Raw genomic sequence first — 144,179 nt, 5'->3', positions numbered from 1 at the left:
AGCTTTGTCCCAGAACTGAAACAAACTGTATCTGTGTAGATTTGTTATACAAATCATTACTTAATGCATGTGATGCAGGAGGCACAACATGACATTCACAAAACAAATGTTTCACATACAGGATATTGCAAAATGACATTATGTTTCTTTCTTCAGTTTACATCTTGAGAGTAATAACTTCATGCAGTGTTATTTGTGTAATGTCAGTACTTTCATAGAATGTTGCCCTTTGCTAGAATTAAACAACAAGTTATGTAATTCCAGAAACTAACAACATATGTATGAATCAAATGCACAAAGTGAAAGTCCTAATAAAGTTGTGACACACTACATATGATTGTGCTGCAACTTGCATGAGATAAAAGGGCTGGAGGAGGTTTCTTCCTCTGTACTTGTACACATTATAACACTTGTGCATGTCATACATGCATACCAGCATTAGGACACATGGTGCTTACTGTCAGTCAATGGAGGTTTTGAAAACCTGACTATGTCACGAGACAAGCTAAATAGTATTATGAAGAATGAACACACTCATGCCACAGTTGTGAGATAGTTGGGTGTTTGAAGCTGTGACATCATGTTGTTGCTGCAAGGGATATGTGTGCTTGTAATTTCTTTAAAAGACTGTTACTATATGGGTCTTTCTCACACAGCATTACATGTTGATAGTTTTACCCAAACACACGTAATGCCTAATGCAGTCATTGCTTCTTCTGGCTTTTTCCTGGTTAGGGGTCGCCACAGTGTCTCACCTGTCTGCTCATGACTGACAGTGGAGTTTTACGGTGTTAAATTGCCAGCCCGGCACCCAACCTTCCACAGAAGGCACACACTCACACCTAGGGCCAATTTAGAGTGTCCAGTCCACCTATAGCATGCCTTTGGGATGTGGGAGGAAACCGGAGCACCTGGAGGAAACCCACATGACCACAGGGAGGACATGCAGACTCTGCACAGAAGGCACCCCAGCCGAGGATTGAACTGGAGAACTCTTGCTGTGAGGTGGCAATGCTAACCGCTGCACCACCATGGCCACCCCTAATGCAGTCATTGCTGTGAAGTGATAATGAAAGCCAATCAGGCACAATGTGTATAATCACAGAATCAAGCACATGCCTTAATAAGGTAACAGCTTACAGAACATTACCTCATGTCTGTCCTCACACCAGACAAAAAGCCTTAGTATTTCCCATGGAAAAGCTAAATGTCATCCCATAACATCATCATTACCCAATAAAGCATTTCTGTGTGAAAAATGACCAGAAATCATTGTAATAGAAATTCCCAGCCATACATGTAGACAGCAGATAGCTGGCTGACAACATTGTGATCTACCTGCACATTCACAGACATAATGACACAAGTGAGTTTAAGGAGTAATGGCTGGATTTGAGCAGACTACCTAAGATAACATTGTACAGAACACTGCCTGAATTGCATGTATCACATGAGATCCTTTGCAATTCAACATAAAATACAAACTGCAACACATTCAAGTCTTTAGCTTATTCAAACAGAAGAATAGCCTGACTATACATAGAAGTGAGGATTATCTCATTGTATCACAGAGGTATCTACTTCACATACTATAAATCACGCAGGTGAAGGACAGTGGCAACTTACTGAAGCCTAAGGTGTGAATAGACAGGGATGGAGAGAGAAAAAGAGAGAGACAGAGAGAGAGAGAGAGAGAGAGAGAGAGATGCAGAGAGGAATAGCAGCAGTATTTTTTCTGCGACATGTAGGACTATCTGTAGAGTACATTACTCTTACTTAATTCCTCATTATAAATCTCTCATGCTCTATACAGTAAAGTGCTTGCTGTAGTGAGCAAGAAGTTGCAGAGGAATACATTCAACTTTAAATCATAAGCAGGATTAGGGGGTCTTACTAAGTTTCTCTATTTGGGGATGGAATGTTTTTGCAAAGGCTTTCTTGCTTTATGATTCAAATGGTATATTAATGAAATGTTGTAAATGGAGTGAAATACAGATGTTTACATTTAAGCATATGATAGTAATATAAAATGCCATGAAATAATAATTTGATCTACAGCTGCAATGGGATCCATAACAATATACGAAAACATTAGTCTACAGACTGGAGAATTATATCAGTATACCACATAGGAGCTTCTAGTTTATTGCATCCAGCATCCTAAGAACTGCTACAGTAACTGTTTCACAGTACTGCTTGTAGTCTGCATTTATTCTGTATTCTCATAGACCACTGGATTTAAGAACGTTTGTATGAAAGCAACAGGACTATTGCAGTTGAAATTAAAATCTTCAGATTTTGGCATAGAAAGTGAAATAGCATTCACCATCAATCTGCAGTGGGGTGCAATGCCAACCTCTTTGCAAATTCTGAGCCACAAGTGTCGTATGTGATTTTGGTTTTGACCAGATTAAATACTGAGAGGACATTGGTGAAAATGGGCATCTATATCACATTATCATAATCTTACTACATCGAATCACTAAAGGTCAACCTCTAATGATCGATGTAGTAAAACATTGAATAACATTTAAAAAAAGAAAACAAACAAAAATATAAACTAACTAGTGTAGGCAGGGGGGCAAGCCTCCCTGCATCCCCCACACCCCCTTACTTAAATATTCCAACTCCGAGTCTGCACTACATTGAGGTAAACGGAAATCTCCCCCTATGGAGATTTCCATTTACCTGTACGATGTTCTGCGCTTTTGATGTTGTGGTGCCGACAATATCAGCTTCAATATTGTCGGCTTTCAACATCGTGAAGTAGACCTGAAAATGGCAACCAGAGAGTAGAACAAAGGGAAAGAATACAGGAATTAACAGATATGCTATCTTTTGTGTTGTAGCCTTGCATTTAGAAACCGGTGTAACATTCTGGAAGCTGACGTCTGTGATATATATCCCCTGTAGAACTCTAGAAAGTACCTCTAGCTAGTATACATAATGCTACACATACCTTTGTTTCTACTGGGATGGTTCCACCCATGATTTCTCTGGGGTCTCATTTGAGGGCAGCAGAGGTTGCATTTTTCCTGTAGTGTTTCCCTGTCCATGGGGTATTTCTGTGTCATGCAGTCCATGATAAGCCAAATGGGGTCTAAATACCCTTCTTCTTGTTCTTGGCCAGAGTCTGGCAGCAGCAGCAGCTTGAATTAAAACCTGTTGCACACTGGTTTATAATGGAAGCATCAACTGTTAACAGATTTTTTTTTTCTAAGTGTAACCATAGCTGTAATCCAAAAAAATGTTGGATTTAAGGGGAAATGGCTACAATGAGTACACATGGTTGCTTTGTAGCTTCTTGAATAGCTTCACCATGAAGCATATTCTGAGGTTGCACCTCTATACTAAGTGTAGAGCTGTTTAATGAATGCAAAACAGCTCTACACGTAGTGTAGCCATTCATGAATCTGGACCATTGTTTTTGCATATATTACCTTTGCAATGAAATCAACATATATGATTGATAGGAAAAAATTATTTGAATCCATATATAACTACTAACATCTGTCACTTGTATTCTCTATCACTAAGAGATAGTCACTTTAATTTTATTGATCTGAGAACTCCCCTCTAAAATAGACTTTGAGCATTTCACTCAGAAAATATGATTATCTCTATACTAAAATGCTCTTTCTTTTTTTCCATTACTATATTTTATCTCCCGTGATTGCGACTATATCACACTTAAAGCTATAATTTACAGTTTGCTAGTACATGGACAGCCAAGATTCAGCTCCAATAAATATGAAAAAGATAAACTTATCAACAATTTCCATAGCATGAAAGCCAATCATAACAGCACTCAGGTGAGTGTATAACATTTGTTAAACACCTTACCAAGTGCTGTTATGATCAGGTCTCATGCTGCAGCCAAACTGTGAACACTGCTGGTCAGCAAAGAACTGTGGCATTTCTGTCTGCTTCTCAACTTTCCCTGAGTTTGTCTCATAATTTTGCACTGTTTTAAATAAGTTTTAAATTTTCTGGGAACTCACTGAGTGTTACATTCAGTCAATTTTGCCAACCATTCGGGTTTCATACTTCTTATTGTTCAGTAGATGAATAATGATATCAATATCTTACTACATCGAATCACTAAAGGTCGACCTCTAGTGATCGATGTAGTAAAACATCGAATAACATTTTAAAAAAAAACAAACAAAAAAAATAAAAGCTAACTAGTGTAGGCAGGGGGGCAAGCCCCCCTGCACCCCCTTACTTAAATATTCCAACTCCGAGTCCGCACTAAATTGAGGTAAACGGAAATCTCCACCTACGGAGATTTCTGTTTACCTGCACAATGTTCTGCACTTTTGATGTTGTGATGCCGACAATATCAGCTTCGATATTGTCGGCTTTCAGCATCGTGAAGTAGACCCTAAAATGGCAACCAGAGAGTAGAAGAAAGGGAAAGAATACAGGAATTAACAGATATGCTATCTTTTGCATTGTAGCCTTGCATTTAGAAACCGGTGTAACATTCTGGAAGCTGACGTCTGTGATATATGTCCCCTGTAGAACTCTAGAAAGTACCTCTAGCTAGTATACATAATGTTACACATACCTTTGTTTTTACTGGGATGGTTCCACCCATGATTTCTCTGGGGTCTCATTTGAGGGCAGCAGAGGTTGCATTTTTCATGTAGTGTTTCCCTGTCCATGGGGTATTTCTGTGTCATGCAGTCCATGATAAGCCAAATGGGGTCTAAATACCCTTCTTCTTGTTCTTGGCCAGAGTCTGGCAGCAGCAGCAGCTTGAATTAAAACCTGTTGCACACTGGTTTATAATGGAAGCATCAACTGTTAACAGATTTTTTTTTCTAAGTGTAACCATAGCTGTAATCCAAAAAAATGTTGGATTTAAGGGAAAATGGCTACAATGAGTATACACGGCTGCTTTGTAGCTTCTTGAATAGCTTCACCATGAAGTATTGGATAATTAGTATGTAGGTTGGCTGCTTATGCTGTCATTAGCATATTCTGAAATTGCACCTCTATACTAAGTGTAGAGCTGTTTAATGAATGCAAAATAGCTCTGCACATAGTGTAGCCATTCATGAATCTGGACCATTGTTTTTGCATGTATTATCTTTGCAATGAAATCAACATATATGATTGATAGGAAAAAATGATTTGAATCCATGTATAACTACTAACATCTGTCACTTGTATTCTCTATCATTAAGAGATAGTCACTTTAATTTTATTGATCTGAGAACTCCCCTGTAAAATAGACTTTGAGCATTTCACTCAGAAAATATGATTATCTCTATACTAAAATGCTCTTTCCTTCTTTCCATTACTTTATTTTATCTCCCGTGATTGTGACTATATCACACTTAAACCTATAATTTACAGTTTGCTAGTACATGGACAGCCAAAATTCAGCTCCAATAAATATGAAAATATAAACTTATCAACAATTTCCATAGCATGAAAGCCAATCATAACAGCACTAAGGTGAGTGTATAACATTTGTTAAACACCTCACCAAGTGCTGTTATGATCAGGTCTCATGCTACAGCCAAACAGTGGACACTGCTGGTCAGCAAAGAACTGTGGCATTTCTGTCTGCTTCTCAAGTTTCCCTGAGTTTGTCTCATAATTTTGCACTGTTCCAAATAAGTTTTAGATTTTCTGGAAACTCACTGAGTGTTACATTCAGTCAATTATGCCAATCATTCGGGTTTCATACCTCTTATTCTTCAGCAGACGAATAATGATATAAAGCCTTTTTAAAAACTGACCCTAATTTTGATCCTTTGACCCATGTTATCTTTGGGTTTATCCAGAATTATTAAGCAATGAAGCTGACAGGAGTGCTGCTGTCTGTTTGAGAATGCAAAGTGCTTTACTGTTTTTTAAAGCCAGTAGCACACTTTAGGGGAAATACAATAAAGCCTACATGGACTAATTTTCCATGTTGTCATCGTGGCACAAAGCTAACATGAAAGTAAGCAGCAGTGCGATCCAGTAAATGGAGTTGAGGGGCGTGCATGAGTGTGCAAACACGGAAGTGTCTATGGCATGCAAATCACATCATAAGCAGTTGAATTACATGCAAATGAGGGTGCTGGAGTGATCAAGCAAACAGGTAGATAGTCCTGCAGACCCTGTGTTGCTGTCCAAAGTGTACAAGGAACATTTCTGTATGCATGAAATTAAATAGTAAACAGGGGCTGTAAAAGACAGTTTAGAATGGCAGAAATAGCATAGCAGACACAGATATGTGCAAAACTATGCCCTGTGTGTCCAAAATGTAATGGAAAATAATTTAAAATAATTATTTTTTTAAAGCCCATATTATGTTTGCATGGCACACAGCAGTGTGCAAATATGACATTATGCAAAATAATATATATTTAAAAGTGTATAACTGAGAATAATACATTATAGGGCCTTGCATGGAGTATGTACAATGGTAGATGTCTGTGGTTGCTCAGGAGGCAGGTTCTGGAATAGTGTAGTTTCCAGTTTGTGTGCATGGATCTGTATGCGAATGAGCTGGGGTTACTGAATAGCAAAAATGGGTATCCGTGCCTGCAGATTCTGGAATAGTGTAGTTTCCAGGTTGTGTGCATGGATCTGTATACAAATGAGCTGGGGTTACTGAATAGCGAAAATGGGTATCCGTGCCTGCAGATCGCATCCCAAAACCCCAGAACCATGTTGGTGTCTACAGAAGAGGTACCTGACATCAAAAGGGGGTGTGTTTCTATTTCTTTAAGCACATTGGAGCACAGTGACGCTTGTTTGTGTGCCATGTCACTGAGCTGAGCAGGAGGGGTGTGTCCAGTGCTGCTAAGCTTTGTTTAGCTTCGGGGCACGTGTTTAAGCTGGTTTGAGTATGTTTGCATGACGAGCTGCTGTGCTGAGATGCCTCTTCATAGAGTTGTGTCGATCGACTGCTGAGCATTGTTTATACCTGCAGCATGGGTTTGTACGACGTGCCGCAGTGCTTAGCAAGAAAGGCTGTCAAACAAAGGAAAAAAAAAATTGGCAGAGAAAGCCAATCATATATAAATTACCGATGACCTCTGTTCCACCTAAACTGGGCCATTCCAACCCCTCAGTGATGTACTTTGCAGGTTGAATGCATCATAGTTAGCCAATCACACAGGCTGGATCTACAGCAGAGCCCTATAAAGTATGCACACACCATACAATCTGATTTTCTCCTATACTCTGCACTATTGGAGTACAGACTTGTAAATTTTAAGTGAGAGAATGCTGAGGGCTGCTGCAGCTCTGCTACATCTGTATGTGCTAGATGCTGAGGTCAGTGCTGCTGCTGCTCCTGACAATAGGCCTAGACTGAGAAGGAGAAGAGTGTTCAGGCACAGGGTAACCTTACAGGAGCTACATGAGCTGGAGATTGTGGAGGACTACAGGGTGAACAGGGACATACTAAAAGAACTCACTGAGCTCTGCCACCCTCAACTCAGACCTAGAGCAAACAGAGGGGAAACCATCCCAGTGGAAACAAAGGTATCTGTAGTCCTTAGTATAATAGCTACAGGTACTTTTCAAAGACCAAATAGGGACATGATGGGGGTCTCACAGACATTAGCATCTAGGGTACTCCACCAGTTTCTGGATGCCATGCAAACACATGCCAGTGTGCAAATTTATTTACACCGCACCCCTGAGGAGGGGGCCAGCAGTATGCATCTCTTCTACCATATAGCACACTATCCTGAGGTACTGGGTGCCATAGACTGCACTCATGTCAACATCAAAGCACTGCACAGTGAAGAGAATAAGTCTACGCCAACAGCAAGGGATATCACTCCATCAACTGCCAGGTTGTGTGTAATGTCCAGGGCATTATCATGAATGTGTGTGCTGACAGCCCTGGTGGTTATCACAACTCCCATATCTGGCACATATCACCGCTGTACCAGATGTTTGCCAGGGTGGCATCCCATATGGACATCTACTAGGGGATGCTGGCTATGCACTGGAACTGTGGATGATGACACCCATCATAAATGCACACACCTACAGACGAATGCCATAATGAGACACACACACAAACTAGGAACATCATAGAGTATGTGTTTGGACTGCTCAAGTCAAGATTCTGGTGCCTCGATATATCTGGTGGAGCACTTCAGTACTCTCCATCCACATGTGCATAGCTATTCACAGTATATGCCATGCTACACAATATGATCCTGTGGAAACAGCTCCAGCAGGATCATCACAGGGAAGGGACACACAGAACCCACCAGTGCCTAGGTCCCCACAGCTGCACCCACAGGGGGATTCAGAAAAGGAACCCCCTAAGGCTGTCCCTGTAGGCAGATGTAGGTGTATCCAGTATGCCTGCCCTTGGCCCACAGTCAATGCATAGCACATGCACTGACAACCTAGGGTCCTAGGGACTGACACCTTACTCTGACTCGAATACATAGTAAAAAATATGCCAGCCAGATCACACAACCTGTATCTCATCATGTATTGACTGTGTACTGTATGCATCATGCAGAGTCAGCCCTGAAACACAGATCTCTCAACTGCTGTGTTCACAAGGTAAGTAACTTTCTTATACAACAAATGTATGGGGTAGTAGACTATGGTAGCATATGTGTGGACCTGCTGCATGTATTCAAGGGAATAGAGTGGGCTATTGGTTTTATTGCAGAGAACTAACTGCTTATTGGGACAACAGGTATTCTGTCCAATAATGAGTGCCTCATAGTATGCATTACACCACATGGCTAGAAACCCCATTGCATGATGCAAGGGAAATGCCAAACAGTGGGGTCATAGGACAGATGCACAACTGTCAGTGCCAGAGTCCCCTACCACCAACACATCAATGTTCACATACATCTGCAGTAACAGTATGTTTTCAAGGATATAGCTGCAGACCACACAATTCCAGGGCTGTCACAAAGAACCTGGCCACATGTTCTATTTTCCTCAAAATGCAGGGGTCACAGCAGCAGTCACAGTGTATTTCTGTATGTTGTTGATAGTGTGAGGAATTAATCCTTGCTTTCTGAAAGCTGGTGTGGCTCACTGGGCTAAGGACATTAGCATGGTTCATGGTGGTGATGGTTTGAAAGTGGCTGCATCTACAACTTTTGCATGTGAGTTGCTTTTATGGTAAGAGTCCCACAGACAGTTAAAACACTGCAATTTGGACAAAGCCAGAGAAAATGGGGGAATAAAGGGCGAAACCTCCAAACATTATACATGCTCTGAGTAACCTAGAAAGTGGCTAGTATAACAGCAGGTTTCAACATGTCAGATCAGCAGCAGGATGTAAAGGCCATCACTTAACTATCTCAGTACTTACAATAATTCAATGGACTGCATCTAGTGATACATTACTAGATTAACATAACTGTGTGAGGAGCAGAGCAGACATATGGGGTGGAATGCTGGACATTCTGAAAAAAATGTACAGTGAGAGGTGTGAAGACTGTCACCCTGTGTGTGGTGTTACATCAAGTACCCCAGTTACATCATACCTCTCAACTACGTAGAGCAGGAAATCTGGATAAAGCCATGAACAATAATGGGACAAAGGCCCAAATATAAGGAGAAGGATTAACTATTGGCCAGAGAAATGTGGAAAATTCAGAAAATAACAGGTTGTGCATTAGCATGATATGTCTGGAGTCAGTAACTCAAATGTCTGACATCATTTGCTAATGTTTAATATATAATGATGTGCCTCTAATGTACATGAAAATCACAATGCTATGTAAAACGTACAAAAATATGACACAAAACTCTGTACATTCTATTACAATCTGTACAGTTGATAGGTATGTGTCATATATTACGGTCAGCAAATAGCCACGGAATGTCTTGGATAAAATATCAGGGATGTGCTGGATTGTTGAATCAGGTACAGCAGCCAATTGGCTGCAGCACACAAAATCTCAGACTGGAGTACAGGTAGGTCTAGCAAGACGTTACCTTCTAAGCACTGACAGTCACACTGGGCATGCTCCTACACTTAGCTGACATTAGCCTGTGTCTAATGCCTCATCTGCCCAAAGAATTGCTATTAGGAAATATGTCTGTGCATACAGACAGCTATGTATACGTATCTGTCTTTCCGTATCCCCCTCACATATGATTACCCTATCAGTATGTGTTTTATATATATATATATATATATATATATATATATATATATATATATATATATATGGAATAGATTGCCCATACATGTCAAGCAGAGTGCCTCTTTGGACCTCTTCAAGAGGAACCTTGAAGATTGGATGGGAGAAAGGAAATTCACCCCAGGGATCACGTCAGTCACCCTGCTAGACAGGGGTCCAGGAAAGTAAATAATGTGGGAAGAAATAGCCAGGGAATTGTTATGGCTAGGCTGTATAGGCCCTAGGGCTGATAGCCTAGTACCAACCTATGAACCTATGAACCTATGAAGTGTGTGTGTGTGTGTGTGTATTATATATATAATATATATAGCTAAATAAATGTGTAGACTGATTTAGACTCTTCACATATATCTGCCTAACACAGTTACATAATGCACACACACAGCTACAGTTAGGTTGACATCCATGTTTTATACATATATATATATATATATATATATATATATATATATATATATATATATATATATATATATATATATATATATATGTGTGTGTGCGTGTGTGCGTGTGTGTGTGTGTGTGTGTGTGTGTGTGTGTGTGTGTGTGTGTGTGTGTGTGTGTGTGTGTGTGTGTGGATAAGGATGTACAAATGTCCCCACTTACACACAGAATGCTGGAGTTATCTGCACCTACACACTCAACAGTTGTCTGATGGTAACAGACCAAGGCCTCATAATGACAGAATACACTCACCCACAGAGCCCTGTGCCTGTGAAATGTCACCCTGTAGACAGATAACAGTGAGCAGGTGGTGTATTGTGCAATGTTTGCAATGAAAGACTTAAACACTTCATATTGTCACTGGCCAATTTTCCACCTACCAGACTGCAACCTGCCAGACATGGTAATACTGGTAACTGTACACACATAGAAGGGGTATTAACAGTACCCTAGATACAATAATGGCATCAAGCACGATCACTCAGCAGGCCATACATGCTGAGTACTACAAGGCCAGTTTCAGTAGTCCACATGTACTGTGACTGCATCCACATGTACAATAGATCTAATCTGTGGAGCATGCACTAAATACTGTGAGCTATTGTGTGTAATAGTAGGTAGCGGTTCTAATCTCACATCAGCCACCTTGTGTATGTGTTTATGTGTACATATATCCCCTACAGCAGTACAAACATACTCATTTGGCTTATGCCTGTGTGATGGTTATTCATTTTATGACCCTGTGCCTCCCTACCAGCCTCTACATTGTCCTCCTTTACAAGGCCTACTGATGTCATCCACCTTAACAGCACTGGCTAACAGTTTAATAGTAGATAAGCTCTGTAGCACATGCAATAGGTACATTGTGCTGTAGTATGTGCTACTAGATAGGTAGGGGTTCTAATCTCACATACGCCAAGTGCATGTGTGTGCGCGTGTGTGTATATTTGTGTGTGTGTGTGTGTGTGTGTGTGTGTGTGTGTGTGTGTGTGTGTGTGTGTGTGTGTGTGTGTGCAGTGGTACACATAGAACCATATGGGCTATTTATGTGCAATGGTCATGCATTTTACTGCCCAATGACTAGCTGCTGGCCCTACGTAGCCCCCATCTACCTAGGCATAAATACTATTCTACACCACCTACATTTGCATGTATGGAACACTGAGGTAACACATATCAAGGGTAGCAGATCTTGTCTTATGGTATGCATGCACGATTATGCTGACTGCCCCCATTGTTCCTGACACACTGCTCGACATACATGCAGCTAGGTAACCATGCATGTATACAGTGATTCCTTGCCAATGTCATATTTCTGATGTGCTGCCATGCCATCCTGTGAAACTGTATTGACATCAAGTCTCCATAGGTTAGCCACTCAGACCCCTGGAACAGAAAAATACACAGGTCTGTGAGACACCTGTCATTCTGTAACACTACCACCAGTCTAACATCATGCAACAAGGATACACACAGTTTGATATGTAGTAATGACACATGGCAGCATACAGTACCTGGCATGGCCCAAAACACCTGCCATGGTGTAAAAATACTGCAATACACAATTACAAGTAAAGTAATATAGTCACCCTGTGCATCAGACACATATTTGCATGTCCCTTCATTGATGGCATGAATGGCAAGGATGTGGCACATGTATCTTCACATGCACATGGTGTGGTGTGGGGGTGCCAGAGGCCTAGCCTGTGCCAAACAGTTGACAGCATGTGTATGAGTTAGGAAGGGGTGCTGGTTATATGGGCTATGCAGAGATGGCATGTGTGTCTGTTGGTGACCTGCATGTGACAGTGATGTTTGAGAGTGTCCTTGTACACAGTCAAGCCCAGTGTTAGCCCTACATGTGTGTATGTTGGACAGCTGTGGACTATACATGGCAGAGTTGACAGTTCACCGTTTCTGGCCATGAACATGGGAACTGGCTCTGCCAGGAGTGGCACTGCCATCACCACCATGCCCAGGGTCAGATGTAGTGCTAGTAGCTAATGATGACTGCTGTCTATTGAGTCCCGGTACCCCATGGGCCCACCCAGGATGACATTCCCATGGCCTGTAATATCATGGACTAGACAGCACACTTCCTTTTGTAGTGCTGGAAGTACTGCCACTACAGGAGCGTGAGTGTGCATGGCCATGTGGAGTCTCAGCAGATGTTGTTGCTGGCCTACATTCATGTGTCCGATGCCCTACTCCAACCAGATATTCCAGCACAGACAATGTCTGGTGAAAGACTGACATTGTCTCAACCCACAGTATGTCTACTACATCAGTGAAATGATCCATGGCATCACCAATGCAGTGGAGGCAGTCATGGAAGTCAGACTGCACTGCATCCATAATCCTGAGCATCTGTCTGGTGTTGCATATGGAACATGCCTGTGCCTCCATGAAGGACCAAAACATGTGGAGAGTGACCCATGATGTGACACCTGTGAAAGGTGGTGGATGGGCAGCAGTCCTTCTTCGAGCACCCCTGTCAATCTGCCTGTGCGGGACCTCACCAGATCTCTGGCTATGGTCAGTATCTATACTCACTGATGCCATAGTTGACACACTGTCCTGTTCAATGTTTCCACCATCTGATTGTCTGATATCTGTGGCCACAGGGGACTGGGTATGTACGGGCATACCAACTGTGTGTGAAGACAATGGGGGAGGAAGTGGGATGTCAAGCCGTGTGACAGATTCAGCCCCCAACAACCCCACCTGTGCCTCACTATGGCCACCATCATCATCAGAGTCTGATGGGACACTGACATCAAGTTGTGAGGGAGACAGATGCCAACCCCCACATTCACCTGTCAAGAGGAAGACAAAATCAGTGCATTACTATCTGCAATATTATGTATGGTAATCCACACAGACACATACAGTTGAGGAGTCACAGCTGCATTACACCTCCCACATCTTATTTCTGATCCCATGCACAGCACACAAATACACAACAACATACACAGACAAGACAGGCCCTTTATAACATGCACTGCAACTACACCCGGTTAATGTTCCCAGTACAATGCACCTGTGAAGTAAGCAATATGACAAGCTCCTCGTGGGTCTGCAGAGTGGTCCTAGCAGCAGGAAACTCAGAAAAGTGACTACTTTTTGGATTTAAGTATCTTTGCTTTTTTTCACTTGGAATAGCTTCTGTAGCTTACCCTGAACTAGCTTGAACTGTTTTTTAACTGTTTGCTGCATTATTTTCAAATTTGCACTTAAAGTTACATTTTAGTCGAATTTGATTGAAAGTTTGTTGTTTGTTCATTTAATTTAACTGTGGAGGCTGCCCACTAGAGTGTGCTAGCCTGTGTAACTAAGTTATCACTGTTTCTGCATTTTCTGTGTGTTTCTACCAAAAAAACAAAAAAACAAAAAAATAATCCTTATTTTCCCACCTTCCTCGACTAGTTTAGACCAGTTTACAAGCATTGCTCTATTCTGGGCTGTGGTGTAGTTCCTGTGTTGTCCATTACCTTACTTGGATAGAGGGAAGTTTCTTTGCTCACCAGTGGGAGTGGGGAGCCTTGAGCAGCCTACCTGTCCCTGTAGGAAGTGACCTCAGCACAAGAAGCTGTAGTAATTGATTGTTTTGGAACATTTCTAGCTCTTTGTAGTTCACTGTTTAAAATCCGCCTCTGGGAATTTTTATCTGGCTATACTACTCAGACAAGCTCCTCGTGGGTCTGCAGAGTTGTCCTAGCAGCAGGGAACTCAGAAAAGAGACTACTTTCTGGATTTAAGTATCTTTGCTTTTTTTCACTTGGAATAGCTTCTGTAGCTTACCCTGAACTAGCTTGAATTGTTTTTTAACTGTTTGCTGCATTATTTTAAAATCTGCACTTAAAGTTACATTTTAGTTGAATTTGATCGAAAGTTTGTTTGTTCGTTTAATTTAACTGTGGAGGCTGCCCACTAAAGTGTGCTAGCCTGTGTTACTAATTTATCACTGTTTCTGCATTTTCTGTGTGTTTCTACCAAAAAAACAAAAAAAACAAAAAAATAATCCATGTTTTCCCGCCTTCCTCGACTAGTTTAGACCAGTTTACAGGCATTGCTGTATTCTGGGCTGTGGTGCAGTTCCTGTGTTGTCCATTACCTTACTTGGATAGAGGGAAGTTTCTTTGCTCACCAGTAGGAGTGGGGAGCCTTGAGCAGCCTACCTGTCCCTGTAGGAAGTGACCTCAGCACAAGAAGCTGTAGTAATTGGTTGTTTTGGACCATTTCTAGCTCTTTTGTAGTTCACTGTTTAAAGTCCGCCTCTGGGCGTTTTTTTTTCTGGCTATTCTACTCAGACAAGCTCCTCGTGGGTCTGCAGAGTTGTCCTAGCAGCAGGGAACTCAGAAAAGCAACTACTTTCTGGATTTAAGTATCTTTGCTTTTTTTTTCACTTGGAGTAGCTTCTGTAGCTTACCCTGAACTAGCTTGAACTGTTTTCTAACTGTTTGCTGCATTATTTTAAATTCTGCACTTAAAGTTACATTTTAGTCGAATTTGATCGAAAGTTTGTTGTTTGTTCGTTTAATTTAACTGTGGAGGCTGCCCACTAAAGTGTGCTAGCCTGTGTAACTAATTTATCACTGTTTCTGCATTTTCTGTGTGTTTCTACCAAAAAAACAAAAAAAAAAACAAAAAAATCCTTGTTTTCCTGCCTTCCTCGACTAGTTTAGACCAGTTTACAGGCATTGCTGTATTCTGGGCTGTGGTGTAGTTCCTGTGTTGTCCATTACCTTACTTGGATAGAGGAAAGTTTCTTTGCTCACCAGTAGGAGTGGGGAGCCTTGAGCAGCCTACCTGTCCCTGTAGGAAGTGACCTCAGCACAAGAAGCTGTAGTAATTGGTTGTTTTGGACCATTTCTAGCTCTTTTGTAGTTCACTGTTTAAAGTCCGCCTCTGGGTGTTTTTTTTCTAGCTATACTACTCAGACAAGCTCCTTGTGGGTCTGCAGAGTTGTCCTAGCAGCAGGGAACTCAGAAAAGCAACTACTTTCTGGATTTAAGTATCTTTGCTTTTTTTCACTTGGAATAGCTTCTGTAGCTTACCCTGAACTAGCTTGAACTGTTTTTTAATGGTTTGCTGCATTATTTTAAAATCTGCACTTAAAGTTACATTTTAGTCAAATTTGATCGAAAGTTTGTTGTTTGTTCGTTTAATTTAACTTTGGAGGCTGCCCACTAAAGTGTCCTAGCCTGTGTAACTAATTTATCACTGTTTCTGCATTTTCTGTGTGTTTCTACCAAAAAAGCAAAAAAACAAAAAAAATCCTTGTTTTCCTGCCTTCCTCGACTAGTTTAGACCAGTTTACAGGCATTGCTGTATTCTGGGCTGTGGTGTAGTTCCTGTGTTGTCCATTACCTTACTTGGATAGAGGGAAGTTTCTTTGCTCACCAGTAGGAGTGGGGAGCCTTGAGCAGCCTACCTGTCCCTGTAGGAAGTGACCTCAGCACAAGAAGCTGTAGTAATTGGTTGGTTTGGACCATTTCTAGCTCTTTTGTAGTTCACTGTTTAAAGTCCGCCTCTGGGCATTTTTTTTCTGGCTATACTACTCAGACAAGTTCCTCGTGGGTCTGCAGAGTTGTCCTAGCAGCAGGGAACTCAGAAAAGCAACTACTTTCTGGATTTAAGTATCTTTGCTTTTTTTCACCTGCAATAGCTTCTGTAGCTTACCCTGAGCTAGCTTGAACTGTTTTTTAACTTTTTGCTCCATTATTTTAAAATCTGCACTTAAAGTTACATTTTAGTCGAATTTGATCGAAAGTTTGTTGTTTGTTCATCTAATTTAACTGTGGAGGCTGCCCACTAAAGTGTGCTAGCCTGTGTTACTAATTTATCACTGTTCCTGCATTTTTTATGTGTTTCTACCAAAAATCAAAAAAATAATCCATGTTTTCCTGCCTTCCTCGACTAGGTTAGACCAGTTTACAGGCATTGCTGTATTCTGGGCTGTGGTGTAGTTCCTGTGTTGTCCATTACCTTACTTGGATAGAGGGAAGTTTCTTTGCTCTCCAGTGGGAGTGGGAGCCTTGAGCAGCCTACCTGTCCCTGTAGGAAGTGACCTCAGCACAAGAAGCTGTAGTAATTGGTTGTTTTGGACCATTTCTAGCTCTTTTGTAGTTCACTGTCTAAAGTCCGCCTCTGGGTGTTTTTTTCTAGCTATACTACTCAGACAAGCTCCTTGTGGGTCTGCAGAGTGGTCCTAGCAGCAGGGAACTCAGAAAAGCAACTACTTTCTGGATTTAAGTATCTTTGCTTTTTTTTCACTTGGAATAGCTTCTGTAGCTTACCCTGAACTAGCTTGAACTGTTTTTTAACTGTTTGCTGCATTATTTTAAAATCTGCACTTAAAGTTACATTTTAGTCGAATTTGATCGAAAGTTTGTTGTTTGTTCGTTTAATTTATCTGTGGAGGCTGCCTACTAAAGTGTGCTAGCCTGTGTAACTAATTTATCACTGTAGCTACACTTTCTGTGTGTTTCTACCAAAAAAACAAAAAAAAAAATCCTTGTTTTCCTGCCTTCCTCGACTAGTTTAGACCAGTTTACAGGCATTGCTGTATTCTGGGCTGTGGTGTAGTTCCTGTGTTGTCCATTACCTTACTTGGATAGAGGGAAGTTTCTTTGCTCACCAGTAGGAGTGGGGAGCCTTGAGCAGCCTACCTGTCCCTGTAGGAAGTGACCTCAGCACAAGAAGCTGTAGTAATTGGTTGGTTTGGACCATTTCTAGCTCTTTTGTAGTTCACTGTTTAAAGTCCGCCTCTGGGCGTTTTTTTTCTGGCTATACTACTCAGACAAGTTCCTCGTGGGTCTGCAGAGTTGTCCTAGTAGCAGGGAACTCAGAAAAGCAACTACTTTCTGGATTTAAGTATCTTTGCTTTTTTTCACCTGCAATAGCTTCTGTAGCTTACCCTGAACTAGCTTGAACTGTTTTTTAACTGTTTGCTGCATTATTTTAAAATCTGCACTTAAAGTTACATTTTAGTCGAATTTGATCGAAAGTTTGTTGTTTGTTCATCTAATTTAACTGTGGAGGCTGCCCACTAAAGTGTGCTAGCCTGTGTAACTAATTTATCACTGTTTCTGCATTTCCTGTGTGTTTCTACCAAAAAAAACAAAAAAACAAAAAAAAATCCTTGTTTTCCTGCCTTCCTTGACTAGTTTAGAACAGTTTACAGGCATTGCTGTATTCTGGGCTGTGGTGTAGTTCCTGTGTTGTCCATTACCTTACTTGGATAGAGGGAAGTTTCTTTGCTCACCAGTGGGAGTGGGGAGCCTTGAGCAGCCTACCTGTCCCTGTAGGAAGTGACCTCAGCACAAGAAGCTGTAGTAATTGGTTGTTTTGGACCATTTCTAGCTCTTTTGTAGTTCACTGTTTAAAATCCACATTTGCAGCACGGCTTTGTGCAGTTGTGCGCATAGCGTAGCGCCGGTTAAACAAGGTTAAACTTTTTCTGGCTCCGCCAAGTCTGCTCTTCAAATTTTCCCTTAAGGAAGCTCTACTCTTAGTATAACCAGACTACTTGCTATATTATAAGCCTAGCACTTGTTCTCAATACTTCTCTACTAAGTAAGCACTCTCGTACTAAGTAAAGCACTACATCTACTTACCACCCCTGTGAATATCCGCTTCCCTTAAAGGTACAGCACTCCCTTATACAGTTCTAGCATGTCGAGTGGTAGATTACTGGCGTTGTCTCCAGTTCAGCTGGTCAATCTGGATATCTTGAGACAATGCTACAATTGTCTCATGTACACAGACAACCCTCTCCTCTTCCCAACAAACACAAATACATGTGAGAGATGCAACTATATAGCCAAACTGGAGGCTGAACTCTCTCAACATAGGGCTGGCATGACCAGACAGGAGGAGATGGCAACCACACACACAACAATCCCAGTCCCACATAGACCTACCACAACTGCAAACCAAACACATAAAAACACAAAGACATACACGGAGGCTCTAACTAAAAACTTACCAAAACAACAGAGGCTCCCAAAGCAGACACCCAAAAATCCACCACCTCAAAACAAAACACATGCAACACATACTTCAATAAATCAGTGTGTCAACCAATCACAGCCCTTAAGGCCAAACACCTTGCCTGATACACTAGTAATAGGTGACTCTATAGTCAGACACACTGATGTCCTGCTGACCAGGCTGAACAAGGAGAAGGTGACTGTGAGCTGTCTATCAGGAGCTAGGATCCGCCACATAACACACGCACTCAAGTCACTCCAAAGCAAGTACAAATATGACTCCGTCATTGTCCATGCTGGTGTAAATGATCTGAGACGTACCTCCCTGGACTACATGAAAAGAGACATAGAGGAGCTCTCAGATTATGTAGCCCAGGCTGGTATGACCCTGACCCTGAGCAGCATCTTGCCCTCACCAAGAATGATACCACAATACAAAGACAAGATGATCAGCTTTAACAATTGGCTCAAGTACTGGTGTCATTCTAAGGGGATCCAATGTCTGTCTGCCTGGGATGACATGTTGGACAAGCCACACTGCTTCGCAAGGGATGGCTTACACCTGTCACCACTGGGCTTCCAGATATTGGCTAAGGCTCTTGCCACACCCATAGTGCCTTTTTTAGGCAAGGCTCAAAAGACAAACCCACCTCCTTAGAAAACAATAATGGAAAAAAACTAAGGGTAATGCTGCTCAACACCAGAAGTCTAGATCTCAAGATGCAGGCACTTGATGCACTCCTCAGCATGGAGAACATTGACGTCTGTGCAGTAACTGAAACCTGGTTCAAGGCTCCTGAGAGCACCCCAGCGCTACCAGGCTATACCTCGTATCATGCTTTTCAGCCCCAAAACCTGGGCCGAACCACAAAGGGAGGGGGAGTGTCCATATTCATCAAGGACACCCACACCTCCAGGTTAGTAGCAACACATGAAGCATCAGCGACCATACAGGTGCAACTAACCATAGGCAAAACTGCTATACAACTGGTAGCATGTTACAGACCACCCTCCCAATCTCAAGAACTCCACTCAGCCTTCCTGAAGACATTGGAGGATACGAATGTATCACAAAATACCATCATACTGGGAGACTTCAACTACCCAAACATAGATTGGGTACATTATTCTAGCCCTAATACCCTAGCCCAAAGGTTCCTGGAATTCATAAATTCAAATGCACTGGAACAATTAGTCACCTCTCCCACTAGGGGAGATAATATACTAGACCTGATCATCACAAACATGGGGACAAAATGCTCCCCACCGGAAGTATACCCCTCACTAGTGAGATCTGAAAACAAACTAATTACCCTGGATATACCTATCCCACCTCCACCCACAGCACAAAAGACCACAGTGAAAACTTCTCAAAAGCAGACTTCACTCTTCTTAAGACTGAGATGGTATCCTTTAAGCCCACTGTGCCAGTGGATACCACATCCCACGATGCCTAATCCTTCACAGATGCTTTCTATGGACATCTCCAAGAATGCATGGATCATGTAATCCCAAACAAATCCAAGTCCCTCTCCACCAAAGGTAAGCGTCCTGTCTGGTGGACCTCAGCCATAAACAAATTGTATAACAAAAGAAGGAAGCTACTGCACGTCAGAGCAAAATCCCACGAAGGGAAGACATCTCTGATCAACATTAGCAGAAAACTACGCTCTCTCATAAAAACATCCAAGGCCAACTTTGAGAGAAAAATCGCTAAGGACACTAAAGAAAACCACAAAGCCTTCTTCAGCTATGTTAGAAACCTGGGCGGAAACCCTCAGATATGCTCAGAGTTGGTTCACAACAATAAAAAATACACTGAACCCACAGATATTGCCAACATTCTGGCTGACAGGTTCAGTGCAAATTTCTCCCCTCCTTCATCCCCAAAAGAAGAAATACTTATCCCAGCTGAATGTAATCTCCCTGTCATCTCAGATGTCCAAATGAGAACCGCCCTAAACAAAGCAAAAAACACAGCATCAATGGGACGTGACGGTATCCCGGGTTGCGTGTTACGTGAACTCCAAGAGGAGCTAAACCCACACATAAAAATGCTATTAAACCTTAGCCTTACTTCGGGATATGTACCTGAACACTGGCGTACAGCAACAGTGGTCCCACTCCACAAGGGGGGTGCCTCTACAGACCTTGGAAACTACCGCCCCATAAGCTTAACTAGCCTGGTCTGCAAAGCTATGGAAGGAATCATTATGGAACTCATAAACAGAGACATAGGGGACCTACAGACACTTGACCCCACCCAGTTCGACTTTGTAAAGGGCAGATCCTGCCTTTTAAACCTGGTCGACTTTTTTGAAACGGTCACTAGAGCCATTGACGAGGGCAAAGCAGTCCATACAGCATACCTGGACTTGGTTAAGGCCTTCGACACAATACCCCACACAGACATCATAGATAAGCACAACAGCTTAAATGTAAACCCTTATGTCACTAGATGGGTTGCAAACTGGCTAAAGGACAGAACCCATAAAGTTAAAATCGCTGGAGCAATGTCAGACTCAAAGCCAGTTACAAGTGGTGTCCCACAGGGATCTGTCCTGGGACCCCTCTTGTTCGGCATTTATTTCTCAGATGTTAAAGCAAACACGGGAGGGCTGTGGCTGACAAAGTTCGCAGATGACTGCAAACTAGGCGCCATAGTCGATACACCAGCAGACACACACATCCTACAAAAAGGCCTCACAGAAATGGACAACTGGTGCCGGAGTCACGGCCTTAAACTAAATGCCAAAAAATGTATAGTCATCCCCTTTGGGAAAAACAAATTACTCACAAATTATCACATAGACAGCAACCCACTGAGTACTGAAAAAGTAATCAGAGCCCTAGGGATGCAAGTTGACAGTGACCTCTCATTTGATACCCACGTTTCCAAAGTGGTTAGAAAAACATTCTACCTTGCACACCTCATCATGAAGGGATTCACATCCAGATCCAAGGATGTCATCGAACCCCTATATTCCTCCCTCATCAGACACATGATTGAGTACAATGCCCCATTTGGTATGTACCTCACCCGGCATTTGCAACAGCTGGAGAGACCACAAAAGTACCTCACCAAGAGGATCAAGGGTCTCCAACATATGTCTTATTCTGCCAGACTAAAGAAACTTCAGCTCTATTCAGTATCATACCGCCTGCTCAGAGGTGATCTCTGCCTGATGTACAAGGCCATGTCCAATCAGGATCTGATGGACATGCTCCACCTCAAAAAATCCATGTCCATCAGGACCACGAGAGCTAAAGACTTAAACCTCGGCACAAGTATGAATAGGACATGCTGGAGGGATAGATTCATAACCCAGAGTCTTCCCATGCTTTGGAACAAGATCCCAGTTTGTATTAGGCAGAGCCCCTCACTGACTCTCTTCAAGAGGAATCTTGATGAGTGGACCCCAGGGGTCACATCTGTGTCACTGCTAGACAGGGGCACAGTAAACTTATTATATTATATAAGGGGACCTTCATTGTGTCACTACTAGACACAGTATTCTAAATTTATTCTGTACATTTTTGTACCATTTCATAGGGTGGCAAATGCCACATCACTATGGCTAGGCTTACAAATGCCCCAGGGCAGATAGCCTAGTACTATACTATGAAACCATGAAACTATGTATCTGATAGACCTCCACCTAAAACTCAGTGCACCTTTCTTGTGCATAATATGCCAGGTGTAGTATCTGTGCCTCAGGTATGTATCATCTCCCTATTGTGGGTGAACACACATCTTGATCTGATTGCATCCTGTATATCAGGCTGCATAGTCCTTCTTAACAATAATTGCAAATGTGTTAATGTTCTGCAAATACACAGCTGTGATTGCCCATTCTTATGCACTTCTGCTGCTCTGAAATGGAACATACAACTATTCTACTCCGGCTAAGCATAACAGTTGTGCCTAGGGCAACATGACAGCCCTTAACATTCTTAGGGTATATATGATCTGTCAAATAACATTATCACACTTAGCAAGTACAGGACCTCTGACTCCAGCCACACCTGACATACCTATGAAAATGTGAGGGAGAGGTATTGTCAGAAATACCACATGTTGCATTGTTACAAGATATGTACACATTCGAGGCTCTCTTTAAGAAGGAGGACATTAACATCTGTGTAGTGACAGAGACCTGATTTAAGGCTCCAGAGAGCACCCCTGAATTACCAGGCTACAATTCCTACCACACCATTCTGCCACCCAACCCAGACCTAAATACTAAAGGAGGAGATGTGTCCATATTCAAAAATGATATCCACACCTCCAGGCTAGTTGCTCAACATAATGCCTCCAAAATTATCCAAGTACAATTAACACTGGGCAAGACTGCAATTCAGGTTGTAAAGTGCTCCAGATCATCTGCCATGCCCCAGGATGCCCACTCCATGTTTCTCGATATATTGGATAATATTAAGTTACAGCCTAATACCCTAATTTTGGGAGATTTCAACTAGCCCTCCATCAACTGGGAAAACTGCTCATGTGCTAATGCATTTTCCCAATGTTTTCTGGAATTCATCAATTCCAGTGCCCTGGACCAGCTTGTCCATACCCCTACCAGGGGTAGCAACATCCTGGACCTAGTCATTACCAGTATGGATAATAGATGCTCCATGCCTGAGGTCAACTCCTTGCTGGTCAGGGCCAACCACAAGCTAATCACCCTAGACATCCATATCCTGCCCCCCCTCCCTATTATGGAAACCACCGTAAAAAACTTCTCCAAAGCCAACTTCATGTTTCTTAAGTCAGAAGTGGCAAACTTCATTACTCCCACACAGATGGAAAATAGTGGCATGACTGCTGAATCATATACAAATGCACTGTATAAGCACATAAATGAGTGCATGGACTGTGCCATCCCCAACAGAACCAAGATGCTATCTTCCAGAAAAAGGAAGCCAACCTGGTGGTCCCCTGCCATAAACAAGCTCTACAACAGAAGGAAGAAACTGTTGCAGAAAAGTAAAATCCCATGACTGCAGGAACTCCCTGGTCAGTCTCGGCAAAAAGCTGAGATCCCACATAAAATCTTTCAAATCTAGTTATGAAAATAAAATCGCCTTGGATTCCAAAGACAACCACAAAGCCTTCTACAGCTATGTCAAGAATCTCAATGGCAACACTCATATCTGCTCTGAACTACAGCACAATGGCACTATATTTACCGAACCAACTGATATTGCCAACATCCTGGCAGACAGGTTCAGTGTTAACTTCACCCCCTCACCCCCAAAGGGCCTATCCCCATACTGAATGATTGCAAACCCCCTGAAATCACGGCCGCAGAGATGAAGACCACACTCTCCAAAGCTAAGAACACAGAATCTATGGGACTGGATAACATCCTAGGCTGCGTTCTGCATGAACTACAGAATGAACTGGCACCCCACATAAGTACCATGTTCAACCATAGCCTCACTTCAGGCTTTGTGCCTAAGTTGTTGCACACAGTGACAGTTATCCCACTCCACAAAGGGGGCACCACCACAGACCCTGGGAACTACCACCCCATTAGCCTGATAAGCCTGGTCTGCAAGGCCATGCAACACATCATCCTAGAACTTATAAACAAAGACATAGGTAACCTCCAAACTGTTGACCCCACTCAGTTTGGGTTTGTAAAGAGTAGATCATGCCTCCTAAACCTGACTGACTTCTTTGAAGCAGTCACTAGAGCCGTAGTCATGGGTAAAGTAGTGCACACTGCCTATCTTGACCTCGCCAAGGCATTTAACACCATCCCCCACTCTGGCATTATAGATAAAATTACTGGACTAGGCATAAATCTCTATGTCACAAGATGAGTGGCCAACTGGCTCACTGACAGAACCCACACAGTGAAAGTAGCCAACTCCAAATCTGACTTCAGACCAGTGACAAGTGGAGTACCACAGGGTATGGTCCTAGGTCCTCTCCTGTTTGGTATCTACTTCTCTGAAGTTCAGGCAAATACAGCTGGTCTCTGGCTAACAAAATTTGCAGCCGACTGCAAACTCGGAGCCATAATCAATTCACCTAAGGATGTGGACATTCTACAAAGAGGCCTCAATGAGACTGATGGTTTGTGTCAAAGTCATGGCCTAAAGCTCAATGCCAAGAAGTGCATTATCATCCCCTTTGGGCAAAATACTGTACTCATGAACTACCACATAGGTGTGATAAGAGACCTTGGGACACAGGTGGATAGTAGTCTCTCTTTTGATAATCACGTCACCACAGTAGTCAGGAAATCCTTCTACATGGCACACCTCATCACAAAGGGGTTCTCTTCCAGACAAAGAGAGGTCATCATTCCTCTCTACTCATCCCTTATTAGACCCATCATAGAGTGCACCCCCCCCCCATTTGGCATGTACCTTGTAAGACATCTGCAACAGCTGGAAAGTCCACAGAAATACCTCACTAAGAGAATTACCAGCCTCAAAGAGATGCCATATGCCAACCATCTCAAAAATGCAGCTCTACTCTGTCATATCACCTACTCTGAGATGACCTCTGCCTAACGTACAAAGCCATGTATAACCCAGACTTGATGGACATGCTACACTAAAGAAATCCCAATCTCTCCAAGCCACATGCTCCAGGGACCTAAACCTTGTCACCACAATAAACAGAACATGTTGGAGGGATAGATTCCTGTCCTAGAGACTTCCCCAGCTCTGGAATAATTTGGCCATTCATGTCAAGCAAAGCTCCTCATTAGCCTTCTTTAAGAGAAACTTTACAATTGGATGGGTAATAGAAAATTCACTCTGGGAATCACTGCTGTGGCTCTGCTCGACAGGGGTACAGGAAAAAAAATATTTTGGGTGGCGAAATCCAGGGAACTTGTTTGGCTAGGCTTGTATAGCCCCTGGGGCTGATAGCCAAGTACTTACCTATGAACCTATGTGTGTATATCCACATGTAGTGTAGCTAATGTGTTACTGCCTACATTGCTGACATTCTGAGTGTGTGTGTGCAAACTGTGCTTTAAAACCAACCCCCCCCCAATGCAGATAGACCTGACACCCCTGTACTGGTATGCAGAGTGTGTCACAATGACTGATACAGTATTACACTGCTGAAAATAGTAAGCTTACCTGGATGCTCCTGTGATGTGAATGCTGTGGCACCCACCTCCAGGATGTATGGAATGATGGATGGCTGGGAGGTGGCGGCTAATCCCAGGCTTGCAAGGAATTCCTCTGTGGCTGAGAGTGGTTGTACTGTTGCAGGCCCTCCACCAGTGGCAGCACAGTCCCAAGCCACAGCAGCTGCCCTTTGCCATGCAGCATTGACCATATATATAGCCCGGTGTCAGACCTCCTCGTAGGTCCTGTCCTGCTGGGTGATTTTGTTCACTGTTGTGACAAGTTCAGCCCACAGTGCTGCATGTTGGTCACAATTTTAGCAGAATGTGGTGATGTAGTCTGAGGCCATTCAGGATAACATTATTTTCTATGGCTGTAAATGCTGGGTGCCTCAAGAGGGGAACACATCACAGGACCAAATATGTGGACATTGACTATGTGCAGACCCTGCACAACCAAAATGGGCTGCACTATCCATCGCTCCCTCACACATCATATCCCAAAGTCTATTAACACAATACATGTGTGGCTATCACCAAGATAGTAGCAAAAATGGGTATGTCCCTGTGTGCCATAACAGACTCTGGTGTATGTCTCTACACCCATCACTGCAGTCTACTGTGGTGTGCCCCTATGGGCAAATTCACACTACTATGTCATACAGCCACTGTCAGACAAATAGTTGTGTGCTATTACAACAACTATATGGAAGCACTCCAGCAACACCAGTGTGCCCCAATGACAGACAGCAATGCCAACCTGCTGTAGTATAGCTGTAGTATATCTTCCCTGTAGGCATCATACCTCTGCACAACACAAATGTTTGCAGAATGTGAACGTGTGCCTCATAGATATGGTCCTTTTGGCACAAACATGTGGATGTCTGACAAATGACTGGCCAATCATTGATAGCTGTTGTCATAATATAGAGAATCTAGCTGTCACATGCCATAGCCCTCAGAAAATACTTATACTACAGTAATCTCCATTATTATATTCATAGTCTTACTTTTTATGGCCAATATGTACACTCTGTCTCTGAGTTTGGGCCTGTGTCCCCCCAACTAATAATGGCTATGACCTGAATTCCTGCTGTAAGGCATGTTATGTATGTTAGCCATAGATTTCAAGCAATGAAGTGCGAATATCTACAAAACAATGACCTAGCCAGAGTACATCAGGGATGGTCAAGGACACCTTTACAATGTCTGAACTATTTCTGAGTGACATTGACAGACTGAGAGGAGATGAATTGCAGTACAGTGTGTGATATTACAGTTGTCTGCACCCTTACTTACTGTCAATATATCTAACTCATAATCCACTAGCTTTCCTACAGGAGCCGACCACTGTAGGAGGGAGTAAGAGGGGCATAGCTGTAATTTGCTTCAATGCAGGGCAGTTGAGAGCCATGCCTGTGGCTGCTGGACAGCAGAGCATTACCAACATGTCAATGACATAGATGTACTACAGGCCTACTCTTGTAATTTCTTTCCTCATACCTCCATCCTCCCATCTGCATCCCATTATATGGGCACATGTATTACATACCTGGTAGAGTGAAGTGATCCTTTTTTGACCCGATCCTGTGCAATCAGCTTGCTAAACCACAGAGTGTCTGAGCAAAGTAACATACATAACTGCTTCCCATAGGCAGTTGATTGTCTTTTGTAGGTGATTGCCTGTGCACCAATTTGTGGCTCAGGCTTGATAATTGCATTAAAAACAGCTGATTGCATTTTCATTAGCCAATGACATGGCACCACAGAGGATGGCACAGTGGTGCTGTGGTAGCATTGTCACCTCACAGCAAGAGGCTCTCCACTTCAATTCTCAGCTTTGGTTCCTTCTGTGTGGAGTCTGCATGTCCTCCCTGCATTCATGTGGGTTTCCTCTGGGTGCTCTGGTTTCCTCCCACATTACAAAGACATGCATCTAGAGTGTTTCTCCTTGGGCCTCCACTGAAAATTGGCTTTGTTCAAAGTTGGACTTTCCCAGTTAACAAATGTTAAATAAAATATTTAAGGCCTTCATGTAGACCTTGGTCTCTTTCTTAGTCTTTGAGATGGACATTAGTGAGGTTTGGAGACTACGGCCTCACAGATGGTAGGTACAAATACTGTCCACTGTTGAGATTTTTGAGGTATGTATGTCTACAGCTGTGTATGTTCCAGGCTGCAGCTGCTGCTGCAGTCTGGGACACATAGAGGGGAATGTGAACTCTTTGGAGGACAGCAAGCAGTATGTTTAACTGTGCCAGCTACGGGGTAGTAGGTGGTATATAGTTTGGCTATACAGATATGTGCAGTGTGGCCTTACCTACAGGCCTTTGACTTGCAAACATGGGTAGTGGTTAATTCAGTAGCAGCAACCTGTGTGGGTTAAAATTGAATGGCTCAGTCATTACTTGCTCTGCTCACAAGAAAGCAATGGATGTGCAAAACACTGGATTCGAATCCAGGACTGTGGGTTGCAAAATTGCAAAATATACTACATGCAAGGCATTTAACAGACTGAGCTACTGAGAAAGTACTGTAGCATGTGCATTTGCAAGATATATGTGTATACATGCAGTCTGTGACACATGTCTACATCCATCATTGTGTGCATGGCTTTCAAAGGCAGTTGTTGTGCAGCAGGATCCCAGTTGTACACATGTACTTTGCCTTTGCTGCCTTAGTAGGTGTGATTAAAGATGTTGCTGATAAAAGGAAACAATTACCTGCAATCATACCTCTCAACCTCTTATAGCAATAAATCTGGGCAAAGTCATTAATAAAAGTGGGACAAAGGCCCCACAATAGGGACAATCCATAACTATTGCTCTTACAAACTTAGAATGTTGATAGATTAACAGATTTTGCATTAGCATGTGTTTTCTTAAGGGTATGAAGTGTGAAACTGAAATATCTGTCATGATTTTCTAACCTCAATCTTTAATGACTTGCCAGTACTTTGCCAGAAACATATGATTTTATGAAAACAGGGCCAAAAATAGGGAGCAAAACTCTGGACATTCTGCAAAATCTGTACAGTTGACAAGTATGCCTGCTATCCCAAGCCTCACATACATCCAGTATTATTTATTTGGCTGTGTACTAGTATAGTGCTTGCATCACAGTTCCAGGTACACTACAGTTTTTCCCATTATATGTACTTGCAGTCTGTCAGTGGTAATCAGTATATTTTGCTGGAAACACCTGATTTAATTCAGAGTTGAGTGGCCTAGTGAGCTAATGCACTATGTTGTAGTTGACAAGGGCTCAGGTTTGAGCCATGGCAGGGGTGATTATTGTGCAGATTTAAGAAATACCTAAGCTAATTAAGGCACATTTAAGTGGGTTTGTGCAGTGTGCCACTTAGATCTGCGCAAACCTGTGCTAAAAACTAAAAAAGAAAGAGGAGGTGATAGGACAGTGGTGAAATGGGGGCAAGCAAGGGGAAAACATACTGAAAGGCAAGAAGGGTGTAGGAAAAGACCATAGCTTTCACTTTCTTGTACAGCAACAGCTGTGCAGTTTTTACAAACTTTGTACATGAATTTGGACCCTCAAACTTGAGAGAGAGAGAGGGGTGAGGACAACATAAATGTGGTATCAAGCCAATTGGAACTAATTAGTTGTGTCCAGTGGACATGTGTGAAATGGAGAGCTATGTATGGGGCGGTATTTTTTTTGTGGGACAGGTGCCCATTTTTTTTTAAGGAAAGATTGGAATGTTGGGGAAAGGGTGTAGATACATATGAGGAGGTAAGTTGGATAGGAGAGGTTGCATTTGAAGAAAGACAAGACAGACAAAACAACATACAGGGGCAAGGTGTGACACATGAGGGGGCAAACACCTTGGATGGGGAGGGTGTTGTGGAATCAGAGATGCATATGCCCCCAGATGGCAGCAGCAAGACTGAGCTCCCCACACATGGCCAGTCAATACAGCTCCTTCACTGCCCCAAAGGTGGCTGTGCTGGAGGCTGGGTGCCAGGGCTGCCAGGCCCCACCAGGTTGTTGAGTCTGTCCTCAATCTGGCACAAGCATTGTCCATAGCGCCAATGTACAATCGTGTACACCATGGCTGGTAGTTGATCTTGGGTAAATAGCCCCCTCCACCACCACTCCCAGGGGGGCAGGCCCCGTCCACTGAAGCAGTTCCACCTGAGGGTGGTGTAGGCCCAGTAGAGGGGCAGCACTGGTCTGGTTCCCAGACATGCTGGTACCCAGTGCCATGGCTGACTGAGGAAGGGTAAGCAGATCAGCAGGAACCAGCCTACTTTGCCAGGAACATTGTTAGTTATAACAACATGTCATAACATTGGAAATAACCCTTTAACATATCAATGCATATTATATGGAACACAACAATAAATAACATAGTCAGTATATTAACAGCATGCCAGTAACAGTTATGGCATACGGCCAACAACATAGGTAATTCAACAAGATATGTTAATATGCAGCTATTGTAATATATGACAATAATATAACACTGGCCGCAAAATAAAGTTTAGAGAACAACATATGTTAATAGTAAACCATGACCAATGTATAACAATAATAAATTTAGATGAAGATAAGGGTTGGCGAGAGAGAGAGAAATACAGTCCATTAATAATGGTGTATGCTATATAGTTTATAACAGTACTGCTATATACTCTACAGATCTGTCCTTCCTTTATGTATAACAGTGCCCTATAGCTGCTGTAGCACGTGCATACCTCACACACTATCTGCATGAGACAGTATGGGCCAAGCAGTAACACCTGCAAGTACACAACTACAGAGAACACTTACACATCAGGTGGACCTATATAACTACCAAGTTGTACTGTGGACTGATGTAGTATGATTGTGCTATTGATATAATCATGTCAATGATACAGCTGTGCAGAAGGATTATGCATCTGTAATTACAGTCCATGAGAGTGTGACATGTGAGAGACATCTATGTGTACAGTAAAGAGAATAAACAATTATCTTGCTGTCCTTGGCAGGCGTGGGGATAGACTTTCAGCAAACTTTCACAGACACTCCAGGCATACAGCCATACCAAGATTACACATTTTATTTATTTTATTTTATTTTATTACTATTGTACTTTTTGTCTTAACTTTATGAAATCTTATCACATTCCTGGCCAATGCTGTTAACAGTCTGTTACATCTGAGCACACAAATTATTTACTCATAACAAGGGCTATTTCACCCATTTACCTGCATTTCCTGTGGAGAGAGCATCTGTCAGCAATACATAATTGATTCAGTAATATTTATTTCAATTTGGCACTGGATTTGAACCCTGCTCTATGTGTGGAAAAATGCACTTCAGACAGAGCATTTAACAGACTGAGTTACTGAGCCACTGCTGACTGACTGATTCTGGAAACAAAATATGACCGGGTAATAGTACTATATTTATATACTAGACTGCAGTGACAGCTGAACACACATGCATGAGAGTGATACTACTACATAGAATGCAGGCGTGCACATTATACTGTTAGTGGATGGAAATATCTGTGAAGTCTACAAACCATATTGGATTATTGGGTTGGCTACCTCACCCATATACCATTGCATATAGTATATTTGCAGTCTACAGCTGTTACACTGTCATACTTGCTTACAGCATTGTACCTTGGAGCATGAATGCATATAGCTGAAATGCAATGATTAATACAGGACAACCCTGATATACACAATATACCTTGGGTGTTCATTCTATTGGTTCAGATGTTAGTGTAGAACAGGTGGCATAATGCATTTCTTGTACTGCAACTCTGAATCTACTGTTATTGCATAACACTCTTTATTAGCTATACCTTGAGGTAGCTAGTGCTATTCTTCTCTGATTTTATTTCAGAGCAGATGTCATAATCAATTTCATGCAAAATAGCCCTAATTACACACATATTGCACAACACAGCTTTATTAGGGGTATCATGCAGTTAATGGTATAGTTTCAAACCTTTATTACACAACGGTTCATATAATGCATGTGTTGCAATACAGCTGTAATTCCATAATTATTGCAGTAGAAACTTTATTTCATTTACATTATCAGAGTTAATGCTTTAGTCTTCTGTGTTTATTGCACTATATTTGGCAGCAGTCACTTATTGCAGTACAGACCTATATCCACTTTCATTGCAATACACACATATTTACTGTATGTACTTATTGGCAGTTAATGCTTTACACATTCTTGCTTATTTGACTATAGATTGCAAATAATCTGTACTCACCACACTCATGGCTCAACCTGACCAAGCACCATGCATGTGCCTCTAGGTTGTGAGCTCTCTCCTCTGCAGCTGTAGGGATAAAAACACTCCATTATGCATACCTGTCTATTAAACATTGAGATTAGGTATTGGTAAAACAATGCTAACAATACTTGCAAACATGTGGGGCATTTCCAGCACAAGCTTCCTGGGTCGTAGTGTCCAGAACATCCCCCTTGCAATACCTCAGGTCATAATAGTGGTGATGGACCTACTCACCTGTGCGGGGGATACCTGTAGCACTGGTGAGATTGCCTGCCAGCTTTTCCTAGACCTCTGCCTTGCACTCTGAGCCCAGGAACTGCCCTTATAGCAGCCGGTCTTCATGGTCTTTCACCAGGAGTCCAACCATTACTCTGGACTCCAGAATGTCCCACTGCTGTGCCTGGAAGTGCACACCTTATCCAACACTTGACATAGTTCCTGTACAGTTCAAACCCCAACTGTTTATAATGTATTCCTGCCTATTGCACTTAATATAGCCTGTTTTCCTGCCCTTACACACCATTGGGCAACTTTTAAAAATGTAGCATGTCTCTTGATGCCACACAAAATAGAGCAGCTGAGCAGTGCTTAAACTGGCAATGCTTAGCAATGCTTAGCAGTGTGTAAATCAGCTAAGCACAGCCAAGCAGTGCCAAGCAGTGCCTACTCAAAGGTTGTTTAAGCAGTGCTTATCATGGATTAGCAAGGCTTAACAGAGCTTAGCTGAGCACAGCAGATCATGATTTAAAAATAATTGGCAAAATTTATATTTTGAAAATAATTATTTAATTTCCCTACTATGTATTCAAACCCCACACCTATTTCACATAAGGCCATATCTCTATCCACTTTACTATGTGGATATGTGGAAAGCTGCTATAATTGTACATATACCTCTGAGCCAAGTTTAAGCACAGCTAAGCACCATGCCATGCTGTGCAAACCCTCTTAGCTATGCTTAAACTTGACCTTTGAATCAAAAATTAAATGCATTCAGTTTCTATTTTTATATGTCTGGATGTGTCAGTTGCTGTGCTCTGCACCATGCAAACTTTAAAAAAAAATAAATACATTGATATCATGCACTTGCACAGAGCAGGGGATGTGTTACTCATCTGCGGACACAGTGACACTCCCTACACTGATTCAATAACTGTGTTCCACAGCTCTCCCTCAGCAACACACCACCATTAATTTGCATGGCATGCTACTGAAAGGGAACCATGTACATGGACACGGTAACTTCTGTGTAGGCTCTACACTATACCTACATGGAATTTATTAAATCTAGATGTTTGTACTCCTATACTTTTTTTCTGTAACTGGCTGCAAATGGAGCAGGTAAAGTTCCATGGCCTAGCAGTAATTATGACAGGGTCACCAATCATAACACCTTGTATTATGAGTTTTCAGCATGGCTGCCTATATTCATGTACCACATTTTCTTTGCATCCATGTCTCAAACACATAATGAGCTGCTTATGGCTGAATACCCAATCATAATCCTCTATGTTTTGCATTTCATAGGTTCATAGGTTAATAGTACAAGACCCTTTACAAGCCTAGCCAATAATACCCAGGATATGATACTATTATGTCTTAATTCCACATATATGGGATGGGGTAGTATCAGGGTAGTAGGTTTTTGGGAGTGGGTGTTGGAGCCATGAGTCATTTTACAGACTGCCTCTGTCCATAAGGGATATTAACAGTACCCTCAGGTGTGAATTTATGGTTCCCCATCTATTTATACAAATTATTTTTGAAGGGAGTTAGGGATGAGCTTTGTTTTATGAAGATGGGAATTTTATTCCATAGACAAAGCAGCCTTTGGTATACAATTCTGTCTGCCCAGCAAGTTCTGTTAGAGTCCATGGAGTGTATAAACTTCATATAATTTTTCTTGTGAATATGTAACATTTTCATTATGGTTGGATCAGAAAATGCCTTGTAGGTCGGGCATAAGTCTCCTGACAATAAAGGATATGAGATAGAGTAAAGGGATAGGGCCTTTAGTCATTCTGCATAAGACATGTGCCTTACGCTTTGTATTTCTTTTAGTAAGAAACCTCTGGCACCACTCCAGTTGGTGTAAGTGCCTGAATAGTTCCATTCTGAAGGGAGCATTGTGCTTAATTAATGGCTTGTTGAAGGCCGAGTACAATGGTGCTATGACTTCCTTTGATCTTGATGCCATGCTTTTAGTTATAAGTTGAGCCACACAGAAGGATTTCCTCACTACCATAGGTACCTGGTAGTCAAAGTTCAGGTTACTGTCTATCTGTGTTCCCTGGTCTGTCACCACTGGATCTACTTTTAAGGGTATACTATCAATATTATTATTTGAAAGGATATCTGAGTTACCAAAGGGTATGAGTATGCAGTTTTTAGCATTTAGTCTCAGACCATGCTTTTGACACTAGTCATTTGTCATTTTTTAGGCCTGCTTGTAGGATGTCAGCATCACTGGAGATTCAATGATTCCTCCCAACTTACAGTCATCAACGAACTTGGTAAGCCAGAGGCCCCAAACATTGGCCTTCACTTCAGGGAAGTATATATCAAACAGGACAGGTCCCAACAATGACCTATGTGGGATACTCCTAGTAACAGGTTTCTTATTGTAAGGTGATTCACACATCCAAACATGTGTCCCGTCAGTGACCCAGTTGATTATCCATCTGATGATGTAGGGATTTATGCCTAACTCAATAAGTATATCTATAATATCCAAGTGGGGCATGTCAAAAGCTTTGGCCAGGTCTAGATAAATGGTGTGTTCCATTTTATCCCCATTCATGGTCCTGGTGACTTTCTCGAAGAAGTCCAGAAGACTAAGCAGGCAAGACCTCCTTTTGACAAAGCCAAATTGGTTCTGGTCCAGTGTTTGGAGAGTTCCTATGTTGCTACTTAGGTTCATAGTTCATAGTTCATAGTTTAATACTAAGCTAACTGCCCTTGCGAGCCATTTTAAGCCTAGCCAATTATCCCTTGTGAGACTCAAACCCTGCACCTTGTTTTTGTAAGGCAAACACCTTAGCCATTAAGCCACCTTCCCTACTTATCAAGTCTGTGATAATTCTCTCAATGACCTTGAAGATAAAACTGGTCAAGCTTATGGGTCTGTAGTTTTTGGGTTAGTTAATGGGCCCCCTTTGTGCAGAGGGAAAATTGTTGCAGTCCGCTATTCCTCAGGGACAAATCCTATCTGGAAGCTGTGGTTAAATAGGGTTTCTAATGGTGGTGATACATTCTGTTTTAAGCTATTTAAGTAACATTCTGGAATGTTGTCATGACTTATGGAGACTGTGTTTTGGGGTTTAGCAAGCTCAGTAAGGACCTGTTCCCTTGTAATAAACTGTAGGGATTTTCATTGAGTGTAGTAGGAGGTGATGAAGGGGGGAGTTTTGAAATGAACTTGTCAGCCAGCAGGTTTACTATAGTTTCAGGCTGGGTGTAAATGTTGCCATACCTGATTAACTTGTCACATTGCTGAGCATTTCTTCTGAGGTTATGGAGATAATTTAAAAAAGTATTATGGTTATCTTTCAACTCAGAGGCCATCTTTGCCTCATAGTTTGCTTTGGCAGATTTGACCAGCTCTCTAATTTATTTGTTTAGACAGGTGAGTGTCTTTTTACACTGTTTTGTCTGTTCCTTCTTGACTTTAGAGAGGATATTTTTTTTTTTACTTTTGTTGAATAGCCTATTTATGCTAGGGGTCCACTAGGGTGGTTTATTTTTGCAAATAATAATATGTTTGACTCAGACAAGTACTGCCTTCCCTATGCAGCTATGAATGTGGTTATACAGTGCTCTTCTGTAGAGCTCAGAGTAGGCCTCAGTGTCATCCAAGTCTGGAGGGGTTTGAAGTTAATAAGCTGTTACTTAGCTTGAGGTAATTGGCCCTAGCAAAGTTCTTAAAACGTTTGGAGTTTGATGGGGGTTATAGGTTAGTTTTAATACTAAAGGAAATAATTTTGTGGTCAGATCTTGTCAAGGAATAGTTAATGCATGAGAGGGAGCAACATCCCCTCATGTTCTTGAGTACTAGGTCTAGGCTATTTGTACCTGTAGATGGGAATCTAACTAGTTGGTCCATGGTGTTTGTATTGACAACGTTCAAAAACCTCTGAGCAAATGAATTATGGGTAATATAAGTCTCCCAGTTTATGGAGCAGTCATTAAAGTTACCCATAAGTATGGCGTTAGGCTGAATGTTAAGAGATTATAGTAGGTTTAGGTTGAAGTAGGATTTTACAGACTGGTGTTAGGGGATCTGTAGCTAGCAAGGATATGATGGAGGGGTTGCACCTATGGTTAGTTGGACATAGAGAAGATCAAGTGAGTCATGTTTTTGGACCAGTCTAGCAGTGTACTTGTCCTTTATGAATACTGAGACACTTCCCCCTTTGTTTTATCCTGAGCTGATGGGAACTGAAATTTATGAAAGGCATTGTAGCCTTTGATAGCTGAGGTGCTTTCCATACTTCTGAACCATGTTTCCATTACTGCACATATGTCTGTGTTCTTCAGGGTGAGGAGTGCTTTAAGGAAGGACAGTTTTTATTTAAATGCCAAGCACTGAGCAGCAGTACTGTAAGGTAGTTATGAATGTTGTTTTATTATGTTGTAGGGTTTAGCAACTTGGCACGGCCTAGAAAAGGCACTATGGGGATAGATAAAAGATTTTGCCAGTAATAAAAAGTACAGACCATCTCTTTCAAAACATCACAGTCTGTTGACCATGTCTCTCCAGGCTGGCAGATATTGGATCCTCTTGTTGTGACACCAGAAGCTAAACCAACTGTTGAAGTCAACCATTTTTTGCTTGTACTATAGCATTATCATTGGGGAAGGTAGGATGCTACTCAAGGTCATTTATGACTACAAGCACTATGACCATGTCATACTGGTACTTGTGGATTAAAGATCTAAGTACATCCATGATCTGGCCAATCCTGGCTCCAGACAAACAGCTCACTGTGATATTTTCCTTGTTTAGCCTGGTAAGGTGTGAATGAGTATGTCTTACAATGGAATCTCCAATAACTAGAATGTTTGGCTGTATGGTGCATTGCCTTATGAGTTTGGAAGTGGGGCTGCTATGATTTTTAGCTATTTATTGTGTGAGGTGCTGTCTTTTTTGAGTGTGCAGATGGCCACTTATAGATGCTTTTATAAGGTCTTGGAAGTTTGGGTAGATTACAAATGAGTACCTCTGAATGTGCCGGTCAGTGTGTTTGTTCCTTAGTGTTGGCAGTGTGTGTTTTGGGTATATAGATGACAACCTTGTTTGCATTTTTGTGTGTGCATGTGAGAGCTTTGCCTCCAATGACATTGTGTATCTACATCTCTCACACACTGTGTTTGCCTGTTCTAAAATTAAATGGTTGTCTGTGAACATGAGGAAGTTTTTACATGGCATCAGGGTGCCAATATCCACCAGGCCAGAAATGGAGATGACAGAGAAGTGCCTATCCATTATACCAGATCCTTAGTAGATGGGAAGGGAGAAGAGTCACTTAAAGGTCTAACTGAGAGTGTTAAGTAGTATAATCTTGGATGACCTGCAGTGGTGCTGACCTCTGCAAAAACTGACAGCTCTTCAAGCAGGTATGAACAGTGGGAGACTATGGATAGCATTTACTATACAGAATTTTAAACCAGAGATGTTTGCTTAGGCATGAGTAACCATGTTACATGGGGTACCGTGTAACCCCAGTTACAAATAAATGTATTTACATAGTCTGTGTCTATATTCCCCCAAGTAATAACATAAAAATTCTAGAAGACATACTATGCTGGCAGTCAAATAGCTCCCTGCAAGAAACCATTGTTCTTGGAAACTTTAACATAGACTGGTTCACGTGTTCCTCAGAACCCCCTACTCACCATATCAACCTTTATAGATTCATAGGTTCATAGGTTCATAGGTTCATACTAGGCTATCTGCCCGAGGGCATTTATAAGCCTAGCCCATAGTTTTGTGGCTTAGTTTGGAGAAACTATGCCCATTATTTTGCTGTGCCTCTGTCGAGCAGTGACACTGAGGTAACCCCTGGGGTGTATCTGCGATCTCCCATCCATTGGTCAAGATTCCTCTTGAACAAGGCCAGCGAGGTGCTCTGCCTCACATAAACCGGGATTTTGTTCCACAGCATAGGGAGTCTTTGGGTGATGAATCTATCCCTCCAGCACGTCCTATTAATAACCGTGTCGAGGTTTAAGTCTCCTGCCCTTGTGGCTCTGAGGGATCTAGATTTTTGAGATGAAGCATGTTCATCAAATCTGGGTTTGACATGGCCTTGTATGTCAGGCATAGGTCACCTCTGAGCAAGCGGTAAGCAACTGAATATAACTGGAGTTCTTTCAGTTGGGCAGCACAAGACAGATTTTGAGACCCTTTATCCTTTTGGTGAGGAACTTTGTGGCCTCTCCAGCTGCTGCAAGTGTCGGGTCAGATACATTCGAATGGGGCATTGTACTCGATCATTGGTCTGATGAGTGATGAGTATAGGGAGACTATGACTTCCCTTGATCTAGATGTGAATCCCTTCATGATAAGGTGGGCAATGTAGAAGGTCTTCCTAACTACTTTAGCAATATGAGTGTCGAATGAAAGGCTACTGTCAACCTGGGTTCCCAGGTCCCTAATAACTTCTTCTGTGTTCAGGGGATTGCCACCTATATGGTAGCTAGGGGTAACCTTATTTTTCCCGAAGGGTATGACTATGCATTTCTTGGCATTTAACTTTAGGCCATGGCTCTGGCACCAGTTATCTGACTCTGTGAGACCCCTCTGTAGGACATCTGTGTCAGATGTGTTTTCAACTACGGCGCCGAGTTTGCAGTCATCTGCAAACTTTGTCAGCCATAACCCTCCTGTGTTTGCTTGTACGTCAGAAAAGTAGATGCCAAACAAGAGTGGGCCCAGGACTGAGCCCTGTGGGACACCACTTGTGACAGGCTTTGAGTCTGACATGGCGCCAGCAACTCTGACCCTGTGGGTTCTGTCACTCAGCCAGTTTGCAACCCATCTTGTAATGTATGGGTTTACATTTAAGTTGATGAGTTTTCAATGATACCCGAGTGAGGTATTGTATCAAAAGCCTTCGCCAGGTCTAGGTAGGCTGTATGGACTGCCTTTCCTCGTCAATGGCCTTGGTGACTGTTTTGAAAAGTCAACCAAGTTTAGAAGGCATGATCTGCCTTTGACAAAGCCAAACTGGGTTGGATCCAAAGTCTGCAAGTTCCCTATGTCTTTATTTATGAGATCCATTATGATCCTCTCCATGGCTTTGCAGATAAGGCTTGTCAAGCTAATGGGACTGTAATTTCCAGGGTCGGTGGAGGCACCACCTTTGTGGAGTGGGACCACAGTCGCCACCCCTGGGTACGTATCCGGAGGTGAGACTAAGATTAAACAGCTGTCCTAACTGTGGGTTTAATTCCTCGTTGAGTTCATGGAGCACACAGCCGGGGACACCATCAGGTCCCATGGGTGCTGTGTTCTTTGCCTTGGAGAGAGCAATTCTCACCTGGGTGTTAGAGATGTTTGGGAGGCTACAATCATTTGGTATAGATATCTCTCCTTTAGGGGGGGGGAGAAGTTTGCACTGAACTTTTCAGCCAGTATGTTGGCAATGTCTGTAGGATCAGTAAACTTCACATCATTTTGAACTAATTCTGAGCATATCTGGGAGTTTCCTCCTAGGTTTCTGACATAGCTAAAGAATGCCTTATGGTTGTCTTTAGAGTCCTTAGCTATTTTTTTCTCAAAATTAGCTTTGGATGATTTTATGAGAGCTCTTAGCTTTTTACTTATAGTGATCAGCGGTGTCTTACCTTTTAAGGATTTTGCTCTATCTTGTAGTAGCTTTCTCCTTTTGTTGTAGAGTTTGTTTATGGCTGGGGTCCACCAGACTGGACGCTTGCCTTTGGTACAAAGAGTCTTTGTTTTGCTTGGGATTGCCTGAGTAATGTTAACCGCCGGCTCAGGGGCCTTAAAGGAGACCACACTAGTCTTTAGAAGTGTGAAGTCGGCTTTCGAGAAGTTCTTTACTGTGGTCTTTTTCATTTCGGGTGGGGGCGGGATGAGGACCTCCAGCGAGATTAGTTTGTAATCAGATCTCACCAGTGAGGGGTATACTTCCGACGTTGAACATTGTGCTCCCATGTTCGTGATGATGAGATCAAGTATGTTTTCTCCTCTTGTGGGGATGGTGACTAGTTGTTCCATGGCATTTGAGTTTATGAATTCCAGGAACTTTTGGGCTAGAGTGTTTGGGCTTGAGTAGTGTTCCCAGTCTATATTAGGGTAGTTGAAGTCACCTAGTATGATGGTGTTCGGAGATACATTTATCCACTCCAGTGTTTTCAGGAAGGCCATATGAGGTTCCTGAGTTTGCGAGGGTGGCCTGTAACATGCTACAAATTGCAGAGCAGTCTTGCCTATGGTTAATTGCACCTGGATGGTTTCTGATGCATCGTGCGATGCCACCAATCTTGAGGTGTGGGTGTCCTTGATGAATATGGATACCCCTCCTCCTTTCTTTGTATTGTCCAGGTTTTGGGGCCGGAACGCATGATATGAGGTAAAACCTGATAGTGCTGGGGTGCTCTCAGGAGCCTTGAACCAGGTTTCTGTCACAGCACAGACATCGATGTTCTCCATACTGAGAAGGGCCTCGAGTGCGTGCATCTTGAGGTTGAGACTTCTGGCATTGAGCAGCATTACCCTTAGTTTTTTCTTTGTTTTGTTCTAGGGTGGTAGGTTTAGAATTTGAGCCTTGCCTAAAAAGGCACTATGGGGTGGCAAGAGCCTTTGCCAAAATCTGGAATCCCAGGGTGACAAGTGCAAGCCGTCCCTAAGCAGCGTGGCTTGTCCAGCATGTCATCCCAGGCAGACAGACATTGGATCCCCTTTGAATGACACCAAAGTTTAAGCCAATTGTTAAAGCTGATCATCTTATCTCTGTATTGTGGCATCATTCTTGGTGAAGGTAGGATACTGCTCAAGGTCAGGGTCATACCTGCTTGGGCTACATAATCAGAGAGCTCCTCTATGTCTCTTTTCATGTAGTCCAAGGAGGTACATCTCAGGTCGTTAACACCAGCGTGGACAATGATTGAGTCCTTGTACCTGCTGTTGAGAGACCTGAGTGCATGCGTTATGTGGCGGATTCTAGCACCCGACAGACAGCTTACTGTGACCTTCTCCTTACTCAGTCTGGTGAGCGGGACGCCAGTGTGTCTGACTATGGAGTCACCAATGACTAGTGTGTCTGGCATTGTGTTTGGCCTTAAGGGCTGTGACTGCTTGACACTCTGACTGTGTGGTCTATGTGTTGCAGGTGTTGTGTTCTGAGGTGGTAGTTGTTTGGGTGTCTGCTTTGGTGGCCTCTGCTGTTTTGGTAGATTTTATCAGAGCCTGAGTATGTCTTTGTGTGTTTATGTGTATGATTTGAGGTTGTGATGGTATTATGTGAGACTGGGTCTATAGTGTGTGTGGTTACCTTCTCCTCCTGTCTGGTCATGCCAGTCCTATGTTGAGAGAGCTCAGCCTCCAGTTTGGCCGTATAGTTGCATCTCTCGCATGTATTTGTGTTTTGTGGGAGGAGGAGAGGGTTGTCTGTGTACATGAGGCAATTGTAACATTGCCTCAATATTCCCAGGTTCACCAGCTGAGCAGGAGAGGACATTAGCAACTGATCCCTCGACATGCTAGAAGGAATAGACAGAAAAACTTAAGAAAAGGTTCTGGGGATGTGGGTGACCGAGAAATGGGGTTTGCTTTTTGGGGTACTTTCTATAACAAGAGTGCTGTATCGAGGTGATAAGTACTGTAGGAGCAAGTGCTCGCTATACAGATAGAGAATAGTCTACTTGGGAGTCAAGTAGAGATAATTTATAGTTGTAGGATACACTAAATAGGACAGTAGTATACTTTGAGGAAGGTAGTTTTAAGGGAAAATTTGAAGAGTGGACTTTAGGTAGCCCTAATAGTTTAAATCTGATTAACCGCGCTGCCCTTGTGTGCTACGGTAGCAGCTCAGCTAAAGCGCTAACGGTGCTTTATAGCAGGGGCTGGAAAGAACAGGAAATGACCCAAAATGGCCGACGAATTACTAGTTGCTGCTTCTAACCACTCCTCTGAGGACAAACAAGCAGCTCAGTACTCCCCACTCCCACTGGTGAGTAAAGAAACTACCTCTGGCCACACAAGAAAATGGAGGAACACAGAAACCAAATACAAAGCCCAGGGATCAGCAAAATCTGATCACTGGAACAACTAGCTAGGAAAGATTAGGAAAGGAGAAATATTTTTTTTTTTTTTGTTTTTTTGCAAACAGACAGAAAAAAAATGCAGTAAATGCTTTGTTTTCGACTAAATTGCTATCAAAGGCTGGTACACTTGAGTGTATTAGCCTGTTTGTTACTTTTAAGCAATACTTTAGCCCACAAGTGCAATCAACAATATAAGCTCACAAAACAGGAAAATAAGGTAATAAAACAGTAATATAGGCACAAACAGTAGTCGAAAAGCTCAAAAGATCGAAAAATGCAAACTAAAAAGTTTAAAAAATACTTATGATCAAGAAAGTTGCTTTTGCTGCTCTCTGCTGGCTTAGGAACTCTGCAGGGGACCACGAGGAGCTATGCCTAGTTCTCTAATGCCAGAAAAGCCTGCCAAAGTGTGCTTTATAGCAGGGGGCTGGAAAAACAGGAAATGACCCAAAATGGCCGATGAATTACTAGTTGCTGCTTCTAACCACTCCTCTGAGGACAAACAAGCAGCTCAGTACTCCCCACTCCCACTGGTGAGTAAAGAAACTACCTCTGGCCACACAAGAAAATGGAGGAACACAGAAACCAATTGCAAAGCCCAGGGATCAGCAAAATCTGATCACTGGAACAACTAGCTAGGAAAGTTTAGGAAAGGAGAAATATTTTTTGTTTTTTGTTTTTTGCAAACAGACAGAAAAAATGCAGTAAATGCTTTGTTTTCGACTAAATTGCTATCAAAGGCTGGTACACTTGAGTGTATTAGCCTGTTTGTTACTTTTAAGCAATACTTTAGCCCACAAGTGCAATCAACAATATAAGCTCACAAAAACAGGAAAATAAGGTAATAAAACAGTAATATAGGCACAAACAGTAGTCGAAAAGCTCAAAAGATCGAAAAATGCAAACTAAAAAGTTTAAAAAATACTTATGATCAAGAAAGTTGCTTTTTCTGCTCTCTGCTGGCTTAGGAACTCTGCAGGGGACCACGAGGAGCTATGCCTAGTTCTCTAATGCCAGAAAAGCCTGCCAAAGCGTGCTTTATATAGCAGGGGGCTGGAAAAAAGAGGAAATGACCCAAAATGGCTGACGAATTACTAGTTGCTGCTTGTAACCACTCCTCTGAGGACAAACAAGCAGCTCAGTACTCCCCACTCCCACTGGTGAGTAAAGAAACTACCTCTGGCCACACAAGAAAATGGAGGAACACAGAAACCAAATACAAAGCCCAGGGATCAGCAAAATCTGATCACTGGAACAACTAGCTAGGAAAGTTTAGGAAAGGAGAAATATTTTTTTGTTTTTTTTTTTTGCAAACAGAAAAAAAATGCAGTAAATGCTTTGTTTTCGACTAAATTGCTATCAAAGGCTGGTACACTTGAATGTATTAGCCTGTTTGTTACTTTTAAGCAATACTTTAGCCCACAAGTGCAATCAACAACATAAGCTCACAAAAACAGGAAAATAAGGTAATAAAACAGTAATATAGGCACAAACAGTAGTCAAAAAGCTCAAAAGATCGAAAAATGCAAACTAAAAAGCTTAAAAATACTTATGATCAAGAAAGTTGCTTTTTCTGCTCTCTGCTGGCTTAGGAACTCTGCAGGGGACCACAAGGAGCTATGCCTAGTTCTCTAATGCCAGAAAAGCCTGCCAAAGTGTGCTTTATAGCAGGGGGCTGGAAAAAACAGGAAATGACCCAAAATGGCTGACGAATTACTAGTTGCTGCTTCTAACCACTCCTCTGAGGACAAACAAGCAGCTCAGTACTCCCCACTCCCACTGGTGAGTAAAGAAGCTACCTCTGGCCACACAAGAAAATGGAGGAACACAGAAACCAAATACAAAGCCCAGGGATCAGCAAAATCTGATCACTGGAACAACTAGCTAGGAAAGTTTAGGAAAGGAGAAATATTTTTGTTTTTTTTTGTTTTTTTGCAAACAGACAGAAAAAAATGCAGTAAATGCTTTGTTTTCGACTAAATTGCTATCAAAGGCTGGTACACTTGAGTGTATTAGCCTGTTTGTTACTTTTAAGCAATACTTTAGCCCACAAGTGCATTCAACAATATAAGCTCACAAAAACAGGAAAATAAGGTAATAAAACAGTAATATAGACACAAACAGTAGTCGAAAAGCTCAAAAGATCGAAAAATGCAAACTAAAAAGTTTAAAAAATACTTATGATCAAGAAAGTTGCTTTTTCTGCTCTCTGCTGGCTTAGTAACTCTGCAGGGGACCACGAGGAGCTATGCCTAGTTCACATAGGTCATATCCTCCCCCACTAGGTTAAGTAAACCTAACAATAAATAGACTACCCTAGACTGGATACTTATTAATAGCCATCCCCTCATGTACAAAGCTGGGACCCTGCCTGATGACATAAGTGATCACTTTCTCACCTATATAATCAGGCAAAAGGCAAACATTCCCAACCAACCCACTTGTAAAACAATTAGGAACAAGAAAAACTTTAACCTCACTAACTTCCAAAATGAACTCAAACATTGCAATTGGTCTGTCCTAAAACATCTGCCAATAGAAAAAGCTGTAAAACACTTTAATACCAATGCCTTAGCTATCCTAGATACCCACGCCCCATCTGGTTCTATTAGGACTAAAACAAAAACTGCCCCATGGCTTTCAGTACAAACCAGACAATAAATTAGAAATAAAGCCTGGGATACTTGGCGAGCCACAAAACCCACCACAGATCAACTTAGATACAGGCAGCTAAGAAATTATACGAAAAATCTGTTATGACTGACAAAAAAAAACTATTATTGTCACCTACAACAGAAACACCAGAATAAACCCCCAAAATTCTGGGCAGGAATAAATAAACTTCTTCACCCAGGTAAATCTACCACTCCTATCTCCTCAACGTCTATAGAAAAATCTGCGGTTGAGGTAGGCAATATCTTCAATAGCTTCTCTACAGAAACTATCCAGCATCTAACTAGTCAATTATCCCCCAACTGCCCAAATCCAATAGTTACTACACCCAGTGCCCAAATTACCTTTAATTTTCAACCAGTGTCAACATCATTTATCTGAAAGCTAATTAAAAAATTGAAACCAACTACCTTATTGGCTGACCTCCTTCCAGCAGAGGATTTACAAAAAGCAGCCGATGATGTAGCTTTCCCAATATCCATCCTGATTAATACAACTATATTTGAAGCTTCCATCCCCATCCATCTGGAATATAGCCCATGTAATCACACTCCATAAAGGAGGCAGCTCCTCTGAGCTCTTTAATTATAGACCCAGAGCAATCCTGTGTCCACTTGCCAAAATATGGAGAAATGCATACACAGACAACTCATGAACTATCTTCTCATGAACAATCTCCTGACAAACTCCCAATAATGGTTTAGACCATACCATAGCACCACTACTGCCTTTATCTCCTTCACTAATGTTATAAATCAAAACCAAAACAATAATTAACTTTCCTCAGCTTTATTCTTAGACCTTTCCAAGGCCTTCAACATGGCAAACCACCAAATACTTATACAAACAATGGAAACAATTTCCCTAGACACCAAGGCTATCCAATGGTTCCAATCTTACCTGAGTGGTAGACAACAGGCAGTCCTATGGAAGGACAACCTATCCACCCTGCTACCCATCACCCTAGGAGTCTCCCAGAGCTCCATCTTAGGACCCCCTCCTATTTTCTATATTTATAAATTACCTGCACAAAGTCATCCCAGAGGCTACCTGCATTCAATATGTGGATGACTTGACTCTAATATGCTTGGCCACATCCCCAACAGAACTGCAGTCTTTATCCCAAAAAACTTTTAACACAGTTGACAATTTGCTCCTTCATCGCCATGTCATATTAAAAATCCCAACAAAACTACTTTTCTCAACATCTCAAAGGACCACCATACCGACCTTCATTGTAATATCTAACAATGGCACCATTATTTCACCAGATCCCTCAGTCAAGCTCCTAGGTGTAATAGTTGACAATAGCCTTAAGTTTGACTTTTATATTAACCATATGATTAAAACAGTTAATAAAAAACTTATCTCTCTATATAAGATTAAACCCTTCCTAACTCCCCTAGCTAGGACTGTTATTGCCTGCACACACCTACTCTCTAAACTCTTCTATGCCTCCCCCTTACTCACAAACTTGAGTAAAACTGACTTGAACAAATTCACTAGCTGCTATAATCACATTGCTAGATTTGCCACTGGTAAAGCCTATAGAACCCACCACTGTGTAAACCTTAATCTTCTAGGGTGGCTTAAACTACCTAATCTACTAAAAGTCAACTGACTAGTAATTGCTCTTAAAATTCTCTACCAGTCTGAATACATGCCTGTTCTTAAAAGCCTTATCTCCCCCTACCAGAATCTCAAGACCCTCCGATCCTCTAACAAAATGTTAGTTTACACACTCAAAACTAACAACTCAGCTGGAGATGCTCTGTTTCTCAACTCGGTAGGCAAAACATGGAACTCTCTCCCTGATGACCTAACATCAGAACCCTCTTTATCCCAATTTAAGAAAAATCTTATACTATACTTTAAAACACGGTGGATATATCCTTGCATTACCCCCAATTAACTTTTACACCCTCAACTGTGTGCCTAATGAGGACTTCCTGCCTGTAATTGCCTCTACATGACTATATCCAAGTTATTTGGTCAATAACCTGATAACTTTATATTAACTTGTGTGACCGAGTTATGTTTTGATCCTTGTAATGAATGTAATTCTGTTTGGAAATTGTAAAACCTGATCTATATGCATATATGAACTAGTATTTTGTAGTATGTATGTAGTATGTAGTTTGGAGCTTTTCTCCCCGGGCCTCCACTGAAAATGGACATGTATCCAGTCGGACTACCCTGGTCAACAAATGTAAAATAAATAATAATAAATAAATAAATGTTTGCATGATGCTCAAATGTGAGAGTTTTATACCAGCAAGACAAAGGACTTTTACCCAGTTAAGCCCTCAGGTCAATCAGATAAATGCACAATACGCCATCCACCATCAGTTCCCAACTTGGATGGGTTGAATCAGCCCTCTGCTCCCACCACACTGCAGAAAAACATTCAATGTAAAATATACTGGTTTTGAATTCAATTGCAGTAACATATGCTTTACAACAAATGGCAGAACTCCTGCAGTATCTTGAATACTTGGAAATAAGTTCACAAAACCTCAGACGTTCACAAATATAGAAAAAATGTGCACAAATGTAGGAGAACTTCTACAAACACAGAAAAATGTGCAAAGCTTAAAGATATTCTGGTAATTGTTATGGCAATATGGCTTTGGTATTGAGATGTGGAAATGGATACATGCAGTATACAATGCATTAACCATGTCATTATTAAGAAGCAGTTGGGGGTATGAACATTAAAATGTAGAGGTGAGTTAGGCAGGGATTTAGTGGAGGTCTTTTTTCTTGGTGATGAATGTGGTAATTAAGTACACAAATGCCAAATTTTGAAAGGGACAATGGAAGTTAGTTAAGGGGTAAGAATTCCATGATTTTTGGTTTATATGGATAATGTAATGTTGGTTTCTCAGAATAAATGGTTATTGACATGTTTATTTGAGATAACTAAAATTTAAAGAAAGCATGATTACACATAATTAAATAAGGAAAATGTAAAGAGCTTCATGTAGATGTTGGGAATACCAGGTGCAGAATTTCCTGTTTTTAAAATAAAAGCTTTAGGTCAAGACAGTGTTCAGAAAAAATAGAAAGTGTGATTTCAAAAGGGAAGCCCACAGTTAGGTTTTGGAAAACCTTCAAAATGTAATTTAGGAAAAAAGTTTAATTAATAAATGGGGCACTTATGGGACGACCAAGTTACACAGTTAGTATTTTTATTCTGTTATTTTGCCTAAGGAGATGGTAAAAGAAATACTATACAGTGTTTTTTTTTTTTTTACTTTTCATTTTACTGGGGCTCCCGATTAAATCACATCAGAAAAAGTGTTGCTTACAATGACTTATTAGACTTATTATGGAACTTTTCTTTTATGAATATGTGTATGTTAAGAAAAAATAACAAAAAAGAGAGGACATTAGAAAGAGGAGAATCAGATATTGGGGAATACCCTTACTAAAATTACCCATTAAACAAAATATGAAGTATAAAACCTTTGCAGAAAGGTGTCATAGGCAAGGGTGTAATGCTGAAGAAGATGATGAACATGTTTTCTTAAAATGTAGTAGAGATCAATTCTTTTGGAGTATGTTGTACAAGAAATCCCCATTTGAGGAAATAAAAATGTATCAATGGCTATTATAATATTTGGAGACTATGGGATTTAACAGTATGTATGTGTTGAGAAATTAGAGATATTTTCTCTATTTCTTTTTTATGGGTATCCAGATGCTAAGAAGTATTATATAATAAGATTGACTAAAGATTTTGTAGAATAAAAGTCCGATTATGGACAAAAGATTTTGGGAATAAATTATTTATTATATTTTTTTCTTCCCTGTTTTCAATTTTATAAGCTTGGTGCCTTTTTAAAAATTCACTGAAGCTATTCATTGTTTATGTTTGTCATACAGAATCCTTATTGCAGTTACATCCACCTGAGCTACCATCAATTCAGGCAACTGGGTCCTCAGTTTAGCATCTCATCCAAAGAATGGCACAGTCAGCAGTACAGCATCACCTATAAGCTGCACTGCAGTGGCAGTTTTGGAAAATTATTCCTACTGCCTGGTGTAGAAATAGAAGGCACAGCCTTTGGCACCAAAGATGAGTATGTCACATGTCCAGCTACTGATGCTGCATAATATAGATATAGATATAGATATAGGATATATGGGCTAATCCAGATTAAAGTCTACTATATTGCATATGATAACATTTTAAGCAATCACAGCCGGCAGATGAAAAATGCAAAACAATATGATTGCAAGTGGCACCACTCCCCAAACTTCAAAAATGGCAAAATCAGTACATAGAGGTACTCTCTAAACAAAAATTCTCTAAATATACTACCCTGAGATCAAACAATGATGAGAAGAAGGATAAAATGTGTTATCTTCACTATAATGCAATTCACATGGTATGCTGGTTAAACAGAATAAACTATAAGCAAACACCCCATGCCCTGCCTTCTCTAAATATATAACTCTGACATTACACAGCAGTAGAGAAAAGGACAACACCTTTATTCTCACTTAATGTTAAGGCATCAGTTTGTCTTTTTTTTAAATTTTGTAAGCAGATAAACAGGTAATAACATCTGCATTTTAAAAAAAATATTTGACAAAATAGAAAATAAAAAGAAAAACTAAATAATAAATCAATTTCATGAACACAACAAGACAACTATTTACAAGAGTGTCTACTAAATAAAAAATATTAAAAAAGTTTCCAGTAATTAACAGTTATTCTTAGAAAATCAACCATTATTTATTTAACAGTTCTTTTAAAAAATTCCAGATATAATATGAAGCAGTGATTCTGGAAGACTTTCACTTGATAGTAATAAGTTCCAGGTGACAAACTTCAATTGTGATGTTAGAGAATTCATTGAAGACGGGTGCATATTCACTTTTCTAATTTCTTGTTCTAACTTTTTTTGCAATTGTTAGAATACTCTATGAGTGGATATTTCAATTTCACTACACAATTAGGTATTAAAGTATTAAAAAAAACTAATGATTTAATTAAAGAAAATTTATCAGAGAATAATGTGTATAAGAAAACATTTATTTCATCCTAGTATGCTTTAAGTATAACACAGTCAAAAACATGTGCTACCAATCAGCTTTAAGGTCTAATTTACATCTCTAACAAGCCTTCTTGCTATTGGACATTAATTCAATTCTGTGTGGTGTAAAGAAGGATATGTGTAAGAACTTCCATGAAAATAATCTCCATTTAAGTGAACGGGTAGTTTGTTTTGATGATGATAAAATTAATTTTTATCCTCATCAATGGGAGATCTATTATTTATGAGTTTCAAATAATTCCAATAGTTTTCTTTATTATATGCCAGCTCTTTTTTGATAATGTTATATATTTTGGATAAAAGACCTTTTCCATATATTTTGTTTTAGCAGAAAAATTAAAAGATCAATTAATTTAGGAATAAATTATCTTATCATTGGTTGCATAACTTTAATTTTACATTCAACAAATTGTCTAGAGTTTTGCACATGCAACCATGTGTCTTCATCCAAATCAAATTTGTTAATTATATATTGCACATAATACAGTTTTTCTTTATCCATTAACTGAAACCAATATATCAAATTATTTTCTTTAAAAATAATCATTGTGGGCAAGTTTAGTGGAAACATAATTTTGAGTAAAAGCTTTTAGAAAGATGAGAAAAACATGCTTTATACACTGGATTTCTGCTTTCTCAAATATTTATTATAATGGAGATAATAAGACTTGATTATTTGATTAAAATTGTTTAAGAAATATTCTTTTAATAACCCTAGCAAGGAATTGTTTGAGATTAAATAACAATTTGAATGTTTAAGACAGTTGGATTGTATCCAAAATCTTACTTGAAAATCTTTCCACTTAGCAGTGTAATAATTGTTTGACGAAAGAGATTTTTTTATGATAAACAATAGGGAATATTATTCTAAATCTGGTAAACCAATACCACCAACAGATCAGTCTCTAATATGATGGTTTAAAGCTATTCTTGGTTTGTTAGGAAACCACACAATTTTTAAAATTAAAGAATTAGACACTTTTGTACAACTTTTAGGGGGAAGAAAAGATAATGAATGTATAATACATAGGATTTCTGGTAAGATAACCATTTTGATTATGGAAAGTCTCTCATCCGTTGTAAAAAATATTCCATTTATTTATAAGATTCTGTGTGGAAGTTAAACTATTGTTATAATTAATGGTTATTATTTTGTTCTTGTTTTTAGCAATAGTTAATCAGTTCATCTTTGATTAGTACCCTAAAAAAATGCATTCTTTGTTGAATAAATGAATATACAATCACCTGTAGGAAACCCCAACATAGATATAGGTTTACATATGGATTAAGATATAGATATAATGGCTGAAGTATGAATAATTAGAGCAGAAGTTCCTTAAAGAGCTGCTCTGATGCATAATAGCTGAAAAGTTGAGAATGGTCTAATGAAGCAGTGATTAAACAAAAATTAGTAGACTGAACTGTACGGGAAGTGTGTGAAACTGAAAGTGAGCAGTGTACCTAATAATGGAAGAAGATGACATGTTAGCTGCATTTAAAGACTCAGTGAAGCATAACAGGTGAAGCCAGGCACATAATAAAGTGGGAAGGGCTGTCTATACCTATCTATTCTCAATAACATGGAACTGCATGAGTGACTTCAACATTAGACAGAATCTGCTGATTTGTTGAGACTATGGAAGGAAATGAGGAAGGGAAGAGTTAGTTGTACGCTTTATGAATCAGTACTGGTAACAAACAGAATGACACCTGTAAAACAACATCTTTCATATCTGGTAGTAAGGATATACAAATGGCCATGATTAGGAAATGACGTCAGGTGGAGCTTGACTTACGACAGCTATTTAAAATAAAAAATGTGAATTCTAGACACTGGCATGTATATCATTATTAACCTACCCAATGAATGTGAGTGCAAAATCAAGTTCTCCCAGGGCAAGTAGATTTGCAAACCTGTTGGAGACAGTTGACAAAACTGACACAAGAATGCATTAGATAATGTAACTAGAACAATATGCACACTCTGCTTTAGGAAGGCTGGCAGTAATAGATGCTTCAGACACAGTACAACTGGAATCCAGATATGATGAGACAGGGCAAACTTTCATTCAGGACTATGTCTATGAAATTAACTAAAATAATTTTACCATCTCACAGAAAATGCATGTATCACTGGTGCTGGCATGTCTACTGTCCAGAGAGATTTTCTTGTACAGAACAAAACTTTGTTTAGTGTACAAAATTAAGTTTCTCTAATTATATTAGACAAACAAAAAATGCAATAAATTATATGATTGTCAACACTTAAAGTTCTGGTACACAATAAAAGATAAAGAAAACTATATGCATGAATATATATATATATGAAAATGTTTAGTGAACAGGTAGTTAAAATGTTCAGGATATGTGACTGATGAATATTGTACTGAATCACAAATGCACAGACTATGAACAATTGAAGCTGTGAACACAGGGAAGAGAGCTTTGCAGAAATGTCTGGAAGGTCAGATGCATATAGAAAAACTCTTTCAAGTTTATTTATGAGATTGCTGCTGTGGAGAGGTGGAGAGCTATGAAATTTTGAAATAACCAATGTATGAACTGGAAAAAAAAATAAGACAGATATTTTAATGTCAATAAACCAAAACTACTTGAATCAAAAGAAAACTTCTACTAATATAAATTCTAGTTATACATTTGAAATACATGAAAAACTTGACAAAAATGAACATTTTCCAACTTTCCCAGCATTTTTAAAAATGGCAGCATCTCTTCTTTATAAATGCTGACCCATATTTTATATCTTTTTCTTAAAAAAGGAATAATTCCTCTACATGTTAAACATGCATTACTCCAATGCCAAATGTGACATCTCTCACTAAGCTGCAAGAGTGCAGTGCCATGTGTAATCTGTGTTCAATTACTAAAATATCTGAGAATGTATAAACTCTCAAATGTTTAAACAAATACAAACTCTGACCATATGCACAGCATGGCTTTCATGGTGCTTTCAGCATATTGCTTGCTCTCTGCTCTAGCACTGAATGCATCTATAATTATACAAATGATGCGTTAATAACAAGTGTAGTTTTCACTTATATGACAAGTGCCTTCAGATCAGTAAACCACTTTTTTCTTTTACTGGAGCGTACAGCTAAGGCTTCTAACTCCCTTGAATAGTCATTCCTAGGAGAGCAAATATTTGGTTCCTCCTTGTCTGTCATCTAAAAGGTAGGGCAATAACATTCTTGTACCAGTTTATGGATTTATTTGTATTCTTCGGGATGTCACTGCCCAAGTCTTTGATTTTGGGTAACTTCAACACCTGTAATGATGAGTAATCTTTAACATTTTAAAAGGATTTCTCATCAGTTATTCTGAGAATCGCATTTGGTCAGCTGATTTCCTTCACCGCTTAGATTCAGGGACATACTCTGGAGCTGGTGTTCTAGTTGGGTGTGCTGACCAGTGACTTGGAGGCAAAATAGTAACATGGTCAAATCACAGTCCCATCTGCTTTTGTGCAGATCTCCCAAGATTGCTACAAAGAATGAAATGTTACATGATGCAAATGAGCTTGCATCATGTGACATCTGATTCTTTGATTGCTACCATTTCCAACAGCTGCAGGAATCAATTATTTGCTCTGCTGTGAAGGTTGTTACACTGTCATCTGTTCATTTTGATTTACCAGGATTGTACTAATGACCTAATTCAATGCAAGGGGTTTATGACTATTTCAATGGGTACTTTTTAGTTTCATCATAGAAGTGCAATGTTTAAATGGTTTGCATAATCTCATATTGTTAATGCTGAAACAGCACTCACCAGTAATAAAATGTTAACTTCTACAAAACAAAAACATTCTGAGTAGATGTTTAAAAATGCTATTAATGGTGCAGTCAAATCAAAATGATTTTTAAAATCACTTTAGCTTGTAGAAGCTAGATGGCTAAGAAAATGACTGATCAGAAACTGCCTAAAGCATCAAGAAAAAATCTTTAAGCAGTTAGTAAGTATAAAAACATAAACATTGTGATTGCTTAGAATACTGCACTTCATCAGTTGTGGTGACTTATTATTATTATTATTATCCATACAATAATGTTTGCTCCCTTTGTTGCATGTTGTTCAGAAACAAAACTATTTGATATCAAGGCTCCAGTGTGCAGCATTCATTTACATAGACATCTCAGTATAGATTAATAGCATGCCCTTCTATATCAGCCGAGATCATAACAAAGTGATGCAGTCGTTAGGATTTTATGAACTATTTAATAACTGTACTTAAAACTGGCTAACAAATGTAGTTCACAGGTCACCTCACTACCTCCTAAATCTGTTATTTTTGCTTGCACAAAACATATGAGATAAGAAAAGAAGCAGAACTGCTATCAATATAAATGTTTAAAGACAATAGCAAGTGCTATATTAGAAATCAAAACATGAATGGGATTTCTCAGGACCAATGCTTTTACAAGTCAAATGCATGCAATAGTGGAAGCAGAAAACAAAATGAGACAGGATGAAGGATTAATAACATTTGTTCTGCCAGAACAAACAGGAACTCTAAGACAGTTCTTTCTAGATTGTTTAGCTTATGTTATAAGAAAAACATGTATGCCCTGTTTATATAGGAAGCATATTTATATGTTAGATCTTTTTTTTTCTTGCACTGATTGCTTTTGAGTATTTCACCTTTATATCGATAATGGCCCTATGGTATTTCACCTTTATAATGATAATGGCTCTATGGTATTTTACCTTTATATCAGTAATGGCCCTGTGGTATTTCAGATACTGTTTGCAGCATCCTTATTAAAATCAGTAAGTTAGTAATGAGATGTCCAGTGTCAGGCAGTCAGACATATACTCTTTGCATGTTACATTGAATCAAATAAACAGAGGTAAGAGTTCCTGTAAACAGGTAGATAAACAATATGATTACTAAAAATTGTTTGTTTACTAAACCATAATATGGAATGTCTTGCTGAATGCAGGAATAAGTCCAGACATCCAGCATTGCCAGAATTAAATGCCTAGACCAAAGCTAGTTTGCATCAAGAGTATGTAGAGCCTGTAAAGGCAAGCAGCAAAATGTCTTTCTATAATTAAAGGCAGTACTGTATATGTCTTAGTGTCAGAACTGTTACTGAAGAAACCACTGTGAAAAAAAATGGGTTTACATAAAAGGCATTTCGAAGAGATAAAATCCAATTATATTAACCCACAGATTTTCTAGGAACCTTGCTGTCAACAACTGCAGCAGTTTTATGGCAGTTCAGATACTTACAAGATTAGTACTGCAGTGATAGACAACTAATACAAAATGTGTGAAATATCTAAAAAAGGTTATGAAATAATAACTTAATTTCCTGGTAAATTAATATCTTCAGAAATCACCAAAATATGTGCATTCTGAAAAAGATGCAGTTACAGTTAATCATTTACATGGAAATATGATATGGCAGATATTGGAATATCACCAGGTATGCAGTCCTCTAATATAGACAGCCTGACAAATAATGTAGAAATATAAACTGCCCACTAGCTAGCTGAATAGGCAAATAGGCAGACCCACTAATACAAAGATACAGGTTTACCTGAAAACTGATCTAAATAAAGTTTCTAGATAAGATGGTGACTGTTAGCTGAGGGCTGAGAATATAGCAGATGATCTGTAAAATCATCTGGTATACCAATAAGGAATACATTTATTGTCAAATAAAAACAATATGTAAACTAATTCTTTAAATTAGTAATGCAAAATATATGTAAGAATCCAATATTTTTTTCATATATTGGGTACATTTCCCTGTTAGGATATTTATCTAGTTAGTCTTTGCAAAATTTATCTTCAAGTTTTGCACATGAACTCAAAAATAAATGGATTAATTAAATGGATTTTTTGCTTAAATACTTCATGACATGGAAACATCTCTTCAAATACATTTCATTTAATTATCTTAGACATTTCTTTTGTCTGTAATATTGATTTAGGACAGCTTCTATATATTTTTGACATGGCATCTTGCATAGATTTGTATGGGCCTATGACAAACTTATGCCAAGCTTTCAAGCTTTAGTTCAATTTTTTTTTCAAAAGGACTTGAGTTTTTATGGACAACTTATTTTCAGATGATCTTTCCAGGAAGCATTTATTCATTTCTTTAGCTTGCGAAATCAAAATTGATAAAACATGTATTGTCTCATTACTCAGAAATAGTAAAATCTGCTTGAGTTGCCATTTTCATTCAGTGCAAGGATTAATAATGCCTGTGTTCCTTGGTGGTATAGATCATAAAATATTTGCATGGTTTAGAAGAACAACTCTGGTGTTAAAGCATTTTTGAACTATAAATGTCAAGAAATCTTTTAAAATGTAATCTTTCATATAATCATTACTTATTTACTTTATTACATGGTTAAGGCATATCAGAAATTATTATGTCAGTTGGGGATATGTTCTTTAGTTTCTGGTTCTGAGGGAATGATTGCAGAAAGCACCTTTCTTAACCTTTCAACTCCACCCATTTTTTCCTGTTTTAAATTATCTTGTCATTAGTATATGTTTACACTAGTTTATAATGAATCATCTAGTCAAAAGCATGGTCAGAGTTCTAAGTTGCAAGAGCAAATGGTAAAATAGTCTAGTACGTCTAGGAGGGAGGTAGAAACTGTCAGAGCAGTCACAGATGCATATCTCATTTACTTTTGTTTAATTATCATGATGTCACATGAGGCCAAAGGGCAGTGCTATCACCACGCAGGTGGCTAGGCAACAAATAAGCAGGAGATTATTTTGCTGGCATGCACATTATGTCTGCACACCAATGGGGCAGCCATATTGATTAAGCTAATGTCTCAAAGCAGTCAAAGGATGTGTTATTATCTTGGGGATTCTAGAAATAAGGGAAATTGTTCTGTATTTATTAGCAAACCAAAATGAAGAAGAATCAGCACAAAAATGTGATAGAAAATTTACAGAGGGGATTCAGTTAGGAAGCTTTTGCTGGTAACTCAGGATAGAAGTAGCATGCACAAATCAGGATAGAAGTATCATGTACAACTAAGGATAGAAGTATCATGTACCACACAGGATAGAAGTATCATGTACCATTCAGGATAGAACTATCATGTACCACTTAGGATAGAAGTATCATGTACAACTCAGGATAGAAGTATCATGTACAACTCAGGATAGAAGTATCTTCTACAACTCAGGATAGAAGTATCATGTACAACTCAGGATAGAAGTATTGCGTACAACTCAGGATAGAAGTATCATATACCACTCAGGACAGAAGTATCAGGTACTACTCAGGATAGAAGTATCATGTACCACTCAGGATAGATGTATCATGTACAACTCAGGATAGATGTATCATGTGCAACTCAGGATAGAAGTATCATGTACAACTCAGGATAGAAGTATCATGTACAACTCAGGATAGAAGTATCTTCTACAACTCAGGATAGAAGTATCACCTACAATGCAGGATAGAAGTATCATGCACAACTCAGGATAGAAGTATCATCTACAACGCAGGAAAGAAGTATCATGTACCACTCAGGATGGAAGTATCATATACCAGTCAGGATAGAAGTACCATGTACAACTCAGGATAGAAGTATCATGTACCACTCAGGAAAGAAGTATCATGTACCACTCAGGATAGAAGTACCATGTACCACTCAGGATAGAAGTATCATGTACCACTGAGGATAGAAGTATTGTACACAACTCAGGATAGAAGTATCATGCACAACTCAGGATAGACATATCATGCAAAACTCAGGATAGAAGTATCATGTACAGCTCAGGGTAGAAGTATCATGTACCACTCAGGATGATAGAAGTATCAGGTACCACTCAGGAAAGAAGTATCATGTACTACTCAGGATAGAAGCACCATGTACCACTCAGGATAGAGGTATCATGTACCACTCAGGATAGAAGTATCATGCACAACTCAGGATAGAAGTATCATGCACAACTCAGGATAGAAGTACCATGTACTACTCAGGATAAAAGTATCATGTACCACTCAGGATGGATTTATCATGTACAAGTCAGGATAGAAGTATCAGGTAACACTCAGGAAAGAAGTATCATGTACTACTCAGGACAGAAGTACCATGTACCACTCAGGATAGAAGTATCATGTACCACTCAAGTTGGAAGTATCATGTACACGTCAGGATGGAAGTATCATGTACCAGTCAGGATAGAAGTATCATGTACAACTCAGGATAGCAGTATCATGTACCACTCAGGAAAGAAGTATTATGTACAACTCAGGAAAGAAGTATCATGTACCACTCAGGATAGAAGTATCATGTACAACTCAGGATAGAAGTATCATGTACAACTCAGGATAGAAGTATCATGTACTATTCAGGACAGAAGTATCATGTACCACTCAGGATAGAAGTACCATGTACCACTTAGGATAGAAGTATCACGTACCACTCAGGACAGAAGTATTATGTACAATTCGGGATAGAAGTATCATGTACAACTCAGGATAGGAGGATCATGTCCAACTCAGGATAGAAGTACCATGTACAACTCAGGATAGAAGTATCATGTACCACTCAGGATAGAAGTATCATGTACCACTCAGGACAGAAGTATCTGGTACCACTCAGGATATAAGTATCATGTACCACTCAGGATAGAAGTATCATGTACCATTCAGGATAAAAGTATTATGCACAACTCAGGATAGAAGTATCATGCACAACTCAGGTAAGAAGTATCATGCACAACTCAGGATAGAAGTATCATGTGCAACTCATGCTAGAAGTATCATGTACCACTCAGGATAGATGTATCATGTACCACTCAGGATAGAAGTATCATGTATCACTCAGGACAGAAGTACCATGTACAACTCAGGATAGAAGTATCGTGTACAACTCAAGATAGAAGTATCATGTACAACTCAGGATAGAAGTATAGAAATATCATGTACAACTCAGGATAGAAGTATCATGTACCACACAGGATAGAAGTATCATGTACAACTCATTTTAGAAGTATCATGTACAACTCAGGATAGAAGTTTCATGTACAACTCTGGATAGAGGTATCATGTACAACTCAGGATAGAAGTATAGAAGTATCATGTACAACTCAAGATAGAAGTATCATGTACAACTCAGGATAGAAGTATCATGTACAACTCAGGATAGAAGTATCATGCACAGCTCAGGATAGAAGTATCATGCACAACTCAGGATAGAAGTATCATGTACAACTCAGGATAGAAGTATCATGTACAACTCAGGATAGAAGTATCATGTACAACTCAGGATAGAAGTATCATGTACAACTCAGGATAGAAGTATCAAGTACCATTCAGGATAGAAGTATCATGTACAACTCAGGATAGAAATATCATGTACAACTCAGGATGGAAGTATCATGTACAACTCAGGATAGAAGTATCATGTACCATTCAGGATAGAAGTATCATGTACAACTCAGGATATAAGTATCATGTACAACTCAGGATAGAAGTATCATGTACAATTCAGGATAGAAGTATTATGTACCATTCAGGATAGAAGTATCATGTACAACTCAAGATAGAAGTATCATGCACAACTCAGGATAGAAGTATCATGTACAACTCAGGATAGAAGTATCATGCACAACTCAGGATAGAAGTTTCATGTACAACTCAGGATAGAAGTATCATGTACAACTCAGGATAGAAGTATCATGCACAACTTAGGTTAGAAGTATCATGTACAACGCAGGATAGAAGTATCATGCACAACTCTTGATAGAAGAACCATGTATAACTCAGGATAGAAGTATCATGTACAACTCAGGATAGAAGTATCATGCACAACTCAGGATAGAAGTATCATGTACGACGCAGGATAGAAGTATCATGCACAACTCTTGATAGAAGTACCATGTACAACTCAGGATAGAAGTATCATGTACAACTCAGGATAGAAGTATCATGCACAACTCAGGATAGAAGTATCATGTACAACTCAGGAAAGAAGTATCATGTACCACTCAGGATAGAAGTACCATGTACCACTCAGGATAGAAGTATCATGTACCACTGAGGATAGAAGTATTGTGCACAACTCAGGATAGAAGTATCATGCACAACTCAGAATAGACATATCATGCAAAACTCAGGATAGAAGTATCATGTACAACTCAGCATAGAAGTATCATGTACCACTCAGGATAGAAGTATCATGTACAACTCAGGATAGAAGTATCATGCACAACTCAGGATAGAAGTATCATGTACAACTCAGGAAAGAAGTATCATGTACCACTCAGGATAGAAGTACCATGTACCACTCAGGATAGAAGTATCATGTACCACTGAGGATAGAAGTATTGTGCACAACTCAGGATAGAAGTATCATGCACAACTCAGAATAGACATATCATGCAAAACTCAGGATAGAAGTATCATGTACAACTCAGCATAGAAGTATCATGTACCACTCAGGATGATAGAAGTATCAGGTACCACTCAGGAAAGAAGTATCATGTACTACTCAGGATAGAAGCACCATGTACCACTCAGGATAGAAGTATCATGTACCACTCAAGTTAGAAGTATCATGTACAAGTCAGGATGGAAGTATCATGTACCAGTCAGGATAGAAGTATCATGTACAACTCAGGATATAAGTATCATGTACCACTCAGGAAAGAAGTATTATGTACAACTCAGGAAAGAAGTATCATGTACCACTCAGGGTAGAAGTATCATGCACAACTCAGGATAGAAGTATCATGTACAAGTCAGGATGGAAGTATCATGTACCAGTCAGGATAGAAGTATCATGTACAACTCAGGATAGAAGTATCAGGTACCACTCAGGAAAGAAGTATCATGTACTACTCAGGACAGAAGTACCATGTACCACTCAGGATAGAAGTATCATGTACCACTCAAGTTGGAAGTATCTTGTACAAGTCAGGATGGAAGTATCATGTACCACTCAGGAAAGAAGTATTATGTACAATTCAGGAAAGAAGTATCATGTACCACTCAGGATAGAAGTATCATGTACAACTCAGGATAGAAGTATCATGTACAACTCAGGATAGAAGTATCATGTACTATTCAGGACAGAAGTATCATGTACCACTCAGGATAGAAGTACCATGTACCACTTAGGATAGAAGTATCATGTAACACTCAGGAGAGAAGTATCATGTACAATTCGGGATAGAAGTATCATGTACAACTCAGGATAGGAGGATCATGTCCAACTCAGGATAGAAGTACCATGTACTACTCAGGATAAAAGTATCATGTACCACTCAGGATAGATTTATCATGTACAAGTCAGGATAGAAGTATCAGGTACCACTCAGGATAGAAGTATCATGTACCACTCAGGACAGAAGTACCATGTACCACTCAGGATAGAAGTATCATGTACCACTCAAGTTGGAAGTATCATGTAGAAGTCAGGATGGAAGTATCATGTACCAGTCAGGATAGAAGTATCATGTACAACTCAGCATAGGAGTATCATGTACCACTCAGGAAAGAAGTATTATGTACAACTCAGGAAAGAAGTATCATGTACCACTCAGGATAGAAGTATCATGTACAACTCAGGATAGAAGTATCATGTACAACTCAGGATAGAAGTATCATGTACTATTCAGGACAGAAGTATCATGTACCACTCAGGATAGAAGCACCATGTACCACTTAGGATAGAAGTATCATGTACCACTCAGGAGAGAAGTATCATGTACAATTCAGGATAGAAGTAGCATGTACCATTCAGGATAGAAGTATCATGTACAACTCAAGATGGAAGTATCATGCACAACTCAGGATAGAAGTATCATGTACAACTCAGGATAGAAGTATCATGCACAACTTAGTTTAGACGTATCATGTACAACGCAGGATAGAAGTATCATGCACAACTCTTGGTAGAAGTACCATGTATAACTCAGGATAGAAGTATCATGTACAACTCAGGATAGAAGTATCATGCACAACTCAGGATAGAAGTATCATGTACAACGCAGGATAGAAGTATCATGCACAACTCTTGATAAAAGTACCATGTATAACTCAGGATATAAGTATCATGTACAACTCAGGATAGAAGTATCATGCACAACTCAGGATAGAAGTATCATGTACAACTCAGGAAAGAAGTATCATGTACCACTCAGGATGGAAGTATCATATACCAGTCTGGATAGAAGTATCATGTACAACTCAGGATAGAAGTATAATGTACCACTCAGGAAAGAAGTATCATGTACCACTCAGGATAGAAGTACCATGTACCACTCAGGATAGAAGTATCATGTACCACTGAGGATAGAAGTATTGTGCACACCTCAGGATAGAAGTATCATGCACAACTCAGGATAGACCTATCATGCAAAACTCAGGATAGAAGTATCATGTACAACTCAGCATAGAAGTATCATGTACTACTCAGGATGATAGAAGTATCAGGTACCACTCATGAAAGAAGTATCATGTACTACTCAGGATATAAGCACCATGTACCACTCAGGATAGAAGTATCATGTACCACTCAAGTTGGAAGTATCATGTACAATTCAGGATGGAAGTATCATGTACCAGTCAGGATAGAAGTATCATGTACAACTCAGGATAGAAGTATCATGTACCACTCAGGAAAGAAGCATTATGTACAACTCAGGAAAGAAGTATCATGTACCACTCAGGATAGAAGTATCATGCACAACTCAGGATAGAAGTATCATGCACAACTCAGGATAGAAGTTCCATGTACTACTCAGGATAAAAGTATCATGTACCACTCAGGATGTATTTATCATGTACAAGTCAGGATAGAAGTATCAGGTACCACTCAGGAAAAAAGTATCATGTACTACTCAGGACAGAAGTACCATGTACCACTCAGGATAGAAGTATCATGTACCACTCAAGTTGGAAGTATCATGTACAAGTCAGGATGGAAGTATCATGTTCAACTCAGGATAGAAGTAACATGTACTATTCAGGACAGAAGTATCATGTACCAATCAGGATAGAAGTACCATGTACCACTTAGGATAGAAGTATCATGTACCATGTACATCTCAGGATAGAAGTATTGTGTACAAGTCAAGATAAAAGTATCATGTACAACTCAGGATAGAAGTATAGAAATATCATGTACAACTCAGGATAGAAGTATCATGTACAACTCAGAATAGAAGTATCGTGTACAACTCAGGATAGAAGTATCATGTACCACACAGGATAGAAGTATCATGTACCACTCAGGTTAGAAGTATCATGTACAACTCAGGATAGACGTATCATGCACAACTCAGGATAGAAGTATCATGCACAACTCAGGATAGAAGTTTCATGTACAACTCTGGATAGAGGTATCATGTACAACTCAGGATAGAAGTATCATGTACAACTCAAGATAGAAGTATCATGTACAACTCAGGATAGAAGTATCATGCACAACTCAGGATAGAAGTATAATGTACAACTCAGGATAGAAGTATCATGTACAACTCAGGATAGAAGTATCATGTACCATTCAGGATAGAAGTATCATGTACAACTCAGGATTGAAATATCATGTACAACTCAGGATAGAAGTATCATGTACAACTCAGGATAGAAGTATCATGTACCATTCAGGATAGAAGTATCATGTACAACTCAGGATATAAGTATCATGTACAACTCAGGATAGAAGTATCATGTACAACTCAGGATAGAAGTATCATGTACCATTCAGGATAGAAGTATCATGTACAACTCAAGATAGAAGTATCATGCACAACTCAGGATAGAAGTATCATGTACAACTCAGGATAGAAGTATCATGCACAACTCAGGATAGAAGTATCATGTACAACGCAGGATAGAAGTATCATGCACAACTCTTGATAGAAGTACCATGTATAACTCAGGATAGAAGTATCATGTACAAAAGGAGGAAAAGAAAGACATTTTGCATGGAATTATAAGGCAGAGAGAGAGGAATTTGTTATGCTGTTAACTTAGGATAAATTACTGAGAATATTTAGCTGGTAATCAGGGATTTTGAGCAATCAATTTTTTAGAAGTCTTCCTGATCACCTCTGGTGAACAGTGGCTTTAACTGTTTAAAAATAATGATGCAGAAGGAAATAACAAATGCATAAAAAGCAAAGAAAGTGAAAGCGAATGTGACTGTATGGAACAGGAATCAACTGGTTGTGGTTCTGTAAAATACAAAAAAAAGGAAGAACAGAATTAACAGGCCCGGTGGTTACTCCCTATGCTAGTTTGCCATGGATGGGACTGCTAAAGGGGCCCACAATTCTGCAGAGAGTGTGGAAAGTTAAAAAAAAGAAATACAAGAGTACCCACCTTAGGTCTTGTCTTTTATATATAAATATATATTTTTATTAACATTTATCTATATTTTATCTATACATACACACACATATAGAGATTGATAGACAGATGTGTGTGTGTGTGTGTGTGTGTGTGTGTGTGTGTGTGTGTGTGTGTGTGTGTGTGTGTGTGTGTGTGTGTGTGTGTGTGTGTGTGTGTGTGCATGTGTGTGTGTGCATGTGTACATACATATATGTATATTATATATATATATATATATATACACACACACACACACACACACACACACACACACACATAGATACATACATATTGATTTGATAGATATGTATCAAAATACCCTAATGCAATGTCAACAGTTGAAACATCAACAGTTCATTACACATCCTCTGAGGAATACCCATTGATTATGTAAATGAAACTACAAAAAAAAGTAAAAAAAACAGAGTTTCATGCAGGATGCCAAGCCTCACTGTATCCTCACATCTCATGTTAGTTATATATATTAACTCAGAGATCACACAATACTGGAGAGAGGGCATGTTCTCCAACCCTTTAGAGGATTCTGATCTCACACATCTGTTGACCATCTGTTTAGTTGAGCAAATTTTGTGAAGTAAACAGATAGTGACATCAATGACAGTCAACTAAATTAGAAATTCCTGATATAAATAATGAAAGAAAAACACAGCCAAGCTACAGTCTTCACTGTGCAATACGTTAAACCTACTCTAGCTGATGCCCATGGAATATATATTACTGACTGTTTTGTCTATGTGACCTTTTTAGCCTTTGGTTTGGATGTTATTTGGGATATTTTGCAGGCACCTTAATGTTTAAGGACATCAGGCTTGATTTTAAGCTGCGTGTTTCTCAAGTATAGCCAGATAGTCCTCTTATACTGTACTGATGAAGTCAATAAAAAAGCTATAACTTTCATGTCTACAGTTATTGGGTTTTGCTTTATTGGCCTGAACATGCCATAATGACTTAAAAAAACTAAAAGTACAAAGTCATGGACGTTATGAAGCCAAACAGCTGAAACACTGTACATTCTTAAGGGGTAAATTTTATATATTCCATGGACCTCCACTACAGGAGGTTTAAGGTGCAACACAATGAAGGCTCTAGCTAGGGTAGTTTTTTCTTGCAGTTTTTACTGACTCATTTGTCTGTGTGACATTTCCACCATTTGGTTTGGTTGTTATTTGGGATATTTTGCAGGCACCTTCATGTTTGTGGACATCAGGCTTGATTTTAATCTGTGTATTTCTTAAGTATAGCCAAATAATCCACTTAAAATGTACTGATAATCTCAATAAAAAGGTGAAAACCTTCATGCCTACTGCTAATGGGTTTTGCTTTATTGGCCTGAATGTGCTATAAAGACTTAAAAAAGTAAAAGTAAAAAATCATACGTACTAAGAAGCCATGTAGCTGAGACATTCCTTAAGGCATCATTTGCATATATCCCATGGGTTCTACTACATGAGGTTTAAGGTACTACACAGTGAAGATTCAGGCTTGGCTGTATGTTTCTTGCAGTTTTTACTGAATGATTTGTCTGTGTGACCTTTTTACCCTATAGGTCTATATACGTCTTGATAACTATAGATGCATAGATATTCATATACAAATGCGTTAGAGAACAGGCTATTGCAATACTCTCCATCTTCTGATTGTCAAAGAGACTGCAAGTTTGAGGGTTGGTCAATCCTGCCCATGTGGGGCAGGTGGTGAATTCACAAAATGATGGCTGCCGAAAAAGTGATAAGGTGATACATTCACCACCACAACATTTGTTTCTGCCCCACAGTGGATAGGTTCCTGTCACCAGTGGCTGAAGTAGACCACAAGCTCATTGAGAAGCCCTGCTGACAATACAGTGCAAATAAGTATGCCAAGTGTTTCTGATGTTGTCTTCATTTATGCACAACATGAAGGGCGTATCCAGGAATTACATTTAAGAAGGACAGGGTATCAGCACCAAAGAAAACAGTAGGGATGAAGGGATATGAATAGGATAGGTTCCTTTGCTAACAGAATAAGAAATCAAGATAAGGGATCCTTTTGGAATGAAGGGGAACTGACACTCTGAAGAAACTAGCATTTCTAAAATTAATTCTATACCAGTCAAATAGCAGAGGTTGGAAGAACTGTTGAATATTCCGGGGTCATACAGTTTTTATTTCAGTGGTTTCATACGAATTTTCTACACAATCTGAGCCACCCATTATAGTCTACTCACATAGGAACTTCAAGGTAGTGTAATGCAAGGAAGCCATAGCATATAAACTGTTACTCAAGAAAATGAGAGCAGACAAAGTTACTGCCTATTTCATAGACAACCTTCTTAAACACCTCAAGGTATTGCCTGCAGATTTAATGCCAAACAAATGGCAGTGAAGTGTTGGCTTGTACCTCAAGTGAGCATAATTGAATGATAGTATGAGCAGTGAAGTAACTAAGGGGTAATATGTCTTGTTAGATTATATGGGAAGACTTATACAGGCAGCCACCAATCCAAGCTGGCCAAACTTGGCATTGAGGCAGCCTTGTAACTGTCACTTGGAATGGTACTCGTTGTGCATATGTTAAGATAGTCAGTCTTGTGAAAATCTGAAGCCCAGAGAAAAACACAGATGTACAGAAATTCAAGAACAGAAGTATGAATGGCGTTTGGACACACATAGTTTTTGTGTGTGTGTGTGTGTGTGTGTGTGTGTGTGTGTGTGTGTGTGTGTGTGTGTGTGTGTGTGTGTGTGTGTGTGTGTGCGTGTGTGCGTGTGTGCGTGTGTGCGTGTGTGCGTGTGTGTGTGTGTGTGTGTGTGTGTGTGTGTGTGTGTGTGTGTGTATGTATGTTCTGTGGACATGTGCATCTGTATGTATATATTAGGAAATACCCTTCCTGTGCTTGTTTGCTAAAATACAGGTTAAGAGCCACACCACTGTGGAATCTATAATGCACAGAAAAGGGAAAATAAGTTCATAAATGTCTCAGCCAGCATGCATCTCAGTGTTGTTCATGGCTAGTAAATCCAATAAACATCTCATTATGGAGTAGTTCCCTGTAAGTTAGACAACTAGGCTTTAAGGCCCTAGTTGCCTTTTCTGTAGAGTTAACAGCCTTTGCTGGATTGCAGAAGAAAACACAGAGTGAATGTCTAGCAGCAACAGGGACTGTATGATAAAAGAATGATTTTGCTTCTTTTGTTGCATTTTTTCCGACTGTTTTCTGACTAGGAATAGTGCTATACATATATGACTGCTCATGCATATTTTATTTATTTATTTATTTGACATTTGTTAACTGGGTTAGTCTGGCTGGGCAAGCTGTCCTTTTTCAGCAGAGACCAGAGGAGAAAAGCTCCAAATACACTGTTTACAAAAACAAAAAATAAAAGAAAATGTTTACAGTACAGTGAAATATTCAACAAATGGAGGAATTTATACAATAATGTAAAAAATTCAACAAAATGGAGGAGGAAAATGTTTAGCCATTACTCATAGTCAGGATACATAGCTATACATAAATAACTCAGGAGAAGTTAGAGACATGCAAGTAAATGCAATATGGATAGTAATGAAAATATTAAGTAAACAAGGGACCAAGACAAAGTAAGGGATAGATAAGTCAGTAGGACAGTCATAACTAATATGAAGTAATTATGGGATTAGGGTATTCTAAAGGAGTGGCTGAGATAGGAGACAAGAGAGGAGGGCAGTTAGTGGGGAAATAAGTGTGGTCTAGATGTTCAGGTGGGGTCATTGCAGGAGCAGATCCAGGAGGACTGCAAGAATTCCTTTAGTGGTGTTTTAAAGCTGTGGATGTTGTCTATTGTGCTAGTTGGAGAGGAAGTTTGTTCCAGGCAGAGGTGATAGAATGGCTGTAAAGTGTCTTACCAATGGATTTGTTAGGTATTGTGATATGCAGCAAGACTTGGTCATGCTTAGGGATATAAAGGGAGATAAGATTTGTCAGCGATGGACAAGTTAGGGGTTGGTGAAGGATAAAGTGGATCAGGTGGAGGTGTGGCAAGAGGAGTTGGTGTTGAAGTTCAAGCCAGTGAAGTTTTTTTAAGGCAAGGCAGTGCTGTGTTTGGTATGGGAGGTTACTGGAAAATAGAGCTATTTTATTGTAGGTGAGCTCAAATTTGGAAATCAGGTTCTTTTGTAGGTGGGTAAATATTGGGACAGCATAAAGTAGGGTGGGTAGTAGGTATGCTTGAGCTAGGGACTCTTTAGCTTCAGGAGTTAGGAAATTTTTGTTTCTGTACAGTAGTCCTAGTTTTTGGTGTGTCTTTTTGATACAATTACTGATATGGATGTCAGATTTAAGTTCATCATCTATGCAAACCCCAAGGAGTTTAGTAAATGATTACACTTTGATGGAAGTGTTGTTTAGAGAGGAGATGGACAAGGTACATTTTAGATGTTAGGGAGTTTTAGGCAAGAAGAGTAGGAGTTTAGTTTTGTTAGGGTTAAGTAGAATTTGGTTAGCAGTCAGCCATTTTTTAACAGAGTACAGAGATTCTTGAGTGAGGGTGAGTAGGTGAGGAAGAGTGTCAGAAGTGGAGATGATAGTAGAGTTGTCAGCATATTGAATCAGGGTGGAGTGTGGGCAAGAGTGGTAGAGATTGTTAGTAAAGATATTGAATAAGAGGGGCCCCAGGATGGAGCCTTGGGAAACTCCAGTTTGAATAGAGAGAAAAAGAGAGGAGGCAGAGAGCTATTTAATAGATTGAAGTCAGCCAGATAGGTAACTAGAGAATCAAATAGAAGTGAAGAATCACGAGCAGCTGTAACGAGTGGTCAAACGCCAAAATTGTTGATTTATTTTCTGTGATTCCTCACAATATAGGAATGGACTGTTTTCTAGAAGCCCTACTTGAGGTTAACAAATATAATTGGAAGAAAATTAGAGTCATCATGGAATTACTCAAGTTGGTTCTTAACAATAACTTTGTGAGCTTTGAGGGGAAAATTTTCAAGCAAGTTAAAGGTGTAGCTATGGGAGGTAGTTGTGGAATTCAAGATTTTGAGTTTTCAGCATTTTGAATTTTCAGGATTTTGGACTTCCGGATTATGAAGTTCAGGATTGTGATATTTCAGGATTCTGAAGTGAAACCATATATATATATATATATATATATATATATATATATATATATATATATATATATATACAGAGAGAGAGATTTATATCATATTTTTGAGTGCTCAGAAACTCAAAAATCATATGGTCGAAACCATATTTTCGAGTTTACTTAAATTTGGATATAAAAAAATCTACATTTATGCTGGGGGACAAGCCAACTCCAAGATCACACAACACTGTGGAAAATGGTAAATTCTCCAATGTCCACTGTACCATGATCTATGTAGAAATGCTTTAACAGGAAATGTACCTTTTTTCGCTCCGTAATGCAATCTAATTTACAGGGTGTGGGGGAGCAGAGGGATTCCCCTCACAATGTTTTCTTTTTCTTTTTCTTTTTTTTTTTATTCGAGCTTTCAGAAACTCAAACATATTGTCTTGGCTATACTGTTTTCAAGTTTTCTAAAACTCAATAATATGACATAAACCGTATTACAGACTGTGAGACAATAGCTAAGCTACAAGACTGGGTGCATGCATCTTGGGCAGGAAAAGGAAGATACACTGAAAATTTTGCAAGGTAGCTGAGACTCCTTTAATGCAATTTGATAGGTTATGCTACATTGCTGTCAGCTCACCATAGGAAGCAAACTTTAGAGCAACCTTCATAGTATGATGTCCTACTTGCAGTTGCTATTAGAAAGTTTTGGCAATCAAACTGTATTAGTAAGTATTAATATAATGAGATGGTAAGATTAAAAAACATACCTCTGTCTTAAGATTAACAATCCAAGCCCATTTGTGGGAGAAGGTTAAGCTGTCCTATTGGGCACACCTAATCAGTTCTCCCAAGTTGGTAGCTAATAGACTGTGGGAGTATAAAACAAATCAGGCCATACTAGTTTTAATGTCCAGTATGGGTCAGTTGGCTCATTCCACCCAAAGGATAAATAGAATAATAGACACATGAGGGACATTTTGAATCAATTTAACAACCCACCTCCTGCCACAGCTGCCATTACTTTTGAGTATCTTTTTCATGAGATCTCTTGGCCAAAACCATTGCAAGATTGTCTGGTAGCCCTTAATTTACCTGTCATTCTCACAGAAATTCAAACTGCAATTAAGCTCTAAAATCAGGGAAAACACCCTGCCTGGATGGCCTCACAGCAGAAGTCTACAGCCATCTGCAAAGTCAGCCCTGCACAGTCCTCTTAAATTTGGACAATTTATGAAAATCCAAGTCTTGTTTTTCGTATGGTTCTAGGATGGCCACTATCATGACTTTTTCTGAAAGTGAGTAAAGACCTGACTCTACAGTATAATTACCACATTTCATGTTGCCACTGGAAACTAAAGTATCTCATTGTGGACACTCAAATGGGGATTTTGCCCAAAGCAACAGGGGCCTCTGGACTCATTCAGCTCTTCTCCAACTTACAGCAATTGATAAGCTATCTCACAAACCAGGAGATGCTTCTTTTTCTGGATTTAATAAGATCTTTGACACTTTAAATTGGGACTTTCTGTATTGGGCCACACAGCAATTTGGTTTTCAGTGGGAAGTGATGTCCTGGTGAAGGTTTGTGTATAATAACCCCCTGGCAATCATACTTAGTGACACACAGTTGGTCGGCAAAACTTTTTCTTCTGACATGTGAAACTAGACAAGGTCCTTTCTCATCTGTTATTTAGTTTAGTAGTGGTGGCCCTAAAGCTTTTAATAAAGAATAAATGCCCATATTGGGTTATGTCAGTCCAGGCCTGTAGTCACAACCTAAATAGTGCTTGGTTTGCTGGTGACTGCACCTTATGGCTTGAATGGCCGCAAGAGTGGATTCCCAAAATTTTAAATTTACTTAAGCAGTTTGAGTGCCTTTCTGGCCTGTCTGTCAGTTTTCCCCCTAAATGAAGCATGTAAGGTAGAGCATGCATAGTTTACTACTTTCGGGCTACACTATACCAATGCACACACATGTTTAGCTATAATAATTAGGCCCTCCAACTGAACAATACTAGAACAAAATCTCAGGGAGGCACTTATTTGCGCTCATAATACGTCACAAAGTTTGCTTTAAATTAGGACTCCCTTGTTAACAAAGATAGCTGCAACTAGAATGTATATCCTTTCCAAATTCCTTTTTCTATCATAGTGTCTTACCAATATTCATCCACATAAGCTTACTGATGAGCTACCATGTGAGATAATGAACTTTGTATGGAAAGGGAAACACCTGCAATTGGCTAGAAAGGACCTGATGGCCTCAAGAAAGTATGGCGGGCTTTGACTTCCTGATCTCCCTAGATAATCCAGAATGGGGAATATAATGCATTACATCATAGACAGACATACCTCACAACATATCTGGGTTGTCACTGAGTTACACATAGCATATGTTTTGAATACTGCAGTCACCCTTATAAAGCAGAGGGAAATCTACGACCCTGGGGGATGGGATTATGTTAGCTCCAAGCTGCTGGCTAAACTGGAGTCAATACCATCACAATATACTCGTTGGGCTCCTAAACAGGGTACTGAGTTTAGTGAGGTAGCTAAATGGTATTATCTCGGCAGACTGGCTGGCTTGTAGTTTTTTTGTTTTGAGGTGATCTCAGTAAAGGTGATGACTCCTCTACACTGACACCTGATGAGTGTAATAATTGGAATCCTAGAAGACATTTGCCATGGTGACAATATCTACAGTTAATGGACATTGGCACAAAAGTATACAAAGCTAAAGACAGGTTATGCAGTTTCTTAATTAAAAACTCATTAGGTAATGTAGTGCCTGACCCTCTATTATCTTTGTTCTATGATGCGATTGACACTTAGAATGAATCTAATTTTGAAGCTGAGAGAGTGAAATGGGGGGATTATTGATTGTTTCTATACTGTGGATTATCATCTTTGGCACTGTACCCAATCAAAGTATGAGCAGTTTAAATTTCCTTCTCCTTTAGCCTTTATTTATTTCAAGAGACTGCACATTTGGCACTAAATGGGATATGGGATTTGGTAAAAAGTCCACTAACACTGCATGCTGCAGATGCCAGTCTACTAAGACTAATTATGTTCATATGCTCTTCCATTGCGCAACAATCTGAAATATTTGGGAAGTAGATTTTAATATTGGATCTTACACCCTTAGGAAATCTATTCTGGATTTATCAAATCCCTTGGTTTGGCTCCTGCATATTGTGTGTCACTGGCAACTGGCCTTACATCCTTTAAACAGAGACAGCTGATCATTATGCAAATCACAGTGCCTGCAATACTTTAAAAAAATGAAATTCCCTAGTGCTGACATTTTAAAAGACTTGCTATTCTCATAGAATCTATGACTAGCTCCCTGTTAACAAAAGAAGCCCTAAAGAAGTAGAGCACTGGACCTTCTGAATTTTTAGAATGATCCTGGATTTCAGTAGAAAGGGTGGAAATGGGTGCAAGAAAATTCACAACCACAGGAATGAAAATTGACCTATTTTCCAGGCCTGCCTATAAGGAATCCTGATGCAGCATTTACTTAGTTGTCTGTTCTGAAAGAAGGCAAACAGATCTATTTGAGGTGTTTCCCCACAACTGGATCCATTCCTTAAAGGCACCCCTCATTTTTCAATTTCCATTTGAGAGTGTCTGTCATGGTCCTTTTCAACTTGTCTCCCACTACATTTTGCTCTAACATCATGGAAATGATTAATAGAGATATAATAAACCTCCCAACACTGGGCCCAACCAAGTTTATTTTTGTCAAGGGCAGATCATGCCCACTCAACCTGGTGGATTTCTTTGAGAAGGTAACCAAAGCAATTTATGAGGGAAAATGATTTACACTTTTTACCTTGACCTGGCCAAGACATTTGACACAATACCCCACTCGGGCATTCTTGACAAACTCAAGAGGTTAGGTACAAACTTGTATGTCACCCGATGGATCGCCAACTGGCTCACAGACAGGACCCAGGAAGTTAGAATTGGGGACTCCACCTCAACAAAGAGGGCAGTCACAAGTGGAGTCCTTCAGGGATCAGTACTTGGACCTCTCCTTTTTGGCATTTACTTCTCTGAAGTCAAGGCCAATGTCGGTGGTCTCTGGCTGACTAAATTTAAAGATGAATGCAAATTAGGAGCTGTCATTGAATCCCAGACTGACACAAATGTTCTCCAGGAGGGGCTGACACAGACAAACAACTGGTGTCAGTGCCATGGACTAAAACTAAATGCCAAGAAATACATAATAGTATCCTTTGAGAAGTCATCTACCCCTGGTAACTATCATATTGACAAGACACCCCTTAGAGCTGACCCAGTAGTCAGAGACTTAAGGACACACATAGATAGTAATCTAGCCTTTGATCAACATGTATCTACAGCAGTGAGGAAATCATTCTATCTTGTGCATCTTATAAACAAAGGTATGGCATCTAAGTCCAAGGAAGTCATATTTCACTTGTACTTGGCATTCATCAGACCTATCATTGAGTACAATGCCCCCTTTGGTATGTACCTAACCAGGCATATTCAGCAATTGGAATTTCCACAGAGGTTCCTCATTAAAAGTATACAGGGGGTAAGTAAAATGTCCTACTCAGGCCAGCTCAAGGTCCTGTCCTTGAATTCTGCCTCCTACAGCTTTTGAGGGGAGATCTATGCCTGGCAAGCAGGGCATTGTCAGACCCCACCTTGATGGACCTCCTACATATCCATAAAGCAAACCCAGAGTTACCCGTTCTAAAGACTTAAACTTTGCCTATGATATAAATAAGATCTGCTGGAGAGACAGGTATGTAACCCAGAGACTACCGTGTCTATGGAACAAGCTCCACATCCATATGAAGCAGAGTTCCTCCCTAACCCGATTCAAGTGCAACTTGGGCAAATGGATGGGGTACAGGAAATTCATCCATATTTTGGCAGCTATGTCTCTAATGGACACAGGCAACCTGTACATGGTTCAACCCCTAGGCCCCTGTTCATAAATGTTTTATCTCCCAAACCCCTGCTTACACTTATTAAGGGTATCAGAACTTGTCAGAGAATTGGGATGCACAGCCAGGCTTAAAAAGGCTCTTGTGGTCATTAGCCTGGGAAACACGTATGAAGGTTTACAATCAGTATGTTGAATGTGCCTTGTGTGGAACTTACATGAGAGGTAGTCACAATGCAGAAAACCCTTTGGTAGATGGTTGCTATGTCAACTCTGCAAGACTAAAGACTGGGACAGTGTGGATCGGGAGATTTACCCTTTTCTGCACTGTAGGAGGGTCTCGTAGTTGGAATATATAAGTGGCAGGGGGTGTGGGGGGCTTGGCCCTGCAAAAACATGACTGTCAGCACTTTGCACTATGGATTTGGTCCATATGTACTGCTGCAAAGGGGACACTGGAGTGCAGAAGTCGAATTCACTTTCACCTGCAGTAGTGTCGGATATTTCACCCTACTTTATATTCCAAACTTCGAACATGTAAACCACATTTTTGATAGGTTTATTTGATATTCAATGTTTTAATAGTAAACCACCTATGAACCTATGTATAATGCTTGGAGGGTTATACAATGCTGTAAAGTTAACTCCTAAGCCATCATAGCCAGCCTGTTTATTTACGTACCTCATGCCAGTGGTGTTGTCTGTAATCACTTATAATGGACTCAGTGACCACAGGGCATGAAGAGATTTTATAGCATGGATCATAGCTAAAATCTGCTTGACATTTACATGCTTTGGTCTTGCTGTACTGTCCCAGAGGCATCGAACCATCACCCCCCCAATAGAAACTTCTCCAAAAGCAAAAACTGAGACATCTTATTGTCTCCACCAATGCAGTCATTTCTTGCTAAAGCCCATAAATGGATTATGAAAATCCCAGAGGATGTGAATTTTAGGTACACATTTTAAAAACAAATACATTGAATTTTTCTCATGTATAACCAGGCAAGAGGACTCATAAGAATCATAGAAGCCATGAACCCTAGACTCCTGAGATATTGGCTGACTAACATTTCAGACTGACTGCAGAAGAACAGGAATGTTTCTAGATACAAAGTTATCATTTCCTTTTCCTTTTATGGCAATGTTTTTGAAGAGACACCTAAAAGGCAGTCTAAAAGCATAATCTTGTGTGACGGCGTCCTGGAAGATTTTTGAACATTTGTATGGAAATTCAGATAGGTAAGTTGCAAAGAAACCTATGTTAGGGATTCCTGGTATTTGGAAAAATACTCTGCAAAGATCAGTAAATCATCTAAATAAGGAACAATGTGACAAGAAGTTTCTTTTAGGTCTAATATTGCCACAAAACTCAGAAGAGTAATCAGTGGTAACAGACTCTGAAGCATCAGCATTTTGAATTTTGTTACTTTCACAAACTGGATGGGAAAGAAAGATATACAGCATGTCTCCAGTGGAACTTGTTATTTAAAACCAGAAGAATTCTGGAGTAAAAGCCTTCCTCCCTTTAGTCTAAAAGTACTGGCAGTATGATTCCTAAGGTAAGCATATGTTGAAGAACCTGAGGAAAAAATATGTTTGGTTCAGAGGACACCAGTACTAATAGTAACTCTACTTAACCTGTATTAGTACCCAATAGTCTTAAACAATCTGTATCCAAAGGTAAAGGTTTACAGGCAGATTACCTGACATAGAGTTGTAGCTATTGGGGGGGGGGGGGCTGAAGGAATGCTGGCATACTCATTCTGAAGCTGCAGCCTGATCCTTTGTCTGTTTTTTTTGTTGTTCCTCTGCCATCTCTTTTTTGTTCCCTGTTTGCCAGAAGATGATAGGTTTTTGATCTTTTTACAGAAAAAAAGCGGAGGATTTCTAAAATTTATAATTTGGGGCTTGAAAAATCTTAATAACTCCCTGAATTAGTTTCCTTCTGTCAACAAACTGTATGAGAACCTGTGTATGAGCAAGACCAAACTAAACCTCTTTGTCAGCATTAATGTTTACAATCTCAAACTTTACCTAATTCAAAATCACTTAAGTGCGTATGCATTCATATCTTCTCAAAACAGTAACAGTAGTAATGGCCCTAAACACAGTATCTGGGCAATCATACACAAACTTCAAATCATGTTTAGACACCTGAAGCAGGTTTGAAATTGTAGGATCATCCTGCAGCAACTGGAGAGACCCCAAACGTACCTCACCAAGAGGATCAGGGGCTACAAACAGATGTCCTATGCAGCTCGGCTAAAGAAACTCCAGCTCTACTCAGTTGCTTACCGCCTACTCAGAGGCGATCTATGCCTGACGTACAAAGCCATGTCAAACCCAGAATTAATGGACATGCTCCACCTCAAAAAATCCAAGTCCCTTAGAGCTACACGCTCCGGGGACCTAAACCTCAGCACAAAAATAAATAGGACATGCTGGAGGGACAGATTCATTTCCCAGAGGCTCCCCTCACTCTGGAATAGAAACTCAATTCATGTTAGACATAGCCCCTCGCTGACCCTCTTCAAGCGAAATTTGGACGCGTGAATGGGAAATTGCAAATTCACCCCTGGGATCTTTCCTGTGTCCCTGCTAGACAGAGGCACGGTAAACTAATCTTAAAAGGGTACCTTCTGTGACCTACTTTACAGAGGCACAGTAGGCTAATCTAATAGGGAGGCGGAAGCCAAATACACTCTGGCTAGGCTTATAAATGTCCTAGGGCAGATAGCCTAGTATCTACCTATGAACCTATGAACCTATTTAGGAGCTACCCTTCTGAAGGAAGTGTGGCAGAACATTTCCACAAGCTGTCAACACCTGACAGAATAGACTGGAAGAGGAAAATGTTCTTATGAAATCTGTATAATATCTTACCTGCCTATCCAATGGGATAGGGTATGTACTAATATGTGTTCTGCCATTTTTGAGGACTGAAGGCTGAGGTTCAGGGTTATTACATGCAGCATTTAACAGATCCTCCAAGGCTGGCATAATAATAAGAAAGGTAAATCCACTTGCAACATATCATATCATCTCCTCAGTTTTGGGGGAACAACCACTTGTTCCCACAAAAATACATCACTCATTCTGGAACTAGTCATAGAAAAGCAAATCTTGTCCGGCAGAGCTGAAAAGTACAAACTTTCCTCTGAAGCAGAGTCTTGGGCTTAACATTCAGACAAAAAAGCCCTATTTCTGTCTATGCCAGAACCTTCTGACATGTTTTCCTCAGGAATTATTTCTGTTCTCTGGATAGAAAGCCTGAAATAAACTTTTTTCCCCCTGAGACATCCCTGGAAACAGACTGACTGAGAGATAGCACTTCATCCTGGGCAGGAGGTCTTTTTCTCCAGTACCACCGAAAAGAACCTCCCAGAGAAACTCCCAGACACAAATAAGATGGTTCTGCTATGCCATGATTGGGCACTTGAACAGACTCACAGAATGTGGCTAACCTTGGATCCATTATGGCAGAAGGGACTACACCAGTGTAACCTGGAGAAACCAATGAGTGGCCTGAGGAACAACAAAAGGCCACTGCAGAGTCACCCTCCAGTTGCTTAGGCACTATCTGAGTCTGCAGTGTTGGCAAGTGGTCATATTCTGTTTTTTTTTTAATGTACAGTGAAAGAAGAAACGGCAGACCTGTATAACTGTGTTGGAATTCATGCGGCAGTTGAGAGAGAATCCTGATTGTCTGTAGATGCTGCAGAGAAAAGTCAGTCAGAAGGAAAGTAGTTAGACAAGCGTTCACAAGCAGCACAAACACGTTACCTTACACAGTCCCTCAGAATTCAACAATGAAAGCACAAGCAGTGCACAAAAATGTTGTCAAATCTCCAAGTCCTTTACACAGAAAATATACTGACAGGCAACAGGAAATGAAGAAAAGATGCCATCAAGTTTACTCAGGGACCACACATAAAATACATTTCTAGCCCTTAAATACACCACATTGCTTAAGTATAACACCTTCAAGCAAAATGACTCAAGCAGTAAAATTAAGTTAGGTAATCATGAAGTGTGTGTAAGCACCAAAACACAAGTACATAAAAACACTTCCCAGGTCTTTATAGCCTTGTACTTCGGTTAAGCTATCAGTGCATTATTCTCACAAAACCACCTCCAGTATTCAGTAATAATTCAGGATAAATTGGTTGATAGTCACTAAGGCTGTCAAAGTGCTAGAATCAGAGAATAGGTGTAGGGAACATGTGAGAATCCAATCTAGTGTGGATTGTCTGCCTGTAACTTTATTGTATCAGTTAAGGCTGTGAGATATGATCACTACTGTGTTGTGATGTGGTTGTTATTAAAAGATAATGACTGCAGTATATTGAGGAATTCTACTGACTCCGACTTGAGGTGAGTATGGAGTCAGTATATAAAAATAATAAGTGGGTTATAGGAGGATTGGTAAAGATACCCTGAAAAATCATTTTTCCTCATGTCAAAATATAAAGGTTGTATGATTTCATGACTATGTGAGATAGCACTTGTGAGTTTCAAATGCACTGTCACTAGGCTATCTACAGCATCAAAATATCAACTTAGGAGTAATCTGTCTTACTAGGAAAAAATCTTGCTTCTGACTAGTTTGATTAAACTTGGAAATCACATAATGGGCAAATGTGTCTGAACTTTGATAAGATGAGAGTGTGTGTGTGTGTGTGTGTGTGTGTGTGTGTGTGTGTGTGTGTGTGTGTGTGTGTGTGTGTGTGTGTGTGCATGTGTGTCGGTCATTAGAATTTCAAACAGAAGATGTTCAAAATTGTATTTATTTATTATTATAAATATTATTATTACTTTCTTTTGTTAACAACTTGGTAAGACAACCCAGCACCACTCTCTGGTTAAGTGACTTGCTTAGAGTTACGCTTTATGCTTTGGAGGTAGAAATAATCAAACTTTGTAACCTTGACTACACAAGTCATCTTATTAAAATCTTAATCCTCCACACTAACTGCTAGAACTTCATTAATTTCTGTTGTTTTGGTAGATGACTGAGGATGGCAGTTAGATGATAATGTAAGCCAATTTTATAGCATTTGTTTTTCCGATTGTTGTGCTGTAATTGTTTTAATGAATTATAGTTGTCTGGCTGTTATGGTTCTGTGCTGTTAAGAAATTGTTTCATGTAGTCAAAGTACCGGGTTTAAATCCTTTCACCTCCATTTGCCTTCTGTGTGACTTTGAGCAAGTCACTCGGTTCTCCTGGGTCATCCCTGAAAAGTGATTCTTTATCCAGTGGTTTACCTGGTTAACAGACAGTTAAAAGATAAGAAAACCATATTTAAAATGTGCCCCTTTTGGGGGCTTAATCCCTCCTCACCATTATTTTTAGTCATGTCCAGAATTCTTGAGCAAAGAAGTTAAAATTTATTTTGATTTGTTCTTTGTAAAATTTTTGGTTTTATTGGAAATTGTTGTGGATTGCAGTCACTAAATAATGTCAGGTATACCAGCTTCAGACTTTTTGTCCTTCAGAAAATGATTCCTAAGCCACGGTGGTGCAGCGGTTAGCATTGTCACTTCACAGCAAGAGGTTCTCCCGTTTGATTCTCGCTGGAGCGCCTTCTTTGTGGAGTCTGCATGTCCTCCCCATGGTCGAGTGATGTTAAAGACATGCAGGTAGGTGTGAGTGTGAATGGGCATGTCTTCGTTGAAGGTTGGGCATCGGGCTGGCAACTCAGCACCGTAAAAATCCACTGCCAATCATGAGCAGACTGGAGTTCTGCTGTGGTGACCCCTAACTGGGAAAAGCTGAAAGTCTTTAAGAAAATGATTCCTAAAGCCAAGCTTCTTAGTCTAGCTAATTTCTAAGTATATCAGATAATTATTTTAAATTTGTCTCTGATTCTTGAGCTTATAAGATGTTTATTTCTGCATTTACTCATTAATATTGTTGCAAGCAAACATCTAAATGTACACAGTCATATATTGTGTGTGTGTGTGTCTGCGTGTGTGTGTGTGTGTGTGTGTGTGTGTGTGTGTGTGTGTGTGTGTGTGTGTGTGTGTCTGCGTGTGTCTGCGTGTGTCTGTGTGTGTGTGTGTGTGTGTGTGTGTGTGTGTGTGTGTGTGTTACATCCCACAGTAGTTATGCAGTAAAGGAAGGAATTGATTGTGTTTAAATAGACGCATCATCATATGAGTTGTGTTACTTGGATATGATCCCATGTTTCATTATTTTGCTGACAGTTAACAGTGTGCTCATTATATGGTTGTGAAAGAACTTAACACCATGCATGTTCTATGTGTTTCACATTAAAAAACTGTGAATATGCTTTTCAATTAACTTGTTGCTTGCTTGCAGACAGCGTGAAATGCATTGTTTTGGGCTAGAACAGTTTGTCTGGTATCAAATACAGATGAACAAGAATATGAGCTGTTAATGTTATGCTTTCTGTGGGGCAGTATTTGATTCTCTCAGTCTTCATTTGTCTAGTGTGAGTCTGATCAAGTCACTTCATCAGACAATACTCCTGTGCTGACTGTGAAGAGGGTCATTCTGTCAAATGCATTACACACTTATTATTTAATTCTTGCAACCTTTAGATAACTTCTAATTACTTCTTCACTATATGCTATTTATGAATCCCAGCATGCCTATTGTAGTTTAATGGACTGCCAGATGCATTTTCAACAAATGTGTTTCAAAGGAAGATAAGTTTACTGTTCATCATGCAAACTCTGCTTTCAATGTGAGAGCATTTTGTTTTCTTCATCAAATGATGGTTAATGTTTTGATGTAAAATTTTAATAGATGCTTTGAATGAAATCCAAGTCTAAAAATAATGTTAAAGAAAACAATAGAATATTATACAGGTTTAAACAGTGTTTCATTGTATTTGACAAGAGATGGAAAAGTAATGGGATACTGGTATGCCTTGGGACAAGTGCTGGTTCAATAAACTGCCAAGGACCCTATATGACCATAATCCAGTTTTGCTTTAATTGCTGCAAATGAGTATTTTGTCTCATGCTTTGGATTATCTTTTTTCTGTATTTTTTAAAACTTGTAAAGATGCAACTCAGGAGCACTGTCTGTTTAAATGACTTACTCAGGGTGAAATACTAGGCAAAGGAGGTAAAAAGAATCAAACCATGTTCCTTTGCTTATAGAAAACAGTTGACCAAGAGTTTAAAGCCTTAATCATCTACACAAACAGCCAAGCCATTGTTAAATTCTTCTTTATTACAGTCAGTCAGTACTGCCGGTTATTAGAGTTTCTTAGCTGCTGCTGTTCAGAAAATGCATGTGGATGCTAAACCTGATGATCTGTTATCTTTTTAAGAAAATTAAACTACTCTGCCTCTTATTTGTCTCTAATTTTGCAGATCCCCTGTGGTTTTGCCTCATAATTCTACCTTGCTCCTTTTTAATTTTTTTCTGGTAAATCATGGAGAATTACAGTGACTAAATCCAATCATTGGAGCTTAATAGTTCTTATTACCCAGAAAATACATTTGCATGCATCACCTGTTGCTCTGTTAAATTTTTTAAGTGAATTAGAGTTGTGTGGCACACTGTTTATTTATTTATTTTTTAATGTTATGTTTATTATTTATTTATTTATTTATTTAAAGTTGTTGACCGGGAGTGTCCAACTGGACGTAGATCCATTTTCAGCGGAGGCCCGGGGAGAAAAACTCCACATTTAAAATAAACAGGCAGTATATACATTGGATTACATAGTGAATAACAATTTACATAGCAATTACTTACAACATATTTCCAGATGAAGAACATAGTACATCAGTAGACAACTAGAATCTTTATCTGTGAAGTGCATACCAGACATTAACAAATGTTACAAGAAGAAGTAGTTTGTGCTGTATAATAAGTACTGGCTTATGAGCATCTGAGCTTGCTATAATCAAGGTAGTTAGTGGAGTGAAAAGAAAGGTAGTGGTTGGATGGGGTGTTAAGGTATTATGAATTACTTTATCTTGCCTTTGTTTACTAGGATAGTCTGACTTGGTTTAGCATGGGTTTTCAGTGGAGGCCATATTGTACAAACATTCAAATCATCATGAAAGCTTAAACAAAAAATATGGAGAATTATATATAGTATAGGAGTATGAATAACAGATTATTCACAGTAGAATAATCCACATCTAACACATGCAGCACATATAAGAAGGAGATATTTATACAGAGAAACAGTTTATGAGCAGCAGTGAGTTTACCTTAAGGGAATACATTAGTCTCAATATAGGTTCTTGGTGTAATAAAATCAGGTTTTGTAAAACATTACTAACAGGAGAGAAGAATTACCTTAGGAAGCTAGTAACAGAAAGAAAGATGTAGCTGAGTGAGACAAGGAGGAAATCACTGCAATGAGAAATCAGTAGATTGGACACGAGTGCAGTCAGGATTTTCCTACAGATGAAGAGAGATTAAATATGTTGGTATAATGACAGTCAGCTTGGTGAGATGCCAGGTCAGATCCATCTTTCTCTCAGGTAACAATTAACTATTTTTATGGAATTTCCCTTTTGCTTTGTTTTTAGTACTAGAGGTATAGAGTTCTATATTTTTTATCTTTTTTTTTTTTTTGAGTATAGGGAGTTCACTACATGATTGTAAGATTTTGTTATGGCAAGCAGAACTTTGTCTTTTAAATTTACCTGTCTTTCAGGGAATACTCATGATGCTTTTTGTGGTTGGACATTTGCCTAGCTTATGCAAGATTTTGCATACTGTAGCAAATTATGATAAAGATAGGTAGTGGGGTAGTTCTAGCCAATTAATTTCCCTTGAATGAAAGACACTGGTGTGACCATTACTGATGGTTTGTGGCAAATCTGGTAGTTTTGTTATAACATTGTTCTAGATTTGCCAGCAATGTGTCTTGCAGGTTACTGAAAATAGGGGAAGCATACAGTAAAGAAGGCAATGAGTAAACAGATGATATGTGTTTTCTAGCATCATCAGTGAGGAATGATTTTTCTTTGTATAAAGGCCCGAGGTTATGTTGTCCGCATATGTGAGTTGGATGAAGTGATGGTGAGTGTACCCAGTGGTGAGAGACTGGTGATTGGAGCAGATTTCAATGGCCATGTTGATGAAGGGAACAGAGGGGGTGAGGAAGTGATGCGCAGGTATGGTGTTAAGGAGAGGAATGCAGATGGTCAGATGGTAGTGGATTTTGCAAAAAGGATGGACATGGCTGTGGTGAATACATATTTTAAGAAGAGTGAGGAATACAGGGTGACGTACAAGAGTGGAGGCAGATGCACACAGGTGGGTTATATCCTATGCAGGAGGGCCAGTCTGAAGGAGACTGGAGACTGTAAAGTGGTGACAGGAGAAAGTGTAGTTAGGCAGCATAGAATGGTGGTCTGTAGGATGATGATGGTGATCAAGAAGAGGAGGACAAGTGTGAGAGCAGTGCCAAGGATCAAATGGTGGAAGTTAAAAAGGGTGATTGTGAGGTGGAGTTCAGGGAAGAGTTAAAACAGGCACTGGTGATAGTGAACAGTTACCGAATAGCTGGGTAACTACAGCAGAGATGGTAAGGGAGACAGCTAGAAAGGTGCTTTGTGTTACATCTGGACAGAAGAAGGAGGACAAGGAGACCTGGTGTTGGAATAAGGAAGTACAGGAGAGTATACAGAGGAAGAGGCTGGCGAAGAAGTGGGATTGTCAGAGAGATGAAGAAAGTAGACAGGAATATAAGGTGACGAGGAGCATGGCAAAGAGAGAGGTGGTGAAGGCTAAGGATAAGGCATATGGAGAGTTGTATGAAAGGTTGGACACTAAAGAGGAAGAAAACAACCTGTACCGACTGGCTAGACAGAGGGACTGAGCTGGGAAAGATGTGCAGCAGGTAAGGGTGATAAAGGATAGTGAGGGAAACATACCTACAAGCGAGGAGAGTGTGTTGAGCAGATGGAAAGAGTACTTTGAGGGGCTGATGAATGAAGGGAATGAGAGAGAGAGAAGGTTGGATGATGTGGGGATAGTGAATCTGGAAATGAAACAGATTAGCAAGGAGGAACTAGGGACAACTATGAACAGGATGAAGAATGGAAAGGCTGTTGGTCCAGATGACATACCAGTGGAAGCATAGAAGTGCTTAGGAGAAATGGCAGTGGAGTTCTTAACCAGATTGTTTACTGAAATCTTGGAAAGTCAGAAGATGCCTGGGAAGTGTAGAAAAAGTGTTTTGGTACCTATTTTTAAGAATAAGGGTGATGTGCAGAGTTGTAGTAACTAAAGAGGGATAAAACTGATCAGTCGCAGCTTGAAGTTATGGGAAAGAGTAGTGGGAGCTAGGTTAAGAAAGGAGGTGGTGACTAGCCATCAGCATTATGGTATCATATCAGGAAAGAGCAGTACAGATGCAATGTTTGCTCTAACTGTTGAGAGATATAGAGAAAGTCAGAAGGAGTTGCATTGTGTCTTTGTAGATTTAGAGAAAGCATATGATAGGGTGCCTAGAGAGGAGTTGTGGTATTGTATGAGGAAATCTTGGAAAGTCAGAAGATGCCTGGGAAGTGTAGAAAAAGTGTTTTGGTACCTATTTTTAAGAATAAGGGTGATGTGCAGAGTTGTAGTAACTAAAGAGGGATAAAACTGATCAGTCGCAGCTTGAAGTTATGGGAAAGAGTAGTGGGAGCTAGGTTAAGAAAGGAGGTGGTGACTAGCGATCAGCATTATGGTATCATATCAGGAAAGAGCAGTACAGATGCAATGTTTGCTCTGAGACTGTTGATGGAGAAATATAGAGAAAGTCAGAAGGAGTTGCATTGTGTCTTTGTAGATTTAGAGAAAGCATATGATAGGGTGCCTAGAGAGGAGTTGTGGTATTGTATGAGGAAGTCAAGAGTGGCAGAGAAGTATGTAAGAGTGGTACAGGATATGTACGATGGTAGTGTGACAGTGGCGAAGTCTGTAGTGGAAGTGACAGATCTGTTTAAGATGGAGGTGGGATTACATCAAGGATCAGCTCTGAACCCTTTCTTATTTGCAATGGTAATGTAAAGTTTGATAGACGAGATCAGACAGGAGGCCCCATGGACTATGATGTTTGCAGATGACTTTGTGATCTGTAGTGAGAGTAAGGACCAGGTTGAGGAGACCCTGGAGAGGTGGAGATATGCTCTAGAGAGGAATGGAATGAAGGTCAGTAATACTAAGACAGAATATGTGTGCATGAATGAGAGGGAGGATAGAGGAATGGTGAGGATGCAGGGAGTAGTGTTGGCAAAGGTGGATGAGATTAAGTACTTGGGATCAACAGTTCAGAGTAATGGTGAGTGTGGAAGAGAAGTGAAGAAGAGAGTACAGGCTGGGTGGAATGGGTGGAGAAGAGTGTCAGGAGTGATTTGTGACAAATGGGTTCCAGTAAGAGTGAAAGGAAAGGTCTACAAGAGGGTAGTGAGACCAGCTATGTTGTATGGGTTGGAGACGGTGGCATTAACAAAAAGGCAGGAGTCAGAGCTGGAAGTGGCAGAGTTAAAGATGTTATGATTTACACCGGGTGTGACAAGGATGGATAGGATTAGGAATCAGTATTTTAAAGGGTCAGCTCAGGTTGGACGGTTTGGAGACAAAGTCAGAGAGGCGAGATTGCATTGGTTTGGACATGTGCTGAGGAGGGATGATGGGTATATTGGGAAAAGGATGCTAAGGATGGAGCTGCCAGGTAAGAGGAAAAGAGGAAGGTCTAAGATAAGGTTTATGGATGTGATGAGAGGGGATGTGTAGGTGGTTGGTGTGACAGAGCAATATGCAGAGGACAGGAAGAAATGGAAACAGATGATCCACTGTGGCGACCCCTAATGGGAACAGCCGAAAGAGAAGACAATAAAGGCTTGAGTTTCTGATGGATTTTCTTGGCTGTTTGGTTAAGGTGTTGATCAAATTTCAGCTGGTCATCAATGATGGCACCCCTGACGAACGTGTTCTTAGTGTTGTTAGTAGAGATGATGCTAACAGATGTCTTTTGGTTTGAGAGGGGTTTAGGAGTAAATAATATTAATTTCACTTTACTAGGATTTAACTGTAATTAAGATTTATTTAGCCAAGATTTAATAGATGAAGTTTTGTTAGCTTTTCTACAGAGCATATCAGGGTGCCGTTATCAATGTATTAGTTATCAGTGTATTATACAATGACCCCCCCATTAATATTCAAAAACGTGCACGCTGATTGGTCAGTGTGCATGTTGTAAATCAAAGTTATAGTAATGGACAAAGGTCCGGTCATTCAGACTTTTTCCATTACTATAAATCTTTTTTTACAGCAATGGAGAACGCAAGATCTCCATTGCTTCACACTGTCTCGCTATGTTAAACTCCTTTAACATAGCGAGACAGTTTGTAAAAAGCAACGGAGATCTTGCTTTCTCCATTGCTTTTGCCCACAGCTCTGATGTACTGCATAGGCATATGCATGCACAGCACATCGGAACTGCCGCAGAATACAAGACAGCTGCAGAAGGGCAGCAAGGAGGCATTATACAATGCCATTATTTAAGAAAAGTAATTATTCTTTTTCTTAAATAATGTCATTGTATAATAGCAATAACCTTCTTCTGGGTATGGGTAATGCTGATTTACCCACTGTTTGCTTTGTTTGGCCACTTGGGCTTTGCCCTCGTGACCAAACCACACAAACATGGGTAAATCCAGCATTACCCACACCCAGGCATGGGTTATTGCTATATTGTACTATGGCGGTTTGTTTGCTGACAATATGAAGATCATTTATAAAAAAAGTTAAAGAGCAGGTGGCTCAACATAGAACCTTGTGGCACTCCTATTTTTTTACTGGGAGGAAACTAGAGATATCATGCTTCCTTATGCTCTGTTGAACAGGTAACTATGGAACCAATGTAGAGAGGTGTTGCCTAGTCCTATATTAGAGAGAATGATTAAGAGTATTTCATGGAACCCTGTATTAAAGGCTTTAGATAAATCTAAGAAAAGTGTAGAGATTAGATTACCTTCATTCTGTTGTGTGATTAAAGTAAAAGTGAAATAATGTAGACAAGTAGTAGGGCTGTGTTGAAGCCTAAGGGCATGCTGGGTATGGCGTGAGTAGTTGATTTTCTGATGTGTAGTTTGAGAAGCTATATATGTATTAATGTTTCCAGTATCTTAGATATGGAGGATAGAATGGCTATTGTTCTGTAATTCAAGAGTTCCATTGAGGTGCTCTTTGGTGCAGGGGTAATATAAAATATATATTTTTCCAGATGAATGTTCATAGGTTCATAGGTTCATAGGTAAGTACTAGGCTATCTGCCCATGGGCATTTATAAGCCTAGCCACAGACGGATGGCTTTCGCCTCCCCATTAGATTAGTAACCTGGGCCTCTGTCAACAGGGCTCCTGAAGTGATCCCAGGGTAGAACTTACGATTACCCATCCACTCATCAAAATTTCTCTTGAAGAGGGTCAGAGAGGAGCTCTGTCGAATATGGATTGGGATTCTATTCCAGAGTGAGGGGAGTCGCTGGGACAGGAATCTATCCCTCCAGCATGTCCTGTTTATTGTTGTACATAGGTTCAAGTCGCTAGAACGAGTGGTTCTGAGGGATCTCGTTTTTTTGAGGTGAAGCATTAGTCCATTAGTTTAGGGTTTGACGTGGCCCTATAGGTCAGGCATAGGTCACCTCTGAGTAGACGGTAAGTGACTGAGAAGAGCTTGAGCTTTTTAGTCGTGCTTCATAGGGTAATTGTTTAAGGCCATTAATCCTCTTAGTGAGGTACTTCTGTGGTCTTTCTAGTTGTTGCAGGTGTCTAGTGAGGTACATCCTAAATGGGGCATTGTACTCTATTATGGGCCTAATGAGTGAGGAGTAAAGGGGCACAATCACCTCCTTGGATCTGGATGAGAAACCCTTTGTGATCAGGTGTGCCACAGAGAAGGATTTCCTGACTGTTTTGGCTATGTGGTTAACAAAGGAGAGCATGCTATCTACTTGGGTACCCAGGCCCCTAATTACTTCTTTTGTACTTAGTGGAGTCCCATCTATGTGGTAGTTTGTAGGTACTTTGTTTTTCCCAAATGGGATTACTATGCATTTTTTGGCATTTAGCCTGAGGCCATGACTTTGAGACCAGGTGTTTGCCTCTGTGAGACCCTTTTGCAGGATGTCTGTGTCAGCTGAAGAGTCAATTATTGCACACAATTTACAGTCATCTGCGAACTTGGTTAGCCACAGTCCCTCCGCCTTTGCCTCTACTTCAGATAAATATATACCGAACAGGAGGGGTCCCAGGACTGAGCACTGTGGGACTCTGCTTGTGACTGCTTTAGAGTCAGACATGGCACCTGCCACTCTTACCATGTGGGTTCTGTCTGAGAGCCAATTGGCAACCCATCTCGTGACATAGGGGTTGATATTTAAGCTGGTGAGTTTGTCTATGATTCCTGAGTGTGAGATGGTGTTGAATGCTTTAGTGAGGTTCAGATATGCTGTGTGGATCACATTCCCTTCATCTATGGCCTTGGTGACTGTTTCGAAGAAGTCAACCAAGTTCAGGAGGCAAGATCTGCCTTTAACAAAGGCAAACTGGGTGGGGTCCAGTGTCTGGAGGTTCCCAATGTCCCTGTTAATGAGCTCCATTATAATGCGTTCTATGGCTTTGCAGACCAACCTTTGTGGAGTGGTACGACTGTTGCTGTACGCCATTCTTTGGGTACATAGCCTGTAGAGCGGCTGAGTTTGAATAGTGATTTGAAATGGGGGGGTTAGTTCATTTTGAAGCTCATGTAAGACACAACCTGGGATAGCATCTGATCCCATTGATGCTGTGTTTTTTTGCCTTTGCAAGGGCTGTCTTTACTTGTGTGTCTGAGATATCTGGAGCACCACATTCTTCTGGGATGGGTGCTAGTCCCTTTGGTGGAGAGGGGGGGTGAAGTCTGCACTGAACTTGTCAGCCAGAATGTTGGCAATGTCGGTTGGTTCAGTGTATTTATGGCCATTATGCACTAGCTCAGAGCATATCTGAGAGTTTGCCCCTAGACTCTTGACATAGTTAAAGAAGGTCTTGTGACAATACTTTCAGAGATGGACTGATTTGTCCGAATGAAAACGGGAATCAGCTGCCATATTAAGGTACTGATACTCATTTGGGAGTTTGCCAGGTGGAAGTGTTGTAGCTTTCAGTTTTAGAAGACGTTTTTGATAGTTGAAGTAGGGACTGGTTGTAAGAAAAGTGGTTAGGAAAATATGGGTATTGCAGAGGTTTGATTTGGTCTTGTGGGTTGTTGATCATAGATCTGAGTATTTCAGTGAAATACATTTTAAATTGATTGGCTATACTACTATTTTGTGTTTGCAAGTTTGTGGTTGGCTGTTTGGTTTGCCTGGTTGTAATAAGCTGTTAATGGAATTTCAGAATTAATTTTGAGTTTTATAGTGTGGAGTAGTACTTCTTCTTGTCTTTTTTCAGTTAGGTCCTTAATTTGATTTCTTAGTTGTCAAACTGCTTGCGAGGTACCAGTTATTATTATTATTATTACTATTATTATTATTATTATTATTATTATTATTATTATTATTATTATTATTATTATGTGACCAGGCCTTCCAGGTTTTGTCTTTCCATATTATTTTACATAGAGTTTCTATTGGTGAGGCTTAGTTGGATTTGAATCTCCTAGTTCTCCTTCAAACAAGTGAATCAGGCATACTTGTGACAATATATTTGACCACTGTCTCCACATCATCTATTGGAAGAGCCCTAACAGATTCCCAATTGTATGCTTTTAGAAAACTAATAAATTTCTGTATGCTGAAGAAGTTAGTTTTCTTGCTTGTATAAAGGTTCATAGGTTGGTACTAGGCTATCGGCCCTAGGGCCTATACAAGCCTAGCCATAACAATTCTCTGGCTATTTCTTCCCACACTATTTACTTCCCTGAACCCCTGTCTAGCAGGGCGACTGGCCTGATCCCCGGGGTGAAGTTCCTTTCTCCCATCCAATCATCAAGGTTCCTTTTGAAGAGGGCCAAAGAGGCACTCTGCTTGACATGTATGGGCAGTCTATTCCAGAGTCTGGGGAGTCTCTGGGTCAGGAAACTATCCCTCCAGCATGTTTACTTTATTGTAATGAAGGGTTGTGTTTTGGAGTTAGTCTAAAATTCTGACAGCATTAATTTGTTGATGGTCAATAAAGCTGTCAGACAAGGTGGCAAGGTTAGAGATTAGGTCTTTGTAAGATGCTAGAGTCCAGTCTAGGGTAGATTGTCTGCCTGTCTCTAATGTATCACTTAAGCCTCTGAGGTGATAGCAAACTACATCCTGTAGTCAAAAGTATTGGGTTTGAATCTTTCCACCTCCAATAACCTGTTATATGATTTTCCACCTCCAATAACCTGTTATATGATTTTGAGCAAATCACTCAAGCAGCTGCTTCTGCATAACCCCTTTAAAGCTATACTCTGACCAGTGGGTTTACATGGTTATCAAATAGATAAAAGAAAATAACATTTAAAAAGTGTTCCATTTGCCACCCCCAACACACATATACACACACACACACACACACACACACACACACACACACACACACACACACACACACACACACACACACACACACACACACACACACACACACACACACATTATTTTTGACTTTGTTCCGAATTCTCAAATGAAAGCGAAAGGCATTTTGTTCTGCTCCTTGTAAAAAAATGTAGCTTTTTGGCAAATCATTGTGGATTGCAGTCACTAAACAGTGACATGCATGTGACTTTCCAGCGTTGTATCCTTAAAATAAAATGATTACTAATGCAATGCTTATTATTTTAGCAACTTTCTAAATATATACCAAATATATAAAATCAGTTCCTGGTTTTGTGTCTTTGATTCTGATCTTTGATCTAAGGAGGTGAGCAGGCAGAGGGGAGTGCACTGTGTGGTTATGACATCAACAAGCTGAGATGCATTTCTAGGCCATTATTTATGATCATTCACTTGATCTGAAGCAGATATCGGAGGTGTAGAGCTATACAAGTGACTGTAATTGATGAGCGTGTATAGTGTGTGTAGATGTGTGTGTGTGGGGGGGTCAGGGATCTAAGTGTTAGTGATGTAGTTAGTAACATGGAGTAGTAATAGAGATGGGGAAAGACTATAGTGGTTTGTCACTGAGAATTTATAACTAGAAATGCTTTAAAAGAATATGAGAATAATTTGCTTATTTTATGTGTGTATGTAGGGGAAGGGCTGGCCTTTTGCAACTTACTCTCAAGTCTCTAATGTTTGAATAGCTGATTGTGTTGTAAAACACAATATATTGCAAGTGCTGTATATTTCATTTTGCCTTGCATACAGTATAAAAGGAAAATGTTATATTTTAAGTAAATGCATACTCTGGCAAGTAAAGAGATATTGGGTTTCAAAGAACTATTTGTAGGTATGAACTCGTATTTTATAGTTCTGTGAGCTACATTCCTAGTTGTTACTAAATGTGTCATGTTACCCATTTGCTCCACATTATACAAGATGGTGGTGTATTTCAAGATATGGAGATGGAAGGTTCACTATGGCTGTACTTATATCCGTCTGCTTGCTGGTGTTATAGGGGTTAACAGAAAGCATTTAAGGGTGCTTTTTTGTGGTGGGAGGAGGGGGTTGGAGGCAGCCTAGGCTGTAAAATACTAAATTCTACTAAATGTAATGGTATTGCCATTCAACACTCAAACTACCTGCTCTACTCTTGTCAGTCTGCAAGTTATTTGCACTGTATTTACAGCTTTACAGGGTACCCCATTATAAGTAGTTCTACAGGGAGCATTTGTTTCTAGTTGTTTGCATCAGTACAGGGCACTGGCACTTGAATAACTCAGAGCAAATTTACTCAATAGTTTTGGACGAACATTTGAGATGGGAACAATAATGATAAAAAAAAAAAGTACAGAACAGCTTCAGACAAAAGGATATTAAGAAATACTGATAGCTCTGAAGATGAGGTTGTAGGGAATTTTTTGTTCTTCTGCCAGGTTATTAATATGAGTTAAACAATTACTCATGGAGATGTCTCCAAGTACAGAAGAAAAAGAAAAAAATGTGATCTCTGTCTGTTCTGATGATAATTATATTTAGATTTATATCTAATTTCTTTTAGCTTGCCTGTCTGATTTCACATTTTAATCACAATATTAAATCTGACAAAAAACTGTTCAATTTCATCCATTCTTGCCACTTTAATTATAATGTCAAAGGCTTGTGCAATAGAGAAGAGTGACATTTACATTTAATACCTAAATGTCCAAATCAGTATGCACTTATTCAAACTTCTCCCCTTTAGCTCACACAGATACAATAACAAGACAAACATAAGAACGATGTCACAGTACTAAGCTGATGACAAAATTCCTATCATAATCAGTAACTTAATGCTGTAGCTCAAACACAGATGGGGAAAGCAATATTAATACAAATAATGAGTCTTTTTAGAGATATGTTATTACACAACATTAAAATTTTCAAAACTGATTTTATAATCAGCTCAGTAGACTATATATCCATTTACCACCAAGTTCTGCCTCTGCAGTTTCCCTTTAAAAACTTTTTCCAGGTTTTAAGGATATTTCCTCAAGGAAAATATAGTTTATATGTATACTGTAGGTCAGACACAAGAATGTCATGCAAAACAATGCTAGTTTATTAAGATATGCACACGTCTGAAGCATGTGCAACAACAATAACAACAATAATAATTATCATCATAATAATCATATGTCATTTAATACAGGTACTCAGAAAAAATGCAGTAAAAAGTATACAGAGATTGCAGTTTGGATGCATTGTCAGCAACTTATAATACAGTTACAGCAGATATATAACAGTTTACCAGAGCTGCACAGAGGTTAGCAACTAGCAACTGATCTGCTGTGTTATCCAATGTATCCACTGCTTTTTACTTGATCTACACTTCTTGTACTGTTTTTTCTGTCTGCTGTTATTTTTGAAATGTAATTTTGCTGTTTGCAGCACTTTTCAGCCTAGCATAGACTTGGTTCAGATTTGCTGGACCCAATCTGTTTTTGTAGTTTCTGAGCATTAATCCAGCTTTTCTCCACAAAAGAGGGCCTCCCCTGCACCCCTGTGAGAGACGAATATAGTTAAGGACCCACCTGAGTGGTGATTTTTGGCCCCAGGCCCAGTGTCATGCTCTGTCATTGGTTTGAGTGTTTTAAATCCATTTAATTTTGTTGCTATTTATTGCCCATTTTTGCGTGGTGTGCACCATCATACAGCAGGGTTACCATTGATGGTAAAGTCCTAGACAGATATATTTTCCCTTAGCCAACTGCTTGTGTTCCATCTGAGGTTTCTTGCTGCTGTGCTTCACTGTCTGGAGAGACACCCGAGTTGAGCCTCAGTGGTACCAACACAAGTCTCACCCACTAAGCCTCTTACAAGACAAAATCTAATGTTTTGGTCATTGGTGACTCCATTGTGAGACACACAGATGTCCCACTAACCAGGATGGATAAGGAAAAAAGTCACGGTCAGCTGTCTATAAGGTGCCAGGATCCACCACATCACACATGCACTCAAGTTCTCAGCAATAGGTACTGTTATGACTCTGCATAGTCCATGTTGGCATGAATGACTTGAGACATATCTCACTGGGCTATATGAAGACGGACATGACCAAGCTCTGTAAATATATGTCCCAGGTGGGTATGTCCCTAGCCTTAAGCAACGTTCTACCTTCATCTAAGATGATGCCACAATGCAGGAAAAAATGATTGACTTCAACAATTGGCTTAGATTCTGCTGTCACACCAAAGGAATCCAGTACCTGTCAGCCTGGGATGATATAGTTGATAAACCACAATGCTTTGCCAGAGATGGTCTTCACCTGTCACCCCTTGCCTTTCAGTTACTGGCTAAGGCACTTGCCTCCCCATAGTGCCTTTTTTAGGTAACGTGACAAGAATAAAATTCCCAACGTAAAAATATCTTTGGAAAACAACCTCAAGCTTATGCTGCTGAATGCTGAGAGTCTAAATCTGAAACTGCACTCACTGGAAGCATTCCCATGGGTGCCAGAACCATGGAGCCACGGGGAGGCGGAAACCCCTCCCCACTTTTACAGTTGCAAGACCTGTCGGGAAAAATTAATGAAGTGGTGTTTTCACGTTAAAGTGGATTTGCACGGGGAAGTTAAACTAACTAAACTAGCTGTTCTTGTTCTCTTATTGCTCTGTGTTACAGGAGTTATGCTGCCACTGCTCCATTGGTGCTGCCAGAGGCATGCCAGTAAGGAGAGTTTTGTTCTTTTATTTGCAGGAGTTATGCTGCTCCCGTGTGTGCACCCGCGCATGAGCGCGCGCGCGAGTGTGTGTGTGTGTGTGTGTGTGTGTGTGTGTGTGTGTGTGTGTGTGTGTGTGTGTGTGTGTGTGTGTGTAAAGCACCCCAGTTAGGTATACCTGTTGGTTAGTGTTACTTAGGCTCAAACAATAACCTGAATTCTCTAAGTTCATAGGTAAGTAGTAGGCTATCTGCCCAAGGGCATTTATAAGCCTAGCCAGAGTGTATTGGCTTTTGCCACCCCCTTGGATTAGTTTCCTGTGCCTCTGACCAGCAGAGCCACTGTAGTGATCCCCGGGGTAAATTCTCTGTTTCCCATCCATCCGTCAATGTTTCTCTTGAAGAGTGCTAGTGAGGAGATCTGCCTGATGTATATTGGAATCTTGTTCCAAAGCATGGGGAGTATCTGGGTCAGGAATCTATCCCTCCAGCATGTCCTATTTATAATTGTGGTAAGGTTTATATCCCTAGAGCGTGTGGCTCTCAGGGATTTGAAAAATAGGTTCAAATATCCATTGAGGACACCAGAGCAAACCCAGGGAGGACATGCAGACTCCACACAGAAGGCACCCCAGCCAAGAATCAAACCAGACAACCTGTAGCTGTCAGGCAGCAATGCTACTGCTGCACCACTGCACTACATCTACCCATACCACCACTTGCAATTCAGGTAGTTGAGTCCATAGGTCTCCACTGTCCAGATTTTCACAGAATATTTGGCTCATACTTTTGGTCTATTCCTCTTAAAAGTTGTGTTTTTCTGGCAAATCAGTGAGAACAGAATTCACTAAATAATGATATCTCTTTATGTTTAGTTTCAGTCTTCCTATCTTTCAGGAAACACATGGTAACACAAAACACTTTATTTTAGCAACTTTCTAAGATTATACAAGCAATATATAAAATACCTGGTTTTGGGCCCTTGCCCCCCCCCCCCCCATAAATTTTGGCTTTTTCCAGATTTCTTGTGCTGCGAAGTTGAGAGATTTAGTTAATAGTCAAGTGGATTTTACAAGGAACTGAGAGCTTCAGGGGAAGAGAAGTTTAATGCTACTTATGCTAAGTTGTTTGCATTGTTAGTAGAACAACAGGTAGTATACTTGCTTTTGATGCAGAAGGCTGTGGGTACTACTCCCACAGTATGCAAATGAATCACTGATACTGTACTGTTTTGTACTTTAATGGGAGTAAATGCTGCAGTCCTATGAATGTCCGCTTTTGGAGGAGTTACTTAGTAAGCATGAACCCATTATCAGTTTTACATCTATTCCCCATTGCAAAATTACTAGCTTATCTTTGTTTAGGCAAGTTATTCTTCAAAGGCAACAGGCACCTTATTTGTATATGAAACAATGAAATATGAAGTTCTTTGCTAGCAGTAACCTCTTCATTAGTTACAGATTCCTTTAATGTGGAATTATTTAGATGACTTACTCCTGCAGAGATTTTGCATATTTACTGATATTGGTGGATTGTAATGAAAGACATTTGAGTGGCTTTTTAAGGTTAAAATTTTCTGAAATGGATAGTTTTGTCATTATTGGTTCATACATTTTGTGTCATTACTTAGGAGAAGACTGTTCCAAACTACAAATTTAAAACACATTCTAACAAGTGGTGCTGCATTATACAAGGAATATAATTTAATACAATCAGGTTAATACAGTCAGGAAGGCGAATCAAAGAGCAAATACATGTATGCTTGCTCATAGGATGCAGGAGATCAAAATAAGGGAAGAGACCAGTCACCAGTGGTGTCACCCAGTGTTTAGTGCTGAGACTTTTTATGTTTGACATATACATCTCAAAAGTAAAAGGAAATACCGAAGGGCTTTGGCTGACTAAGTTTGAGATGACTGCAAGCTAGGAACAGTTGTTGAATCCCCAAATGACTTAACCATCATACAGGAAGGTTTGTCCCAAACAATAACTGGTGCCAGAATCATGAATTGAAACTAAACTCCAAAAAATGTATCCTAACCTTTGTGACATTATTTACTCCAGGGAACTGCCAAATTGGCAATGCCCCCTGAGAACTGACCCAGTTGTTTGGCATTTGGGAACTTGTGTGTACAGTGACCTAACTTTTGACAAATATGTGTCCAGAGTCATAAGAAAGTCTTTCTATATTGCACAGCTTATAAACAAATTGATTGTAACTAGATCTAGAGATGTTATTGTCCCCCTTTACAAAGCCCTCATTAGGTCAATCATTTTGTATAATGTCACTTTGGCATGTATCTGTCCAGACCCATGCAACAATTGGAATACCCACAGAGATACTTTACTAAAAGGATACAAGTCCTAAACAGGACGTCTTGCATGGACCACCTCAAAGATTTATCACTATACTCAGTATCCTTCAGAGTGCTTAGAGGTGACATGGCTTGGATACAAGAAATCCCCTGGCCTAATACAGATGGACCTGCTGAACATCAGCAAGTCAAATGGCATCAGAAATACTCAGTCTAGGTATCTAAACTGAATGTTGTGGAGAGATGTATATATATCCAGAACAGTCTATCCATTCAAGTAAACCAAAGCTCATCTCTGTCCATATTCAAATGCAACTTGGATCTAAGGATGGGTAATAGAAAATGTACTCCAGGATTACCCCTCGTGCCACTAATGGATAGAGGCAGTTCCTAAATGCTGCATCCCTTACATGGGTCCCCTCAGATTATCTACAATGTGATCACATTTATTTTCACTAGGGCTAATATACAATTATCAGCCATGGGATAAGTAAGACCAACCAGGAAATGTTAATTCAAGCACCAAAATGGAAATTGGCTAAGCTTAAAATGTCCTCCAAGTGAAGCTATGTTGTGGTAGCAAATAGTTTTTAAAAAAATTAAATTTTTAGATCACCAAGTGCCACTGTCACCCTCCGCTCCCACAGTCTTCAACAGCTTCCAGTGCCTCTGAGCATTCCTCACCTTTGAAGATGTGGACATCTGTGCAGTCACACATACCTGGCTCAAGGCTGTAGAGAGTATCCTGGCCATGCTGGGTTATAATGCCTTTCACCCATTCAGACTACAATATGAGCACGTGAGAACTAAAGGACGAGGAGTATCAGTATTCATAAAACATAAATACACATCTAGACTGGTTAAGCAGAACAATTCCCTAGACTTACTCCAAGTTCAGATAACTGTAGGAAAGCCCACCTCCAAATTATCATCAGCTATAGGTCCCCCTCCATGAACCATGATATCCACACTGCCTACTTTGATCTACTTTAGCCACTCAAAATACAACCAGACATACTGGTTATGGGTGACTTTATCTACCTGTCCATAGACTGGATACATTATACATGTAATCATCCAAAGGTTCTTAGACTTTGTTAACTCCAGTGCCTTGGAACAGATAGTTAGCATCCCCACAATGCTTGATCTGGTGCTCACCAACATGAGAGTTTGGTGTATTATCACAAGTGTGCAGCCATCCCTGGTGAAGCCTGAGTAAAAATCAGTCTCATTCAAAGTAATGATTACATCAGACCCCCTCCCCAGGAGAAATTAGGCTAAAAAAACTTCTCCAAAGTCAAAGACAGCCTCTCAAGAGGTGGTGTTGATAGTTTCAAAGCTGCTGGCCCTACTGACAGCAAAAATACCTATACTGGGATATATACAAGTGCTCTACTCAGCCATACCTGATAGGACTAAAGCAAAATCCTCAAGAAAAAACAAGCCTGCCTGGTGGACATCCACCATACACAGGTTATACAATAAGAGGAAGAAACTGCTGTCTAAGAACAATAAGTAATGTTCTTAGAAATGCAAACAAACCCTTCTCAGCTTGAACATGGGACTGGACAACATCCCAGGCTGCGTTTTACATGAACTTCAGAATGAACTGGCTCCCCACTTAAGCACCATGTTCAATAATAGCCTAGCATCAGGCTTTGTGCCCATTGAATGGCGCACAGCAACAGTTATCCCACTCAACAAAGGGGGAGCCACCACTGATCCCAGGAACTATCGACCTATTAGCCTGACAAGCCTGGTCTGCAAGGCCATGGAACGTATCATGGAACTCATAAAGAAAGACATTGGTAACCTTCAAACTCTGGATCCCACCCAGTTCAGGTTTGCGAAAGGCAGAGCATGCCTTCTGAACCTGATCGATTTCTTTGAGGCAGCCACCAAAGCCGTAGATGAGGGTAAGGTGGTTCACACAGCCTATCTTGACCTCGCCAAGACTTTCAACATCATCCCCCATTCTGGAATTAAAGCTAAACTTACTAAACTAGGTATAAATCCCTACTTCACAAGATGGGTTGCCAACTGGCTCACTGTAAAAGGTGCAGACTCCAAATCTGACCTCAAACCAGTGACAAGTGGAGTAACCCAGGGTTCAGTCCTGGGACCTCTCCTACAAGCTAACACAGAAGGCCTCTGGCTAGCAAAGTTCGCAGATGACTGCAAACTAGGAGCCATAGTCAAGTCCCCAAATGATGTGGATATCCTACAGAAGGGCCTCACTGAGACAGATGCCTGGTGTCAGAGCCATGGCCTCAAGCTCAATGCCAAAAAGTGCAGTGTCATCCTCTTCGGTAAAAATTCTGTACCCATGAACTACCACATAGGCAGAAATCTACTTAACACCGAATGTGTGATAAGAGACCTTGGGACCCAGGTGGATAGTAGTCTCTCCTTTGATAGTCACATCACCACAGTAGTCAGGACGTCCTTCTACGTGACACACTTCATCATAAAAGGGTTCTCATCCAGGAAAAAAGAGGTCATTGTTCCCCTCTACTTGACACTCATTAGGCCCATTATAGAGTACAATGCACCTTTTGGAATGTACCTCACAAGACATCTGCAGCAGCAGGAAAGGCCACATAAATACCTCACAAAGAGGATTACTGGCCTCAAACAAATGCCCTACACTGACCATCTCAAAAAACTCCAGCTTTATTCCGTAGCACATCACCTACTCCAAGGTGATCTCTGCCTAACATATAAAGCTATCTCAAACCCAGAGCTGTTGGACATGCTATACCTAAAGAAATCCCAATCCCTCTGAGCTACACGCTCTAGGGACCTAAGCCTTGTCACCACAATAAACAGGACATGCTGGAGGGATAGATTCCTGTCCCAGAGTCTATCCATACTCTGGAACAGGCTAACCATCTATGTCAAGCAAAGTTCTTTATTAGCATTCTTCAAGAAAAATCTTGATGAGTAGATGGGAAATAGGAAATACACCCTGGGGATCACTTCTGTGTCTCTGCATGACAGTGGCACAGGAAAATAACTTCCTTGGGAGGTGTAAGCCAGAGAACCTTGTTGGCTAGGCTTATGTAGGCCCTTGGGCCAATAGCCTAGTACCTACCTTATGAACCTATGAACAAGCAAACAAAACATCTTGTAAAGTCCTCTAAAACTAATTACAAATCTATATTAGCATCCCTAGCTAAGGATAACCGTAAAGCATTCTTTAGCTACATCTAAAACCTTAAAGGAAAAGCCCAGATTTGTGTTGAACTTATGGTGAATGGTACCACTTATACTGAACCTGTGGAAATAGTCTACCTGCTAGTGGACAGGTTCAGTGAAAACATCCACCCCCATGCCTACCACATATACCCCAGAACATTGCAAACTCCTGTTTTCTACCTAGTATCTCTAAAGAACAGGTCTTAACCACCCCCTTCAAGGCCAAAAACACAGCCTCTATGCAACCTGATAACATTCCAGGCTCCATTCTGTATGGTTTAAAATAAGAGTTAGCATAACCATTGGGTACTCTTTTAAACCACACCCTAAGCACTGGTTTAGTCACTGCTGAATGGAAAACAGGCACTATCATCCCCTTGCATAATGGGGCTGCATCCATTGATTCTGGAAACTATAGACCCATAAGCCTAACCAGCCTTTTCTGCAAGGCCATGGAGAGAATCATCATGGACCTCATCAAGAAAGAAATAGGAGACATTCAAACACTAGACCCAACCTAGTTTGTTTTGTTTATTTAAAGGAGATCATGCCTGTTGAACCTAGAGGAATTCTTTGAGAAATTCACCAGAGCCCTGGACAAAGGCAAATATGGGCATATGGCCTACCTAGACTTACCCAAGGCCTTTGACACAATCCCTGACTCAGGCAACATTGCCAACTATGGTCAACCAATATACTGTCATTTGGGTTGCAAACTGGTTCACCAACAGAACACATACAGTCAAAATAGGTGATTCCACCTCCTCCAGTAGACCCATTACCAGTGGTGTTCCACAGAGATCGATGCTGGGGCCCCTATTATTTGGAATCTACTTCTTGGAAGCACAGGCAAAAACAAAAGCTCTGTGGCTGACAAAGTTTGCTGGTGACTGCAAACTGGGTGCAGTCACTGAGTTCCCAAATGATTTCAAAATTCTGCAAGAGGGAATTAACCCAAACAAAAGATTGGTGTCATAGTCATGGACTTAAACTCAGAGCAAGAAAATGCATCACCATCCCCTTTTGGCAAGAGCAATGTCCATGCAGATTACCATATTAATAACGGGTCTATATCACATAGTCGAAGTGTCAAAACTTCGACTGTGTAAATATCGAACCCAAAAGTTTGAAAACTGAATACTCCGAACACTCAGAACAGTGATTTTTTTCCCAGGGAATTTTAGCACATACTGTACAAGTAGCTAACTAAATTCAGTGTTCTGAACTACAGGTTGCATATATATTAAATGTATTTTCTTTATTTTGCTCAAGATGTAAAAACACATTAGTAGTATTTATATACTTGCAAGCAGTAAAAACTAAATGAAAACTCTAGCCAAGCTAGAACTTCCACTGAGTGACCTCTCAAACCTCCTGTATCAGAGGCACATGGGATATATGTAAATGACCCTTATGAACATCAGGTGTTTCAGCTGTATGGCGATTCTGAATGCCCATGACTTTTTCTTTTTAAGTCATTTTAATGGACAATTTCAGGCCAATAAAGTCAAAACCCAGTAGCTATGGATATGCATATTTCTGTCTTATTATGACCTCATCAGCACAACACAAGCAGAGTGTTTGACTAAGCATCAGAAACACAGGGCTGTTGTATCCAGCTGATTTCCATTACCATTAGGGTGAATGCAAAATTATTCTAAAATGATGGACGGCCAGTGAGCACTCTAGCTGTGCAGCTCCCTTAACTTTCAACAATATAGAACCTTTTGCCTGCACATCCTGAAAAAAAATAGCAACTTTTCAACAGAAAAAAGGCAACAAGCAAGCTACTAAAACATTTCAGCTGTATTTTACATTGGATGACCTTTTTTGCAAGAAAAATATTACTCACTGCAAACAGATTCCTGAACCGCATGGTGGGGACATTTCAAGATAAGCAGGCCTGACTGAAAAAGAGAAGAAAAAGATGGCTTGTTTTAATACAAAATTGCCGGAAAAAAAGCAACTTTCTGCAACTTTATCTAGCTGAACATATTTTATCTGAAAAACAGTTAAATCAACATTGGAAATGGAAAATTTACCAGAGCGCATGGATGCAGTAACTACCAAATCTAAACTAGTAAATATAGTTACACCAGAAAAAGATAGTGCATCAAAAAGGCTAAAAGCAAATAAAACTCAGCCTGAAACAATTAAACCTGCCCTTAGATTGAAGCAAGAACAAGCATTAACATTGGAAGACCTTAAAATGGCATTACAACCACTGCAACAAGAAATCCAAGGATTTGCACACAAACTAAGTACTTTCAGCTCAAGCATGGATCAAATTATGCTCAGACTAGAACAAAATGAAGCAAAAATCATGGACAATGAACTAAAAATACAAGAGATGCAGAAATCAATACAGGCTAGTGCAAAAAATATTATAGAATTGCAACAAAAAGTTCTGGACATAAAAGCAAGAAACAGGCAAAATAATCTCATTATCAGGGGAATACCAGAATCAGTTAAAACCACTCAAATAAACACAGTTACAAAAGAAATACTAAGCACAGTACTGCAGGATAAAGAGCTTTTGGAGGACATACAATTGAAAGAGCTCACAGATCCATAAGATGTTCAAAAAACATGGACTTCCCAAGACAAATATATGTCAGGATCCTTAATTCAGCTCATGTACAATCAATATTATCTGCATATAAAACCAAGAAAGCAATTACATGGAGAGGACACAAAATCACAATAAGCCAAGATCTGCCTCCTGAAATAAAGCAAAATCATCAGAAACTTAATAAATACTGTGCTTACTTTATTGAAAAAAACATCCGCTTTCAGATGAAATATCCTGCTACACAGTTTTTCATTTTACTATCAATAGATACACCAGAAGAAGCAAAAGCCCCATTTCTCCATCTCTACAATGTGAATCCAGCATGAAAAAAGACACTCCACCTTTGCTGAAGCATTTGAATTATATACTCTTCTGTTTCAGGCTGAATCCTGCATATTTTGACTTTTTTTATTGAGGTAAATACTTAAAGATGTTTATTTTTCCACTTTGCTGAGTAGGCCGAGAGGTCTGTTAGCATGGTGATGTCCCATTACCCACAATTCCATGCAACTACAATGTGTTTGCAGTAACCTTTCACCTTTCAACTCATTCATCATCTAAATGACCTAAGAGCCCCAGTGCATTACTGGGAATGGATCTAATGTAAACAAGACATTACGACACTGAAAAAGGACATTAGACTAGACTATTTGCCATTAGATATCAGCTGCATACTCATATATGCTGTGGCAAAATTACATTTATGATGATATGATGTTGGTCTTGTACCTAAAACAAATATGATTTATTTGATGAATGCCTTAATGTAAAATATGTAATAGGAATGTGTACTTGTTTTATTATTTTTTTCTAGGAAAAGTGAACAGAGTTTACAAGATATTGTAGAATTTAAATATACATTTCAGGCATTTTTAATTTTTTTTTTTCTTTTTGTTTTTCTTTTTGTAATACTAAGCAAAATGCATATATATATATATATATATATATATATATATATATATATATATATATATATATATATATATAGAGGAAAATAAAACTAAAAGTTAGATATTTGTAATACACATGTATTGAAGGTGAAAGATTGACGCAATATTATATTGTTGTTAGAGTGGCAGCAGTACTGTTTAATAATGCCAATCTAGCATTTTTTTTTTTCTCTTTTGGTGTACTGCAGTGTATTTTTTTTCTCTTTTCTTTAGTTTGTTTGTATTAGTCACACATTGGCATGTAATTATAAATGCACTTTATAACTTGGTATAGCTTAAAAACAAAATGACATAGGGATGTTTTATTATTTTATATATATATATATATATATATATATATATATATATATATATATATATTTTGGGGGGAGGCTTTCAAGGCTTGTATAGAAGAATTAAGGACCTTATTTAGAGTTTTAGTATATTCCTTTGGTTTGGTTATAAGGCTATCCAAAATATTTTGATTACATTTACTAATATAATACATACATTTAAAATAGTACGATATTTAAAATTGATTCTGAATAAGGGTACAGGGAGGCTGCTATGCAGAGTTGATGCATATGGTTGTGTACGTTTGGAAAATAGTAGGTCATTTTGACATCCCTCTGCACTATAAGACTTACACCCAGACTCAAGTCACAAAAATCCTTTAATTTTAGAAATTTTGTTTATTTAACATTACAGAGGGATGGGTGGTTAGGCACACAAACGGGGGTAGGAGAATAGAAGTCACTATGCAAAAAATACTAACACTAATACACAACGGTATATATTTATATTATCACATTGCTTATTGTGCTTTATTAACACTAATCAAGAAATATTTTTACACTTTCAGAAATTACATCTTTAGCTTCATGGAATGTTAAGGGAATTTCAGACAAAAGTAAACAGATTCTAGTCATGCATATTACATATCAAAGTAAAACAATGATAACCTTTCTTCAAGAAACTCACCTGATCTCACAACTCTGGGACAGGGAGAGAAAAAGTAAATGGGTAAAGCATATAATAGCTTCTGGACACAATTCTACTTCCAGAGGGGTTGCCATCATTATAAACAAAGCCTATCAGGGGGAAATTGTTTCCATGAAGACTGACTTGAATGGCAGATGGCCTATGTTTACCTCAAATTTCCATAGCATAAATAAACCTTTACTTTTCCTAAATATATATAGTCCCTGCTCTAACCAATAAACGTTTATTCATGAAATCTTTAACTTACTTATTGAATTTCCTAATCATTTATATATAAATGGGGGAGATTGGAATGCAGAAATGGAACCTGACAAAGATAGCTCCAATAAATAAACCAAGCAACCGCATATCATAAATATAGCTCTTAGTGAATTACAAAATACATTTGAGCTATTTATCCATATGAGAATTTCCAACATGACAAAACAATATCGAGATATACCTTCTTTTCTACGTCTCATAAATCTTGGTCTAGAATAGACGCCTTCCTAATCTCTCAGTTCTTTCGGTCGTATAAGCTAAAATATAGAATTTCACCTAGATCTAGCTCGGATCATTCTAAAATTAATATATTCATAAACCTGCTAAATATCAGCTAAAACAAATCTTATTTTAATAAGTGGACTTTAAACCCAAAAATTATTCAGAAAAAAGAAATAGCTAAAGAGATAAACAGTATACTCACTCAATTAGATGAAGAAATCATAATTACTCCAATACTTCTTGATAAGCAATGGGAAGCTGCAAAAGCAGTTATTAGAGGTGTCATAATTCAAATTTCTGCCTGGTTTAAGAAGAAAATGTAATACCAAAACCACATTAGAATTGCAAATTGCATCAGCAGAACTACAATTACAACAAAAATATTCAAAAGAATTAGAGGAAAAATGTATGGAATGGTAAAAACAACTACATAAGCATTACTTAGAAAATGTAACATTTTTAGAAAGCAGGTCTTTATATCAGTACTCAGAATGGGCTCAAACACCCTCAAGATTTCTAGCCAAGCTAATAAATATTAAGACTGGCCCACCAAAAATTAAAGAATTACATTATGAAGGACATACATTTCAGGAAAACCAAGACATATGAAATGTATTTGGGAACATATATAAAAGGCTGTACAACATGCACTTACCACCCTCAAATGACAAATTTAATGAGTTCTTTCAAAATTTAAAATTTCCACAAGCTACACAATGATAACAAAAACTTTTAGGGGCACCACTACACCTAACAGAGATAAAAGAAGCAATAAAAAATCTCAAGCCAGGTAAATCTCCAGGACCTGATGGATTTACCTCTGAATTTTATAAAGTACTCTCAGAACCGGTCTCTAAAATCCTACTTAAAGTATATAACTATATAATACAACATGAAGTAACAGACTTATATATAAATAATTCTAAGACCATCCTTCTACTTAAACCGAATTCTGTCCCAACGGATCCCACTAATTATAGACCAATAGCCCTCATAAATACTGACTTCAAAATCATTTCTCAAATTTTAGCCAACAGGTTGAAGAATATACTTCCCTCTATTATATTGCATAATCAGTTAGGTTTTATGCTACATAGGCAAACAAGTGATAACACTCTGTTACTAAACACAACTATCAGATTACTAAAAACAGATAAACATCCCAAATACATTATTGCCACAGATGCTAGTAAAGCTTTCGATAGAGTAAATTTAAACTTTTTATTTAATGTTATGCCTTTATTTGGTTTTCCTAAAGAATTTATTAATAAAGTTAAGTTTTTATATTAGATGGCCTCAACTTCCATTCAGATTAACAATAATAAAACAAAACCTATCCCCATTTCAAATGGCACGAGACAAAGATGTCTACTTTCTCCTTACCTCTTTAATTTATACCTAGAACCCCTACTTCTTTATATATCACAGAAATCTTTTCTACACATTCCAAAAGTATTAAATACTAACATTATATATTTGGCATTTGCTGACAACTTAAATATATACTTACAACTCTCCACAACAGATCTTCCTAAAATACTAACAGACGTTGAAAAATTCTCAGAGATTTCAAATTACAAACTAAATTCAAACAAATCCCAACTTTTCCCACTAAATCCCATAGGACATATGCACTTTTACTTCCTGGAGAGCAAAATAAAGATAACTTATCAACTAAAATACTTGGGGGGGTAATATATACTCCCAATTTTAGTGAAATTATTAAAAATAACTTAACCCATACCTGGAATACTATTGAAAATGATATGAACAGATGGAAAAATATCAATATGTCTTTGTTATTAAAAAGCAGTATCATTAAGATGAACATGCTACCAATAATTCTTTTCCAAATGAACGCTACCTTCACAATTATAACTCAGCATTTTTTTATAGACATGGAAAGAAGTATATCCAGATTTATTTGGTATTCTAAATCTACTAGAATCAACTATGAAAAGCTTATACTTCCTAAATCTAAAGGCAGGTTAGGGTTACCTGATTTTAAATTATACTATAGTATTATCCAGGCATTTAGACTATGTCAAATCTTAAATTATGAATCAAACACAAATATATGTTCCCCATTATGGTCTAGAATTTGGTATGAACAAATTAAGACACTTAGGTGCAATTCTAGGGCTCTCCTATTCTTAAACTTAAGCCAAAACTCTGTTTATGCTAAGAATTTACATCCACTTATTAAACAAATGGTTTTAACTACTCAAAAGCTCTTTTTGTCTGTACAGTTATTAAATGTCCTCCTTCTACTGCAACCTATACACCTTAATCCTAATTTGCTACTAAATAATAAATTGATAAACTTGCAAGAGTATCCCTCAATAAGAGATATTACAGTATGCAAAATTTATAAATGGAAGAAATGTGATATTACACAATTACGAGAGCAATTAAATCTCCCAAAGAAATACGTAATTATTATTAACTCACTGAAATACCTAGTAAACACTAAATTTCATACTGAAAATTTTGATAAACAAGATACAAGTTTGTCCCAGTTAATTCTAAAAAATCTAACTACCAAGGGGAAAACAATCTCTAGATTCTATAAACTTATAAATGATATAAAACATCAGAATTGTACTTTATTCTCCTCATACTGGCAGAATTAAAACCCACAAATTACTGAACAAAATAAAAAAGATGCCATTGAAAACACGCTCAAATTCAGCCCGTTCTAAAAGTTATTCTACACCCAACTTCTGATTAACAATAATGCATACTTTACCCCTCAAAAAATTAGTAAATGTAATAACAAATACTCACCTGAATGTCCTCACTACAAGAAACAACCAGCAGACATTCTACATATTATGTGGGAATGTAATAAAGTTCATAACTTATGGTGTTCACTAAGGGCAAGACTAGAGAAAATGGGCTACCAAAAAAGTACTTTATCCTGGGAAACAGTTATACTGCACATAAATATGAATAATCTTCCCAGAGTCTTACAGCATGTCCTCACCACCATATGTTCTCTAGTCAAATTCTATATTACAAAGAATTGGACTATTGCAACCCCACTCACATGGTAAGGTTATAGAAATGTAGCAATCAAATACATTGCCTCCCAAAAGCTACTATATGTTACTAAGAAACGTAAATATTACCAAGAGTATTGGGAATACTTATTATATTTCATTCTCAAGAGGTAAAAATATTAAATCTAAAAGTGAAATATGCAAGACAATCAATAAGGATATACTTAGAACCTTTTTAACATTGTCATTTTATTAATATTTGCGTAGATAAGTTGATTAAAAAAACACATACTCTATATAAAGAGGTTTTAGTTTGACTTTCCCTAGTATATGTAATAAACGACTAATGGTACTGTTTTATTCTTCTTATCACTGCAGAATATGTTGTTAGTACAAAAACTGGATTTTTGAAGTGACTTCTTTATATATATTGTATATAGAATATTATGTTTTGTTGTATGTTGTGTGTGTATCGTTTTGTATAATGTCGTATATGTTGTAATCTAAAAAACTGCAATAAAGAACTTTTTGAAAAAAAAGGGTGAATGCAAAATATCCCAACTATCAAACTAAAACAAAGAGTGAGAAGGTCACTGAGAAAAAACAATCAGTAAAAACTAAATGAAAACTCAAGCCAAGCTAGAACTTCTACTTGTTTAAACTGAAGAGACTGCATTTATAAACTTTTTATCTGGGTGTTTTCATTAATCATGGATACCAATGTTCCAAATAGCAGCTTGACAAAACCAAAGCAGTCATCCACATCTAAAATGGACCGACATACAGTACGAGTAGCCACACCCTAAACTGCCTGTCCATCACATAGCACATAATCTTGTTCTCCTTAACACACTGGCATTAATACTGATGGCCATCACTATAAATATCATGTAAGGCAAGAAGGTTGTACTATGTACACAAATTGTACTTCCATTTAGGCTGCACATGATACATGTAACTGTTTATCTACAATGCATCTGAGGGAAAACTGACCACTGTCAGAACTCCCTATCCCTACACTATCCTGCATGTCCTACACCAATGTGCTCTGTACTTTTATACTGGGTAGACGCATACAATGGGTCCCCAACCTCTTAGTGCAGGAGCCTACTATCATGTTTCAGCATATAGTTGCCCACTAGATGCTGGCTTTGAAGTCCTCACATCACCTGTGTATCCCTGTGAATTTCAAAGCAGCTTTATATGTGCATGTGCCTGTTCCTATCAATTGTGGGGTATCATTATATATACATGTGCCTGTTCCTATCAATTGTGGGGTATCATTTTGCTACCCACCATACCCCTCAACTTCTTTACTCAAGAATTCTAGACAAAGTCAAAAATAAAGGGTGGGGAGGACAAAGGCTCAATCGCAGGAACAATTTTTAAATATTACTTTAATTCACTTTAAAAGTTAATTCAACAATTGGATTTGCATCAATATGAATTTTTTATACAGTAATAAGTATGAAAGTCTAATACCTGGTATTAATGACTGACAGTAATCCTTAGTGATTTGTCAAATAATCAAACCTTTTTTGAAGGATAGGGTAAAAGCATTAAGCAAAACCTACATCATTTGAGATGTGCTGTACTCACTATCTATAGTATAGCATGTTTGTTGCACCTACTGTGTTCCTACCCCTCTTGAAATATGTAATATTGTGCACACCTATGGAACTCTATTTGTAAGTCATAAAATACTCTACCCAACAGTCAACAGCCTATATTTGTCTATTGCTTATAGATATGTCCTCAGAACTTCAAAATAGGGTAGATGGCACAGGCTGGATAACATCTGCAGAGCTGAGGAAAATATCTTGCTACAGGTACACAGGAATGATGGGCTGTCAAAGTTGGGGAGGGGGATGCGCACTAGCCACTATTAGACATTATGAGGAATACACTGGTTCATATCAATAACATTACTGGTGTGACAAATTCCACAACACAACAAATTCAGAGGTGCATTATGGGTACAAACAAGAGGGTCTGCAATTGGCATGACATGGCTTAAACATCAGCTACTGTTAAAGGTTATCACTCACTGCAAGCATAACTGATGAGAAAGAGTTCTTAGCTTCTCTGCAGGGAGATGAAGGTACAGATATACCAGGTTCCAGGAGTAACCTTCACATGTCTGAGAGGGAGCTGTAACAGGTTAGTAACTTTAATGCATGTGTGCATAGTGGCAATTCACTCTATTTCCCATAGGTACATCAAATGTTTAGTCACACAAAAGTGGCAGCAGAAGTGCATGTGCATTTTGCACTTGCATAGTGTGTTTGAAGGCATGACATAGGGCTTTACACACAGCATCTCTGGTTAGATTTACTGTGTTCTGTCTTAAGTTGTAAGTTCACAAGTCATGCCCCTTTTGCTACTGTGACACCTATATAGTATGGGTCAGGATAAGGCTAGTATTACTGTCATTGCAATCTCTGATGATAATACCAAGGCAGAGACAGGGTCACACTTAGATGAAACATTAACACTGCCTGTTTTTCACTTGGGTGTTTTTCACCCATTGTTTAGGTTGAATGTACATTATCACCAAAAGCTGGGCTAAAGGCTGTACTGGATTACTGTCACCATCCTCATTCAGGAAGTTCCCCATAACAGAGCTCATCAGCTCTGATTACCCCCCCCCCCCATGGCTGTAGCAACAAAGGATCATTCTAAATCTAATGTGGGAATGCCAGTTATAGAGAAACCTAGCAGAAGGACCCAGCACTGTTACATGTCACAGCCAGCCCCTGATATGCAAGTAGCACACGGTCCCAATCAACAGATGTACATGTCGATCATGTGATGACAGTATGCTACTACCCAAGCCAATATGGCGTTGATTGGAATGGTGCATGGCTTCATCGGGAATGTCAAAGGATGACAATATGCTAGGTCTTATGAAGACTATGGTGCCACCCATTGCTACTATATCTACCTCAGTGCAGAGGAGATAGTGTTACCATCACTGTCTCATGGGTCAGTAGTGTTGTCAGATGGGTCTGAGTGTGTACATAGAATAGTCACTTTAGTAGGCCATTACAAGGTACAAAGTCTGCTCTGTATCATTAAGGGTCTCTCATTCTAGCACTTCATGTTCTCAGCAGTGATGAGTGCTGGCCTCTAGGAGCAGGCCATCTCAGGAGCAGATTCTATATTGTACCTGATCCAGTATTAGCACATCTTTGTCACTAAGTATATCTAGTCATGCTGTAACAAGCCATTTTTTGTGGCCACAGTTCATGGTCACTTAGTAATATTCCCTGCCAGTCAAAGTTTCATGGTGCCACAACAAGCCAAAGAAAAAGGAGAAGGTTATGGTATAATGTTCACCTCCAATCATTTTTGTCCCTGTAGCATCACCCTCCCACTTTCATAAGGTAACATTGTCCATGACTTTTTTTCAGGTTGTGAGATTGACAATTTGTCACTGTGTCCCAGGGGACATGTGAGGATGATTATGACTGTGACCCAGACCACCTTTTCTCTCAGTGAAGTGTATGTGGAGATACTTAATGCACAATGTGAGTCAGTCTTATACATAGCCTTTAACAACAGCACATGTATCATGTTTGTTCTGTGTAACAGTAGTGAAGTAAACTTCATCACCATATACTATACCTAAAGCTCCCCAGTGGGGTATAGTGCATCTACTGCTAACTGTCCCTCAAACCCTGTGTCTTTGTTAGTTGCTGTTTGCATACTGGCTATGACAGGGGCAACTGTAGTAGGTCCGGAGGGTCCTGGGAATGAAAGCATGTCTGTGTCTCCTACAAATTATGTTATGTGACATGTAGCAGGGGATGAACATCCTGTAAGTGTCAAAAAGATCATATTGCAGATTCTCCCTCCCCAATATATATCCAGTCAGCAGAACCAGGCTTTCATAATACCAAAAATACACTTCATGATGTTTTTAACTTGCATGTGAGTGGTGTTATACTGCTGTTCACCAAAACTGTGTGGTCTCTTCATAGGCATTATCAGCTAGAATCCAGAGTGTAGTCTGCATCTTGTGAAACACAGTAGAAACATATGGAAGTAAGACTTTTGTGCACAAACATTGGGCCGGATTCACGATGGCTTGCACGGAGTCTAAGAGTAGAGTAAGACTCCATGCAGCCATCATGTCTGACGAGTGATCCAGGAACAGCCTGTAGGGGCGTGTAAGAGATCTCCTAAAATGGCTCTTACATGGACAGGGCTGGGACATGCAAATCACCTCAATTGCAGGCAAAAGGCATGCAAATGAGGTAGATTTGCGATTCAGGAAACCCGAAGCTGTCCGAGTAAGAGCAGTGTTATTTGCAGAAATGTACTCAGTTGACAACTGAGTACCGTTCTGCAAATAGCAAAATGGAGCCATGACAGCTCTAAATAAAGGTTGCATCCAGTGCAGGAAGCATGCCAATGGCCAAATATATAGCCATTGGAAATGTTCCCTGCTGCAAAATTAAAATAATTTTTTTTTCGCCGATTTCAGATGTTTAAGCGTAGTGCAGCGCCGCTCAAACAGGCTGTGCTCTAAAAACCAGAATACTACAAATTAAAACCCACAAATGTGGATTTTATTGAAAGTGGTAATGTACAATGCAAGGGAATGGCAGGCTGAAGACAAGATGGCCACCGAGTAGAGGTTGCTAAGGGGGGGAAGCTCAGTCTAAGAAATGTAACCAAGCATTAGTAGGCAATCCTATGTAAATGAGTGTTAAGATAGTGAATCGCTAGTTTACATAGCAAATGAGCACAGTCAGTGGAGTGTAAGGATAGTGAATCGCTAGTTTACATAGCAAATGAGCACAGTCAGTGGAGTGTAGGAGTAGGATATGGGGAGTAACAGAGTAGAAGATAGGTGACATCACAAGGGGGGTATGTATGAAAGAAGTGAAGCTCATTGGAGCAGAGTGGCATGTGCCCGCTGTCATTTAGACATCATGGAAAGAGGTGTGTCAACAGGTAGGCTAGGGAAAGCCAAGAAATGGAAGGTGTATACCATGGATAACACCAAAGTTTCTTGCTGAGTGTGCATGTGCCCATGTGCGCGCCTGTAATCCCGAGTAAGACAGAGTGTGCGCGTGTAAGCATAAGTGCGTGTGTTTATGCCAGAGTAAGCATGGATAAGGCTGTTTAAAGAGTTGTAAGCACGTTTGCACTGGTGTGCGCGCATTTTAACTGACTAAGCAAGTTTTAGTCTGTGTAAGCATGTGTGCGTGCTTCTTAGTTGCTGTGCTCGTGTTTGAGCTTGTGTGTGCGGCACTCCCCCCTGAGGAAACAGAAAGGAAAAAGGAAGCACAACAAATAGTAGGGAGCTACCAGGGAGTACTAGCAGACCTAGTAGGTGAAAACAATCAGAATCAGGCAATTACACAGGCAGTACACTAGCCCAGGCCAGCCTAGCACTTAGAACTCTGCAAACAACAGTCCATTATGTTTCTCACAAGAGACACTGCAGTAAGCTAATAGAAGTGAAAACTGAAAAAGCTTTACTGAGACAAAGAAATGTTAGGGGCTGCCATTGCTGTTTTAAGGTGACATATGCAACATGCTGAGGGTGGTGACAATGGAAATGCTACTGGACAACCCACAGTGAGGAGACAGAGAAGAGTGTACAGGCAAAGGGTAACCTACCAGGGGCTACATGAGCTGGAGATAGTGGAGCGCTATAGAGTGGACAGAGACCTCCTGCAGCAACTTGTTGAGCTGTGCAGGCCACGCCTCACACACAGAGCAAACAGAGGGGAACCCATCCCACTGGAAACCAAGGTATGTGTTGGTCTAAGAATATTAGCAACAGGTACCTTCCAGAGACCAACTGGTGATATGATGGGGATATCACAGGCATCAGCATCCAGGGTACTACACCAGTTCCTGGATGCCATGTCAGCACATGTCGGAGATCATGTATATTTCCCCAATTCCTGTGAGGTATTGGCAGCAATATGTGTCTCTTCCAGCAAACAGCGGAATTCCCTGAGGTAGTGGGTGCAATAGACTGCACGCACATACGCATCAAAGCACCAGCCGGCGAGCGGGGTAGGGTCTACTTCAACCGCAAGGGCTTCCCCTCCATCAACTGCCAGGTCATGTGTGATGCCTAGTGCATAATACTGAATGTGTGTGCAGGCTGCCCTGGAAGCTACCATGATTCCCATATCTGGCATCTGACGCAGCTGTACCAGACATTTGCCAATGGGGACATCCCACATGGTCACCTAGTGGGGGATGCTGGCTATGCACTCCAGCCGTGGCTGATTACACCCATCAGAAATGCGCACACACCTGAACAGGAACGCCATAATGAGGCACACGCACAAACACGTAATGTAATAGAGCATGTGTTTGGGCTGCTCAAGTCATGGTTCCAGTGCCTGGACACATCTGGTGGAGCCTTGCAGTACTCACCAACTACATGTACCCAAATTGTCATGCTATGTGCTATGCTACATAATATGATCCTGCAAAAACAACTGCAGCAGGACCAGCATAGGCCTGGGCCAAACAGCCCCACCCCATTGCCAAGGCCATCACAGGCAGAGCGTGACTCGGAGAAGGAATAACCTGAGCCTGCCCCAGTAGGCAGAAGGAGGCGTGCCCAGTATGCTTTGGCCTTGGCAAAGAGGAAACACATAGCACATACACTGGCTCAGTAGGAACTCTGGAAATGATACCCCTCTCCGACTTGCACATAAAGTATAATGGATGCCTAAGTTGACACTACCTGCTTCCAAACATGTTCAGGGAGTGTAGTATGTGCATCCGACATAGGCAGCCCTGCAGCACCACCTAAGGCATGAATGCCATGTGTTAAGCAATATAAAGCAGTGCTAAACAGCAATTACCCCCATGTAGTATATACAAACAAAATCGCACACACCAACTAGCACAACTGTGGTCAATGTTCAGTAATATTGGGCAACGTCCAGCAATGTTGGTGAATATTGAGCAATGTCAGACAAGCCTGGTCTAAGTAGGGCATAGCTGAACAAAAGCCAACATGCTCATATTTGCGTAACAGACCCTTAAGCAGTGCGGTCTGCTCAGTATGAAAATATAAATCAGTGATGGATCTCGAACCCAGGATACTGTGCACTATAGCCAAAGTACTGAACCACTAAACCATGACAGTATTGCAGTGGTCCACCTGTATGATGGAATGTTGATAAGTCTATGCAAAGTATTCCATGGAAACACTGCAGGTACAGCATAATCCTTGTTGAGTTATGACACAAATGTGAATCCTGCAGTGAGAACAGAACCTGAATTCCAACACACACAGTATAAATGTTAATATTGGTCATGTTCGCACACATCAGCAAATGTAGTGGACCTCAGATAGCAACATACTGAAGGGTCACACTGGGCATGCTCACACACTTGAATAAATGAGACAAATGTCAGGAAACAAAACATATAATGTCAGAACTGGGCATGCTCACACACCTAGGCCATGTCTGAGTACAGCAGTGGGCCACGCATATCTGGCAGTTGCATGTGTTAACCCAGGAACCTGTCACTATACAGCAATCTGCCCTGTGCACACAGTTATATGACAACAGACACATCTATAATATAGTGGAACCCTGTCATAATTAAATATGTTCTGCAGATACTGAAGTTCTCCATGGAAACTGGTAAAGCAAAGATAAAGACCTGCAAACAGTATCAGCAATAAACATTGTGCATCTTTAACATTAGCATAAGTTCAGAGATCGATACTAGGCTATCTGCCCTAGGGCATCTACAAGCCTAGCCAGAGTGTGTTTGGCATTCACAACCCTGTCAGATTACTACACTGTGTGTGTGAATAGTAGGTCACACAAGATAGCCCATTTATGTTTATGCTAGTGTGCCTCTGTCTAGCAGGGACACAGAAGATATCCCAGGGGTAAATATACAATCACCCATACAGTCGTCAAGATGTCTCCAGTAGGTGGTCAGTGGGTGGCTCTGCCTATGTGAAACTGGGATTAGATTCTGTAGTGAGTGGATCCTCTGGGATAAGAATCTGTCCCTCCACAATGTCCTATTAACATAATTGCTGAGGTACACGTCCCTGCAGTGTGTAGCTCCAAGGGAGTTGGATATCCTGAGGTGGAGTATGTCTAGTAATTCTGGTTTGGGTATAGCTGTAAGCAGCAGGCACACATCATATCTGCGTAGGTGGTAAGCAACTGAGTAGAGCTGTTGTTACTGCATCTGAACTATGCAGGACATCTGTGTGAGTCCCTAGATCTGCTTGGTGAGGACCATCCATGGCCAGTGCAGTTGCTGCAGGTGTCAGGTAAGGTACACCCCAAATGTGGCATTGTAACCAAGCATGGATTTAATGAGCATAGGGGCACAATGACCTCACTCAATCTAGATGTGAAACCATATGGGATAAGGTGGCATACATAGAAGGTGTGTCCAACCACCTTGGCAATGTGAATGTTAAAGGCGACAGTACGAACAAGTGATGTCCCCAAACCCCTAACAACTCCTACCGTATGTAATGGAGTACTACCTATGTGGTAATGTGTGGGCATGTTGTTACTCCAAAAGGGGATGCCTATGCAAGTAATGGCATTTAGGTGTAGGCCATGGCTCAGGCACCAGTCAGCCATCTCTGTGAGACCCTGATTGAGTATGCATGTGGCAACTGGAAAGTTGATCATAGCACCCAATTTGTAGTCAAGTGCAAACATGTTCAGCCATATTCCCTCTGTGATAGCCTGTATGTAAGACAAATATATACTGAACAAGAGAGTTCCCAGGACCAAGCTGTGTGGGATGCCATGTGTAACTGGTGTATAGTCAGACATGGCACCTGCAATCCTGACCATGTGGGTGCTATCCCTGATCTAGGTATCAATCCATTGTGTGAGATATGTGTCCAAATTGACACTGGTGAGCCTATGCATAATGGCCCAGTGGGTTGTGTTAAATTATTTTGCAAGGTTCAGGTAGGCTGTGTGGATAGCATTCCCTATGTCGATGGACCTGTTAGCCATTTAAAGAATACCTACAGGTTCAAGAGGCAAGATCTGCCCACAGCAATGCTAAATTGAGTAGGACACAGTGTCTGTAGGTTCCCGATGTCTATGTGTAGGAGTCCTATGACAATACGCTCCATAGCTTTGCAGAACAGGCTACATAGGCTTATAGGGCAATATTGTCTGTGGTCCGTTGTGGCACCAACTCTGTGGAGCAGGACCACTGTCCCAGTACACAATTCCTTGAGTACATATCCTGTGGTAACTCTGATGTTGAACAGTGATGTAATGTGAGGGTTGCGTTTGTCATGATGCTCGTGTATGATGCAGGCTGGGACACCATCTGGTCACATTGATACTGTGATGTACGCTGTGGGGAGGGCAGCACTCACCTGTTACTGTGTGATGTCAGGGAGGTTATACTCTGTTGGGATGGATAGTTGCTCCTTAGGGGCGATGGGTGAGAGACATCTGCACTGAACCTGTATCCCAGGATGTAGGCAATGCCAGTGGGTTCAGGGTAGGTTTAGTCAGTATGCAGTAACTCACAGCATATCAGTGAGTGTCCACCCAGGTTCCTGACATAACTGAAGAAGGCCGTGTGATAGTCCTACATGTCAGGTGCAATTGTCTGGTAGAAGCGGCCCTTAGAAAAGTCCATGAGTGATTGTAGCTGTCTGCTAGTACAGATCACAGATGCCTTCCCAGTCTGGGATTGTGCTCTATCATGTAGTAGCATCCTCCTGATGTTGTACATCTTATTAATGGCTGAGGCCTACCAGACAGGTCCCCTGCCATTGTAGTAGTTGGTCTTGTTGTTATTTGGGATAGCACAATCCATGGAGTCCACTAGGTGTCCATAGAATGTGTATGTAAAGGATGAAGCAGTGTGAGCCGTATATGCCACTGTCTCAGGATCTCTGAAGGATACCACCTTGCTTCGGTGAAGTGAGATGTTGGCTCATGAGAAGTTCACCATGATTACCCAGGATGGGTGTGTGGAGGGTATATGTATGTCCTGTGAGATACATGTATGTTCTGACCTTACCAATGAGGGGTATATCGCTGGTGTGGAACATAGAGACCCCATGTTGGTGATGAGCAGGTTTAATATGTATTCCCCCTTGTGGCTGTGCTGACTGGTTGTGCCAAAGCATATGAGTCCACAAATTGTAGTGACTGCTGGGTGAGGTTGTCGGGGCTTGAGTAGTATCCCCAGTCAATATGTGCATATATGAAGTGACACAATATAATGGTGTCTGTGGAGACCTTCATATTCTCCATAGTTCCCACAAAAGCCGAGTGTGTTTCCTGAGTTTGGGAGTATGATCTGTAGCAGGCAACAAACTGAAAGGCAGTATTGCACAATGGTAGTTGTATATGTATGGTCTGTGATGCTTTGTGCAGTGCTACTAACCTGGAGGTGTGTGTATCTGTGATGTATATGGATACTCCCCCTAGTTGTGTTGTCTGTTCCAAGTCTTGTTGTCAGACAGCATGGTATGAAACATAACCTGTTAGTGCTGGTGTGCATAAGCGAGCCTGAACCAGGTGTCTGTCAGTGCACAGATATTGCTCTCCTCCATACTGAGGAGAGTCCTGAGTGGCCACAATATGAGGTTAACACAACTGTTGTTGAGCAGCATTACCCTTAGTTTCATTTAACCTGTAATGTCTATGGAAGTGGGTTTGTCTTCTGAGCCCTGCTTAAAAAAGGCACTCTGGTGGTAGCAAGAGCCTTAGCCAGCATACCAAAGTCCAAGGGTGACAGGTGCAAGCTGTCCATAGTGAAGCTACGTGGCATGTTGAGCATGTCACCATACGCTGACAGACACTGTATCCCCTATGAATGAAACAAATGTGTTAGCCAACTGTTAAATGTGATATGTGTGTCCGTATACTGTGACATCATAATTGGTGGGTGTAAGATGCTAGACAAGGTCAGGGTCATACTGGCCTGGGCTACATGATCAGAGTGAACCTCTATGTATCATGTCATGTGGTCCAGGGAGTAACGTCTGAGGTTACACACACCAGCATGGACAATGATGGTGCCAGTCTTGTACTTGCTATGGAGTTACCTGACTGCCTGTGTTATGTGGCAGATCCTGGCACCCAACAGACAGCCCAAAGTGACTATTCCCTTGTCAGGGCTGGAGAGTGGTATGTCAGTGTGTCTGAACATAAGTGTCGCCTATTACAAGTGTATTAGGTGTGTTGTTTAGCCCGAAGGGCAGTGACTGTGTGGCACACTGACATTGTGAACTTAGTGATATGTGGGTATTGTAGTGGGGTAGCAGGTGTGTGTGTGTCTGCTTTGGAGGTCTCTGCTGCTTAGGTAGAGTACATTTACAGCATCCGAGTATGTCAATGTGTGCTAATGTGGTTTGAGTGCTGTTGCTAGAGGATATGTGAGACTGATATGTGGTGTGTGTGGTTATCTTCACCACCTGATAGACTGTGTCAGTCATGGGTTAAGAGAGTTCAGCTCCCTGGTATGTCTATATAGGTGCATCTCACACATATATCTGAGTTTCTCGGGAGGAGGAGAGGGTTGTCTGTGTACATGAGGCAGATGTGACATTGTGTCAATATCACAATATCCACCAGCTGGACTGAAGAGTACACACAAAACCGACCGCTGGACATGCCAGGATATTATCATGACATACTCTGTAGCCTGATCACAAAGGATCAGTTGGGTGTTAAGCATGTAAAAGTGTATAACAGGGATTAGTGCTCATGTTCGCTAGTGTTTTGTAAAGAGGAGCTGAGGAGGAGTCCAGTCTGAATCATGACACCTCCTTCAGCTATGTCATAAATACCAATGTACACACACATATGTCCTGAGTCAGGGCCAACTGTACCTGAGTGTCAATGCCGACATCATGACAGACAGGCATTATGTGCATACCCATCCCCCACTGACAATAGTCAACATCATCATACCAGGAGATAGCACATGTAGAATGGATGAGCAGCTACCCCCACTGCCAAAAGCATGGCAGCAGGTGGAATACATTGATTCCCAATATGTGTCATGCACAAACTATAGAACAAACAGATCATGCACCTGAACAGTCATCGGAGCCGCACCCCCTACACAGGATGTGGAACCGTTGAATGTGTCACAGCTACATATGGCACTCCCCACAAGTGTTGGTGCACAACACACCATGGGAAGTCAAGTCCAGTACACCTATGAGGTCTGATCTGCAAGGTCATGGAGTCCATCATGGTTGCAGTCATAAACAGAGCTATTGGAAGCTGACACACACAACCCTACCAACTGTGGTATGTTCATGTGTGGATCATGGTTCCCAAACATGCTAGACTGTTTGCAAGGCAGCCACCCAGGACATACATCAATGAACACATCTACACATGTGTCACATAGACTTTGAATAGCCCTTTATCAACATCCCAGACACATGTAGTATACACAAAACCAAGAAGCTGTGCATAAATATGTGTTGACATAGGACGGAATGTCAATGTGTCCACAGATAGATCACACAAGGTAAGGATACTGAGGTCATGTTCAAGCTGTTGACACATGCTGACCCACATGGACCATTCCTGGAATGGCATAAAACAAAGTGTACACACATCACCATGTCCAGTCTGATGATGTCACCATCCTATAAATACAGCAGGAGAAGGGAAACCAGCCAGTACAGCAAATAGTGCACCGTGTTAATGTGTCTCTTTCCAGTATCATAACATAGTTAGGTAGGGGTTTGAATCCTGCAAAGTGTGTGTGTGTGAGGGGGGTGTATGTGTGCAGTAACTTTTGAGAGGGGTTTCCTTTTTGGAGACTGGGAAAACTCAGTAAAGGAGGTACATTCCTCTTTGGAATGTCTGATGATGTCACCATCCTACAAATACTGCAGGAGAAGGCAAACCAGCCAGTAAAGCCAATAGCGTGCCGTGGCAGTGCGTCTCTCTAGTATCATAACATAGTTAGGTAGGGGTTTGAATCCTGCAAACATTGTGTGTGCATGCGTGCAATTGTCTTTGAAAGGAGTGTCCTTTTTGAAGACTGTGAAAACACACTAAAAGAGGTACATTCCACTTTGGAAAGTCTGATGATGTCACCATCCTACAAATACTGCAGGAGAAGGGAAACCAGCCAGTAAAGCAAAAATTGCACAGCGTTAGTGAGTCTCTCTCTAGTATCATAACATAGTTAGGTAGGGGTTTGAATCCTGCAAACAGTGAGTGTGTGCATGTGTGCAATTGTCTTTGAAAGGAGTGCCCTTTTTGGAGACTGTGAAAACACACTAAAAGAGGTACATTCCACTTTGGAAAGTCTGAAGATGTCACCATCCTAAAAATACTGCAGGAGAAGAGAAAACAGCCAGTAAAGCAAATAGCGCACCATGTTAGTGTGTCTTTCTCTAGTATCATAACATAGTTATTTAGGGGTTTGAATCCGGCAAATGCTAACTGTGTGTGTGTGTGTGTGTGTGTATATCACTGTTGGTCAAGGGTTTTGCTTTTACTATGGTATGACATAGTATGATGACAACAGTATGTGCATTGCAGACATCAGGTATCTGCGTGGCAAATATATATGTGTACATGTCCCCTCAATCACTACATAGGTGTGAAGCCTGCATACTATATGAATACATTTGTTTCAATTGACAGGTTGTGCCACTGCTACTCAGATCGTAGGTCACATACGTATGTATGTGACATGGCCGTCCACTGTCGTGTTCTGTGGCCAAGGTCATCTGTGGCACACACACCCATGACAGTTACTTAACAGTAGTGTGAGTGAGGGTATATGCCTGGGGTATATGTCAGACATGGTCATACACAACAAAGTCTGCCAAGAATGGACAGTCTTTATAGGTGCATGACTGCCTTGTGGATATGCATTCAGGCCTCTAATATCTGTGATACACCTTCGACTCCACAATACCTATGGATATGTGGATACCAAGGGACACATGACATAACATGGGTCTGTATGTACACAATGGTACCCGACATACATGTTGAGGGCTACCACCAGTGTGGTACTGATGGGATAGTATGTATAGTACATGAGGATGACTATGCTATAGTCGGCTTACTGCTATACAGCATGCATCACACAACAGGAATATGTCTGTATGATACCCTTGTGTAGGATATGTGCCCCATCCAGGGAATGCATTGTAGGCCATTCCATGCATTCCCAGATTTGGATGGACACATCCTTAGTGTGTCTGCATGTACCTAAGGGGGCTATATGACACACAGGTGTGGTCACAGTAATGGGTGGAGGTCATGACCACTGGTTAGTGTTATAGTGTATCACTGGAAGGATCCAATTGATACTGGGTTTCCTACTACTGTGTGTCATTTGTCAGGACATCATCCAATGATTGCTTATAGTCATGCTGTTGAGGTTATGTATACTACCAGACTGCAAATCATTGACTGATATTAACGGTATCACCCGCAGCATAGTGCCAACCCATGTCATACACACGTCTACCCATGTTAGTACATAACTATAGTAGAATGCATACTGGCCATTGAAAGATGCAATGGGATGTTAATAATGTGTATGACAGGGTATGCCACACGTCCCATGTGTCCACTATGCACATACATCCAGACAGTGTGCACCCACCATGTTCACAGATGTACACTTGCTAATCTGTACTGCACACATAACACACGTACTGTCCACTCGCTAACACATGCTGACACCACATCACACATCAGCCAAGTGGCACATGGGTGGATAATACATACTCAGACCTAAAAGTAGTGTAAACAATGCTACATTGACAATCAGAGCTTTGATGCATAATGTCTGCTCAGATATACCTAGAGGGGTGTAGTTAGACTTCCTTGTTGACAACTCGCTATTATTGCTACACTGCTATAGTGTAACCCTGTGCATCAGCACCATGTTAGCCTGTCCCTCCATCGATAATGCAGATGACAGGAGGTGGCACAGGTATCATCATATGCACAGGGCATTTTGTTGTTTGCCAGAGCCTGACATTGACCCATCCAATCGAAATATCTGTGTGTGTGTGTGTGTGTGTGTGTGTGTGTGTGTGTGTGTGTGTGTGGGACAACAGTACAGCATGGGCCAATGTTGATGTAATGTGTGTGTGTGAGCCCTAGTTGTTTGCTTAATGTGTGTGTCTGCATGCACACAGGTCCACCATGTGGCTGCCATATACAGTGGTTTGTGGGACAGCCACAGACTGTACCTGCTTGGCTGTACAGATCACTGTCTCCTGCCATGGACACAGTACCTGTGCCTGGCAGGGGTGCTACAGATGGTATCGGGTACCAACCCTGACTGGGTACTGTCATCAGAGGTAGAGGTATGACAACTGGATCCATGTCCCTGCTGGGACTGGCCAGAGCCACGTGCACGTGGTCTACTAGGATGGACAATGGACAGGCCAACCCCAGCATTGCTGGGGCTGGTACTGCCACTACGGGAATGGCTGTGAGCTGTGGGCCGTCCGTGACCATTGCCAGCTGTTGCTGCTGCTGGCAACTGTCCCACACGGTCCTGGCTTGAGGAAGACATGTTGTGGAGGGCATCTATTGTCTCCCCCCAATATCTATCAATGACCTCGGTGTATGTCCGGATGGCACCGGTAAGGTCACGGATGCTGTCATTGATAGCAGTGTTATGTGCCCTCTGTGCCCTAAGTCCCTGACTGGTGTACTGTTCCATACGTGCCTGAGCCTGCATTACAGCCTGGAACATAATGGTTGTTTTAAGACGTGTGAGGGCATGCCTGCCAGGGGCAATACATCCAGTGGTGCTCCCCTGAGAACCCCTGGACCTTCGCCTATGTGGTACCGTTCTGGGTCTACGGCTATGGCTGCTGTGAGGGGATGCACGTGCCATGGGTACCACACTCTCCTGGTCAATGCCAACTGTATGCTGTCCCTCCCCAATGGCCATTGGTGATGAGGGATGTAATGGCAGTATGAGTGTGCACATAGATGGGGTTGAACGCTGTGTACTGTCGATTGGTGGACCAATGACAGACCCTGTCAAATCTCCCTGTGCCAAAATACATGTGTCATCATCACCACTATCCGTGGCAGTGGCTTCAGGTCACCTGCTGCTTTTGCCAAGCCCTACCTCAGCAACTGTGAGAGTAAGACATGAAACACACGTTACGGTCTGCACATGCACACATGCACACATGCACACATGCACACAGGAACACATGCACACTCCTCACTACAGCAGATACACACACACAACAGAAATCCAAATCATACTCAATACTGGTTGAAGGTGGGTGACAGTATCACAAGGCAAACAGTCACACACACGTGTCAGCATGCAGAATAAGTGTTGATCAAGTCCATGGTGTGTGAGTGTAGACAGCCATAGTTAATGACATTAGTGTACATGGCTGTTGTGCATGTGTGTACATGTTCAGTGATTGCCTACACCCTGGAACACAATGTGTACAAGGACATGACTTTTCTGTGCAAGTATTATAAGCTCTGCAATGTCCTGTGCACCATCACACACAGGTATACATACCATGGCTGCATGTGTTATCTGTGTGTCACATGGATTTCAATGTCTGATTGCAGTGTCTGTGTCTGTAGCAGATAATTGTGGACACAGGTGTAGCACATGCATGCTATGTACACAAACGGGATAAGTGGTGCATGTATACGTGATGGGATACCAATCCTGGACATGGCCATTGTAACAGTATGGGGTGTAGTACCATTAGCCATCATCATCATGCATCATGTGGTCACTAAAATGTGCTAGACCACTGCCTAGCATGCTGTACCTGAACCGCAGTGCCGTGGCTAAGTTCACAATTACACAGCCACGTTGAACAAGGGTGTGTGAGGTGTCCAATAGGGAGCATTGGCTAACATGGCTGTGTTATGTGTTGAGGAGTGTTGCACAGCCCCATGCTAGTCCCCTTCCCCTCAGGTATAGTATGTGTGGTGTGTGGATGACATGTGGGATATTGAAGTGTGACCTGGCAGCGTGTGTCCGGTTACACTATGTGTAGCATGTTGAGGTGTACTGTGTATGACAAACGTGTTATGTTGTGTACATGTGTGTCAACTATGCCTATCCAATGTGCAGTACAGTGTTGCCACATTTGTGCCTGATGCTTTGTGCATTGCATGTGATTGAGGCAGCTACCGACATTACTGAGATGTTTCATGACTCACAGCAAACATGCACAGCATGCATTATGCGTAGGTGTGTTATGTGTACATGGCCTACACCTCACCTATGACATGCACAGTTCAATACCAAGTTTAAAGTGTTAACATGCTCACCAGCATGTAACTTCAGCCCTGCTGTCTCACCAGAGGGACCTGCAAGAATATGACACAGTTTGTCAGTGGCCACAACTGCGGCATTGCTACTGTGAGTGGGATAAACTACAGTAGAACAACAGGCATAGGTGTACAGATACTATTCAAATTATCAGTATTGCACACAATAGGCAGCACAACTGCTAAACACAATACACATCTCACACATGCATAATCTAACAATACAGGTAACAGTAGTCTACAGCTAGGGCATGTTACCTGCACACTCCATGTCACCATGCTTGGTGCCTCCAGCCTCCATGACAACACATGTGTGATGTTGTTGTTGCTGTAGGCCAGAAGCCACCACACTTAGCAGCAGTTCCTCCATTCTGGTGAGGGGGGGGATGTATGGCCACCCCACCACCTGTGGCAAGCTGTTGCCTGTGGATATCAGACGCACGCCGCTGGACATGTCTACTAAAATCACTGCAGTGATGGTGTACCTGCTCATATGTCTGGTTATGCATGCCTATGTCATTTACCCGATGAACAAGTTCTTGCCACAGTGCAGTACGCTACTGCTGGTGCTGGCTGGCCCTTGAAAACAGCAGGGTATAGTGCTGAACCAGGCTGTGGTGGATTTCCTGTTCCTCTGCAGCTGTGTAGCTGGGGTTCATGTGATGAGCCATAAGCCTGGAAGACAAGTAAACGATATGTGTGAGCAAGTCATGTGGCACACTTAACATTATACAGTACAGATATCAGTTAACTGCCATATATAGCATCTGTCCATCTGTCAGAGGATACACGCATTCAATACCACATATCAGTGCTCAGCCCACAACTGGCTGACAGTGCCTGCCACACTCCATATGACACACCAGTATACACCAGTACTCGGCTCACTGTTTGGGATCCAATGCACAACCTTGCCAGGGAGGTACATATCAAGCTAATGCATGCAGAAATATGTCATCCATTGCAATGAATGTGAAGTACAGTTACAGTATAACCAGTAACCCACCCTAGTCGTTGATGCCATACCCCTACCTAACATATGTGCACAGTTGTTAATATAGCTGGCATACTGCTGTAACATAGTATACATGTTGCTAGGTACACACGCAAACCCTGCATCACACATGTGATTGCGGACATGGTACAGGCATCATTAAACACACATCAGACATTCATACAACACACAAATGTATGCTAACACAGATGAGCATTTGCTATGTACATTACAGTATTGTGTGCACCTACTTACAGATACCTATGCCTGAGGAATGTAATCTGTGCAGACCACAGGAAACACACAAGACAGTGTTACTAGGGAATGTGAACATACACCATACTGTCCTGTTTAGGCCTACAGCTTCATGTGGTACAGCAGTTCAAATGTCAGCTGGATTCACCAGCAGTACCACTTACTGAGCATACATGTATTGCTTCAGCCTATGATGGGACACCACAGTCGTACACAAGGAACTACGTCACAACATATACCATTCTACTATGTCTGCATCCCAATAACTGACACATCTTTCTCTGGCCTCACACTTAGGACACAAACGACCATGACAGAAACAACCTCACACTTAGCAGTCACACCGTCACAGACCTTGCACACATTCACTGTCACACTCATTCCACCTCACATAGGTATTGCACTGTGTACATGTCTGTGTGCATTGTGTCATAAGTAGGTAAAACGCTATTGTCCCTGGGGCCTACAGCAGCCTAGCCATATGCTACCCTGGCCTGTGACACACATGTAATTAGATTTCACTTTCTCCTGTCAACTGGATACACAGAGGTGATTCCCAGCGCGTGTTACCTATCCCCCAGACAATCATCAGGGGTATGTCTGACATCTGCTACCGAGGAGCCTTGTTTGTTCATGCTGGGTGGTTTACTCCAGAGTATGGCATATTTGCCAATAGGAGCCTATCCCTCCAGCATGTGCTGTTTAGTGAGGCTGCGGGGACTAGGGACCTAGGCCGTGTAGCCCGGTGGGATTGTGAGGTGTTGACATGGTGGTTGTCTGACTGCTATGTGTCTGGCATATTTTCATATTTGCAAGGTAACCTCTGGGTGGCCGGTATACAATGCACTGTAGCTGGGGTTATGTGAGTCAGTCTGCATAGGGTCTGGAAAGGGTATGTGTTTCAGGGCAGCATTATCCTTTGTGAGGTATGTCTGTGGCCTTTCCACTTGCTGTAGTTGTCATATGAGGTACATACCACATGGGGCATTGTGATGAGTACAGGGGAACACTGACCTATATTTCCGTACATGACACATCGTGTGTGATTACACGTACCACATAGACAGATTACAAGACTAGTGTGGCACTGTGAATATTAAAGAGGAGGCTACTGTCTACTTGTGTCCCATGTTCCCTTCTGACACCTTCAGTGTTAGTCAGGCAACCACCTATCTGGTAGTTAGTGGTAAAGTGTTTTGGAATGGGGTATGGCACTGCAGTATCAACACTGGTGTTCCGTCCATGCCCTCACCAGACACCTGTGGAAATACATCTGACCCTCTGTCTCCCTCTCTCACTATATATATATATATATATATATATATATATATATATATATATATATATATACATATATATATATATATATATATATATATATATATATATATATATATATATATATATATATATATATATATATATATATATATATATATATATATATATATATATATATATATATATATATATGTATATATATGTATATATATCCATAGATATCCATATATATCCGTATATATCTATATATCTCTATATATATCTATATATATATATATATATATATATATATATATATATATATGTATATATATATATATATATATATATATATATATATATATATATATATATATGTGTGTGTGTATATATATATATATATATATATATATATATATATATATATATATATATATATATATATATATATATATATATATATATATATATATATATATATATATATATATATATATATATATATATATATATATATATATATATATATATATATATATGTACACTTCACATAATCGGAATTGAATCAAATTCGTATGGTCGAGACCATATGATCGAGATTTCAGTAAATCCAATATGTGTAGTGTTTAAAAATAAAAGTTTACTTACCTTAATACATTGCGTACACACAGAGGCAAGGATTCTTGTACGCTCTGTGTGTACGTAATGTTTTATTTTTTTGTGTGGTGTTGACAGGAAATGAGAAATCTCCCGTTTTGCGCTTCCGCATACAGCGCAAGACAGGAGATTTCCCATTTCCCCACTATAGCACGATCTTGGAGTTGGTATATTTAAGTAGGGGGGGGTGTGGGTGGCACAGGGGGGCAAAGCCCCCCTGCAAAAGCGAAGTTTGTCATTTTTTTTTTTTTTTTTTGGTTTCATTTCAGAAGTTCGAGTTTTGGTTTCGGTTATTTGAAGTTCGAGATTTTGTAAATTCGAGCTTCTGAAGTGAATCCATATATATATATATATATATATATATATATACACATACTTGTAAAAAGCCACTGCTGTACATATATATGCACATATACTGCCCACCTTTCATGGTGGGAATATCAATTATGGAAAAGTTGTGAGGCATACAATTATGTAATAATATTGCACAGTGTAGTGCAGAATGCATTTCACTGTCCTCAGGCCATATAGCCGTAGCAGACCTCACTGGCTGTAACTCAGTCCCACAGCATTTAAACACCACTTGACATATACCTGCACTGCTTGCTGTTTTCAATGCCACACACTACAACCTACATAGATATGTGCACATAGCAACCTTCAAATACATATATATGTCCAGCCTTCACTAACAGTTGCAGTATGTCCCTTGCCCTATGCACATCTGCATATACATATAGATACGGACTGCTACCACATAAGGAGTGTTCACAGAATGTAGAGTACCCTTCAGATACATCATTCGGATGCCAGCAAATACATCTGTATTACATACCTTACCTTTGTATTTCTCACCTCAGTCTGCTGTACCTGTTGATGTTTTTTTTTATTTGTTTAGGTTGGTGTCTTCCACTGCCTGTGTTTGTTTTTTTTTTTTTTTTGTTTGTTTTCTTTGGTTGGTGTCTCCAACTGCCTCTGTTTGTTGTTTTTCTTTTGTTTTGGTTGGTGTCTCCAACCGCCTCTGTTTTTTTTTTGAGTTGGTGTCTCCAACTGCCTCTGTTTGTTGTTATTTATTGGGTTGGTCTCCAACTGCCTCTGTTTGTTTGTCTGTCTGTCTGTCTCTCACTCGCTCTCTCTCTCTCTCCAGTTGCTGCAATGATATTATTGCATGTGTGGACAGAAAGTACAGGCTGCTTTTGTAGGTATCTACACATGTGCATGTGATGGCCTCTGCACCAATTGGTGCCCACCATTTAGTAATTGCATGCAGCCTGCTGTGTGGTAATTGCAGTTCTCACTGTGATTTCAGGACACTGCTATAAAATGATAGGTTAGGTAGGTGTAGGCCTTTCAGTTTTGCAAGGTGGGGACCATGCTTGTTTGCTGTGGACACTGTTGTGTCAGTCAGAAGGTAGGTATATGTCTCATATCTGAAGCTGGTTTGTAGCCAGTGAAATGCATATTGTACTGAAACCTGACTGTTGCTTCTTCCAGTGCACTCTTCTCAGTGTGTAAGTTTACTCACACCTCCTAATGCTAACACTGGATACATGGGAGTATGTACTTTCTTTTGGAATTAGGGAATTAACTGGCATACAACAGTAGTTATTGCAATGTATTCCTATGGCTTTCCTATTTTCCCTTTACTTTCATTCCTTATAATTCATGTTATATTTCTTTATTGCAATGTATTCCTATGGCTTTCCTATTTTCCCTTTACATTCACTCCTTGTAATGCATGTCATATTTCTTTATTGCAATGTATTCCTATGGATTTCCTATTTTCTCTTTACATTCACTCCTTGTAATGCACGTCATATTTCTTTATTGCAATGTATTCCTATGGCTTTCCTATTTTCCCTTTACATTCACTCCTTGCAATGCATGTTATATTTCTTTATTGCAATGTATTCCTATGGCTTTCCTATTTTCCCTTTACATTCACTCCTTGTAATGCATGTTATATTTCTTTCAGCACCAAGTTTTTGTATATCTGCTGTGGCTTAGTGGTACATTATGTAGACTGGTGAGTCCAAGGTGTGGGGTTTGAGACTGACAAGGGTATTTTATTTTGCTGCTGAGCAATACAAGGGCCTTGTCATACAGAGTGACAAAGGCACTTTTAAGCAGTTGTAAGTGAGTTGGCATGGGTTTGTGCGATGCTTAGCTTAGCTTAGTGTATTTTAGCAATACTAAGCTAAGCTTAGCTTAGCTTATTTTATATTAGCAATAGTTAGCTAAGCTTGGCATAGCTTATCATATCTTAGCAATGCTAAGCTAGTCACAGACATGCGCACACTGGTGCAAACCCGCTTACTACTGTTTACAAGTGCTCACTCCCGCTAACCCCCGGTCTCATGTCTTTGACAGAAAAGTAAATGGGGAGATAGGAATGTGGTGATAAAGGGAGCTCAAAGAGGGGAAGACAGTCGGGAAACTAGCTTGGAATATGCAGGATGGGTGTGGAGATGGTCCATAGCTGCCCATTTCTTTACCAGCAACAGCTGTACATATGCAATACATTAAGTGGGATATTTGAAACCTTCCACCCCTGAGAGAGTGGTGAGGACATCTAAGTATGTTGTACTACCAATTATGAATATCAGGCACATGCACTGTTTGTGAACTGCTATACTGTCATTAGTACGTTACTCACATCTGAACAGTTTGTGGTTTGTGTTGGCATTAGAACAGTCTGCTCAGGATGACTGTACATATTTCTGTACTGTGTATGCCTACCTACACCCTTGGTTGTGCCTGACTACATGGGTATATAGTACCTTTGGGTAGGGGTGCAGAACTGCAGTGTGCATTATTTATTATCGTGTGATGTTTATCTTACTGAACATGCAGAGTTGCTGTGTACCTGTAAGTCTATGAAGGCTTGTAGTCTGTCTGAGTAGCTCCCACCTGTGGACATATCCAGATGGTAGACAGAGGTCAGACTAGTATTCTTTAACTGTGCACCACAGCAGTCTTTTCAGCACCTGAACAATGGCATTATCACAGGTGGTTGCTAGCAGTACATGGCTACATCCTTTGCTATTTCTGTGTTGTACTTCTACATAAGGGCATACTTGTGGGATTAATTCTACAGCTATTTGCAGAGTGTGTAACAGCAGACAAGCTGATATGCCTGTGTGTTTCTGACTCTTCCAGGCCTCAGATACTCTCACGTATATATTTGAACAGCCTCAGGGTAAGGTGCATATAACTGGGATACACCTGTCATATAGTTCAGACATTTTGCAGCTCAGACTTTGGGTGATTCAGAGCATTTCTATTACTACACCTTTTCTGACATGCAAGCGGTGTCTACTCTCACTTATTGACATTTGTTATTAAGTGAGATTCAACACTTTTCTGCCTACTGTTAGTACATTTCACAGGGAGTCAGAAGGGCACAGCTAACATCTGCTTACAAATCAGGGTCATCACTGTAGAGCAGTCATTGTTGGGAGGTCTGGCCTGTGACCTATGCAAATATGCCAGTGTTTATCCTGCCCTGATACTGTGTGGGGTTTGTAAGCTGCTACTGTAACCTTATTCCCTACTAGCATGGCTGATTCTCTTTTCACAGTCATGTCATGCAATTCTACAACACCTGCTGGTTAAGGCCCACAGAACAAGATTTGTGTTATGCCATTGCTATTTTCCCTTTATGTTCACTCATGGTAATGCAAGATAAATTGCATTCAGCACTAAGTTGTTGTATATCTGCTGTGGTGTAGTGGTACTTCATGCAGACTGGTGAGTCCAAGGTCTCGGGTTCGAGACTGACAAGGTTTTTTATTTTGCTGCTGAGCAGTACAAGGGCCTTGTCATACAGAATGACTAAGGCACTTTTAAGCGGGTTTGCGTGGGTTTGAGCAATGCTTAGCTATGCTTAGCTAAGTGCACACATGCGCACACTCGCTTAATCCCGCTTACTACTGCTTAAAAGTGCTTATTCCCGCTAACCCCCACGCTAATTTATTTTAAAGAAAAGAAAATGGGGAGATAGGAAAGTGGTGAAAAAGGGGGGACAAAGAGGGAAAGACAGTAGGGAAAGCAGCTCGGGATGTGCAGGATGGGTGTAGGGAAGGTCCATAGCTGCCCATTTCTTTACCAGCAACAGCTGTGCATATGTATGCAATGTGGTGTGAAATTTGAAACCTTCCAACCCTGAGAGAGGGGTGAGGACAACAGAATATGTTGTACTGCCAATTAGAATTATCAGTTTACATGTCCAGTAGACAAGTGTGCGAATTGGGCAGCTATGTATGGGGCGTAATTTTTTTGTGGGAACAGATTGCCCTTTTTTTTTAATTTTTTTTTTCAGGTGAGAGTGGAATGTGAGGTAGAGGAAGTAGGTATATTTGGGGAGGTAGGTTGGGGAGGTAAACAGACAAGACAAACAAGATGCATACAGGGGTGGAGTCTGACACATCGGGTGGGTGAACACAATTGACAGGGAAGGATGTTTGGAAATCGCAAGCCCATGAAACCACAGATGGTAACAGTGGAACTGAGATCCCCACCCATCGGCAGTCACCACTGCACCTTCACAGCCCCGAGGGTGGCTGTGCTGGGGGCTGAGTAGGATGGGCAGGCTCACCTGAGAGACGAGCCACGCTCGTGTCAAGCTGGCATAGGGAATCAGCGACTGAACGCTGGATCTCCCTAAGCACCACAGCCCGGATCCTTCGAAGGGTGATGGGTGGCCCTTCTCTGCCCATGCTTGCATGGGGGGATGAGCCCCATCCCCTGCAGCGCTTCCACCCGAAGGTGGCACAGGACCAATGGAGGAGGGGAGTCCGGGCTGGGTACCAGACCCACTGGTGCCAGGTGCACTCGCCAACTCAGGAGGGATAGGTGGGTCCGCTGGGACCGGCCTTCCCATACGTTCTGTGATTAGGTGTGTTTCATTACAACATAAACAACAGCATTCCAGATTATTTGTAACAGCATGCAGTAATATTCCCATTAACCGAACACACCACAGTTCCAACAGTTGAACAGCAAACATAACATATGCATATATTGAGCTACAGTGGTTATTCCAACTGCATACAGGGATGATTGGTAGCAACAGGCCACCATGAACGTGGTGTTTGAACAGGGCACATGCATTAACATGAGTGCAAATATTTATAGAACAATTGGACATATATCCCAACAAATATTTAAAATTACACATACCTATTGAGGTGTGAAATTGCATGGTTTATGCACAAACAGTAGGGTGCAGAAAAAACCTCTGTTAACATCTTATAAACACTTTTACTCTACACTACATTCCTAAAGACTGCAGGTGTGTATTCCCTCCATGTATTATTACACTTGCCACCATGCATTAGGTTGTGTAGTGAGTTTGGCTAGTTCAATCTATACTTGACATATATCTCACATACTAACTGTCCAGGATGCAGATGTTACTGCTACATATTTCATGGTGGCATTTATATGTCTTTATCTACATATCTGGATGTTTTCACATGACATTTTCACTTCAAATTGTACAGAACCCTGCATTTATTGAAGCACACTTACATTTCTGGGGAACATATTAGCATGCTACTTGTGTGCCAGATTTACTTATGCATGCCAGCCAGTAACTGACTGTTGAGGACTGTATATTTACTTCACAGCTACTAGCACTTCCATCACCCACTTTAGATGGGACTGCAGAACTCTGGGTTGCCAGCACTTTCTAACACATTACTATTTGTATAATGCAAGGGTACAACAACATTTCATAGTAAGTGAAACGGACACACTCTGGGTTTTAGACCTTTATTAATGACATTACACACTTTTCCACAGGCTCACTCCTTTATTTGTTTTAACGGGATATATGGCAGACATGTTCACGACATATTATACCTTTATTAATAGGTTAGCACACTCTTTTTTCAGGCTCACTCACATATTATTTTATATGACAGTGCCTGCAGAGATAATTCCAGACATTTGTTACCTTTCTTAATGGGTTACTACACTCTTTTTCTGCCTCTCTAATGTTTTTTATCTGACAGTACATGCAGAGGACTTATTTACAACACTTTCTTTCATGCTCTCTCCCATATTTTATATAACAATACATGCAGAATAATCACTAACCTGCCTGGCGGCGCAGCCTTAGCAGCCTATCTTTATAGGCTTGCTGATTCGTAACACAGTCACCTGCAGCTGTAAAGTGAATGAAGGGATATTGAGACATTCCTATCCATTATACATACTCTATTTTAAATCCTTATATACTGCATTCCATGGCTACATACTCAGTTGTGGGGCATCCCGCATCCCATGGGCCTCCTGTATCCACTGGTTCAGGCGGTCCTCCTTTCATCTCTTCAGGTCCACATGGTGGTGACGGACCTGCTCACCTGTCCGGGGAATGCCTGTGGCAATGGTGAGGTCACAAGCTAACCGGCTCCAAGCCTCTGCCTTATACTCCGTCCCTTGGAACTGGCCTTGCAGGAGTCTTGCCTCGTGATGGTGGACTAGGAGCCAAACCATGTATTTGGACTCCTCGGTGCCCCATCTCTGCACTTGGAAGCTCACTCCCTCTCCAACACAAGACATTCTGACCGCAGATTTGAGCTACTATCAGTTATGGCGTGTATTCCCGCCTGTGGGGCTTAAATATGCCACATTTCTCACACTTTTTTGTGACTGGCTGTTTTGTAAAATTCTCAGCTGACTGCAGACCTGCTTAGTAATGGTTAAACTACCATTCCTAAGTTTATGTATGTTAATAGTGGCTGTTTCCTCTATGTTGTCATGGCTTAGTGGTTCTGTACTTTGATTATGATGCAATGAGTCCTGGTTTCAAACCCTGTCATTCTTTTATTTTAATACTGTCTAGACAGGCTAGGGGGTGTGGCTTGTTTAAGAAACTTAGCTCTACTTTGCTTCTCTGTGCCCTACGGTGCCCTGGTTGGTGCGGCGCTCACATCTGTGCAAACACATTGCGCTGGGTAAAGCGTTTTTAAATGTTGGGCAACACTATTGCGTTGGGTAAAGCGCTATTACACTATGGGCAACTCTGTTTAGCTAGGTAAAGCACTATTACACTATGGGCAACTCTGTTTAGCTGGGTGAACTGCTATTAAACTATGGGCAACTCTGTTTAACTGGATAAAGCGCTATTAAACTATGGGCACCTCTGTTTAGATGGGTATAGCACTATTAAACTATGGGCACCTCTGTTAAGCTATGTAAAACATTGCTTAACGGCAGACTATTATATATCTGGGTCTTTTAAAAATATATATTTTGTTCGCTGATACATTGGCCATGTCACTGCTTTTAATAAAATTTTAATCATATTTGTCTGGTATTATTTCAAATACTGATTTAAAACATAAATAAGAAGGGGAGTGGTGGGACTCGAACTGTGAATGCTCTCTCTTTGTGCATACACTCTAAGCAATGGGCATACCCACGCAAACAAGCGCAAATACGGGGAGTTATATCATGGATTTAAAAAAAATAATAATATTTTCCATTTTATACCTCTGATGGGGGTTTACAGTGTCAGGGAGTGTGTTGTTGGGTGCATGTACATTTGAGCGGACTCACTCTTGTCTGTTGACATTATGCTTTTTAAAACCTTGCAGGGGCATGGACTTTTAGACTGCTCGGCAGTCGGACACACCCTCTGCTTGCCTACTCAGTCCGTGTAAGAGTTACGGATGAGTCAGCATTCCCTCATGAATATTCATGGCACACTGATGTCATACCATTCAACTGCAGCCTCCGAGTAAGACATATTAAGTCTTATAAGGAGGTTTTGTGAATCCGACCCATTATTTTTGGCTATATATTTGTCAGATTACCACAGTGCCTGCATTTACCAACTAGGTGGTCATTTGCAATGTCACTGTATGGTCAGTAGTGATATGGATGATTTGTGGAAATAATGGGCACAACAAGGGTGCTGTGCAGACACATTGGTTATCGGGTTTTGTGCTTTGCACACTGTGCAGCAGCTGGTAGATTGCTGCCACTTGTACAATCTTCAGCATCTACTTCATACCTCTCAACTGTATAGATTTCCACAGAATGCCCAGATTTTTGCCTTAAATGTTTGATCTGTTTTTCACAAAATTGTGTCTGTCTGGCAAATTAGTGGCAAATCATTAAAGATCGAAGTTAGAAAATAATGACAACATTTGAGTTTTAGACTTCATAGCCTTCAGAAAATTCATGCTAATGCAAAATATGTTATTCCATCAAGTTTGTAAGATCAATATTTCAAAATTGTCCCTATTTGTACCACTTTTTTATAGCTTTGTCCAGATTCCTTACGACCTAGCACATTAGGAAGGTGACAGTTGCCACAAAAGTCATACATGGCAGTGGGTGTCTTTCCTAGTGTTCTGAGTAACCCGGTATACTCATCCACATCTGGAAGAACCATGTTAAGAAGTGTGAATATCCTGCAGACTGACACTTATAATAATCCCAATATGTCCCAGCTTTGGTTCTTGAAGCTCAATGAAGCAAGTATGATAAAGACCACACATGCATTAGTGCCTGCCAGCATAGAAGTCCACAATCCACAAAACAAACAGTACCAGAATTACCCAGAATTATTAAAGACTTAAACCTTGCCACTGATATAAATAAGACCTGCTGGACAGATAGATATGTATCCCAGAGACTACCTTGTCTATGGAGCAGGCTCCCCATCCATGTGAAGCAGAGTTCCACCCTAATGCAATTCAAGTGCAACTTGGACAATTGGATGGGAAACCAGAAATTCATCTCTGGTTTGGCACCTATGTCTCTAATGCAAACAGGTAACCTGTAAATGGTTCATCTCCCAGACCCATGCTTACACTTATTAAGGGTATCAGAACTTGTTAGGGATTTAGGATGCCTGGCTAGGACCTTGTGGTCGTTAGCCTAGTAAACACCTATGAACCTATGAGCCTATTAAAATTCTTCACAATTCTGGCTGTTGGTTATATCGGTAAACCACCAACTTTGTGATATTTTTGTCCAGTTAAAAATCCTCTATTTGCTGCTGGCTGGTTTTGCATTGCATTTCCCACAATATTTTTGTTTGTGCTGCTAGATACCCTACTGGCTGTGAAGAAGCTCATAGTTAATTAGTACTGCTGTGCAAGCATTCTTGCTGCTCTGATCATCCCTGCTTGTTGCCACTTCAAAAATTCCCACATGTTATTTTTGCTCTTACACTGATACACATCTTACTATGTGTGTGTAAGACTCCCTAGAGTTATGAATTGTAGTTTGTTTCTGTTGGGTTTCATATGCTTTTACTTATGTACTTAGTACATGTCTCCATATGCACACTATTATGTTTTCATGTTTACCCAGCAATTCCTACACTGTTCTCCTTCCTGCTCTTGTGTGCTGGCTGGAAACATGAAACATAACAGGCCTGAGCAAAGACACCTGTCCATGCAATAGTGTGTTGGGAACTATGCAGGTTGTCTGCGAATACTGGCTGTAATGTATTAGTACAAATGAATGTCCTAAGATTTTATGTCTCAATTCAATACTTACTACTGCAATTTACCAAGTGATTATGATAGATGAACACCTGCCAATATGTTTCAAGTCAGTATTCAGGTGTCAGATACTGACAGTAATAAAATGCATACGTAGATTTTTAAAGTACTTCATTTCTTATAAAAATATATCTGCAGTATTTTTCGTAACTTCCATCTTAATCACATGCTATGACTTTGATAGTATAGCTAAGATCATTTAACTTTGACTCACACTGCTACAATAGAGTAGAATTACCATTTTAAATGTGAATCTTCTACCCTATCAAATGTGGCATAACAATTCTGCACAAGCCTGAGCACTTTATTTGTATTTCCAGACAAGTAAAGTCATGTATTGACTTTCTTTGCATCCCACACCTTGACTGCTATCGATTTCAGGTTTTAGTCATGGAAATAGTTAAATCTTGCCTGGTGCATTGCATGCAGTTCTTTTCTGATTTCTCTTTAATGGATACGGGTGTGTGCACATGATCACCTCTGCTTTAGAAAAAGATTATGTTAAAGTATAGTGGTTTCTACTCTGAACAGCTTGATGTCCTGCCTTCTATGGCAGTGATTCCTTAGAGGCACAGTGGGAGGAATCTAAAATAGAATTAAAGATTTTTTACCACATCTTACTTTATGTACGGCCTCCCTAAACTATAAAAAACCATGACCCTGAGAATGCAGCTCAGCAGTTTAATTGATTTGTTTTTAAAACTAAAGGGATGTTATTCAGCTAAATACTTTAACTGATACACACAATATGCAGTTTACAATATAATGGACCATTGTCTTTACAAAGAATATTATTTTTTAGTGATCATGTGAGCTACATAGTTTTGATATTCTCAAGGTTGCAAGAAAAGAGGTATATGAACAATGAATATTTACCTTAACTTGTAAATACTGTGAATTATATCAAAATGTATATTAAAATCTCTTTTTTGAATCTTTAAACTAATTTGATTTTTGAATTATCAGGGTTTATTTTTTTATAAATTTAGTAGGTTACCATTAGAGTCAGATATGGCTCAGGATTATCTTATTATCATAGATCTTACAACCTTTACTGGTAATGTTCCCACATCTAAACAAAACATTTTCTTCCCATGTTTCTAGATGGATACATTCTGCCTCCTGTGAGTTTCTTTATGAAGTGATTTAAACCATTATCTGTGTACAGTTCTCCATTCCATTTGATTTCATTGATGTTTGCACTTCTCATATATCACAGGACCATAGGAGGTTACTAGACTAATGGCTCTGGGGCCCTTACAAGCCTAGCCAATAGTTCATCCCCAAAAAGAAACCTCAGCCAGTACCTACTCTTTTCATGTGTGTGTAAACTGCTCATATCTTATACTAATTTTTCCTTGAAATATTTTTACAAAAACTTAACTTGCGTCTTTGATGACCATTTAATTTGGTTGCAACTGTCAACCATTATATTTTGGTATTAATTTGCTCAGACAACATATGGTCTTATGCACATGTTACACTATTGAAGAAAAGCCCCATTCACATTTTGAACCAAGGCATCAAATATTTAATTCTAGTCTTCCATGACAAATTAGAATGGCTTTCAAGATGATAGTGGGAGTGCAGCTAAGCATTCCTCCAATGGCTCGTTGCAATAATTTGCACCCCTGCTATAACTTTATAGGCCCATAGATACCTACTAGGCTATTGATTTGTGAGGATTTTAAGATGCCTCAGTTTATATTCTGATGGTAGTTTTTAACCCTTAAAGTTTGCATACAAATATTCCATAGAAGGGTTGTAGAACAGTATGCTGGTTCATTACATGTGTTCTCTATCTATGTGGGACATGAGTAATAAATTGGATGGGGGTGAAGTAGTGGTTATCCGCTCATTGACTTTCAATGACTAGAGATATAAAATATATACTGCCAAGAATAAAAAGAGAGGCAGTCAAGGCTAGGTCACTCCCAGGAGGTAGGATAAACAACACCAGTACAGCTTTGCACAGACAATTCATGGACAACAATTATGGACAGGTAATAATTGTATGTGGTACAAATGATACTGGAAGGACAAATGAGTTCTTGAGTGAAATTAAAGATTGTTCATTTAAGTAAGGAAAAAGGTTTTTCACTTGCAATGATGAACATAATCCTCTCCATCACATTTAACAATACTTTGAAGTATGTGACCCATGCATTTACCAATCTGATAAGAAGAGAGGGTTTTGCACTGTCGGTTAAAGAAATATCCATTTAGGAAGATATGATAAAGTGTGCTGTTTTTGCAAAGATAAACTTCATTTCAGCCACATTAAGAATAGCATCATGCTGGATAAACTAACAAAAGAGATTAAAACAATTATAATGAAGGTAGACTGACTGGTAGATAAGGACAGAAAAGACAACACCATCATTTTTTCACGAGAAATGCTAGCAGTTTAAACAGTACATTTCCCTTTCTGGAAGCTAGAGTAATTAGTGAAGACTTGGATGAAGTCCTAATGATCAAAATGTGGTTAACAAACCTAAACAGACCCTTATTGTTTAACAGATATTGTGGCTTTTACAATTATAAATATATAAGAGCGAAGGTGGGGTCATGTTGAATTATGTGCATGTTAATATAATGTGGAATGGCTCACATATGAAAATGGATTTATTCTGTTGCCACCCCCCCTCCCCCCAAGAAATCATAAGATGAAGTGAGGGAATTCATAACAGCACTGTCGGGTTTATTAATTTAAAATTTTGGCATCAGAGCTGGAGACCTGAATGAACCAAGCATTGATTGGAAGGACCTGTTCTCATATGGCAATGCTTTATGTGGCATTATAGTCTTAGGTAGTTCATGTGGCTATAGTCAAACTGCCAATAAACCTACAGGGAATAATAATATTTGTGAGCACTATCTCTACCTGCTTGGTTATACCTGAACTTTGTAGTTCAGGCCATTTTTCTTTAAACTGGGCAATAAGTGGTTCACAGAGAATAATAAATTTCTAGTAGACAGAGAAAATCAATCTTATTGTAGAGCTGATTTTCTTTCTATAAATAATTTGAGATAGTGAAAATGGGAAGATAGTATGAGACAACTAGATATTGCAGATTCCTGGAATGTTTTTATAATGTCATCAATAGAAATGTGGATAGGTACATATCAAATGCACACAAAAGAAATGGGATTGATATGATGGAAAAGTCAGTTAGAGAAACTGAGAAAACGGAAAATATATTAAAGAGAAAAAAAAAAAAGTCTTATCCAACCAGGTATTTCTTGAAGAACAAGGGGGGATTTAGAAAGCTTCTTAGGAAAATGCACTGAATCTATGAGAGATCTTGCAATACATGCCACAGGTAGAAAAAGAAAACATGTCAAGCAGATAAGATGATATAAAAGAAAACCACTGAGGTTTAAATATTATTGAAAATAACAATTTAGTAACAGAGACTAGTGCTGTACTTAATTTATTTAGACATACATTTGCTGGCAGTCAGCCATTAGCCAGTCCTGCAATGATGCAATTGAATTTGAATGTATGATGTATGTCCTGTAATTCCTTTATTAACCTTAAAAAATAGGGGTAATAAAACCAGCAACTTCAGCAGGACAGGATGAAGTAAACAGATACTTTCGGGCAAATTTTGTTGATAGTGTAATTGGATGCCTACTATTATTAGGGTCTATATTATAACATCTAAGTTCAAAAACTTTGAATGTTATAATATCAAACCCAGTAGAGTGAATGCTTGAAATAGTGAAGCTGCAGAACACCGAACACTTTCATAGGGAAAGTATTCAGTGGGCCATTTCTGCAGCTTCGCTATTTCCTCAACTGTGGAGCGAAGGTTACGGACTGGGTTAAGGTAAGTGTGTGAATGAAGGTGAGTGTGTGACTGGGCATGGGTTAGGTGAGTTAGGGTTAGGGCGCGGGTCAAGTAAATGTGCGATTGTGTGGACGTGAGGGTTAGGGTGGGGTAGGTGTGTTAGGGTTAGAGAGCGGGTAAGGTGAGTCTGCGATAGTTAAGGATCTTAGGGTTAGGGTTGGGTTAAGGTAAGTGGGTAGCTAGTGGTGTATGTCTGGTTTAGTGTAGGGTTTCGTGAAGTGTGTGGATTATTTATTTTGGTCTGCTTGAGTTGTGTGCATGTTTGTCGGAACAGCAATTTTTTTCCCTGGGAAAAAATTTGCTATTCTGACTGTTTGTTTTTCTGGTGTTTCTATTGAATGGGTTTGATATTATAACATTCAAAGTTTTTAGACTTTGATGTTATAATATAGACCCCTATTTTTATATCAGGAAACCTGAAAATGATGTTATGTTCCTGAATTATGGAAGGAGGTAATTGTTACTCCTCTTCCAAATGAGGAGATGCTACTTCCCTGGACAGCTATAGACCCACAAGCCTTACTTGAATTTTGGATAAGAGCTTTGCAAGAATAATCACATACTTGTAAGGTAACCAAGCACCCATGAGCAAAGACATTTCTCAACACAGCTCTACAGGAAATAGATAATGTCTCCCAAACTTATTGAATTTCTGTCGCTGTATTTTGGAAGTTAAGGATCAGGGCTAGGCAGTGGATGCTGTTTACCTTTATTTGGCAAAGACATTTGAGACTAGCTGTCATAGTGGAATTAGGAGTCTTTTGTCCAAGTAAAAGATTAATGTATTTCTGGGGGGGGTAGCTTACTGTCTTGAGAACAGGAGTAGCAAAGATAGAATTGCTGAAAGTTATTAGATAATTACAAAAATAAATCAGGAGTTCTCCAATGCTGTTTATTATTTTTTTGTCTTGGTGTCCCTTGGTGAAAGACCTTGCTACCAATAAGGTTTAGATAGGCACTATAATGAACTCAGTAAAGGATAATATATTGGACCAATTTGTACATTGAGCTAAATTTAATAATATAGAATTTAATGCCAAAAAAAAAAAAATAATTAATACACTTTGGCATATCAAATAACTGTCATTCTAGGAGAGGTCAATATTGTGACAGACCTGAGAGTGCTGATAGAGAAGACATTTTTTTTATCCACAACTGAAACATGTCATTAAGGAAAGTTGCATTGAAATAAGAACAATAGTAAGAACAATAAACAGCAGAGATCTGCAGTATTGCTTCCAATGTACAGATATATGAAGACCTTTCTTAGAATATGCAGTGGTCATTTGCATTTATAAGAAGGAAGCTATAAACAGGTAAATCAAAATTAAATCTCATCTTACAAGTCTGTAGTTGACTATGAATAGAGACATATTTTTCAATCTTTCCTCTAACTAATGTGCTTCACAGAGTAATTTGCCTTGTTAATCACCTTTGAATTATTTCCCAACAGTGATTAACAAGGCAAATTTACTCTGTGAAGCATGTTAGTTACAGAAAACATTAAAAAATATGTCTCTGTCATCAGTCAACTAGAGACTTGTAAGATGAGATTTCATTTTGATTCATAACAATGATAACAACGATATCTATTGGGCAAAAATAAGGATTTATTTTTCCTTTCTGTACTTTAACTGTAAGAGTAGAAACAAATTAGTTGTAGTCAGAGATTGTTTAATTCTTCTTTAACTTCAAGAAAAATACATGAAAGACACACAAGACAAAATATGCCACTTTGATAAATACCAGAAAGCTTTGTAATAAAATGGGCAATTTAGAATCTTTGTTTAAGCTTGGAAGTTGATAATATTTGTACCATTATTAAAATTCTGATTAATGATCCCAAATGCCAATCACAAATTCCAGACATTATCTCTTTTCATTGTTATAGATAAGATCTGATAAGTGGTAGTCATTTGAAACTAAAAGTCATAAGCCAAGAAATCTATTCAGGAATAGAAAGTATTCATGCAATAATTAATATCTACCATGCACAATCTATAACACCCACAGATTATGAGGATTTATTGATTAAACTCCTGCAAAGCTCAATGAGAATAGGATTTGAGCAATCTAAATTCTGACTATGTATATGTTTCAACATCAAAGAAATGTTTCCAAATATTAAGAAAGTATGCCAGTCAAAACAAAATAAAACTAATTGTAGGAGCTGCAGTTAGGAATGACAATAGCATTGATAGCATACTAATAAAACCAGTGATTTTTCTGCTCTCCACATATGATTTCACCCTATGTAATTAACATAG

Source organism: Protopterus annectens, chromosome 9.part0 (assembly GCF_019279795.1).
Source record: "Protopterus annectens isolate FY-2018-M chromosome 9.part0, PAN1.0, whole genome shotgun sequence".
Taxonomy (NCBI): domain Eukaryota; kingdom Metazoa; phylum Chordata; order Ceratodontiformes; family Protopteridae; genus Protopterus; species Protopterus annectens.
Note: the sequence above shows the minus strand (reverse complement) of the source record.